General features: G+C 45.2%; 1 protein-coding gene across 1 annotated transcript; it reads left to right on the top strand.

Annotated features, from left to right (window-relative positions):
- Positions 1–14242: 14242 nt before the first annotated feature.
- On the top strand, positions 14243–105260 carry NEMF (nuclear export mediator factor). The gene is made up of 33 exons (XM_068254170.1): positions 14243–14360; positions 14603–14671; positions 16916–17018; positions 24983–25108; positions 27033–27181; positions 32500–32567; positions 33067–33153; positions 33372–33445; positions 35178–35248; positions 40595–40670; positions 52678–52740; positions 57174–57251; positions 62962–63170; positions 64014–64196; positions 64293–64356; positions 64689–64777; positions 66875–66978; positions 67155–67217; positions 72104–72216; positions 76313–76370; positions 76511–76569; positions 79533–79653; positions 81700–81967; positions 83675–83723; positions 83807–83853; positions 87402–87534; positions 93935–94012; positions 94093–94293; positions 98042–98074; positions 99103–99209; positions 100936–100979; positions 102626–102705; positions 102803–105260. Exons 1-33 carry the CDS (start codon positions 14302–14304, stop codon positions 102878–102880), a joined length of 3204 nt encoding a protein of 1067 aa, XP_068110271.1. The 5' UTR covers positions 14243–14301; the 3' UTR covers positions 102881–105260.
- Positions 105261–113348: the final 8088 nt, after the last annotated feature.

Here is a 113348-nt window from a genome sequence, read left to right as displayed (position 1 = left end):
GCAATGGGCAACATGTCAGCACAAAAACACAATGTGGGCAACATGTCAGCACAAAATAAACGCAATGTGGGCAACATGTCAGCACAAAATAAACGCAATGTGGGCAACATGTCAGCACAAAATAAATGCATTGCGGGCAACATGTCAGAACAAAATAAACGCATTGCGGGCAACATGTCAGCACAAAATAAACGCATTGTGGGCAACATGTCAGCACAAAATAAACGCATTGTGGGCAACATGTCAGCACAAAATAAACGCAATGTGGGCAACATGTCAGCACAAAATAAACGCATTGCGGGCAACATTTCAGCACAAAATAAACGCATTGTGGGCAACATGTCAGGACAAAATAAACGCATTGTGGGCAACATGTCAGCACAAAATAAACGCATTGTGGGCAACATGTCAGCACAAAATAAACGCATTGTGGGCAACATGTCAGCACAAAATAAACGCATTGTGGGCAACATGTCAGCACAAAATAAACGCATTGTGGGCAACATGTCAGCACAAAATAAATGCATTGTGGGCAACATGTCAGCACAAAATAAACGCATTGTGGGCAACATGTCAGCACAAAATAAACGCAATGTGGGCAACATGTCAGCACAAAATAAACGCATTGCGGGCAACATGTCAGCACAAAATAAATGCATTGCGGGCAACATTTTAGCACAAAATAAACGCATTGTGGGCAACATGTCAGCACAAAATAAACGCATTGTGGGCAACATGTCAGCACAAAATAAACTCATTGCGGGCAACATGTCAGCACAAAATAAACGCATTGCGGGCAACATGTCAGCACAAAATAAACGCATTGCGGGCAACATGTCAGCACAAAATAAACGCATTGTGGGCAACATGTCAGCACAAAATAAACGCATTGTGGGCAACATTTCAGCACAAAATAAACGCATTGTGGGCAACATGTCAGCACAAAATAAACGCATTGTGGGCAACATGTCAGCACAAAATAAACGCATTGTGGGCAACATGTCAGCACAAAATAAACGCAATGTGGGCAACATGTCAGCACAAAATAAACGCATTGTGGGCAACATGTCAGACAATATAAACGCATTGTGGGCAACATGTCAGCACAAAATAAACGCATTGTGGGCAACATGTCAGCACAAAATAAACGCATTGTGGGCAACATGTCAGCACAAAATAAACGCATTGTGGGCAACATGTCAGCACAAAATAAACGCAATGTGGGCAACATGTCAGCACAAAATAAACGCATTGTGGGCAACATGTCAGCACAAAATAAACGCAATGTGGGCAACATGTCAGCACAAAATAAACGCATTGTGGGCAACATTTTAGCACAAAATAAACGCATTGTGGGCAACATGTCAGCACAAAATAAACGCATTGTGGGCAACATGTCAGCACAAAATAAACGCATTGTGGGCAACATGTCAGCACAAAATAAACGCATTGTGGGCAATATGTCAGCACAAAATAAACGCATTGTGGGCAACATGTCAGCACAAAATAAACGCATTGTGGGCAACATGTCAGCACAAAATAAAAACGCATTGTGGGCAACATGTCAGCACAAAATAAACGCATTGTGGGCAACATGTCAGCACAAAATAAACGCAATGTGGGCAACATGTCAGCACAAAATAAACGCATTGTGGGCAACATGTCAGCACAAAATAAACCCAATGTGGGCAACATGTCAGAACAAAATAAACGCATTGTGGGCAACATGTCAGCACAAAATAAACGCAATGTGGGCAACATGTCAGCACAAAATAAACGCATTGTGGGCAACATGTCAGCACAAAATAAACGCAATGTGGGCAACATGTCAGCACAAAATAAACGCAATGTGGGCAACATGTCAGCACAAAATAAACGCAATGTGGGCAACATGTCAGCACAAAATAAACGCATTGTGGGCAACATGTCAGCACAAAATAAACGCATTGTGGGCAACATGTCAGCACAAAATATACGCATTGTGGGCAACATTTCAGCACAAAATAAACGCATTGAGGGCACCATGTCAGCACAAAATAACAAAATAAACGCATTGTGGGCAACATGTCAGCACAAAATAAACGCATTGTGGGCAACATGTCAGCACAAAATAAACGCATTGTGGGCAACATGTCAGCACAAAATAAACGCATTGTGGGCAACATGTCAGCACAAAATAAACGCATTGTGGGCAACATGTCAGCACAAAATAAACGCATTGTGGGCAACATTTCAGCACAAAATAAACGCATTGTGGGCAACATGTCAGCACAAAATAAACGCATTGTGGGCAACATGTCAGCACAAAATAAACACAATGTGGGCAACATGTCAGCACAAAATAAACGCATTGCGGGCAGCATTTCAGCACAAAATAAACGCATTGCGGGCAACATGACAGCACAAAATAAACGCATTACGGGCAATATGTCAGCACAAAATAAACGCATTGTGGGCAACATGTCAGCACAAAATAAACGCATTGTGGGCAACATTTCAGCACAAAATAAACGCATTGTGGGCAACATTTCAGCACAAAATAAACGCATTGCGGGCAACATGTCAGCACAAAATAAACGCATTGCGGGCAACATGTCAGCACAAATAAACGCATTGCGGGCAACATGTCAGCACAAAATAAACGCATTGCGGGCAACATGTCAGCACAAAAGAAACGCATTGCGGGCAACATGTCAGCACAAAATAAACGCAATGTGGGCAACATGTCAGCACAAAATAAATGCAATGTGGGCAACATTTCATCACAAAATAAACGCATTGTGGGCAACATGTCAGCACAAAATAAACGCATTGCGGGCAACATGTCAGCACAAAATAAACGCATTACGGGCAATATGTCAGCACAAAATAAACGCATTGTGGGCAACATGTCAGCACAAAATAAACGCATTGTGGGCAACATTTCAGCACAAAATAAACGCATTGTGGGCAACATTTCAGCACAAAATAAACGCATTGCGGGCAACATGTCAGCACAAAATAAACGCATTGCGGGCAACATGTCAGCACAAATAAACGCATTGCGGGCAACATGTCAGCACAAAATAAACGCATTGCGGGCAACATGTCAGCACAAAAGAAACGCATTGCGGGCAACATGTCAGCACAAAATAAACGCAATGTGGGCAACATGTCAGCACAAAATAAATGCAATGTGGGCAACATTTCATCACAAAATAAACGCATTGTGGGCAACATGTCAGCACAAAATAAACGCATTGTGGGCAACATGTCAGCACAAAATAAACGCATTGTGGGCAACATGTCAGCACAAAACAAACGCATTGTGGGCAACATGTCAGCACAAAATAAACGCAATGTGGGCAACATTTCAGCCCAAAATAAACGCATTGTGGGCAACATGTCAGCACAAAATAAACGCATTGTGGGCAACATGTCAGCACAAAATAAACGCATTGTGGGCAACATGTCAGCACAAAATAAACGCATTGTGGGCAACATGTCAGCACAAAATAAACGCATTGTGGGCAAAATGTCAGCACAAAATAAACGCATTGCGGGCAACATGTCAGCACAAAATAAACGCATTGCGGCCAATATTTCAGCACAAAATAAACGCAATGGGGGCAAACATGTCAGCACAAAATAAACGCATTGCGGGCAACATGTCAGCACAAAATAAACGCATTGCGGGCAACATTTCAGCACAAAATAAACGCATTGCGGGCAACATGTCAGCACAAAATAAACACATTGTGGACAATATGTCAGCACAAAATAAACGCATTGGGGCAAACCTGTCAGTACAAAATAAACGCAATGGGGGCAAACATGTCAGCACAAAATAAACTCAATGTGGGCAAATTTCACATGGAAAAAAAAAGCATTTACTCACCTGACAGACGTCCCCTCACGCAGCTGGCCTCTGATGTGTGTGCAGCTCCCCCGGACGATCCTCCTCCAATCTCCCGCGCTGACAGGCAGAGCAGGGCTACGGCAAGATGGCGCCTGAAGCCCTGTACTGGAGACACAAATAGTCTCCAGTACAGGGCTCCGCCTCCGGATGCGATCTTCCCATAGCCCTGCTCTGCCTGTGCCTGCTGGAGGACAATGCAGGCTGCTGGAGCGGGGCTGCGGGGAATGAACCAGCACAGCGTCTATGAGATGCTGCGGCTAGTTCATTCAGTACGGTGGCCAGAGTCCCGAGGCCGGGATGTCCCGCTGCTGAAAGCGGGACGTTTCCCGGGACCTCATGCAGCCTGGGACAGCGCCCCCCAAAGGTGGGAGCCGTCCCAGGTAAAGCGGGATGTATGGTCACCATAGCTAAACGCTCACAAAATTGCAGTGTGCTGGGAGGGGGGGGGGAAACTTGCAAAAAATATATAATCGCTGCCATCAGCGATTTTAATTTTAGATGTGAAAAATGCCTCAAAGTGATTGTGAGGCAGCCACTAGAGCGCACTAGAGTTTCCGTGTTAGGAATGGGACCCACTAGGGCAGTTTTGGCAGTGTTTGCCAATGAAAGTTTCCCACCACTCACGCTTTGCCAATGAAAGTGGGGAACCCACCAGTGCGATTGCGATAAGGGGCATTTGCAGGACATGCAGCATTTTGAGTGTGTTTGCGCTCAATGATGTGTATAGTAGCGCTTCAAAATCGCTTACAAAAGTTTTTTGGGTGGGCGGGGGGTTGTTTCGCGAGCAATTGAAGATTGAAATAAGTTGATTTATACTTGCAGGGTGTCCCTTTTTCTGGCTTCCGTCCATAGCCCTGCCCCCTAGCAGAAGAGACCACAGGTGCTTCTCTGATTGGTCCTAGACAGTGGCGTACCAATTGGGGGTGCAGAGGTTGTGAGTGCACTTGGGCCAGAGGGCCCCTCCCTCAACTGCAGTATTAGCTCTTTATTGGTCCGGTGTTAGTAATAAACACTTCTATAGATGCTTTAAATAGTAGTAATTACTTCTTCTTGCACCTCTGATACTGTGGCTGTCCTTGGCAGGTTTTAGTGAGCCCTAGCCATTGTTATATATAGAGTGCTTGGGGGGCCCAATGTAAAACTTGCACTGGGACCCACTGGTCTTAGAGAAGCACCTATGACCTCTTTCTTTAGGGCGTGGGGCTATGGACAGAAGCCGGACATCTAACACCTGGTATAATAAAGTTTATTTTAAAAAAAAAAATCGCTAACCAGAAGTGCTGTACAGTTTCTAAGCACCAGGAAACACAATTGCACAACACTGCTGCGATTTTAAATAACTGCAGCGATTCCTAGTGGTTTCCAGGCCTTAGGAAGTCTTGCCCAAGAACTCCCTGCTGAATAGGTGGCTTACTGAATAGAAAGAGCTGAGGTTTTAACCAGGTCTCGTATGTCAGAGGCAGAGCCCTTAACTATTACTATCCAAATGATGAACTTGATGCTAGGTACACACGATGAGATTTTCTGGCAGATTTGCTGTCAAATCGATTATGTCCAACATGTCCGATTTCTGATCGTTTGCCAAGCGTTTTCCGATTGATTTCCTATTCACTCCTATGGAAAATCGATCAGAAAACGATTGGAAATAGTTCGGAAATCAGATCAGACATATTGGAAATAATTGATCTGATGGTAAATCTACCAGAAAATCTCATTGTGTGTACCTAGCATAAGAGAATTTATACTAAAGATCCATACACACATCCAATTTTTATCTGCAGATGACTGGCCAATTTTACCACTGCCATGTAGTACGGTATGAGGGCCAACAGATTTTGAATACTAATGCTGGGTACACACAAGATAAAAGTCTTTGAAAAAATAAAAGATCAAAGATAATCTGCAGATAATCCTTGTATTAAAAAGTTCACAAAAGACCCCCAAATATACAGATAAAAGATGTTTATCTCTCAGTCTTTCATATTCATCCTGTTGGATCTGATTTGCAGATGACTGTCCTTTAGGCTGGTTTCACAGTGGGACGTTACAGGCGCACGTTAGAGCAGCCTGTAACGCAGCCCACCGCACAGTAATGAAAAATCAATGGGGCTGTTCACAGTGCGGACGTTGCGTTACATTGTAACGCTGCGTCACAAGACAACGTACTGCATGCAGTACTTTGGACGCGGCTGAGCCGCGTTAGACTGCTTGCACATGCTCAGAAATGTTGGGGAGGAGCGGAGAGCGGCCAGGCACATGGCTAATTATTATGCACTGCACGTTGTGACGTGCAGTGTTTACATCCTGGAGCAGCCGCTCTGTGCGGCGATTGGCCGGCGGGACCACGTGATGCCGCATGCGCACAAGAGTGCGCATCACGGCATCACTGACGCCAGAGTGAGCTGCACAACGCGGCTCACTCTGACGTCCAGATCCAGCACCACCAGGCGTTGAGTTAGGGGGACGTTATGCGACCTTAACGCCCCCTCTAACGCAACGTCCTGGTGTGAAATTAGCCTTAAACAAGGTCTGTATAACAGCTCCAAATATTTCTTAACTTTTGTGTGCGCACGCATATGTGAAAAAGAAGGAAGTAAATAGACTATGAAAGTATTTTTCGAGTCTTTTGCTGCATGCGATTTTTCATTTACGATTGCTATTGTGAAAAAATGGCTGCATTTATAATGCAGACAAACACGCTTATTGTTTGATAATCAGAAGTGTGAAATCGTTTGCATTTCATGATGACACAAGTGTGAACCCTCCCTGACACTAGCTCTGCTTGAGGCTGGGAGCACACTTGTCTGTTGTCATGCATGTTTTCTGCATAAGAATATGTATTCAAACTGAGAACCAATGTAAAAGGACAACTGAAGTGAGAAAAATATGGAGGCTGCAATATTTTTTTTCCTTTAAACAATACCAGTTGCCTGGCAGCCCTGCTGATCTATTTGGCTGTAGTAATCATACTAGAAACAAGCATGCAGCTAATCTTGTCAATAATGTTCGAAACACCTTCTTGCTCATGCTTGTTCAGGGTCTATGGCTAAAAGTATTAGAGGCAGAGGAGCAGCAGGACAGCCAGGCAACTGATATTGCTTAAATGGAAATAAATATGGCAGCCTCCACATACCTCTTGCTACAGTTGTCCTTTAATAAATGGACTAGTTCACCCACTAGGGATGGCCTGAACTGTTCGCATGGCAAATAGTTTATGGTGAAGAATGCGTTTTCACGTCCACAGACAAACACATGGCGGGTTCGACCAGCCCCCATACATCATCATGGGGCCAAACTTTGACCTCTCACCCCAGAGTCAACAGAAACATGGCAGCCAATCAGCTAGTACTCCCTCCTGGACCCCACCCACCATATAAAAACCACAGCACAGCAACCATTTTACAATTACAATCTGCCTGTAGCTGTTGTGAGTGAGAGCAGGGGGAGAGTTACCTGCAGATAGGGAAAGCGTTATTTAGGCCTCTGTTCTGTGTCCCCACTGACTTTCTTGCTGTTAGTAAAGCGTCCTGAGCACCCAAAGAGTCCTTCTAAAGGCTGGTACTGGTAGATAGGTTTTGTTAGTACAGCATCCTGAGCATCCAAAGAGTCCTTCTAAGGGCTGGTACTGGTACATAGGTTTTGTTAGTACAGCATCCTGAGCACCCAAAGATTCCTTCTAAGGGCTGGTACTGGTACATAGGTATGATAGTACAGCATCCTGAGCACCCAAAGAGCCCTTCGAAGGGCTGGTACTGCTTCATAGGTTTTCTTACTATTGTGCTATCGCCATTCTCTGTGTCTCACTGTCCACAGTGCACTGATAAAGGAGTGCACTGTGCATACTGCTGCTATTGGTACAATAGCTTGCACAATACACCCCATCATAAGTGCTATTTTTGTTCTTTTTTGATATTGTTATATTGCTGTTCTCTGCGTCCAGTGCAGTGACTTTAGCTGCACGACACAGGTGCGCACACACTGCTAGTGCTGCTGGTACAGTACCGTAGCTTGTACAATACACCACACTTTCACTTTGCATAAAAATAATAAAAACAAAAATACCTGAGTGAAACACTACTGGCATTATCTAGTATCTTACCACTACTGCCCCTGTATTGGTCCTGTTTTGTGAGTGATGGTTGCAGATAGCATTACATAAACCCTATTGGTCACCCGACCTGTGTGAAGTGGACCAGTTTCTCCTCACTGGAAGGGTTTTTTTGGGGGGATATTTTAATATTGTAAAATAAAAAAAAATGATAGGCAGAGGCAGGCCAAGGCCCAGGGGTCGTGCTGCTGCGATTTCCTGTGGCCCTAGAATAATGCCCAGTGTTCAGGGGCCAAATACAGTGAACTCCTAAAATGCTGAGAAAGTCGTTTACTGGCTTACACAACAGAACACCCCATCTTCTACCACTTCCTTTACAACTTACACCACTACCACCACCACCACCACTAGCACCACAGTGACAGCCGCTTCACTTGATGTGTCAGAGGAGTAATTTACACATCAGTTTGCGGAAATTGGTGATGCGCAAGCATTTTTGCTAAAGGATGGAGATAAGGATGTTACACCTGATATGTCTCAGTCAGACGACATTACACACATGGACTTAACTACTTTGGCCTTTTGGACGTATACGTCCAAAAGGCCGCATGTGCTCTCCCGCAGCCAATAGCGCGTGCAGGCGCACTCCCGGTCCTTGGTTCGTTAACCAGGGAATCAATGTATCGGGACATGGTGCCCGATCACTGATCCCTTTCCCCGTCAGAATAAGCTACGGCTTCTCTCGGAAGCCTTGCTCTTTCTGCCTCTTATGCCCCCCCTACATCCCTCTAAGCCAGGGGTAGGGAACCTATGGCTTGGGAGCCAGAAGTGGCTCTTTTGATGGCTACATTTGGCTAACAGACAATCAGCAGGGGTTGATTTACTAAGCTACACTACTCCAGCATCGCAGCTTAGTGTGGCAGCGCAAGTAACATTTTCAAAGTAGGCTACTGCTGTAGCATATACTACTAACTTACTGGCGCTACCACAAAACGAACGGCTGCTCCAATTGTCCCACTCTGGACCCTGTCAGGTCCAGTGACTTTGTAGGGATGAGTTCATAGAAGATTTTATTTTTTGTCACAAGTTAGTGGAAAATGACACTTTGTGAAAAAAAAAATGAAAATCAATTTCCGCTAACTTTTGACAAAAAATAAAATCTTCTATGAACTCATCATACAGCTAACGGAATACCTTGGGGAGTCTTCTTTCTAAAATGGGGTCACTTGTGGGGTTCCTATACGGCCCTGGCATTTTAGGGGCCCAAAACCGTGAGGAGTAGTCTAGAAACCAAATGCCTCAAAATGACTGTTCAGGGGTATAAGCATCTGCAAATTTTGATGACAGGTGGTCTATGAGGGGCCGAATTCTGTGGAACCAGTCATAAGCAGGGTGGCCTTTTAGATGACAGGTTGTATTGGCACTGAAGTGCAGGAAGCGCAGGATGTTCTCAAATCGTGACCTGGACATGGCAGCAGAGAACACGGGCATGTGATGTATTGGGTGCGTAGACCAATAAGACCGCAGTACATTCTTTTTGACTAGACCTATGTTAAGGAGAAGGCCCCAAAAAATGTTACGTTCGGAAACTTGGAAGCCACCGAAAAGGCTGGGCATAGTAGCTTCTTGGATTAGCGGTTGCGTATTGTGTGGCATAACTGTTGGTCTCAGTCACAATTAAGTCGTACCAGGGTTTGGCCAGGTGATCAGAAGCCCGCAGGGGGGCAGATTAGGGCCTGATCTGATGGATAGGAGTGCTAGGGGGTGACAGGTGGTGACAGGAGGTGATTGATGGGTGTCTCAGTGGGTGATTAGAGGGGAGACTAGATGCAATCAATGCACTGGGGAGGTGATCGGAAGGGGGTCTGAGCTGGATCTGAGGGTTTGGCCGAGTGATCAGGAGCCCACACTGGGCAAATTAGGGCCTGATTTGATGGGTAGGTGTGCTATGGGGTGACAGGAGGTGATTGATGGGTGTCTCAGGGTGTGAATAGAGGGGGGAATAGATGCAAGCAATGCACTGGGGAGGTGATCGGGGGTGTCTGAGGGCGATCTGAGGGTGTGGGCCGGTCATTGGGTGCCCGCAAGGGGCAGATTAGGGTCTGATCTGATGGGTAGCAGTGACAGGGGGTGACGGGATGATTGATAGGTGATCAGTAGGTGATTACAGGGAGAATATATGCAAGCAATGCACTGGCAAGTTGATCAGAGGTGGTCTGGGGGGCTATCTGAGGGTGTGGGCGGGTGATTGGGTGCCCGCAAGGGGCAGATTAGGGTCTAATCTGATTGGTAGCAGTGAGAGGTGGTGACGGGGTGATTGATAGGTCATCAGTAGGTGATTGCAGGGGAGAATATATGCAAGCAATGCACTGGCAAGTTGATCAGAGCGGGTCTGGGGGGCTATCTGAGGGTGTGGGCGGGTGATTGGTTGCCCGCAAGGGGCAGATTAGGGTCTGATCTGATGGGTAGCAGTGACAGGTGGTGACAGGGGGTGACGGGGTGATTGATAGGTGATCAGTAGGTGATTACAGGGGAGAATATATGCAAGCAGTGCACTGGCGAGTTGATCAGAGGGGGTCTGGGGGGCTATTTGAGGGTTTGCCGGGTGATTGGGTGCCCGCAAGGGGCAGATTAGGGTCTGATCTGATGGGTAGCAGTGACAGGTGGTGACAGGGGGTGTTTGATGGGTGATCACTGGGTGATTAGAGGGGAGAGCAGATGTAAACAATGCCCTTTCAGAGGTGATCTGAGGGTGGGTCTGCGGGCAATCTGAGGGTGTGGGCAGGTGATCAGATGCCCACAAGGGGCAGGTTAGGGTCTGAGCTGATGGGTGGCAGTGACAGGAGGTGATTGATTTGTGATTGACAGGTGATCAGTTGGTCATTACAGGGGAGAATAGATGTATACAGTACACAAGGGGGAATCTGGTGAGGATCTGAGGGTGTGGGGGGGTGATCAGGAGCCTCCAGGGGGCAGTTTAGGACCCAATCTAAAACATAGCGTTGACAGATAGTGACAGGGAGTGATTGATGGGTGATTAGGGGGTGATTGGGTGCAAACAGGGGTCTGGGGGGTGGGCAGGGGGGGTCTGAGGGGTGCTGTGGGCGATCAGGGGGCAGGGGGGGGGGCAGATCAGTGTGCTTGGGTGCAGACAGGGAGGGCTGCAGCCTGCTATGGTGGTCCCTTGATCACTGGGACCACCAGGGCAGGAGGCAGCCTGTATAATACACTTTGTATGCATTACAAAGCGTATTATATGCTTCCATTGCGGCGATCGAGGGGGTTAACAACCGCCGGCATTTCCGAACAGCTGGCGGGTGGGCGGAGCCTATTGCCGGCGGATGCGCGCATCCCCGGCCAGCTGGAGTCCCAGGACCCGACGCCGATCGACGTTACGTGGTCCTGGGCGTGCCACTTTGCCGCCGCCCATAGGTAGTGGGCGGTCGGCAAGTGGTTAAGGTGGCCACCCACCGTACAATCAAAAGATCCAATTTTTCACCAATTCATTCATTGCAGTTGTTCCCACAAAAATCGAGACGTTTTCTTCGTCTGTGATCGATGGGGGGGGGGGGGGGGGGGGGGGGGCGAGAGATTGGACATGTTGTAAAATTCAAACCAACTTTATCAAGATCTGTATAGTCACGGTGTATGAATGATTGTGAAATTGTATTCAACCAGAAAACAAGTATAATTATTCTAAATACTTTTCTCTTGATTATTTAACCACTTGATGACCGCAGTGTTAAGCCCCCCAACGACCAGCCTCTTTTTTGTTAAGCTATGGAGCCCAGTGATCGGACTCACCACCTTTTTTTGTCCCTAAGGGGACATGCCGCTTGAGGTGTCCGATCGCTGTGGCCGTTTTTTTTTTTAAACCTCTATGAGGCTCTCTCTCCCTCCCTCCTCCCCTCCCCTTCCCTCCCTCCTCCCTCCCCTTCCCTCCTCCCCTTCCCTCCTCCCCTCCGAGATCCTGTATTGACCAGGACAGCAATCCGTCCTGTTCCGCCTCTCATAGGCATCAGCCTTTGAGAAGACGGTGCTCCCCGGCCAATCAGAGGCCGGGGATCGCCGATCTCATACAGCGCTGCCGGGGACCTCAGCGCTGTACGGATGTAAACAAAGGGAATTTCTTTCCCCTTTCGACCCTTTTCGATCGCGGCTAGCAGGCTAATCACCGTTCCGTGAAGTGGCAGGGAACGATCGTGCATGAGCGCTGCCGTTTCCTGGAAACGGCAGCCCCAGGACTTGATGCCAATTGGCGTTAGGCGGTCCTGGGGCTGCCGCCGTGGCCACGCACATCGGCGTTAAGCGGTCCCCAGGTAGTTAAACCAACCAATGTTTTGAAGCTTTCGATTGTTTATCCTGAAATTGCAGCAATCTCAAATATACGTGTGTTGTACATCAAATATTCTAACCAAGACCTCAGATCTGAAAATTGAATCAGAATGCTCAAATCGCATAAAAAAAAAAAAAATTGTATGGGATGTGGCCACCTTTAGAGTTACGCCGTTGTCTCCACGTGGCAGCTACTGATGCAGCCAAATGCCACTTTCTTTTCTTACAACAGTATATCCTCTTCCTTACATAACATGGCATTTAGTAATGTACCCAACTGTCACTTTTTTTTCCTTGATGAAACCCCCTATAGTCAGGCCCGTATCTCTTAAAGAGACTCCGTAACAAAATTTTGAGCCTTATTTCTTCTGTCCTATAAGTTCCTATTACTGTTCTAATGTGGTCTGTCTTACTGCAGTCTTTCCTAATTCGTACTTGCACTGTCTCTGTAATAAATCTTATCTCCTTTCCTCTGTCCTGTCTGTCGGGTTCAGGCTGGAATGTGTGTAATGTGCAGCACTGCTTGTCATTGGCAGAAGCTTTACACCCCCCCCCCCCCACCCCCTCCAAGCTCTGCATGAGTCACACAGTAAGCTAGTTCTCAGCCTATGATACTTTGGTTAGATGCCAGTCTTTTGTTTGTAAACACTGCCTAAGGCCTCTTGCACACTGCACGCGTTTCAGATTCAGATTCCGCTTTTTAATCAGTTTTTACATCCGATTCAGATTCAGATTTGCAGTTTTCTCCCTGCACACTGCAAATCGGAATCTGAATCTGATGTAAAAACTGATTAAAAAGCGGAATATGAATCGGAATCGCGTGCAGTGTGCAAGAGGCCTAAAACTGTTGATTACAAGCCAGGATTGCAGCAGGGAGTGGCAGAAACAGCACAGAGGGGCACAGGAGAACATAAGGAATAGAATGGTATGTTTTTTATTGTAAGAATTTTAGAGTACAGATTCTCTTTAAGAGGCACCTGTTTTTTTTTTTTTTTTTTTTTTTTTTTTTACATATCTTTATTTTTATTTTATTTTTTTATAGCACATGTGCGGCTTATGGGACGGCGGAGAGCACACACACATGGAGGGGAACTCTCCCTTCCCCCTCCCCCAGCAAAGTGGCAGCAGCTGGCCAACGCGGAAGGAAACTCTGCATGCCGCTTGCCCGGTCTAGTCAGTGACGTCACTAGACCAGTCAGCCGCATGCAGCGTTTTCCCTCGCGCGCCTGAAAGAGGTAAGCTGTTCGCCCGCCACTGCCAGTGGACTCTGCGCTCTGGAGGGGAAAGCGAGGAAGGGGGAGCAGGAGCGCCAGGTGAGGGAAGGCGGGAGACATCCCCCCTTCCCTGCTGCTGTGTGTGCCCGCTCCCCCTTCCAGGCTACCTAAACTGTATACCTACTACCTAATCTGGGGGCACCTGTAGACCTACTACCTAAACTGGGGGCACCTGTAGACCTGGCTACTTATACTATAAGTATTTATATAGTACCAACATATTACGCAGCGCTGTACAGAGTATGTATTGTCTTGTCACTAACTATCCTTCAGAGGGGCTCACAATCTAATCCCTACCATAGTCATATGTGTATGCATGTATCGTGTAGTGTATGCATCATAGTCTAGGGCCAATTTTTAGGGGGAAGCCAATTAACTGTATGTTGCTGGAATGTGGGAGGAAACCAAAGTGCCCGGAGGAAACCCACACAGACACAGGGAGAACATACAAACTCCTTGCAGATGTTGACCCCCCGAACATGCCCATACAGTGATAATCACCATCATGGTAGATCTGCCATACATCCGGTAAATGTATTGGGTAAAAAAATTACAGTGATATAATCATCCTTGTAGGATTTAGTCAGAATTGTTTAATTCTACCACTAGAGGTAGCTCTTAGCTAAACTCTTTGCAGAGTTGACCTCCTCCCGCTTCCGTAGTTTCCTGAGCACATGAGGCAGGAAGTTGAAGCTGATGATCAGCATTGCAAGTGAGGGCAGATTTGGCTGAGACTGCTGAGCAGCATGAAGAACAGATTCAACACCATAGATATCCGAGCTGTGATCTCGGAGCTCAGTGACAGGTGACAGTAGCCCAGTGATTGTATGTTATATGTTACATCCAGCAGTAGAGATGTCTGTATCAGAGACTCAAAGGCAGCATTCTCTGCAGCAGCTATAGAAGCTAATCTGTAGTGACAGCAGTGTGCAGAGAATGCTTCCACTTCTGATTCCACACAGGAGACCTTCTCAGCTCTGATACTAATGGATGTTACCTGGTGATAAAATGTCCCGTCAATAATTATTGTATCTCTTGACTCCCTAGTTTGCTGGGCATGCGAGTGTATAACGTCTATGATGTGGACAACAAGACTTATCTTATTCGCTTGCAAAAGTAAGATCATCTATTCTATATTGTCTGTCTGACTCTGTGCTACAGCTCAGTAACACATCTGCCATTAGAGATTGTGTGCATGCATTTAAAGTGAACCCGAGATAAAAATAAACTGATGAGATAGATAAATAATCTATCCTCCTACTCCTAATTATGACTTTTTTTTTTTAGATATCCCATGGTTTTATTTTATAGTTAAACATTTTCAAAGTAGAGCAAACCTGGTAGGAGAAAATAAAGTGTTTAACTTACCTGGGGCTTCTACCGGCTCTTGTGCCTGTGCTAGGACAAAACGATCTTCTCGTCCCCCGCCATGGCTCAGTACGAGAAAACCTCGTACTGTGCCTGTGCAGGATGCTCCTGGCGACGCGAGTGGGAGCAAGGACGCATGCAGCCAGGGATGTGCAGGCGCCATGGCCTGCCAACTGAGAAAATGAAAGTGAGCCGTGGCGGGGGACCGGAGGATTGTTATGTCCTGGAGTGGACACAGGACGTCTGCAGGGAGCCGGGACAAGCCCCAGGGAAGTTTAAACTTTTCAGGCCCCCCCCCCCCTTACAGGTTTCCTAAAATGTTTTATTGTCTCTGCTCAATAAAAAAAATGTAGATACTTACCTCAGTAAGGGATGCACCTGGTCGCTAACATCCTCTTCTTCTTCATTGCTGTGTTCCCGTTTGTGAAGTAGCGCAGGCACACTGACGGTCTGCGCCTGTGCAATACTATGGAGCCGATAGATAAAAACTGCGCTCGCCTCTATTTCACCAGTGAATAGATAAAAATCAGTCCACAAAATCAATATGTGCGACCCTGCGCACCAATCATATAGTCCAAGTGCTGCAACTAGACTCTGGGTTATGGCCAGTCGTTTCAATAAAGACAGTTCATATGCGTTGCGCTTCTTGGTGTTAACATATATCACCCGATGCAAGCCCCCCTTCATACAATCACTCACCAGATGTGAGGGAGGGAGACAGCCTGATTGAAAGGTGACGGGGGGCCATACACCCCGAAAGCGCAGTGTGGTCTGTTGAGACCCCAACATCTGGTGAGTGATTGTATGAAGGGGGGCTTGCATCGGGTGATATATGTTAACACCAAGAAGTGCAACGCATATGAACTGTCTTTATTAATACTATGGAGCCGCTCGGGCATGAAGGAAAAAGCCATGCAGGAGTGGCTCTCTGCTACTGTGCACGTGTGGGCCATCTTGCCCCTGTGGCCACGTTACTACCAGCCTTGGAGAACTCATGGAGAAGCACATGATCAGTTTGATCAGCTGGTAGATTTGTAAGCCTCTGATTTGCTGGTCATGATCATGTGTTAAACCAGGAAGTCATCTCAGCAAATCAGAGGCTTACAAATCTATCAGCTGATCAAACTGATCATGTGCTTCTCCATGAGTTCTCCAAGGCTGGGCCATCTCTAGTTACTACATGGACAGGCACAAACTTATTCAAGAAGCCCTTGGGCAACAATTTGGGACCATGTCTGTAGAGACGCATCGCTGTCTTGCAGGCTAGTGATGCGTCCTGTTGCTATAGAGGGGGAGGAAAGCCTAGAGCATGAGGGAGTGGACAGGGTGAAAAGGAGACAAATGCACTCAGACAAAATGATCCACCAGGAAGATCTCTCATTGCCCAATCAAGGGGTCTGGAGCTGATGAACATACAATAGCGTCTTAGCAGAGGAGGCCCTCACCAGCTGCTTCAGCTGAGAAGCATTCACAGTGTATACAAGGCTTTATTATAATGTAAGTACACATAGGCAGGTCTTCTCTAGTGACCTTGTTACAAGCATGGAAATACATGTACATGGAAAGCATCAAATACCTGTGCTACAATGCTCTCATTGCGCACTCTTGAGCTGTATGTGCGTCTTTGAAGTGCAGCGTGATGGTATGGTAGTGTGACTTCGATACTTTACTAGCGCGGCCGCTACTATGGTAATTAGCGTTATATCAGCTGCGCTAGTAAAGTATCACGGATGTGGCAATTCAAAGGAGCATGCGTAGCTTCAAGGAGTGCGCATAGCTTAAGAGTGCATGCTACGCTGACAGTAGCATGCGCTCGCTGGTTTAACCTGCACTGCTTAGCACGGTAAACTAAATGAATCAAGCCCCTTGTGTCTTGTATGCAGTCTCCATGTTTTGTAAAAGAGATTGTTTGAAAGTAGTTTGCCCTTTATTACCGTTTGAACATGTTTGTCCAAATGATTTAGCTTACGGATTTGTATTTTTGGTCCACAGGCCAGATGCGAAGGCAGTTCTTCTGCTGGAATCCGGGATCAGAATTCACACTACAGAGTTTGAATGGCCAAAAAACATGATGCCATCCGGGTTTGCAATGAAGGTTTGAAGAAAACTACATTAGTTGCTTTTTAAAGTGTGTCAGCAGTAATCATTTCCAAATGCATTATTATTTTAGTTTCAAAAGGTTTTTATTGTAACATCATAGAAAAATGGACAGACATTGTGCCCCAAATGGGGGGAAAATAACCAATAGCATAATAGACATGGGGTACAATTATAACTGATATTGACATTAAAACATATCAGTCAAATAAAAAGAAAAAGATAAAGAACAGAACCATTTTGTGGTTAAGAACAAAGCTTATTAGCCAAATTAAGGTTACATACCTATGACTTATTAATACATGCAAAGTGACGTATGTGTGGACTATCAGGAAAAGTAAATCGGGTATCTAAGGCCCTGGGCATCGGCATATTCTAACCATGGGTCCCAAGTTTTTTGAAACTGATCCATGCGGTCATTAGTAATTGCAAGCATTCGTTCATTAATCGTTCATTCGTTCATTAAGCCTACGAACCCTTTGGATCACAGGATCAAGCACCAGTCTGGGTTGACGCCATTGCGAGGCTAAGTATGATTTAGCTGCCATGGCGATGAATTAGGTCAAGCGATGAGTAGGGAATTTTGAGGAGGGTCTCTTATAGCCCAATAGGAGGATGGCTGGATGTTTAGTAAAGGGGCGTTTAGTAACTAGTTATGAGGTTAGCAATTTTATTCCAGAAGGAGATTGCTATATTGCAGGTCCACCAGATATGGTAAAGAGTGCCATCCATGGAGCAGCCTCTAAAGTAAGATTTACTATTTGCAGAAGAGATTGTATGCGATCTAGCTGGAGTCAGGTATGCCCGGTGAAGCAGTTTAGCATTGGTTTCAATCATGGAATAGAACAGGCTTCCCCTGAATAAGGTTTCAAAACAGGAGGACCAGGAAGGGGGGAGTCAAATGCATTATTATTTTGAGCACAAAAATGTGCCTCTCTTTTTTTTGGGGGGGGGGGGGGGGGGGGGCATTAAATTACAACTGAAGTGAGAGGGATATGGAGGAAGCCATGTTTATTTCCTTTTAAACAATACCAGTTGCTTGGTATCCTGTTGATCTCTTTGATTGCAATAGTGTCTAAAGGCCCATACTCACGGGGGACGGCCGTCGCCGCAACCGCGTGGCACGCGCGTGTTGCGGCGACAGTTCCCCCGTGTGTATGATGCGCGCGCCCCGAACCGTCGCCCGTCGGAGCTGTCGCCAGGCGATTGAACTGTTCAATCGCCGGCTACAGTCGTCACCGCAACCTCGCCGGAACTGTCGCTAGCCCCGCATGTGTATGCGGGCTAGCGACAGCTACCCACACACACCACACGGAGCTTCCGGCGGGGGGAAGGAAACTCGGCGACAGCTTCCGCCGCATCGCTAATCCCTCTGCTGCCGTGTGGATGCAGAGGGATTTGGCGACGAGCTGTCGCCGAACTGCCGCCGAACTGTCGCCGAACTGTCGCGCACACGCTCCCGTGTGCGGCGACAGCTACAATTGTACCCCCGTGGGTACTTAGCTTAAGTCGCACTAGAGACAAGCATGCAGATAATTTTGTCAGATTTTTGACAGAAACATCTGATCTGCATGCTAGTTCAGGGTCTGTGGCTAAAAGTATTAACAGTGGATCGGTGTAGCAGCCAGGCAGTGTGCATCGCCTAAAAGTAAATAAATATGGCAGCCTCCATAACCCTCTCACTTCAGTTATCCTTTAAATAAGATATGATGTTCTTGTATTCCCTCATGTAGTTTAAAAAAAAAATAGAAATCACAGGTTCTCTGGATGCTGGGAGGACTAAAGCCTGGCACACACTTTCAATTTTGATTGGCTGATCACTGACCAATCTAGTATGGGGTCAACAGATTTTGAATACTATGAATAGATTGTGAAGGTAAACCCTCATAGTACATGGAGGTGATAAAATGGGTTAGTGATTAAGCCCAATCTACACGATACGATTCTTTGTACGATTCGATTACGATTCTATTTACGATCCGATTAAATCAGACATGTCCAATCGGGATTCGATTCAATTCGATTTACCATTGCAAAACAATGGCAAATCGAATTGAATCAAATCGAATCCCGATTGGACGTGTTGGATTTAATCGGAGCGTAAATAGAATCGTAATCGTATCGTGTATATTGGGCTTTGCTATTAAAACCTTCAGGCAATACTTAGAGGTCATTGAACTTTAAACCAGTTATCTTTTATTGAATATATATCTCAAAATCCCTTAAAACTATTTAAAGTAAACCTGAGATCACAGGGCGTAAAAGTTTTATACAGACCTGGGGCTTCCTCCAGCCCCCTCCATGCCGATCGCCCCCCTCGCCGGCGTCCTCCGCCTCTTGGATCCATTGGTAGAACCTCTATTTCCTTCGGCCAGTTGGGGTGTACTGTGCATGCTTGGCGCGGCCACATGCCCCTATCCCACTCCCGTGGCTGGAAGTGTTCTGTGCAGAACGCTCCTGCGGCTGGGAGTGTTCTGCGCAGTACTGCGCTGATGCAAAACACTCCCAGCCGCCTGAGCGCGGGCGGACTGCACATGCGCCGACTGGCCGAGGATAACGGAGCTTCTATCGATGGATCCAGGAGGTGGAGGATGCCGGTGAGGGAGTGATCGGCGTGGACAGGGTCGGACTGGGACACTAAGGGCCCACCAAGGAAGTTTCAGCCCGGGCCCCCCCCCCCCCCCCCGATCCCCTCCTCCTCGCCCCCCCCCCCCCCCCCCCCCATTTTGGGCTCACATACACATGTACTCTAGAAATTTTGCATGAGTTTATGGTAGGGAAAAGATTGTGAGCACTTCTGAGGACAGTCTCCAATAGGGATATGTCCACATGCGGCGCGCGCAGCGCGCCGCAGCGAAAGTAAATGGGTGTCACCACGCACTGGAACATCGGCGTGGTCACGATGAGTCATGGGCAGACTTAAAAAAAAACAAAACACAACATAAGTAGCGGTGTTATTCACAGAGATTAGGTCCGACCAGATACATTTTAGATAAAATATTCAAGTAGTTACATGCCTCATGATAATTCATCAAGTAGTCAAATCGCAGCAGATTTTCCGACAAAATGCAATCAGGTTGGCGGCAGATACCCCCACAACATGCAATCAGGTAGGCGGCAGATACCCCCACAAAATGCAATCAGGTAGGCGGCAGATACCCCCACAAAATGCAATCAGGTTGGCGGCAGATACCCCCACAAAATGCAATCAAATTGGCGGCAGATACCCCCCCAAAATGCAATCAGGTTGGTGGCAGATACCCCCCCCCCAAAAGTGGGCAGCAGTGACCAGAAAATCGTAATGTGGGCAGCAGACACCTGAAAATCGCAATGTGGGCAGCAGTGACCAGAAAATCGTAATGTGGGCAGCAGAGACCTGAAAATCACAATGTGTGCAGCAGACACCTGAAAATCACAATGTGGGCAGCAGACACCAGAAAATCGCAATGTGGGCAGCAGTTACCAGAAAATCGCAATGTGGGCAGCAGACACCAGAAAATCGCAATGTGGGCAGCAGGCACCAGAAAATCGCAATGTGGGCAGCAGGCACCAGAAAATCGCAATGTGGGCAGCAGACACCTGAAAATCGCAATGTGGGCAGCAGACACCTGAAAATCGCAATGTGGGCAGCAGACACCTGAAAATCGTAATGTGGGCAGCAGTGACCAGAAAATCGTAATGTGGGCAGCAGACACCTGAAAATCGCAATGTGGGCAGCAGTGATCAGAAAATCGTAATGTGGGCAGCAGTGACCAGAAAATCGTAATGTGGGCAGCAGACACCTGAAAATCGCAATGTGGGCAGCAGACACCTGAAAATCGTAATGTGGGCAGCAGTCACCAGAAAATCGCAATGTGGGCAGCAGTGATCAGAAAATCGCAATGTGGGCAGCAGTGATCAGAAAATCGTAATGTGGGCAGCAGTGACCAGAAAATCGTAATGTGGGCAGCAGACACCTGAAAATCGTAATGTGGGCAGCAGACACCTGAAAATCGTAATGTGGGCAGCAGTGACCAGAAACCCCCCTCCCTCACCTAGGGGCCCCCCCTCCAGAATTGTAGCCAGCGGCAGCAGCGGGGATGAATCACTTACCAGCATGACGACTGGAGATCCATAGCTCTGCGTGCCGCTGGCTGGTCTGGCCTCTCTCTGTTTCCTGAACTGACTGTCCAATCACGCTCTCGCAGTACTTCCTGCGAGAGCGTGATTGGACAGTCAGTTCAGGAGCCAGAGAGAGACCAGACCAGCCAGCGGCACGCAGAGCTATGGATCTCCGTGTCATGCCGTTAAGTGATTCATCCCCGCTGCTGCCGCTGGCTGCAATTCTGGAGAGGGGGGGAGCGCGGAAGGGGGGCCCCTAGGTGAGGGAGGGGGGGGGAGGCTTCCGCCCCTCCCCGCCGATCTGTGCACAATGTCCCCCCTTCCTGCGCTTAGCCCCCCTCCTTTTTAGCACTGGGGCCCCCAGGAGGCGGGACGGCCGGGGCCCACCGATGGGACCATCGGTGGTTCGGTGGGCCTGTCCGAGGCTGGGCGTGGAGAGGGCTGGAGCAAGTCCCAGGTATGTATAAAACTTTTATGTCCTGCCATCTCAGGTACACTTTAACATACATAGTCTGACTGGACCAACAATCTCTATAGTGCACACATAATCACATTGGTATATACAGTATAGCAATAATAAGCCACAGTTCATCATCACCATGGTTCAAAACAGAGCTAATGTATATGCAGGCCAAACACCGTGAACTGTGTCGCCATCGTTGAAGAACAAGGAGGTGAGAGTGATATGGAGGCTGCCATATTTATTTCCTTTTAAACAATACAAGTTGCCTGGCAGCCCTGTTGATCTATTTGGCTGCAGTAGTCTCTGAATTACACCAGAAACAAGAATGCAGATACTTTTGCTGGATCTGACAATATTATCAGTAATCTGATACCTGATCTGTATATGATTGTTTATGGTATGTGGCTGAAAGTGTTATGCTGGTAATACACGGGATCGACTCCAGCCACGTCCCCGCTCGTCCGTGCACGCAGATCGATTCCCGCTTGTCCCCGCCGGCGGTCCTTATCAGCCGCTCGATTCCCTGCCATTGTCCGCCGGCGGGAGTCGAGCGGGCGCGGGTCGAGCGGCATGATCGGGCAAGCTGAATATTATCAGCTGGCCGGATCAGCTGGTCGATATACGGTACAGAAACGTACCGTGTATCCCCAGCATTAGAGGCAGAGAATCGGCAGGACAGCCAGGCAACTGGTATTGCTTAAAAGGAAATAAATATGGCAGCCTCCATATCACCCCCACCTTGGGTTCGCCAGTTTGGGCTCCTCTGTGCACTTTAAACACTTTTGGCCAGTAATTGTCCTTTTATTAAACCTGGGTTTATAACATACCTAAGGCCCTATTTTGAACCATGGTGATGATACACTATACAGTATATCTGCAAACACGGTGTTCATACATAATTCTATGTGCTATAATAATCATAGTCCTGCCTATGAAAGGGCATAATAAAATCAATAATCGTAATTTGCTTGAGTGTGTTTGATCTTCCCGATATCACTATAGTCGTAAAGTAGGTCTTTTTTTTTTTTTTTAGGCTTTTAAGGGTGTTTTCTTGAAAATCGCACATAGAATGGTGTAAATTCAAAACATTAAAGGGAACTGGAGATGGGGGGGAAGAAAAATACTTACCTAAGTAAAAGGGTAGCCTTTGGCTAGTATATAGGGAAAAAGGGGCAAACCAATTGTCCCTAATTACTTGTCCATCTTACCCACACTGAAGATAGTGGGCGGGGCAAAACCCAAACACAGTTAACTACCAACATATCATACAAAATTACGGGTTATCAGCCACCTTAATGTGCCAAGTATCAAAATTTTATTAATAGGGGAAAGGGGACATGGTGAATCTTCAATAATATACACATATAAAAAGAACACTCATGATTCAATAATTAAAATTGCATATGCAAAAGCTAGTATAGCCATCAAACCAGCAATAGACAATACATATTCCAGTTCAGTATAGCATATATATGGAGAATATCTCACACATGCATACTCCAAGCATCCCGCGCTAGCATACTGGTGCCCTGTGAATATAATATTTGATGGGGGCCCCCCCTTAGATATTCCACACTCCAGTGAGAACTCCAGGCAATGGCCACAGTTAATGGAATAGCATAATCGCCCCACTATGTCTCCATATAGTCGGGGCCAACATGGCATATATCCTAGGAGTGATGACAATTCACATATCCACATAGGGGAAATAACGGATGGGTCTCACCAATCACAGATACTGGCGTTTTCTTTGGCATTTCTTTGGCATTTCCGGTACACAGGATACGGTTTCTCTCACTGCTCATAAGGCTGCTTGGACAAGTGCAGAGCCGTCCTTATCATCTACTCCCCACAGCGATCAAGCTACCCCACGCTGGGTGCGATACAGTCAGCTGTCTCCCTCCAGCGAGACCATCAGCGGGAGGATCAACCGGACACGAGACGCCAAGCACTCATCAGCGCGAAAGTGTGGCTGGAAGCTCAAGCTGCGTGGCTCCGCAGGCTCCCAGGTGGGCGGAGCCACGCAGCTTAAGCTTCCAGCCACGCTTTCGCGCTGATGAGTGCTTGGCGTCCATGTTGGCCCCGACTATATGGAGACATAGTGGGGCGATTATGCTATTCCATTAACTGTGGCCATTGCCTGGAGTTCTCACTGGAGTGTGGAATATCTAAGGGGGGCTCCCATCAAATATTATATTCACAGGGCACCAGTATGCTAGCGCGGGGTGTTTGGAGTATGCATGTGAGATATTTTCCATATATATGCTATACTGAACTGGAATATGTATTGTCTATTGCTGGTTTGATGGCTATACTAGCTTTTGCATATGCAATTTTAATTATTGAATCATGAGTGTTCTTTTTATATGTGTATATTATTGAAGATTCACCATGTCCCCTTTCCCCTATTAATAAAATTTTGATACTTGGCACATTAAGGTGGCTGATAACCCGTAATTTTGTATATGTTGGTAGCCTTTGGCTAGGCCAGAGGCTCCCCATCTCCTCCTCGCCCCCACGCTTGCTGCACACAGATATGTTAGAGATATTCTTGTGGCCGCGCTCCCCGCGCTGTACGCACATGGCCATTCTTCGCCTGCACAAGTACCGTCACGCTTGTAAGCTGAATTGCTTCCTCTCAAGTGGTTTTGCGCTTCTGTTTAGGTGCAGTTGTACTCGCACAGGCACAGTACGGCCATGCTCGTGCGGAAAAGGGAGCGCGGCAGTTGGGTCGATGAGGGTGTGGGCAGCCTCTGGACTATTTAGATGCTTTCCTCTTCCTAGGTAAGTATCCAAGTTTTTATTTATTTTTCAAAGTTTAGGTTTGCTTTAATATTCTGAAAGGTCATCAATAGCCCTGGAGATTTTGTGGACTATGCCACGCCGCCTCAGATACCACACATGGCAGCAATTCTTTTCATCCTCTTAGACTCGTGTTATTACTTACCCTTGTGTCATTTGATAAGTATACATCTGTAAAAGGGTCCTGAGGAAGTGAACATTGTATCACAAAACTTGTAGAGCTATGGTCTTATTTGTATGAAATCTCTTATACGATTTGTTGACCTCCCCCCTTAGGTTGTATGGTATAGTCCACAAAGCTCCAAGGCCATTGATGCTTACATTGTAAACTATATTATGCAACAAACTTGACACATTGATGTATCTGTATACAATTGTATTAATATACAGTATATGTACTGTATCCTTTTAATTACCCCATTTGCTCATTTATCATGCATATTAATATTGTTTTAGATTTCGTTCGGTCACTTTTCTGTACTTTAAATGTCGGGCTACTTGTTCTCCCCACTCAGGTCTCTTTTATACATTTTCTCTTGAAGATAACACTTGCTTTTCCCTCTTGAAGTTATAATCTGTCACTTTTGTCTCTGTAGTGCAGGAAGCATTTACGTTCCAGGCGGCTGGTCAGTGTTAAACAGCTCGGGGTGGACAGGATTGTGGACCTCCAGTTTGGCTCAGATGATGCTGCGTACCACCTTATTGTGGAGCTGTATGACCGGGTAAGACATAGGGCCTGATTCACAAAGCGGTGATAACTCAGTTATCACTCCTAAAAGACTTTAGGCGTGATAAGCTTTGCACCGCTGAGTTAGCACCGATTTGTGCTCTTTATCGCGCGCAAAGTCGTAATTCCGCGCGCAGCGCCCATAGGGTTTAATGGGCGCATCGCGCGCACTGCACCGTGTGCCGCGCGATTGCGCGCGCAAAACTTTGCGCGAGTTTCATTTTATCACGCCTAAACTGAGTTTAGGCGTGATAAGGGGCTTTTCACAGGCGTGCAAACACTTTGCACCGCTTTGTGAATCAGGCCCATAGACTGTCATTGGGCAAATAATATATTTCTAGCAATGTGATGTGTCCTACTTATACTGATGACATAGTCAGGAGCTGTTCCAAGGGTCAATGTCCTTTTTACATAAGTGTGTTCTGTTCTCTAGAGGAGGAGCTCATTTCTAAGTGTGTGTGTGTGTGTGTGTGTGTGTGTGTGTGTGTGTGTGTGTGTGTGTGTGTGTGTGTGTGTGTGTGTGTGTGTGTGTGTGTGTGTGTGTGTGTGTGTGTGTGTGTGTGTGTGTGTGTGTGTGTGTGTGTGTGTGTGTGTGTGTGTGTGTGTTATGCATGTCTGCTAGATACATGTAGAGTACATATTCCTTTTGTGTTTACTATAATTAAACTATAAGTAAACTATTTTACTATAAGTAAACTTGGATTATCTGTCTTAGGGCCGGTTCACACTTGCGGTTCCCTGCCAAACGGACCGGATGACCTGACCGGATCCGGACCGAATCCGGATCGGAACCGTACGGTTCTGATCCGGATCCGGTCAGGTTGCATCAGGTGTTCATCAGGATGCGATCCGGATCCGTTTGGCAAAAGATAGTAGAAACCGAATAAAAATGTTGGGGTCTGGGAGGTCAGCAGAAGGTGGACCTGTGGAATCACTCCCTCCGCTGTTTAGCACTCTCCTCCACCTCCGACATACTGCCAACATCTCCAGCACGTTTAAAGTCACTGCTGCTCCACTCCAAAATGCTTGCCCATGTGTCCCCATCCAAAATCGCCGCTATAATACGCATAGGAAGTGGGGTAGAACATCCGGATTTTTAGCCAGTGTGTTGTGCGCTCTCCGGTTCTCATTGGTTTGTATTGGCCGGATGGTGCAGTCCGGCTCCGCTCCGGATACGGCTGCCGGAGGAGCCGGACCAAAAAATAGCGCATGTTGGGTCTTATGCCGGGGTCCGGATCCGGTCCGGACGAAACGGACGCATGTGAACGGACGCATAGGCTTTCATTGCTATGCCGTGCGTCCGTTCCGTCCGTTCTGCATGCGGTCCGGCTCCGGCACGGCGATTCCGGACGGCGACCGCTAATGTGAACCGGGCCTTAAAAATAATAATAATCTGAACATTTGTATAGCACTTTTCTCCTCTCAAACTCAAAGCAATCAAGAGCTGACGCCACTAAGGACGCGCTCAAGAGGCCACCCTGCAGTGTTAGGGAGTCTTGCCTTGAACTCCTTACTGAATAGGTACTGGTCCTAGCCAGGATCCGAACCCTGGTCTCCCATGTCAAAGGTGGTGCCCTTAACCAGTACACTATCCACTGTCAGGACTGGGCAATTCAGAGCTTCCTGTCAGCCACTTAGTTTGTGCAGGTGTGGAAACCAGGCAGCAAGTATTGCACTTCTTCCAGGAGTAATTAGATGCTCAAACCAGAATTCTCCTCAGCTGTCTGTACTGAAACCTAGAGCAGCACAGTGTACAGACTTATCAGGGAGTGCTGCCCTGTACTTTCATAGTTGTGCTGTAATTCGTTATGATGTGGTTTCATAATTAAACCTGGTGTGTGGGCAACAGACACTCTCCATCTGTCCCTTGATAATTGCAGGCCATGTTACTGGGTCACCTATGTATTTTTTCACTGCAGGGTAACATTGTTCTCACAGACCACGAGTATCTCATTCTCAACATCCTGAGGTTCCGCACAGATGAAGCTGATGATGTCAAGTTTGCAGTCCGAGAACATTATCCTGTTAGTAACGCCAAAGCCCGCGACCCGCTGCTTAGCATGGAGAGGTATGATAAGTACATTGCCAGACAGGACTGCAATGGTTATGGCAGATTGCTTCTTATTGAAATTGAGCTTGGTTTTAGTATGACCTTTTCCCATGTACTGGTGGAGTCAGCATGCCCTGCTTTGTGTACAGTAACCCCTGATGCCACCCATTGGGCAGAGCCTATTTGCACCAGCCTATCAGAGCTCTTAGATTACACCTGACTACCCACCTACCCTCTGTTCAGGCATAGTTGCACATGTAGGTTGATGTTAAGGTCCCAAACACTGTCTGCTGGGACATTTATCAATAGGCAGTTAGTACCTTGTAGAGAGGGTCCAAAGGAATGCCTCTTGACCAGATTTCTAGCATGACTGCAGCATGAGGCCTGGTGAGCAAGTGGCTTTCTATTCTGTTAACCACTTCAGCACTGAGTGTATTTTCCCCTTATGGACCAGAGCAATTTTCACATTTCAGAGCTCCTCCCATTCATTTGCCAATAACTTTACCACTACCTCTCACAACGAAAAGATCTGTATCTTGTTTTTTTTGCCACCAATTAGGCTTTCTTTCGGTGGTACCTTTTACTAAGAATTATTTTTTCTAAATGCTTTTTAATGGGAATATTTAAGAATTTTTTTAAAAAAAAATCATTCTCCGTTTACAGCCATTATAGTTTTAAAATAATACATGCTACCATAATTAAAACCCACGTATTTTATTTGCCCATTTGTCCTGGTCATTGCACCAAATTAAGTTCTGTGATAAAACGCGGAAAAGCCGCCGCGTGTACTAGCGGCAAGGTGGCTGATTCCGCGTCCAGCGCGGCGGTTTGCACACAGCAGCCTGCGTCTGGTGTGGCTGGGCCTGTTAGTTCACACAGGCTGAGGAATACACGCGCGCGCGCGCTGAGAGGCATAACCTTTATGACAAAGAGGGATCAGCTGACCAGGTTGGTCAGCTGACCTCAAAGCAAGTGGCTATTGGTTGATCGCTGATGGGTGGCGCCGGAGAGCGCTGCTCTATATATAGTCACTGCTGCTCAGTCTCAAGTTGTCTGCCGTTGCGAACACTTACGTGGAAGTACTCAGACCTCAGTCAGATCCTACAGTGTGTTAGAACCAGGAGGACCTGGGAATTCACACTGAGCCAGATTACTTCTGTTTATCATTGTGTTATACTTCAGACTAGTTCCAGGGTGTTGAGACCATGGACCTCACACCCAAGATTAGGGACTCTGTGTTATCATTCTGTTATACTCCAGACTAGTTCCAGGGTGTCGAGACCACGGACCTCACACCCAAGACTAGGCATTGTTGATATTTGTTAAGACCTATTGAATTCCTGACTATCCCTCTGCTTTCTGATTCGGTACCTACGCATATCTGATTATCTGTTGCCAAACCCTGCCTGCCTTTGGATACCGAATCAGCCTTCTGTCTATGTACCTTGTCTGTCTTTGTGTTGCCGACCTGGCTTGCCCGACCTAGAGAGCAATCTCTCTCCTTCGAGATAGTCTCCAGACCTGCTAGTGACATCCACCTTTCAGGTGTCACTCACTCACAGGTTCTTCCTACCTTCAGCCTGGGACCCTACCCCTTTGGAGGCCTCAGGCTGTTGGACGGTTTTTGTACTTCCCAAAAGGCGGTATTGCCCATACTGCCAGAGACCACCTGCTCCTCGGGTGGTCTTACTCAAAGTCATTACTGTTGCACCAAACACTCACATTATAAAGGTGTCCAGAGGTTAGTTATACTTAGATTATCGGTGATTCTGCTAGATTATCGGTGATTCTGCTGATCATCAATAATCAGGTATAATCTGTATTCTTGGTGATACTGCAGATCACCAATAATCAGATTCTCTCTGTGTGCTGACACCGATCGTTACAAGTCCCTATCACAATGTATGGCGCTAATATTTTATTTGGAAATAAATATGCATTTTTTCAGTTTTGCGTCCATTGCTATTTACAAGGCCATAATTTAAAAAATAACAGTAATATACCCACTTGACATACATATTAAAAAAAAGTTCAGTCCCTAAGGAAACTATGTTTTGCTTTTGTTTGTTTTTTCATTGTAATTTTTTTTATTTTTTTTATGCAAAAGTTTTATTTGGGTATTTATGAGAGAGTGTGGGAGGTAAGGGGTTAATTTCTAAATTGTGTTGGTCTCTTTATTAAAACAAATGAATGTAGATGTAATTTTACAATATGGCCACAAGATGTCCTCAATTATTAGTTTCCTGCATGTGCTTTTAGTACGCAAACAGGAACTAATGCGTGTAAGTGTAACTTACAGTGTTTACAAATGGCCGCAGACATCTATTTGATGCCGCGATCATTGACACGGGGAACTAGAACAATGAATGGGAACCTGTGTTCCCATTCATTGATCTCCAGGCTAACGTGCAGCAGTGAGAACGAGTACGTGCACAAGCGAGCGAGAGCAAGCACAGCGGGATTACGAATATCTACTCCCCTGGACTTTAGATGAAGTTTTTAGGGGAGTAGATATACTGTACTGTAAACATTAACATTAAATTCAGGCTGTATGCTCTACATATCGCCAAATTGGAATTGTGGTTTTTATTTTTTTAAAATCCAGCATTTGTATAGTTATTAAATATATAGCACTTGAGAGCTGCAGCCACTAGTAGGCAGTAGCAGTGTTAGGAAGTCTTGCCCAAGGACTCCCTACTGAATAGGTACTGGCTTACTGAATAGGAAGAGCTGAAATTCGGATAAGGGTGATCACTTAATACCATGTACCTGGCAGCCTGAGTTAATTTAGTTAAACTGTTTTCAATTTTGTAGAGATGGTCATGAACATTCCCTAAAATTTCTATAGGTGGCCACACACAATACAATAAAATGATCCAATTTTACGGCAATTTGATAAATATGATCAATCTCCCAAAAAAATAGAACGCTTTTTTTTTCCCCTTTGACTGAAAAATCCGATCAGCTTTCCCGTTTTTTTTCGATTTTTACTGATCCGGAATGCTGGAAATTTTTCTTAAATTTTTCTAAAGATTGTGTGTGTTTGTCAATTTATTTACATACACACCCTAGCAATTTTCTCAGTTTCCAATCATTTTTATCCTAATTGTGAAAAATTTAACAAATGTGTGTGGTACATAGAGATGTCCCGAACAGTTCCAGGCGAACTTTAGATGGTTCGTGTTCGCCGGCGAAGGCGAACTTTTGCGGAAGTTCGATTCGCCCCATAGTGCTTCATTGAGCAGAACTTTGACCCTCTACATCACTGTCAGCAGGCACATTGTCACCAACCAGGCTACACTCACTCCTGGAGCTCCACCCCCCCTTATAAAAGGCAAGGTTCTGCAGTCGTTTTACTCACTCGTCTGCCTACAGTAATTAGTTAAGGGACAGCTGCTGCAGACTCTGCTAGGGAGAGTTTAGTTAGGATCGTGTAGATTTGTTCCTAGCTGATTGTTATTCCTTATCCTCTCTCCCTCCCTCCTCCCTCACTCCCTTCTCCCAGGGAATTGTAGTATTTCAAAAGCCATCTTACATTCCGTGGCTGGGAATTGAACCCAGGCTGGGCTGGGAATTGAACCCAGGTCTCAGTGTGCGGTAGGTAACTCATTTAACCACTATACCACCAACAACACTACATGCTGAAGCCAGCCTAGCATGTACCATTATGATCAATCCAAGAGAAAAATTAGGTTGCTTAATCCACGGAATTGTACTATATCAAAAGCCAGCTTACATACCGTGGCTGGGAATTGAACCCAGGCTGGGCAGGGAATTGAACCCAGGTCTCAGTGTGTGGTAGGTAACTCATTTAACCACTATACCACCAACAACACTACATGCTGAAACTTCTTGGAGCAGACTTTCCGCCTCCCTCCAAAAGACACACATACATCCCCTTAAAGTCATTCAACAGCAACTGCATGCACAGTCTTTGTGGTACACAGTCTGTGTGGCACAATTGGTTAGTGCGTTTGGCTATTAACTGCAAGGTTGGTGGTTCAAGCCCACCCAGGCATGGCCTTGCCTTTTGTGTTCAACAGTTGTCCAAAGAGAACCCCAGATAGTAGCCAGGTAGATTCATCTCTCTCTCTCTCTCTCTCGTAGGGATGGTCACCGCTTTCCGCGGAATTGTATTTTCCGCAATTTTAGGCGGAAATTGGTTGTTCCGATTGGTCGGAACGGAATTGCTTTTTCAATCTGGCGGAATTAAAAAATCGCCTGTGAATTTCTGCCGGTATCCGTTGATGGTTTTAAGCTGAAAATTCACTTCAATGGCATCAAGTCCGAAAAGAGAGAGAGAGAGAGAGATCATTTTTCTCTTGGGTATATCACAATGGTACATGCTAGGCTGGCTTCAGCATGTAGTTTTGTTGGTGGTATAGTGGTTAAATGAGTTACCTACCGTACACTGAGACCTGGGTTCAATTCCCAGCCCAGCCTGGGTTCAATTCCCAGCCACGGTATGTAAGCTGGCTTTTGATATAGTACAATTCCATGGATTAAGCAAGCTAATTTTTCTCTTGGATTGATCATAATGGTACATGCTAGGCTGGCTTCAGCATGTAGTGTTGGTGGTGGTGGTATAGTGGTTAAATGAGTTACCTACCGCACACTGAGAACTGGGTTCAATGCCCAGCCTGGGTTCAATTCCCAGCCACGGTATGTAAGCTGGCATTTGAAATACTACAATTCCCTGGAAGATGAGACCCTTCTCCCTCCGGGAGGAGGGAGGGAGGGAGGGAGGAAAGAGAGAGCGAGGAGGGAGAGAGGATTACTGATGTCATAAGGTAGTGTAGGCCTACAATTGAACATTCAATGAGATTTCTGACTTTAAAACACTGCTTTGTATTAAATTTAAGATTTTTTTTTTTTCTGGGACTTTTGATGTGTATTTTACTCAACTATGTCTTCCTCCAGGTATTAGACCCCATGAAACATATTTTCTATCATTTTTCCAATCGGCAGAAATTTTTCTAAATTTTTAAGTTCGCCTCCCCATTGAAGTCTATTGCGGTTTGCGAAAGATTGCGTGAACCGAACCTTCAGCGAAGGTTCGCGACATCTCTAGTGGTACATTGGTCATATTTTTGAAATATTACAATTAGTTAGAAAAATTGATTGCAATTCTTAAATTGAACACATATTTAAAAAAGTGTATGGTGTGTGGCCACCTTTAGTGTTATAGCTGCTCTCAGACAATTTAATGCTAAGCATTCCACCACAAAGCACTTTTGCTATGGGCCAAGTAGCAGGCAGGTACAGCAGCAGTTCAAAATGTATTTCAAAATGATGTAAGTGATGAGATCTAAGCAAATCTTCTATGTGTCGTTTAGATTAAAAGAGATCATAGCAAGTGCTCAAAAAGGAGACCAAGTGAAGAGGATCCTAAACCCCCATCTCCGTAAGTAGGCCTTGTAGTTTCTACTTGTGTAAGTGTCTCAATGAGGAACTTTCTTCTTGCCCATAGCAAGCAATGACCTCATCCCTTTTATTATTTATTGCCCAGTGTGTACAAAAATGAAATGGAAACAACATGCATACTTTTGCTCCCTGTTTAGTTACATAGTTACTTTGGTTGAAAAAAGACATACGTCCATCGAGTCCAACCAGTACAAAGTACAACTCCAGCCTGCTCCCTCACATATCCCTGTTGATCCAGAGGAAGGCGAAAAAAACCCCACAAGGCATGGTCCAATTAGCCCCAAAAGGGAAAAATTCCTTCCCGACTCCACATGGCAATCAGATAAAATCCCTGGATCAACATCATTAGGCATAACCTAGTAATTGTAGCCATGGATGTCTTTCAACGCAAGGAAAGCATCTAAGCCCCCTTTAAATGCAGGTATAGAGTTTGGCTGTCTAAAGAGGAACAGGTCTAATCATTCTCTGTTTTATTGTAGCTTATGGGGCTACACTGATTGAGCATTGCCTGATGGATACTGGATTGTCTGGAAATATTAAAGCAGACCAGCTGACAGAGGAAGCAGGTGAGAAATCTAATGAGCAAAACTGTAAAAAAGGTACTGTACCAACACTGGTTACATAGAACTACAACACACCAAACAACCACCAGTATTTGCTGCTTCAACTGCAAAGTATATTCATTGAAGCAGATGGTGCAGATTATTTAGCTTTGTTCCTGATTGTCCTTCCTTGGTATATTTGGTTAATTGCGTATGTTCTTGGGTTTATTTTTGTTGAATAGATTTGGAGAAAGTTCATCTGGCATTGCAGAAGGCAGAGGAGTACATGGACACAACAATGAATTATAAGGGAAAGGTGAGGTATATATTGCCTGCAGCGCTCTCTGATAACATAGACACTGATGTTGCAGTTGAACCTACAGTATCGTCAATAAGACATTCATTTTAATTTCTAAAACAGAATTTTGCTGTCTTAAGGCAGAAGGTATTTGCGATTATTCAGGTTGGAGCAAGCATATTAGGTGTCCCACAATGCATTGCTGCTGAATGTGCAATCAATACCTTTGTTGTCCCTGAAAGCTAAACAACCCTCCAGTACTGCTGGAATGCAATGATGTTTCAGCTTGTCAATTGTACAGAGCCACAATAATCCAACTGTTTCAGATACTTGACACTACCCCTATTGCTACTATGAACCTATCCTTAAGGCCCCATACACACGTTCAACCAAACCACCTTATGTCGTATGATTTTTGTCTGTTGGACGATAATCAGGCATGTGCAGGTGTGGCAAACGACTAGACGAGTGACTGATAACAGGTGGTTTGCCCGATCCATCCGGTTTATCAACTCACACGACTGTTGGGCTGATATTGGGCAGTTGGCCACGTGTGTACAACGTCACCTGAACTACGTACTTGTTTTGAATGTGGCCATATCATGCAGTCCGTCATTTCGCTTGCACGTGCAGTATGGAAATGAGTTGGTCGTTTGGTTGGTTGGTGCGCAGAAAAAACAAGTCGTGTAAATGGTTTGTTGTGGTGTTTGTGCACTTTGCGTACCTTTACACTTTTCTGCACCCACCCACCGCCATATTGTGTACCTTAATGGGGTTCTTTAAGCTGTGTAAAAAATAAGTTTCACTTACCTTGGGCTTCTACTGGCCCCCTGTAGGCGTCCTGTCCCACGCTGGTCCTCGCGGATCCTCCTGTCCCCCACCGCAGGTCACTTTTTTTTTTTTTTTTTTTAATTTGTCTAAGTAGACGAACAACACTGCGCCTGCATGGCCACAGCCACTGGGCGCCCTCGCTCACACCGCCGGGAGCAGGTGCAATACAAAATTTTCTCATACTGCGTCTGCGCAAGACGGTCCCAACAGTGGGAGCGAGTGCGCAAGTGTCCATGCAGACACAGTGTTGTTCGTCTAGTTAGACCAGGGGTCTCAAACTCAATTTACCTGGGGGCCGCAGGAGGCAAAGTCAGGATGAGGCTGGGCCGCATAAGGAATTTCACAATCGCGGCGCATCGCCGCCTCTGCCCGCCCTTCTCACTCTTCCTTCACAGAGAGGGGCGGGGAGAGGCGGCGATCCGTGCGCGAATGACGTCAGGAGGGGCACAGCTGAAAGCTCTGCCCCTTCCAGGAAATGCCGGCGGATTGCCTCCCGGGCGCTTTGGGGGCTCGCAGCCCTCGTTTAGCGGCGGGAATGCGGCGGATTACTTGGGAGCACTGAAGCGAACTATAAGGAAGCTTTTGCCTGCAAGGGCCACAAAATATTGTATCGAGGGCCGCGAGTTTGAGACCCCTGAGTTAGACGAATAAATAGAAAGTGACCTGCGGCGGGGGACAGGAGGATACGTAAGGACCATTGTGGGACAGGTCGTCTGCAGGGGGCCGGTAGAAGCTCCAGGTAAGTGAAAGTTTTTTTTTTTTTAATACAGTTTAAAGAACCCCTTTAATCTAACCATCCACCTAGTGTCTGCTGGTAGACTTAACCCTTTACTAACTGATATCCAGAGCCAGGATTTTTTTTTTCCCAGGGTAATGGCAGCATTTCTCCACATTTAATGCCCCTACATATTCCCTACAGGGCTACATAATCCAGAAGAAGGAGAAGAAGCCAAGCCTGGAGCCGGATAAACCCTCTGAAGACATTCTAACGTGAGAATAATCATCTTCTTTACAGGACCTGCAGGATTTGTTGAAGTCCTAGTTCAGACATACTGTAGCTTTTATATGCATTTGAAACAAAATGATTTAAATCCATTATGCATAAAAAATTTTGTAGGTAGTTTTTGCAAAACAATCTGCTCCACAGAGATTGCCATGGACTGACAGCTCCTCCTCACACTCCTGAAACACTCCCCTTTAGGCCTGAGTGGCTGCTCTGTTAGCTGAAGCCATGCCTTTCTTCCACCTACAGTCTGTCATGGCCTTGAAGAGACTGGGTACAAAAACAAATGCCGCTGGGGGTAATCGCCTTGGGAGGGGGAAGCCTCTGGATCCTATCGAGGCTTCCCCCGTTCTCCTCCATCCCACGGCGGTCTCACTCTGGCCCACGGAATGCACAGCTGACAATTTGTCAGGCTGTGCAATATTTACCTTTCCCTGTTCCAGCGGGTGGCACTGTTGCAGCTCTCGGGCCGAAAATAGGCGGAACTCTTGCGCCTGCGCAGTAGAGCGCACCCGACTTGGATCAGCTATTTCCGCCGAGAGCCACTACTGCACCTGCGTTGGAGCCGGGAAGATAAATATTTACATCCCTGCTGTTCGGGGAGCTCTATCTCTGCCGCCGTGGGACGGAGGAGGACGGGGGAAGCCTCAATAGGATCCAGAGGGCTTCCCCCTCCCGAGAGGAGTACCCCTCAGGGGCATTTTTGTTCGATACAGATCCTCTTTAAATGGATTAGGAGTGAGGGCTTGTTCACACTACAAGAGCATTTTAAGCGCTAGTGATTTTGAAAACCTCTTGCCAGTGCAATGCTATGGGGGTATTTTACAAAACCACATCGCTCCAGTGAGAACACACACATAGGATAACATTAGCAAGAGCTTTTAAAATCACAAAGTGCTTAGAAAAGCTCTTGTAGTTTGAAACAGCCCTGAGAGGACAGCTAGAGGTTGCTGAGAAGAAAATGGTGCTACGTTTTTGGTGCAGTAGTTATTTACCTATTGTTATTTTACATTATTATTATTATATATATATTTTTTTTTAATATAACGCAATCTTTCATTAAAGGGAACCCAAGGTGAGAGGCATTTGGAGGCTGACCTTTTATTTCCTTTAAAACCATGCACATTGCCTGGCTGTCCTGCTGGTCCTCCGTCTTTAATACTTGTAGCAATAGACCCTGGACAAGCATGCAGATCAGATGTCTGACAAAATTAGCTACATGCTTGTTTCAGGTGTTATTCGGACACTACTGACACTAGAAAGGTCAGCAGGATGCCAGGCAACTGGTATTGCTTAAAGGACAACTGCAGCAAGAGGGCTATGGAGGCCTCCATATTTATTTCATTTTAAGCAATACCAGTTGCCTGACTGTCCTGCCTCTGTCTCTAATACTTTCACCTATAGCCCCTGAACAAGCATGCAGCAGATCAAGTGTTTCTGACATTGTCAAATCTGACAAGATTAGCCACATGCTTGTTTCTGGTGTTATTCAGACACTACGCCAGCCTGCCAGAAGGACTGCCAGGCAACTGGTATTGTTCAACAAGAAATAAATATGGCAGCCTCCTTATACCACTCGCTTCAATTGTCCTTTAAAAGAAAATAAATACGGCAGCTTCCACACCCCTCTCACTTCGTTTATCTTATGCATATAAATACCTCTACTGGTGATTTTGTATATAGATTTATATGTTGCCTACAGCATGTTATGAGATCCAAGATGTTATTTTTTTTTTAATTCCAGTGCAAAAAGCAAAAATCCAATTTTCTGCAAAAGACAACAAAGATGTCTTTATCACATCAGGCCAACCTGATAAATAAGGGGTTTCCCTTATTAGATACGTTCTGCGTCCCCTGACATGCCAGATCAGTTAAAGCAGGGGTGTCAAACTCAAATACAAAGTGGGCCAAAATTGTACACTGGGACCCTGTCGTGGGCCAACCTCAATGTCTACTGGCCACCTTTCTCCCTTATAAAGTTACCTGGTGTTTAGTACTTTCCCCCTACCTCCCCATATGGCTTCCCTGGTGATCTAGGGCTTCATCTCCAATATAGCTTCCCTGGTGGTCTAGAGTGGGCCAAACATAATGCAAAATGGGGAAACCACTTGAGGGATAAATTTAATGGCCCTGAGGGCCAGATTTGGCCCACGGGCCGGAGTTTGTCATATGTGAGTTAAAGCAAACCTGAAGCAAAAGAAAAAAATTATGATGCATTTTAAAGCGGTATTGTCACCATAAAAATCAAATTTCAACAGCAACTGGTCTTAGTATATTAAGTGATAAAGATGCTAATCCTGCATTTAAAACTTGCAAAACTTTTTCTGCAGTTATGGTTTGTAGTTATCACATACTTTAGGAGCACTGGCCCTAGTGCCAAACAGTGCCAAAGAGTTGAATGCTGGAAGTTCTTTTCATCTATAATATATTCCTCCTCTTCCATTTATTTCCCTATCTAGCTGATTACTTGTGTTTACAAGCAAGGCTGAGGTGACTCAGTGATTGGATGTGTAAATAAAAAAGACAGTGCAGTTGTTAGTATACACCTCAGTGGGAGTGTCTGAAGACTCTGGGAGGAGGGCAGCTAATGAATACACAATGAGCAAGAGAAGGGAGGGGGAAACAAGAGTCAGGGAGGATATGATGTCAGCATTAGCTTGGCAAGATGGCCACTGCCTAGAATAGGATTTTCTGCTTTTCCTTTATAAAATTCACAGGAATCATTACGTGGATAGCACAATACATCTGTAGTGTAAGTAGAAGTAGCATTTATCTACTATTCTATATTTCTAGGTTAGCATGGGTGTCGCTTGTTCTTTAAGTGTAGTACAGATAATAAATAGAACAGTTTCAGTTGTATAGCTTTTTCTTTATAACATTGCATCATTCTGCATATTTGCAGTTTACAAACCGCACTGTAAAGCAGAGCAGAGATAATGATCCTTTGAACTTTCCTGCAGTAAAACCTGCTTTCCCAGCCTGTCTCTCTCACTGTTTCATGGTTATTTAAAGGAAACCTGTAATGTCAAAAAGAAAAAAAAAAAAGCTTCACTTACCTGGGGCTTCTGCCAGCCCCCTGTGCCCATGCCGTCTCTGTACGATCCTCCGCCACAGCTCAGTTTTGTTATTGCAAACCCTGACCATTCACGTTCCTCTCACCGATAGCGTCCTGAGCAGATGCAGTACAAGGTTCTCTTTTACTGCGCCTGCGCAGGACACTCCCGGCGATGGGAGCACGAACAAGGATGCGCTCGGCAAGCTCAGTGGCTGTTGACTTGCAAGTCGGCGGTAACGAAACTGAGCCGCAGCGGGGGACCGGAGGGTTGTACAGAGACTGCGCATGCGCAGGGAGGTTGCAAGGGGCTGGCCGGTTTCCTTTAAGAGCTTTAGAAAACAGGACTGTCTTTGACCCAAGTTTGGTCGAAGAGCTCAGAGAAGCTCTTTTGCAATTGTTTCTTAACTCTTCCTATACTAAAAAACAATATGAGACTCCTATCTGTGCTACTAATGCTCTATCTCTTAGCTGTACTACACACAGGATTCATTATCTTACAAGTTTTTTTTTTTTTTTTTTTCTTCAAGTTTGCTTTAAAGAGAACCAGAGACAAAGCACCTTCATGTATTTTACCATATACTGTATATCAATGGGGACATGACAGTAAACGCCTACTCTGCTCTTGGTTTCATTCTTCTCTGCTAAATCTGCATGATATCAGCTCTGATAAGAATCCCCCACTGAGCATTCAGTCTAGCTTTGCCCCGAATGATTATAGCTTAGTCAGTCTTCTGTGATGTCTTTTCAAGCCCGCCCCCTCCTGTCTCTCCTTTCTTGCTATAAGGATACATAGCAGGAAAGCAGAGCCACAAGAGGGCAGACTTGGGCTTGAAAAAACATCACAGAAGACTGACTCCGCTATAATCATTCTGGGCAAACCTAGACCGAATGCTCAGTTGGGATTTTTATCAGGGCTGCTAACAGGCAGATGTAGCAGAGAAGAATGAAACAAAGAGCAGAGTAGGTGTTTACTGTCATGTCCCCATTGATATACAGGTAGTCCCCGGTAAAGGAACGATATAGGGGACTGTAGGTTAGTTCTTAACCTGAATGTGTTCTTAAGTTGGAACAATGTGCTATCTCTGTCCCCTGTACCTTCTCTGTGCCTCCAGTGTCCCCTTCTGTGTCACCTCTGCCCTCTGGAACTGCTTATGCAAGTTTAAAAGCCATTTTTTCTTTGAAGTCCAATTTGAAAAATTTTGCGGGCTTTTTTTCCATGGAAACACTGAATCCATGCCGTTCGTATCAGCGGGTCGTTTGTAAGTCGGGCGTTCATAAGTCGGGGACTACCTGTATACGGTAAAATACATGAGGGTGCTTCGTCTCTGGTTTCCTTTAGGTTTAAATTTATCTAAGGTAATTTTGTCAATCTAAAATGTGGTCCAATATGTTCCCAAATTTACATGTGAGCAGATTGGAAATCGATGGCTACATAGCGTTGCACTGCAGTGAGCTGTACAATGCTGGCAATTCAAATCAAAATCTATTCAGATTGAGATTGGTGTGGTGTAGAAATCGATCACTATCTCATCACTTGGCGAGGGACTGATTTTCTTGACATATTGAACTGTGAGGCCCGGTTCAAACGGGTGTTCGGGAGATGTCTCACTTAGCTGATGCTAAACGCTTTCCTGCGAACAAGCAGAGAAGTGTTTGGCATCGGTGCACGCCGTCACGTGTACATGTAGCGTCCAGGATGAGACAAGACTATGGGATTGAGCGCAGCATTTACGCGAACATCAGGAAAAGCCAGTACCGGCACTTTAATGCATTAAAGGATAACCCAAGGTGATAGGCATATGGAGGCTGACATTTATTTCCCTTTAAAGGAAGTCTGAAGCCAAAAATAAAAAACAAAACAAAAAATAATACCTAAGGAGGGGGTAGGTTCTGGGTCCTATAGACTAGAGCATTCTCGTTCCTCTCCTCATCCCGTCATTCCTGCGCTGGCTCCCCTTTTAGCCGTATCCGACCCATGGGTTGGAGGGCAATGCAGAATGCCTGTCTGTCCTGCCAATCCTCTGCCTCTAAAGTCTTAAGTCATAGACCCTGAACAAGCATGCAGATCAGAGGTATCAGACAAGATTTGTTGCATGCTTGTTTCTGGTGTTGTTCAGATACTACTGCAGCCAAATAGATCAGCAGAGCTGCTAGGCAACTGATGTTGTTTAAAAGGAAATTAATATGGCAGCCTCCATATGTCTGTCACCTCGGGTTCCATTTAAGTGTACATTACATTGACAGTTTTATTTAACCTATAGTGTTCTGTATTTTGTAGATATGAAGAATTCCATCCATTTCTTTTTGCTCAGCATGCCAACAGTCAGTATGTGGAGTTTGATACTTTCGATAAGGTTTGTTTAAATAATCGCCTTTCTACGCATTCTAGAATGATTTTCCTGTAAGATTCCATCTTTTGCTCCATCTACCTTTTGCATATGATAAAAAAAAGAGATTGTATTATGTCTGCTTTGCTAGAGGTCATGAGGTGGCCACTAACAGTCCAATTTTTAGCAAAGAATCCTTTTAAGTGTACCTCCAGGCGATATGTGACATGATGAGATAAACATGTGTATGTACAGTGCAAAACATATTAATAACCAGGCTGTTTTACTTGGTTTATTTTTCTGTCTGAAAGAGTTAATTTTTAGGCATGGAAGTGACAGCTTCTGTCTTTTTGCCAGTATAGTAAACATCACTGATCATCTAATTACAGCCATAAAAGGTTTCCTGGCATAATACAACTTCTGAGAGCAGAAGAACATAAAAAAAGGTCAATAGTTAATGTATTGTCACTCAGGAACATTTAATAGACTGCCACTGAGCAGAGACAACAAACCATTCATTCTGCTTTGTAAATGGTTAAAGGGCCTCTGTTGCAAAAATCTTAAAATTTAAGATACATGTAAACATATACAAATAAGGAGTACCTTTCTTCCACAGTAAAATGAGCCATAAATTACTTTTCTCCTATGTTGCTTTCACTTATAGTAAGTAGTAGAAATCTGACCTTACGACATATTTTGGACTAGCCCATCTCCTCATGTGTTCTCAGGGTTTTCTTTATTTTTAAAGGTACTTGGTGAATGGCAGTTGCTCCGTCCAACTACCAAAAAAGTGTATGGTGAGCTGGCCAGCATCAGTGTATAAATCTTTTTCAGGGAATGTCTTTATAAAGAATAAAGGCCATGCTGAGAATCCCCCATGAAGAGATGGACTAACCCAAAACCTGTCGGTAATGTCAGATTTCTACTACTTACTGTAAGTGACAGCAGCATAGGAGAAAAGTCATTTATGGCTTATTTTACTGTGGAAGAAATGTACTTCTAATTTGGATGCGTTTACAATTTTAAGATTTTCGCGACAGCTCCTCTTTAAAGAGACTCTGTAACATTAAAAAGATCCCCTGGGGGGTACTCACTTCGGGTGGGGGAAGCCTCCAGATCCTAATGAGGCTTCCCACGCCGTCCTCTGTCCCACGGGTGTCTCGCCGCAGCCCTCCGAACAGCCGGCGACTGTGCTGACTGTCAGTTCAATATTTACCTTTGCAGGCTCCAGCGGGGGCGCTGTGGCGGCTTTCCGTTCCGAACTACACGGAAATACCCGATCTCAGTCGGGTCCGCTCTACTGCGCAGGCGCCGGAAACTTGCGCCTGCGCAGTAGAGCAGATCCGACGGCAATCGGGTATTTCCGTGTAGTTCGGAGCCGACAGCCGTCAGAGCGCCCCCGCTAGAGCCAGGGGGTAAATATTGACGTCACCGCTGCACGGACTCCACGGAGGGCTGCAGCGAGACCCCTGACGGATGGAGGACGGCGTGGGAAGCCTCATTGGGATCCGGAGGCTTCCCCCACCCGAGGTGAGTACCCCCCAGGGGATCTTTTCATGTTACAGATCCTCTTTAAAGTAAACCATGGGATAAAAAAAGTCATTTTTTAGGAATAGGAAGATAAATAAAATGTATCTCATCAGTTTATTTTCACCTTGGGTTCACTTTAAGCGATCAGATAATTGTGATAGCCTTGGCAGAAAATAAACTTAGTTGGTGTCCCCAATCGACTGCAAATTATTCTAAAAATGGCAATTTTGTTGATCGGAAAACCGGTTTTACTCATCGGTTGTGTGATGGATAGGAAGTACAGGTTGGTTCCTTGATGGTGTCAATCAATGTATTACAAGATTTTATTTTTGCTCACATTTATCTGATTGCTCAAATGATTCTTCGCTAAAAATTGAACTGTTAGGCCTAGTGCACACTGGGCGGATCCGCCGGCCGAATCCGCCTGAAAATCCGCATGGCTAATGTATCTCTATGGGCTGGTGCACACCGGCGGTTTGAGGTTTTTAGCAAGCTGCAAACGTGCCTCTTGCTGCACGTTTGCTTAAAACCTCAAACCGCCGGTGTGCACCAGTCCATAGAGATATATTAGCCATGCGGATGCGGCCGGTGAACACCCGGCAGATCGCATCAAGATCCGCCCGGTGTGCACTGGGCCTAAACTCTGTCATCCGCACCCAAAACCGCTAGCATTTTGTGGATCTGCTAGCGGTTTTGGTGTGCACTGGGCCTCAGGCTGGTTTCACAGTGGGACGTTAAAGTCCCACGTTACAGCAGCCAATAACGCAGCCCACCGCACAGTAATGAAAAATCAATGTGCTGTTCACAGTGCCCACGTTGCGTTACAGTGTAACGCTGCACGTTGAATGAAAGTGCAGCATGCTGTGCATTATACTGGGCTTTAGCTGCGTTAGACTGCTTGCACATGCTCAGTGACTAGCCACATGGCTAATTAATATTCACTGAACTGTGGAGACTCGTGGTGGGACTCGTAGTGATGTCCGGATCATGAACAAATCGTTCATTTGATCCGGATCTTTTTTGTGAGTCGAATCATCCGGATCATCACAATTAAAGATTCGGTTCACAGTGGATGCCTGTCTGGAAGAAACCAGAACATACAGAATGTACAGTGCAGGGAAAGTCCTGTCCTGTTAGTCATTTCATCCAGTCTGCTTCCCTAGTAAAATCATTCAAATGATTTGGTTCAAAGATCCGGATCTTTTCAATGATCCGATTCGAATGATCCGAATCCTTAAAAAGATCCGGACTTCCCATCACTATCCTGGAGCGGCTGCTTTGAGAGCCAATAACGCGGCTCAATCTGACGTCCAACTTCAACACCACCACGCGTTGCGTTAGGGGCACGTTATGCGACCATAACGTCCCCTAAAACGCATCGTCTTGGTGGGAAAGAGACCTTAGTGGCCAGCTTTAGGTCTACGTCTTGATCAATCTGATTGCCAGAATGTGAGTGATTGGGCAAGTTTGCTAGACTAATGTACACAGGCATATGATGACCCTGCCACAGAGATGGATTATGAGTAATGGGGCCCTGAGCAATGTAGTAGATTTGGGGCCCCCTTGTAGTCTTTTTGGTAAGCTGAAGTGGAAAGTGATCAGAGTAGGTGGCTGGTGGGCCCCTTGACGCCCATTAGGCCCCATGCACCTGCCTAGGTTACCTGGTGAATGATCCTGCTCGGCCCTGTCATGTGATCTTCTGTCACCTGTAAATCTCCTTGGGTGCTCACAGAGGGAGGGGAGCCAGAGCAACAGTAAGGGAGCAGGGGCTGAATACTAGTTTCTCATGCAGAGATCTGTGTTTGATAGGCAATCGGCAATCTTCTTCGAACTTGGATAGCAATGTCAGCCCTAGGTACCAATAACTGAGGACCACTGTTACAAAGGCTGAGCTGACCCAAGACCTGAAGATGTTTTGTTGATGAAAACACCTGCTGGTGATGCACATCTCTGACTCCTGCGTGCCTATTTCTCAGATAACACTGCCCTCTGCACAATCATTACCCGGCCAAGAAAGCTTCTCCAAGTGTACTGAATTCTCGGCAATGAATAGGGAGTCCATTAGTGAGAGTATTGGCCTGCTGGCTGTGAGTGGATAACCGCAGGCTAACCCAGTGTCAAAAATCAGATACTTACCCAAGAAGAGGAAAGCCTCTGGATCCTCCATAGGTTTCCTGTGTCCTCCTCTCTCCCCTGCAGCCACTCACTGGAACCCACTATAAGCTCTTCATGCACGTGTTGCCGTGCCTGTCCAGTAGCACAGAGATGCTTGCTTACTGCGCAGTGTGTCTGTACTTGTAACTTGCAAAAGGTACTTTTACTCACAGTAGACAGACAGCAGAATTGCGGTGGGGGTGACGGGGCCTGACAGCTGTTTCGCTTAGAATAAGCTTCCTCAGAGGCCTCTGAGGAAGCTTATTCTAAGCGAAACAGCTGTCAGGCCCTGTCACCCCCACCGCAATTCTGCTGTCTGTCTACTGTGAGTAAAAGTACCTTTTGCAAGTTACAGTGCCTCAATCTTTTTCTTCTGATGACACAGTAAGCAATCTATATGTTGTGCACGTAACTATAGGTTATACTCCAGTACTAGCCACCCTCCTCTGAATTTCATCTAGTGCGCCAGCCTTTTTCTCCCTTTTACATGCGTCTGTACTTGTGCAGGCTCAGTACGGCTGCGCTCGTGCGTTAAAGAGGAACTCCAGTGAAAATAATGTAGTAAAAAAAGTGCTTCATTTTTTACCATAATTATGTATAAATGATTTAGTCAGTGTTTGCTCAATGTAAAATCTTTCTTCTCCCCGATTTACATTCTGACATTTATTACATGGTGACATTTTTACTGTGGGCAGGTTATGTAGCTGCTCCTAGCTGTTTTGGCTGTTAGAGACAGCTGTAAACAGCTAATTTCTGTCTGTGAACATTGTTACATTGTAATAAACTGCCAAAAGTACCGCAGTACTCAGAGCTTCTTGTGGGAGGGGTTTCAGCACAAAATCAGTCATACAGCTCCCCCTGATGGTCTGTTTGTGAAAAGCATTATATTTCTCATGTAAAAGGGGGTATCAGCTACTGATTGGGATAAAGTTCAATTCTAGGTTGGAGTTTCTCTTTAAGAGTTGGGTGGCCCAGATCTAAAATCTTAGAAGCTCTTGTCTGATTTTTTTTTTTTTTTTTTTTTTTTGGGGGGGTCAGTGAGCAGCGACAACGGTCTGAATGATTCAGAAGCTTTTTTTTTCTTTGGTAAGTATCCATTTTTGGGGGAACAGAGAGAAATTGGCAGCGCTCCTTATCGGCTGCACCTGAAATCAGATTCTGATTTCAGAATCCGTTTATTCACAGAGTACAATGGGCGTCGTACCCAGAATTATTTGTGGTACAAAGCGGCATGGAAGGCTGTTATACAGTTGGCAGGCATTTAGACACAATCAGAAGTATAGAGTAGAAAACACAAAGATTGCAGCATAAGCAGAAATATTACAAACATAGCAGGCAACAATATTAACCACTTCAGGACCACAGTCTTTTCGCCCCTTAAGGACCAGAGCCTTTTTCTCCATTCAGACCACTGCAGCTTTCACGGTTTAATGCTCGGTCATACAACCTACCACCTAAATGAATTTTACCTCCTTTTCTTGTCACTAATACAGCTTTCTTTTGATGCTATTTGATTGCTGCTGCTAGTTTTACTTTTTATTATATTCATCAAAAAAGACATGAATTTTGTCAAAAAAATGACTTTTTTAACTTTCTGTGCTGACATTTTTCAAATAAAGTAAAATTTCCTATACATTTGAGCGCGAAAGTTATTCTGCTACATGTCTTTGATAAAAAAAAAACCCATTCAGTGTATATTTATTGGATTGGGTAAAAGTTATAGCGTTTACAAACTATGGTGCCAAAAGTGAATTTTCCCATTTTCAAGCATCTCTGACTTTTCTGCGCACCTGTCAGGTTTCATGAGGGGCTAAAATTCCAGGATAGTACAAATATCCCCCAAATGACCCCATTTTGGAAAGAAGACATCCCAAAGTATTCAGTGAGAGGCATGGTGAGTTCATAGAAGATTTTATTTTTTGTCACAAGTTAGCAGAAAATGACACTTTGTGACAACAACAACAACAAAAAAAAGTTTCCATTTCTTCTAACTTGCGAAAAAAAAAAAATGAAATCTGCCACGGACTCACTATGCTCCTCTCTGAATACCTTGAAGTGTCTACTTTCCAAAATGGGGTCATTTGTGGGGTGTGTTCACTGTCCTGGCATTTTGGGGGGTGCCTAATTGTAAGCACCCCTGTAAAGCCTAAAGATGCTCATTGGACTTTGGGCCCCTTAGCGCAGTTAGGCTGCAAAAAAGTGCCACACATGTGGTATTGCCGTACTCAGGAAAAGTAGTATAATGTGTTTTGGGGTGTATTTTTACACATACCCATGCTGGGTGGGAGAAATATCTCCGTAAATGACAATTTTTTTATTTTTTTTACACACAATTGTCTATTTATAGAGATATTTCTCCCACTCAGCATGGGTATGTGGAAAAATACACCCCAAAACACATTATACTACTTCTCCTGAGTACGGCGATACCACATGTGTGGCACTTTTTTGCACCCTAACTGCGCTAAGGGGCCCAAAGTCCAATGAGTACCTTTAGGATTTCACAGGTCATTTTGAGAAATTTCGTTTCAAGACTACTCCTCACGGTTTAGGGCCCCTAAAATGCCAGGACAGTATAGGAACCCCACAAATTACCCCATTTTAGAAAGAAGACACCCCAAGGTATTCCATTAGGAGTATGGTGAGTTCATAGAAGATTATTTTTTTTTGTCACAAGTTAGCGGAAATTGATGTTAATTGTTTTTTTTCACAAAGTGTCATTTTCCGCTAACTTGTGACAAAAAATAAAATCTTCTATGAACTCACCATACTCCTAACGGAATACCTTGGGGTGTCTTCTTTCTAAAATGGGGTCATTTGTGGGGTTCCTATACTGCCCTGGCATTTTAGGGGCCCTAAACCGTGAGGAGTAGTCTTGAAACCAAATGTCGCAAAATGACCTGTGAAATCCTAAAGGTACTCATTGGACTTTGGGCCCCTTAGCGCACTTAGGGTGCAAAAAAGTGCCACACATGTGGTACCGCCGTACTCAGGAGAAGTAGTACAATGTGTTTTGGGGTGTATTTTTACACATACAGATGCTGGGTGGGAGAAATATCTCTGTAAATGACAATTATTTGATTTTTTTTACACACAATTGTCCATTTACAGAGAGATTTCTCCCACCCAGCATGGGTATGTATAAAAATACACCGCAAAACACATTATACTACTTCTTCTGAGTACGGCGATACCACATGTGTGACACTTTTTTGCAACCTAGGTGCGCTAAGGGGCCTAACGTCCTATTCACAGGTCATTTTGAGGCATTTGGATTCTAGACTACTCCTCACGGTTTAGGGCCCCTAAAATGCCAGGGCAGTATAGGAACCCCACAAGTGACCCCATTTTAGAAAGAAGACACCCCAAGGTATTCCGTTAGGGGTATGGTGAGTTCATAGAAGATTTTATTTTTTGTCACAAGTTAGTGAAAAATGACACTTTGTGAAAAAAACAATAAAAATCCAATTTCCTCTAACTTTTGACAAAAAATAAAATATTCTATGAACTCATCATACACCTAACAGAATACCTTGGGGTGTCTTCTTTCTAAAATGGGGTCACTTGTGGGGTTCCTATACTGCCCTGGCATTTTACGGGCCCAAAACTGTGAGTAGTCTGGAAACCAAATTTCTCAAAATGACTGTTCAGGGGTATAAGCATCTGCAAATTTTGATGACAGGTGGTCTATGAGGGGGCAAATTTTGTGGAAGCGGTCATAAGCAGGGTGGCCTCTTAGATGACAGGATGTATTGGGCCTGATCTGATGGATAGGAGTGCTAGGGGGGTGACAGGAGGTGATTGATGGGTGTCTCAGGGGGCGGTTAGAGGGGAAAATAGATGCAATCAATGCACTGGGGACGTGATCGGAAGGGGGTCTGAGGGGGATCTGAGGGTTTGGCCGAGTGATCAGGAGCCCACACGGGGCAAATTAGGGCCTGATCTGATGGGTAGGTGTGCTAGGGGGTGACAGGAGGTGATTGATGGGTGTCTCAAGGTGTGATTAGAGGGGGGAAATAGATGCAAGCAATGCACTGGCGAGGTGATCAGGGCTGGGGTCTGAGGGCGTTCTGAGGTGTGGGCGGGTGATTGGGTGCCCGCAAGGGGAAGATTAGGGTCTAATCTGATGGGTAACAGTGACAGGTGGTGATAGGGGGTGATTGATGGGTAATTAGTGGGTGTTTAGAGGAGAGAAGATCTGCGGGCGATCTATTGGTGTGGGTGGGTGATCAGATTGCCCGCAAGGGGCAGGTTAGGGGCTGTTTGATGGGTGGCAGTGACAGGGGGTGATTGATGGGTGGCAGTGACAGGGGGTGATTGATGGGTGATTGACAGGTGATCAGTGGGTTATTACAGGGAATAACAGATGTAAATATTGCACGGGCGAATTGATAAGGGGGGGTCTGAGGGCAATCTGAGCGTGTGGGCGGGTGATTGGGTGCCCGCAAGGGGCAGATTAGGGTCTAATCTGATGGGTAACAGTGACAGGTGGTGATAGGGGGTGATTGATGGGTAATTAGTGGGTGTTTAGAGGAGATAAGAGATGTAAACAATGGATTTGGGAGGTGATCTGATGTCGGATCTGCGGGCGATCTATTGGTGTGGGTGGGTGATCAGATTGCCCGCAAGGGGCAGGTTAGGGGCTGATTGATGGGTGGCAGTGACAGGGGGTGATTGACGGGTGATTGACGGGTGATTGACGGGTGATTGACAGGTGATTGACAGGTGATCAGGGGGGATAGATGCATACAGTACACGGGGGGGGGGGGGGTCTGGGGAGAATCTGAGGGGTGGGGGGGTGATCAGGAGGGAGTAGGGGGCAGATTAGGGACTTAAAAAATAAAATAGCGTTGACAGATAGTGACAGGGAGTGATTGATGGGTGATTAGGGGGGTGACTGGGTGCAAACAGTGGTCTGGGGGGTGGGCAGGAGGGGGTCTGAGGGGTGCTGTGGGCGATCAGGGGGCAGGGGAGGGGGAAATCAGTGTGCTTGGGTGCAGACTAGGGTGGCTGCAGCCTGCCCTGGTGGTCCCTCGGACACTGGGACCACCAGGGCAGGAGGCAGCCAGTATAATAGGCTTTGTATACATTACAAAGCCTATTATACTTGTTACATGCGGCGATCCGGGTGCTAGTAACCCGCCGGCGCTTCCGAACGGCCGGCGGGTTACAACGAACGGTGGGCGGAGCCAGTCCCCGGCGGCTGATCGCGTCACGAATGACGCGATCGCCGCACAGCCACTCCCGCAGCCGCCCCCGCCGATGGGCGTATTGCGGTCGTTTGGGCCCGGTCTTTGCCGCCGCCCATCGGCTGGGGGCGGTCGTTAAGTGGTTAACCAAACAGATTTAGAACATATTTTAGGCAGCAGTGCGAGGCTAGGAGGTTTTGCGAGGATGGTGGCTCGAGTTCAGCAGGAGGACAGCTTTGGGAAAGAAAGTTTTATGTCTGGAAGTCTTGGTGGGGATGGATCTGTAGCGGCGTCCCGATGGCAGACGTTTGAAGTAGTGATTACCGGGGTGAGTGGGGTCATTCCGTATTCTGTTTGCCCTAGACCACAGTCTGGAGGTGTGTACGAGGTCCAGAGGCGGTAGGGGTGACCCAATGATCCTCTCTACTTTCTGAAACTTCAGACCGTTGCTCGCGGTAGCACTTGCATACCAGACAACGATGGAGGAGCAAAGTACGGACTCGGTGGTGGCAGTGTAAAAAGTACTTATCAGTTCCTGCTCAAACTTCCTCAGCTGCCTCAGAAAGAGCAACCTCTACTGAGCCTTCTTCTGGACCTTGGTGTTCTTGCCCCACTTTAAGTCATCAGTGATGGTGGGAGCTAAGAACCAAACTGACTACCAACAAAGGCGTTCAGAGAGGCCCCTAGAGGCTAAATACACACATTGGGCTTGATTCACTAAGACAAATAGCATGCCTTATCAAAGTTAACACGCCTTATCAGAGTAGCACAGCTTGCGCTACGAACTTATGCCTGCTAATTGGCAATGACGAGAGCTCCACTCGTCCTGCTCTGAGCCCCTGCGGGTTCATATACTACTCTACAAACACAATAAAAACCGCGCTGATAAATAATATATATGGGTGGCAACAGTGGTGCGCTGCCCTATTAGATAAATAAGTCACAATGCAAGCTCGGAGGCTGCGCACAGATGTTCACTGTAATCAAGTCTCTATTATCTGCATTAGATACAACCATATAAATGAACCAGTTAAACACTGTTGATCCAATATTCAGATAGTCCAGTGATTGTTCCTAGGTTGCAGGCTGGTCTGCCAATGGTCACCTTCAGCGAGTTATCACCACCACCACACCCCTCACAGTGGGCACTCACCGCAATTATATGACCCTCTATTAGATGGGTCTTCAGCGCTTATGGGGTCATCAGGCCGCCCCCTGCCACTCAGGAACTTTATCCACTCAGTAGAGCTTGTACAGGATCATATACACTTCTATAACATGAACAGAGCTCTCATAGCGTAATACTGTAAAAACAAGTTTATTCTAAAAGAAATGCGCACTTACAAACATGAGGCTTGGTGTTGGGCACAGAGTTTTAGTGGGCTCTACCCCAATCGTAGGCCGCCGGGTCGGCTTGTTGCGCTGGTTAAGTCCGCCTCCAGTGGCTCTCCACCTCGCCCCTCTGATGTCTGTAAGCTTGCTAAAAAAATGTGGTCGCATACGCTTGACCGGTTTCGTCGCCTAGGCGACTCTTCAGAAGCATGTGCGGCCTGGATGCCATACTGGTTTTTATACCTATACATCGGAGCCATTTCCTCCCTCCCTCTCCTCCCCGTTCCCCGGAAGTGCTAAGTTGCCATGAGACGCATATCCCATATGCAATACGCATGCGCGGCGACGTGCTAAAGAAAGCGCCGCGATTGGCTCACCCAGATGATGCTGCGTAAGGGGAGGAGGGAGAGGAGCCGCATCACTATGGCAACCCGAGTCCGGAACAAGGTTACGGGAAAGCTATAGGCTGATATTCTGGCAACTTAGCACTTCCGGGGAACGGGGAGGAGAGGGAGGGAGGAAATGGCTCCGATGTATAGGTATAAAAACCAGTATGGCATCCAGGCCGCACATGCTTCTGAAGAGTCGCCTAGGCGACGAAACCGGTCAAGCGTATGCGACCACATTTTTTTAGCAAGCTTACAGACATCAGAGTGGCGAGGTGGAGAGCCACTGGAGGCGGACTTAACCAGCGCAACAAGCCGACCCGGCGGCCTACGATTGGGGTAGAGCCCACTAAAACTCTGTGCCCAACACCAAGCCTCATGTTTGTAAGTGCCCATTTCTTTTAGAATAAACTTGTTTTTACAGTATTACGTTATGAGAGCTCTGTTCATGTTCTAGAAGTGTATATGATCCTGTACAAGCTCTACTGAGTGGATAAAGTTCCTGAGTGGCAGGGGGCGGCCTGATGACCCCATAAGCGCTGAAGACCCATCTAATAGAGGGTCATATAATTGCGGTGAGTGCCCACTGTGAGGGGTGTGGTGGTGGTGATAACTCGCTGAAGGTGACCATTGGCAGACCAGCCTGCAACCTAGGAACAATCACTGGACTATCTGAATATTGGATCAACAGTGTTTAACGGGTTCATTTATATGGTTGTATCTAATGCAGATAATAGAGACTTGATTACAGTGAACATCTGTGCGCAGCCTCCGAGCTTTCATATACTACTCTGATAAGGCATGTTAACTTTGATAAGGCATGCTATTTGTCTTAGTGAATCAATCCCATTGTATTCAAACTGAAATAGCACATGGATGCAGCTAGCCATATAAACTTACATTGCTATACAGTATCCATTTTTTGACAGGAGGTTTGACTCTGATACGCTTTAAAGGATACCAGAGACCCGAATAAACCGTTCTCTCTGTTCCCCTGTATCTTACCTAAAAGCCCCCGGGATCCTCTTCCAGGTCGCTGGAGTCAGGCTTTACTGCGCAGGCACTGGCCGTGTCGCATACGCCCATAGCTGTGCAGAGCACTCCTGGCAACAGGGCGCGCCCTAGAACGTGTGCAGTCCAACCAGCGCCTGCGCAGTGAAGCCCAACTCCGGTGACCCGGAAGAGGATCCTGGGGGGGGCCTTTTAAGTAAGATACGGGGGCAGAGAGGAGAACGGGGCAGTGGTAGGCATCAGGACAGGAGATAGTATGTGCCTACTCCCCCCGTTTCTCTAGCTTTATTTGGCTCTGGTATCCTATAACTGCCTGAGCAGTATAGTGAGCTGATGCCAGTGGATGATGCCTTTTATACAGGGGTGGTTGGCTGACTTGGCTGTTTAACCTGTGATAATGAAAAATAACCCGGCTTATTTTCTCTATTACAGGCTGTTGATGAATTTTACTCCAAGTTGGAAGGTCAAAAGATTGATATTAAAGCCCTTCATATGGTTTGTATCTCTGTCTTTTTTATTAGTGTAACTTATTTACTGACCACTTCATTTTTTAAGGGCCCGTTTCCACTGTAGCGTTACGAAATCGCCGGCGAATCACCGCAGGCAAATCGCATGCGGGTGCGATTCCGCATGCGTTTTTTGCCGCGATTTCGCATGCGATTTCGCATAGGTAAGGCTGTATGCGATTTTAACCATGTCACTGCCTGTGTGAATTAACATGGGTACCTATGCGAAATCGCATGCGAAATCGCGGCAAAAAACGCATGGGGAAAACGCATGCGATTTCCCTATTAAATACATTGTGTGCGATTCGCCTGCATTCCACACGCAGGCGAATTCTGAGGCCCCTACCCTGCAGATTTTTTCTGCACAGAAAAACGTGCGGGGAAACGCACAAGTGGAAACAGTCCCATCCACTTCTACTGACTGTGCGGATCCGCATGCGTTGCCCGCATGCGGATTCGCGATAGTGGAAACGGGCCCTAAAGGAAACCTGTCGAGATGGAAATATAGAAGCTGCTTTTTATTGGTGCTCACGAAAGGGTGTAATTCATATGCTTTAGTGAGTCCTTGACCTGGAGCAAGTATAGATCTTACCTGTGTGCTGATACCTGGTCAGCGACACACTAAGTAGATAAGTGTTTAAGTTAACATTTCTGGATTAATATATTTTTATTTAATCTGCATTGGCAGCTCCTATAGTACTATCTTGTAGATGACTCGTAGAACATATTTTGGTTATCATCAAGTTAAAGCAGTACCAGTAGCATTCAGCAATTTGTTTGGTTTCTCACATCTGAACTGACATGCAAACAAGACATTGGGCTTGATGCACTACAGTCCGGTTAAGTTAAAGTCTGGTTAAGTTGCTGGAAGCATTGGCCGTTAACCTAGTAATACACGTGATGCTAATGGGTTAACGTGTGCGTTGCTATGGTAATGCGGGTTACATATGAAGTAACGGAGCTATGATAACACACTGCAGATTTACCAGTCCAGTTTTCTGAAGCACTTAAAAAGCCTAGAAACCATGAGAGAGCTTGAGGGTTTTCTGCAGTAAAGTTCAAAGGGTCATTATTTCTGTCTTGTTTTATAGCTTAAAAGCCAGAGTGTGGTTTTAAAACTGCACTGTGACAGTATGATGCAATGTTTTATATATATATATATATATATATATATATATATATATATATATATATATATATATATATATATATATATAGCTATACAAGTTAAAATAAAATAAGACTTTTCTTTGCTACTAATGTTCTTTACATTATCCATACTACACATACAATTCATTATATCACTTTTTTTTTCTTCGCCTCAGGTTTGCTTTAAAGTGGATCCGAGATAAACTTTTACTCATTGCATAATTGTGTTCCTTTCCTATTGTTTATAGGGCATTCCTCAAGCCAAATACTTTTTTTGTTGTTGTTTTAATACTCTAATTCCCTTTGAACTAAACAAGCCTCACCCACAGCTTCTCCAGAGAGCCTTGGCACTCTGAGCCTTAGTAGCAAGGGCTTATGGGAGCTCAGTCTGGGCAGGAGGAGGAGGAGGTGTTACTAGCCAGAGATTTCAGAGGCAGAGGGGAGTGACGTATTCACAGGCTGAGGGCTGGAGATGCAGACCAGCTTTGCCTGTGTGTAATGTGACAAACAGAACATGGCCGCTCTCATTGTATCACAGGAATAAATAATCATAAACTGTTGAAGTTGTTTGCAGCTAGATTTGCAGTGTAAACTATCTAAACTTTAGATAAGATTTATAGACCAGTTACTTCTTACAGTTAGTTTTTCATCTCGGATCCGCTTTAAGTGCATCAGGCCCATAGTTAAAGAAATCCTAAACCTGAGATGGGCAGGACCACAGGATTTTACTTACCTGGGGTTTCTTCCAGCTCCCTCAGAGTCCTCCCTGTCCAATCTGATGAGGTGCTGCAGTCCAATGAAAGTCTGTGGTCTCAGGGGCAACTGCACATGTGCTGCTCTAGTCGGGTGCCTGCTGGACCGTGCTCCCTTAGCCGGGAGCATTCTGCACCTGTGCAGTTAGTTGAGGCTTTAAACTGCTCAGGAGCGGAGGGTGATCAAGGAGGCATTGCCCTGGACTTTATTGGGCTGACAGCGGCAGGATGAAGGGGACCAGAGGACTCCGAGAATGCTGAAAGACAACAGGGGGCTGTAAGGAGCATAAGATAAGTAAAATTTTTTAGTTTCCTCTCATCTCATTTACACTGTAACACATATTTTAATTGGGACAGTATCTGCGAGTTGAAGTAGCAGATATGGCTACTACCGTATGTGCTTGGGCGCTGCCATCTTGCAGATGATGATAGTACTTACTATGCACAGTACAAGGACAATTCACATAATTTTTTTTGTCTACTGCTGTGTGACACCTCATTGTGTGTACTGAAATTGTTAAAGGATACCTGATCCGATGCAAAGCTACCTAAGGCAAGCACAGAGCTATGTTCATGCTGAATCTACATACCTCTGTGTGTTGTCTGTTCCTCTGCTCGTTCCACTCGGTCCCCATAATCTCTCCTTTGATAGTTTGTCTTCAGCCAGAAGTCACATTTTTCGACAGAAAGGGACAGGCTTGCTGTGATATTCTATCCTATCACCCTTCCATTTCCTCCACTTAAGGGGCGTAAGTGAGGTGGGAAAAAGGAGGGAATGGGAGGGAACATCACAGTAAGCCTGCCTATTCCATCAGAACATTTGACTTTAGCCAAAAGTAAAATTTATCAAGGCGTGATTATGGGGGCCGGGTAAACAAGGATGCTGGTCTGTGCATCTCTCTGAAGACTAGAGTATTTTTCTTTGTCAGTAAAAAACTACTGTATAAAATTCCTGCTTTGGTTTCAGGTTTCACACACACAATTATCTGCGGTATAAGTAAACCCTCTGCTAAGTGATATATCTTCTTCTGCTAACTCTGCAAGTGTCAGCGCAGTATTATCTTTAGACAACCATCTGTGTAAAGGCTGGGCTTCTGGACAGCTCATTCAGAGAAACAAAACTAGCAGCTGCAGTGAAAGCTAGTGAGTCCTGCCATATTCAAAAGATATAAAGTACACACAGGGTTAACAGATGTAGGGAGAGGGACCCCCCCCCCTTCCCCCATGATTACCTGGTCCGACTTCGGTCACCTGTCAGTAAATTGTGAAAGGAATTCCCCAACATGAAAGGAACAGATAAGCAGGGAAGGAAATACAGCAATATTTAGGAACACCTAGACAAGCTATTCCCATCTCTGTTAAAACAACATGTTGATCGATAGTTAAGTACACAAACACTTAAAATTATTGCATTTTACTGGTGCTTGCTGTGACTGCCTCTTCAACAACAAGCCACAGTAAAGAAGATGTATTAGAACCAGTGCAGGGAGAAATATGGTGCGTCACAGCTACAGAAGTGGAGCAGTTACTTAGAACGACCAATCAGAATCCTTTATCATCCACTCCAAATTTCCACCAGTTCTGGTTTAGTTTTCCTTGCAGTGGTTTTGATAATCCAGCGTTGTAGTCTAATTATTCTTTTGAAGAGTTCAGAGAACAATCACAGGAAGAAATTAGATTTGTATAAGATCATGCACTATATTTTTATGTGCATTATTTTGTACACTAATAATACTTTCAATCTCAACTATTGGATATTACTGGTATTAGAAAATCTAATTATAATGTCTAGCTTCTTAGTGTGCAGCAATGTAGAATGCAGGAGAAACAGATATTAATCAGAAGACCTCGTGGCTAATGGCTAATGACTTTATTAACTCACATTACAGACACAGGATGTTGTATTTGATACTAAAACACACTACACACCCAGTGGTTATAGCTGGTAATGCATCTTACCTAATAGATATACACGTGATAGACTGTTGTTGCTAATTATACATTCCAAGAACTGAATTTTGTGGGAGGGGTTAGAATCTGTATTGGATATTTGCAGCTGCATGTACACACCATATGCTTTCTGTTTATAGCAAGCTAGTAGCTCAATGAACTCCAATTTGCACAGAATCCTGATGGCCCTTCCCCTGGGACATCCAAGTGACCAATTTGCTTGCTCCGTGCAGGAAAGAGGGTGAGGCTACATAGAGCTGTCCCTTGATACATTTGCAGTATAGTCTGGCTTTTGTAAAACCCGGTTCCTAACAGTTGAATGGAGAGATGCTATACTAATGAAGCATTCTTCAGGCCCATCATTAAGTACAAATGAGGCATACTTATTTTCTGGGGTGAAGCAGTTTAGCATTTTAATTAGTGTTAATGGCCTTTTATAATGGGTTTCGAAAAGTGCAGATACTATGTGCAATTTATAGATCTTCTTTGTCATTTTAAGTATATATATATTTTTTCTCAATATGAAATACAAATCTTAAAAATAACAAGGTGTTTTTATTGCTTATTACAGGAAAAGCAAGCTCTTAAAAAGTTAGAAAACGTACGAAAAGATCATGTACAACGTCTGGAAGTGCTGCAGAATGCTCAGGTATGTTTTTGTGCTCTAGAGGGCGCTGTTGTACTTTTTACCCCTGGGGTAAGAATGCTATACTTTGTGAACTAAGCCCATGGTGGGCTAGATAACATGCTGCTGACCTTGTTTAGGCTGCTTGTTGTTTTCAAGGTCCCTCTTGTTACCTGGCCTTTTAATATTTGACCAGCCTTCATGCTGAAACTGATTTAAAAAAATCTGTGTGCAATGTGTGGGCAGCCAATAAATCCCTCTGATCGAATGTGATCAGAGAGGGATTTACTGGCTGCTCACACACTGCACACAGATTTTTTAACTGATTGCTCTGGTGGGCATCTATAGGTGTATGGCCCTGAGCCGAGGAATAAAATAGAAATCTGAACTTACTTGGGGCTTCCCTCAGCCCCCCCATAGCCCGCGAGGTCCCTCTGTGTCCTCTAAGTTCCCTCCGTGGTCCCGCTGGTGGCTCTGTTAGGTGGGCGACTTTGGCCATAGTCATGCACAACTGTGCATGCGCTGCCCGTCCACCAACCGACTCTATCACCTGCCTGTCGCCATAAGTGCCCTGTGCATGCGCAGTTCTTGAAAGACTGAACCGCACATGCACAGGACGCTTACAACGGGCTTGTGATCGAGCTGGGTGCGAGGAAGGGGTCGTTCATGCACAGTTGCGCACTACTTCGGCAGAAGTCATGCACCTAATGGAGCCGCCAGCGAGACCACGGTGGGGCCCCAAAGGATGCCAAGGGAACTCATGGACTGGAGAAAGCCCCAGGTAACTTCAGATTTCTATTTCGTTTCTCTGTTCAGGGTCCCTTTAACCACTTCACCCCCAAGGGTTTTTACCCTAACGGACCAGAGCAATTTTCACCTGTCAATGCTCTTCCCTTTCATTTGCCAATAACTTTTTCAATACTTATCACAACAAAATGATCTATACCTTGTTTTTTCCCCCCACAGATTAGGCTTTTTTGGGGTGATATTTGTTTTCAGTAATTACTTTACTTTCTATGCATTTTAAAGAGAAAAACAAGGAAAAATGAAAAAATACACAATTTCTCCAATTCCATCCCCTATAGATTTAAAATAAACAATGCTACCATACATAAAACCCACATATTTTGTCTGCCTATTTGTCCTGGTTATCAAAAGGTTTGAATTATGTCCCTAGTACAAAGTATAGTGACAATACATTATTTGAAAATAAAGGTGGTTTTTGTTTTCTTATTGCACACTACCAATGATTACAAGCCCTTATTAGCAAAAATAAGAGTAATACACCCTCATGCTATACATATTTAAAAAAAACTGAGGCTTTAAAGTAAGTATTTATGCATTTTCTTTTTAGTTCTGTCAAATTCTATTATTTTGCTTGTCACAATTAAAATGATATCCTATATACATAATCCGATGGCTTTTTGGCTACGCAATACACACTTAACCATAAGCAGCACCAATTGATTTTTCAAGACCATTTTTTGCACCAAATGAAATACAGTAATTCTTAGAAAAGCCAATGGAGTGTCTGAACAGTCAAGAAAAGCCATAAATGTCACCATTCTGAAAACTAGAGATCCAAGCCTACTCAAATATACATATTTTGTATCATTTGTACTTATGCAGTTTTGATAAAATTGTACTATAACTTTGAAAACTGTATTTTTTTACACTTTTTTTCAGTTTGGCACACAAAAAAATTGGAATGACTTAGGCCTCAGTTCTCAAACAAACCAAATGTTATTCTTTCGCTTGTCATGGTTAAAATGATACCCTATGTACACAATCAGATAGCTTTTTGGCCACGCAATACACTGTTAACCATGAGCAGCACCAATTGATTTTTCAAGGCCATTGTTTTGCACCAAAAGTAATAGTCATTCTTTCTTAGCAAAGCCCATGGACTGTCTGAACAGTCAAGAAAAGCCATAAATGTCACCATTCTGAAAACTAGAGACCCAGGCCTACTCAGATATACATATTTTTTAACATTTGTACTTTGTATATGTTTGCACATATTTTAAATTTTACAGTTTTTCGCTGTAGTGCCCCTTTAATGCAAAGGTTTTTCCACAAACATTTCCACATTTCTGCGTTTGCGGCGGCATGTTCTGTATGCGAACATGTGTCGTGTGGAAAAAAGCAGAAAGCTGTGATTTCAAAACGCACGGAAGTTAAGGTTCCCTTTAGGTAGTGAACACACTAGATGCGTTTGTGCGCATTTTCCCATGGACGGCAAAACACACACGATTCTACAAGCTATTGAAGTCCATAGCCTAGTGCGGGAAACGTGTGTCGCAACTGTTTGATCACGTTTTGCGTCTTTCCACGCATTGTTAAATTGCACATCTTTCTGCTTCTTGCCACACGACGTGCACATTCGCATAATGTACATGCCGTCAGAAATGTGGAAACTTTCCCGGGAAAAACATACACGTTAAGCGCGAATGCAAAAGCGTGAACACAAAAGCCGACAGAGACCCGAGAATCACAGGGGAAAACGGCCCTGCAAGTGTGTACCCTGCCTTAAAGAACAGGTGCGAGGTAAAAAAAAGATCTATCTACCTTGGGCTTCCTCCAACCCCTGGCAACCTATCTGTCCCTCGCTGCAGTTCTGCCTCCGTTGCAGATGCCGACCTCGTCAGGTCGGTGTCCTTTAAACGTTTGGCTGTGACGCTCGTGATCATGCTCGCGTGGCCTGGAACACATTCCCCATGCACAGGAGTATTGCGCCTGTGCAGAACGCTCCAGGCCACGTGAGTGAGCGCGATCGCAAACGCTCGTGCAAGCATAAAAGATGCTGACCTGGCAAGGTCGGCATCTGCAGCGGAGGGAATCCCAGGACGCTAGAGCTGCGGCAAGTGACAGATAGGCTGAAAGAAGCCTCAGGTTGTCACTTTTAAAGTGCATATTAGTTTGCACGGGCAGTGTCGCTTGCTGCCCCCCAATCACGAATTTGAGTAAAACCGGTCACAGCAGAATCGAAATACGGATATGCCATAATCGTGATCTGGTTTTGAATTGGAGTTCCGGATTCGACTTGGATTTTAGCTGTGATTACATGTAAAATCCGTGATCACGGCCATGATTACGGATTTGACTTTAACATTAATAGCAGTGCCCTCATACATGCTACAATCACCAAAAGTGCATGGATTATAAAGGTGATCAGTAGCTACAACTTAAAAAAAATGTTTTTAGAAAGACCTAATAGTGTTTGAGAAAATCAATTTTAAAATCTCAAATGATAAAAGTATTCCTGATTACAAAAACGCCAAAAAACACCGACATTAGTGGTTAATAGCAAAGCCGCCTTACATGATATAAACACCACATTTTCAGGATACGTTAAGTAGAACATTGAGAACAATGTGCTAAAATTTTTTTCCAAAAGACTTTATAGTTTTTGAGAAAATCGATTTTAAACACTGGACGTTTTAAAACGTCCATTAACAGGGAAAAACTGGACTTTTTTTTACTACTGGTAATCCAGTAGTGGTTAAGACCAGATCATACTTCACTCACTAAACTCAAAACTGAATGATCACAGTAAATGATAAGTATCATTGTGTACCTCTGCTTGTTTGCCGCTGTGCGCCTAGGTATCCAGCGGTGGCTGGATAATGTACTGGATAAGGGCTCTGCCTCTGACACAGGAGACCTGGGTTCAAATCTCGGCTGTTCCTGTTCAGTAAGCTAGCACCTATTCAGTAGGAGACCTTGGGCAAGACTCCCTAACACTGCTACTGACTATAGAGCGCATCCTAATGGCTGCAATGGCAGTGGCTTAGCTAGAGATCATGGGGCCCTATAGCAAAACTTTCATGGGTCCCTTAGATGTTGGGACTCTTAAAGAGGAACTCCAGTGAAAATAATGTAATGAACAAGTGCTTAATTTTTACAATAATTATGTATAAATGATTTAGTCAGTGTTTGCCCATTGTAAAGTCTTTCCTCTCCCTGATTTACATTCTGACATTTATCACATGGTGACATTTTTACTGCTGGCAATTGAAGTCAGTGGAAGTAGATGCTGCTTGCTTTTTTGGCAGTTGGAAGCAGCTGTAAACAGCTATTTCCCACAATGCAACGAGGTTCACAGACAGGAAACTACCAGGACCATGGTCCTCAGTTTCCTGTGGGAAGGGTTTCACCACAATATCAGCCATACAGAGCCCCCTGATGATCCGTTTGAGAAAAGGAATAGATTTCTCATGGGAAAAGGGGTATCCGCTATTGATTGAGATGAAGTTCAATTCTTGGTCACGGTTTCTCTTTAAGCAATGCCACCTGCCCCTACTCCTATGGATATGAGTTAAATGGGCAATTTACATTATCATGCAATCAACATTAGATATGAAACTAAGACAGAGGGTGAAGGAGTACAAGAAAGGTAATGGTGAATGAATACATTGAGTACCACCTGGGCCCTCTGTTCTCCAAGGCCCCATGCTATGGCTATTGCTATTGCTATGCCCCTGCTGCCAGGACAAAAAAGCGCAATATAAATATTATTTAACTTGTCTTGTATACAGACTTATACTAGACTTTATATTATATTTCAACCTTCAGAGAACATATTTTATACCCTGGAAAAATATTAAAAGTACGCATAACTAAGGAAAACTCTCTTTCAAGCTGAATAAGTAAGTAAAGTGTGAAGTGTTGCGCCACTAGGAATAGCTGCTAAATCTGATTAAAGGTGTCCCAATTCCTAAGAATAAGATTAGCATAAAATATCAGATTGCGCTTAGGGGAATCTCACTGGCATTGAAAAACAACTGATGTCTAATAATGTGCAAATAGCTTTACTGAGCCTGTCTACCCACAATGGTGACAAGCTAATACAATGCTCATATAATGATCAGTAAAAGTAATCAATAAAAAAGTAATCAATAAAAACAATAAAAAACAATAAAAAATCATCAGTAGATCTGTATATAGGAAGGGCTCCACTGATCACTCTCACAGAAAGGCTCAATGAATGGATAAGGTGCTAACTCTTGATATATCCTCCCAGTGCGTGGATTTACAATACATGCAGAGTTCACCCTTCATAAGGGAATAAATGAGTAATGCTCCTGGCAACTGAACACTGTGTAACAAGTATAAAGGTTCCAGTTTGAAGGAATCCTGTTGATTTGTATAGCACATGTGAATAAGTCCTCTTCACTAAGCTTAGCGTACTGTTTGATCCCTTAATGCAGCATCCAAGTGAATGCACTGATGTACTCACGGACTTCCGTTAGATGAAGGCAGGAGCCACAGGATATGCACGGATCCTGAACGGGAGCCGCTCGATCTCACTGGCCCCGGCCGGCGACACAGTGAGAGTCTAGACCGGCTGCAAGGTGTCCGCTGCAGGGTCGGGCAGCAAGCCCTGCTCCCGGAAGATGGTTGGCATTACTCATTTATTCCCTTATGAAGGGTGAACTCTGCATGTATTGTAAATCCACGCACTGGGAGGATATATCAAGAGTTATATATCAAGAGTTAGCACCTTATCCATTCATTGAGCCTTTCTGTGAGAGTGATCAGTGGAGCCCTTCCTATATACAGATCTCTTTCAAGCTGAGTTAAATGCTTGAGAAGCCATTATCACGGTCTCAATGTCTCCCCTCTGTCTTAGAAATTGATTTGAGATCTGTGTATGTTTGAACAGGTCGCTCTTTATATTATTTGATTATGGATGTAAACTTTTACTAGCCCCGTGCACTAATTTTCCTTCTAGGAAACTGATAAATTCAAAGGAGAACTGATTGAAATGAACCTGGAAATTGTGGATCGAGCGCTGCAGGTTGTGCGCAGTGCCTTGGCCAATCAGATCGACTGGACAGAGATCGGACAGATCGTGAAAGAAGCACAGGTTCAGGGAGACCCAGTTGCCCTTTGCATTAAAGAGCTTAAACTACAGACAAATCAGATCACAATGCTCCTAAAGTAAGTGAACATTTTTATATCTTGTGTTTAATTTTGCCTATACATCTTACACTCGGTTTACACAATCTTTGGCCACTCTAGCCAGCACCTGTGTAGGATGAGGGTCATCGGACTGGATATAGCTTGGTAAGTCACACAGGTTGGCCATGCAGGTTACACAGTTGTATAAGATGGGACAAACACTGTACAATCATAATGGATAGAGTCAGCCTGCGCTCGGCTACGATGATCCACCAGTCAGGATCTCTTGTAGACGTAAGGGAGGGGCAGGGGAGTCTGGTGCTGCTGTACACATGCTAGATCAGGCTTTTTTAATCAGGGTTCCTTGAGTAATCTTTAGGGGTTCCTTGGCATCCCCCCCCCCCCCCATTGTGGGGGAATAGAGCACATTATAATGGGGGGTGCTATAAAAAGAAGCACTAAATTGGAGGGCAGAATAGTAATGATGGAGCACATTAATAAAAAGCACTGGGATAAGGAGAGGAGACAGTATAATGAGTGGCAGTGTAATAGGGGTAGTGAAATAAACAACCTCACCTACTTTTTAAGACCATGCCTCCTGCAGAATAAATGCAGGGTTCCTTGAGATCCAAAAGTTATTTGCTGGGTTCCTCCAGGGTAAAAAGGTTGAGAAAGGCTGTGCTAGATTGTTAGCAGAGGTGGCACCGTCTGGCCAAGAACAGAGTATGTATTGGGGCGCCGCTGCATGAATTTGGTGCCAGGTGGTGCTCCCAGTAAAGTATTGGTAATTTACATAACTGATACTTTACTATGTGCTTACCCAGCATCCATTCTCACATGAACTCTCCCTTCCTAGTGCCTAAAAATCCCGTCTCATTCCAGAAATCCATACATTCTCTCTGAAGAAGAGGAAGAAGATGAGGAAGAGGAGAAACCGGAAGTAGAAGAGCCGAAAGGAAAGAAGAAAAAAAATAAAAACAAACAACAGCCAAAGAAAGCTCAGAAAAACAAACCAATGCAGGTGGATGTGGACCTCAGCCTTTCAGCTTATGCCAATGCCAAAAAGTAAGTCTAAAATAGTCTTACCAAACTGCTTGACTATTAAGATTGCTGCTCCAGTAACTGGATCTACATGGTTCAGCATTTTGTCTATACTTGCAGGTACTACGATCATAAGAGACATGCTGCTAAGAAAACTCAGAAGACAGTGGAAGCCGCAGAAAAGGTACAGATCCACTCATTCAGTAAATATGCTTCCATTAGTTAAAGAAGAACTGTGGAATGTCAAATAGGAGTCAAGGTTGCCACACTTGTTGCATGTTCCCTGATTGTCCTCCTGAATTTGGAGGACAGAAATGTGAACATTGGGGAGTCAAAGTATTGTCCAAGGGACCCATAATTTCTAGTTATGCCACTGGTTGTATGAGAGGTAAAAGTAGCTGTTCCCTTATGACCTGTAGCTTTCCCTCAAACACCAGCTACACTATGTTCGGATGTGGACTGTAGTTAATTTATCTGCTATTTGCTTCCACATTGTGTATGTATTCTGAATTACAGGCATTCAAGTCTGCAGAGAAGAAAACTAAGCAGACTCTGAAGGAGGTGCAGACTGTCACCACGATTCAGAAAGCCAGGAAGGTGTACTGGTAAGATCACATACATCTCTCTCTCTCTTTCACTGGGAAACACCTTAGATGTATTGAGACACACACACACACACACACACACACACACACACACACACACCTCTATACACAGACACACCCACACACCACACACATACACACTACACACACCACACACATACACACACCACACACCTCACACACACACCACACACACACCACACCACACACATACACACACCACACACATACACACACATACACACACACCACACACATACACACACACCACACACATACACACACACCACACACATACACACACACCACACACATACACACACACCACACACATACACACACATACACACACCACACACATACACACACCACACACATACACACACCACACACACCACACACATACACACACCACACACACCACACACATACACACACCACACACATACACACACACCACACCACACACACACACCACACACATACACACATACACACACACACCACACACACATACACACACATACACACACCACACACATACACACACCACACCACACACACACCACACACATACACACCACACACATACACACACACACACACACATACACACACACATACACATACACACACACATACACATACACACACACACACACACACACACACCTACACACACACACACTTTGCCTTTCTTCAAAAGGAAAGAGAAAACTTAACTTAAGTTCTTACAGATATAAGCCCATATGCAATTAACTTTTTCTCCTAAGTGGTTTTTTCACACCTGGGGCTTTATTCACGAAACCGTGATAGCTCCTATCATGGTCGCACTAGCATTTTTGCGTTTTCACACGCAATCGCAAATGTTTACACGCAATCCCGAATTTTCAAAATTCACGATTGCACGTGAAAATGCGTGCAAAAAAGCTAGCCGTGATAGGAGTTGTCACGGTTTAGTGAATCAAGCCCCTTGTCAATGAAATGACTTGTAAAGCACAGACGCACAATAAAATACTGAAAATAATTTTGATAGTACCGTTTCACTTAGTTATTGGTAAACTTTCAATTGCAAAGTACTGAAAAGTTATATTAAAAAGAATTTTAACAAATTCTCTTAGGAGAAAAATATAATTGCATATGGGCCATCGGTGGGGGCTTCACAGGTCTTAGCTGAAACTGTGCCGAAATAAATTAGACTCTGATGGAGATGCTCTCCTGGCAAGTGGTTGACGTGAATAAACAGGTTTTTACCACTTTTGAATGTACAAAGTCTACCAGGATGGTAGGATATTGGCTTTCTCCATGTAGTAGCATCTACAGACTGATGACCAGGATCTTGATATTCAAAGTAGTAGACCAGCCTGATCTACCTATCAGCAGCGGCATTCACTGGGGTTTTGTAGTTAGACTGCTGCTAAAATGTCACTGATCAGCTGCTCAGCTAAGAAGAGGGAAGGCTCTGGATCCCATAGAGCCTTCCCAGTCCTCTCTCCGTCCCCTTGTTTCCCCCGCTGTCTCCCGTTCAAAAGTCACGCCTTCGGTACTTCTTGAAAGGCTTCAGGAGCACTGGGAGACGCGAGTGCTTCTGAAGCCTTTCAAGAAGTCCTGAAGGCGTGACTTTTGAACGGGAGACAGCAGGGAAAGCAGGACGTGTGGCGTACAGATCCACTCATCCACTCATCTCAGATGTGCTCGGGGACACAAGTAGCTCAGAAGGCTGCCCGAGGAGGCATGAACAAGTATTCAACCTGTATGTCGAATAATTTCACTGCCAGGACAGCATTGGTACAAGTAGATGGAGAAAGGACCAGGAAAGCTCAAACAAATCCAAAGCCTTTCCTCTACATAGGGAAGTATCTCATTTTTTTTTCTTTTCCTTTTTTTTCCTCACTTTAGGGTTGCTTTAAAAGGTGGCCATGCACGATTCCATTTTTCATTTCTTTTTTTAAATATCGATTTATATAGATTAATCAAGTCGATATTATTTTGCTGTAAGTAGTACCTGGGAAGAGGCTATAGCAGTATGTGGCAGTTCTGTAGATATGCAAGTGAAATCTTCATGCTTTAGATAAAGCTTCTGTGATTTTTGTTTAGGTTTGAGAAATTCCTGTGGTTTATAAGTTCAGAGAACTACCTTATAATAGCCGGGAGAGATCAGCAGCAGAATGAGATGATTGTCAAGAGGTATTTGCGGGCAGGTAAGTGACCTTTTTTTCCCTTTGCCAGAAGTTACTGGGGTCTGCAGGGGAGTGGGGGGTTAGAGCAGGAGCTACTGGGGTCTGCAGGTAACCTTGTTAGCATTCCAGTCACCTAGGTTCTGATTTGTGTATTTGCATTGTAATGTACATGACTGTGCTGCTTTCTTTGTCTATAGGAGATATCTATGTGCATGCTGACCTGCACGGAGCGACTAGCTGTGTAATTAAGAATCCAACAGGTAACACAATGCTGTACATAATAAATCCATGCTATTATGTTTATTTCCCAATTATCCACTTCCCCTCCCACAGCACAAGTATCTACATCCCTGAAAACTTCTCTTTAGCTTACAGTGATATAGATACTGTCCTCTTGCTGTCTACGTGCGGCACGAACACGTGCCCACAGCGTCACGCTTAAGTGCATAGATTGGTGTATGGGAACATATGTTCCCAAAGCTAATATGTGTCTAATGTATAAATGATCACTGTTACAACAAGCCTGTGTACATTAGATTTAAAATACTTATCGGCTTTCCTGAAATCAATTTCGTCTGTCTTCCCACGTGTAGCCCTGCCCCCTAGCGCAGGAGGCCATAGATGCTTCTCTGTCTCCAAACTGAGAAGCGCCTATGTGTTCTTGTGCTGTGGGGCGGGGCTACATGCCGGAAGCCAGACCTTGGCACACCTGACAAGTAGTTTAACCTTTAATTCAAACAAAAATTGCCCACAAAGTCACTGCAAAATTGCGATTTTGCTATCACTTTAAAAATGCTGCAGGACTCGCAATCGGCAAAAATTCCTTTCATCAGCGGTAGCACTTTTTGGGATTGCCAGTGATCATTGGCAATCCCAAAGACACACACACACACACACACACACACACACACACACACACACACACACACACACACACACACACACACACACACACACACACACACACACACACACACACACACACACACCTACACACACACACACACCTACACACACACACACACCTACACACACACACCTCTATACACAGACACACCCACACACCACACACATACACACTACACACACCACACACATACACACTACACACACCACACACATACACACACCACACACATACACATACACACATACACACACACACCACACCACACACACACCACACACACCACACACACACACACCACACCACACACACCACACACACACACACACACACACACACACACCACACACCACACACAGCACACACAGCACACACACACACACACACACACACCACACACCACACACCACACACCACACACCACACACCACACACCACACACCACACACCACACACCACACACCACACACCACACACACCACACACACCACACACACCACACACACCACACACACCACACACACACACACCACACACACCACACACACACACCTACACACACACACCTCTATACACAGACACACACACACACCACACACATACACACTACACACATACACACTACACACACCACACACATACACACTACACACACCACACCTACACACACACACCACACACATACACATACACACATACACACATACACACACACACCACACACACACACACACACCACACACACACCACACCACACACACACACCACACACACACACACCACACCACACACACCACACACACCACACATACACACACACACACACACACACACACACACACACCACACACACACACCACACCACACACACCACACACACCACACACACCACACACACACACACACCACACCCACCACACACACACACACACACACACACACACACACACACACACACACACACACACACAGCCTGAAGGGGGCTGGAGGACGCCCCAGGTATGTATAATTGTTTCATTTTCTTTCGTCTCAGGTTTACATTAAATGTATTTCATTTAATTTTCCATTTGAAAGATAACTGTACTTGACTTGTATTAACCCTTTCCCTACAAAGCACATACTAGGTACGTTTTGGCAGGAAAGGCTCCAACTGCCAGCAACGTACCTAATATGTTACTTGGCATTTTCTCCCCCAGGAAGCATTTGGGAGGGGGGCTGATATCATTCCTCCCTCCCTCCCTCCACCTGGGCCCCTCTCCTCGGCCTCCCTGCACTGCTGAAGCAGCGGTCGGTGTGTAATTACTCACTGATTGCTCACTCCATGCAGTGTCCCCTTCGGCAGCTGTCTCCTCTCTACTTCCTGTATGACGCGTGATTACTAAGCATCATACAGAGATTGGGAGAGGAGCCTATTGCTGTAGGGGACACCGCGTGGAGCCAACTGATGTGAGTTAATTACACACTGACTGCTGTGCTCCAGCTCTGCAGGGGTCCACAGGAGGGGGGCCCATGTGGAGGGAGGATGATATAGGCCCCTCCCCACAGTGGCAGCTATACCTGCTACCTATACTGGGGGGGTACCTATACCTACCACCTATGCTGGGGCGACTATACCTGCTACCTATACTGGGGATACCGATGCCTACTACCTATATTGGGGCACCTATACCTACTACCTATACTGGGGCACCTATTGCTGGCTACCTATATGGGCTGCACCTATATCTGGCTGCCTGTACTGGTGACCTCTTTACCTGGCTACCTGTACTGGTGCATCTATTCCAGGACAGGAAAAGTGGGATACCAATACATATGTGGTATCATTGGATTCCGCAGAATTAGGGCTTTTACAAACATTTACAATTTTTGTCAGTAAATGTAATTCAAAAAAATCACAACAGAAAAATATTTAATTTTTTATTTGACTTTTTTTATTAACCACTTCACCCCAAAACGGTTTTTACCCCAACGGACAAGAGCGATTTTCACCTTTCAGTGCTCATCCCTTTCATTTGCCAATAGCTTAAAGGGACACTTAAGTCAAACAAAAAAATTTGTTTCCAAATAATATATTGTCACCATACTTTGTACTAGGGACATAAGTAAAATCTTGTGATAACCAGGACAAATAGGCAGATAAAATGTGTGGGTTTTATGTACAGTAGCAGTGTTTATATTAAAATTATAGGGGATGAAATTGGAGAAATAGTGTATTTTTTTCATTTTTTCCTTGTTTTTCCCTTTAAAATGCATAGAAAATAAAGTAATTACTGAAAACAAATATCAACACCAAAAAGCCTAATTGGTGGTGAAAAAAAAAGATATAGATCGTGATTAGTAGTGATTAAAGGGACACTTAGGTCAAACAAAAAAAATGAGTTTTACTCACCTGGGGCTTCCAATAGCCCCCTGCAGCTGTCCGGTGCCCTCGCTGTCTCCCTCCGATCCTCCTGGCCCCGCCGGTAGCCACTTCCTGTTTCGGTGACAGGAGCTGACAGGCTGGGGACGCGAGTGATTCTTCGTGTTCCTGGCCACAATAGCGCCATCTATGCTGCTATAGCATATATCATATACCATATAGCAGCATAGAGGGTGCTAATGTGCCTGGGAATGCGAAGAATCACTCGCATCCCCAGCCTGTCAGCTCCTGTCACCGAAACAGGAAGTGGCTGCCGGCGGGGCCAGGAGGATCGGAGGGAGACGGCGAGAGCACCGGACAGCTGCAGGGGGCTATTGGAAGCCCTAGGTGAGTAAAACTCATTTTTTTTGTTTGACCTAAGTGTCCCTTTAATCACTACTAATCACGATCTATATCTTTTTTTTTCACCACCAATTAGGCTTTTTGGTGTTGATATTTGTTTTCAGTAATTACTTTATTTTCTATGCATTTTAAAGGGAAAAACAAGGAAAAAATGAAAAAAATACACTATTTCTCCAATTTCATCCCCTATAATTTTAATATAAACACTGCTACTGTACATAAAACCCACACATTTTATCTGCCTATTTGTCCTGGTTATCACAAGATTTTACTTATGTCCCTAGTACAAAGTATGGTGACAATATATTATTTGGAAACAAAGGTGTATTTTTTTCTATGGTGTGTTTTTTTTTCTTTCTTTTCTTTTTTTTTTTTCTTTTTTTCCCTCACGTGCACGCGCACAGTGGCAGCAGCACTGTTTGATTTATAAAAACATCCCAGAGCCGGTAAGATTCTCTAGCATTTTTATAACTTTGGTTGTCATTAAGTGGTTAAAGGAGAACTGTAGTGAGAGGTATATGGAGGCTGCCATATTTATTTCCTTTTAAGCAATACCAGTTGCCTGGCTGTCCAGCTGAACCGCTGCCTCTAATACTTTTAGCCCTAGACCCTGAACAAGCATACAGCAGATCAGGTGTTTCTGACATTTTTAGCTGCATGCTTGTTTCTGGTGTGATTCACACTACTGCAGCCAAATAGATCAGCAGTGCTGCCAGGCAACTGGTATTGCTTAAAAGGAAATCAATATGGCAGCCTCCATATATCGCTCACTACAGTTCTCCTTTAACATATTTCACTGAAAAATTTTGTTATCTCCAGAAAAAGTACAAAATTTTGTTTGTGTTTAAGCTCAATTTACAACGGAAAAAAACAATATATAATATGTCCTATTTCATTTAGATTTTCTTGTAAAAAATCCTAAGGCCCCGTTCACATTGCACGTGTTGCCGTCCGTGTTTTGACAACGCGTGCGGAAGGCAGAAATGCGCGACATCAGAAGTGCATAGACTGCACTGTCTGATGTTCACACTGCATGCGTTCCAGACCAGTGCAGTCCTCGAACGCATGTTGCACACGTTTTTCCCCGAAGCGCACGGCTGACCCATTCACTACATTAAATGGGTATCAGCCACGCAACGCATGCAAAAGCAGATGGCATGCGTTCATACGCATTGCGTTCCGATCGCACGGCCATCGGCGTTTGGTAATATGAACAGGGCCTAAGTAGACCTAATGAGTGCTAAATGTCTAAAAACTGCTTGGCAGTAGATGTTTGCGTTTAGGACATTCGGCTGGCAGGGAAAGGGTAAAAACTGCACCCAAAAATCATAGGATACGGTTTGCTGCATTTAGCTTCATGTTACAAAATATGGCAGCAGTGTTGCTGTCCCAGTCTCTGAATGACCTGATGTTGTTAATAACCTGTGAAATGCTGTGTATACTGCTGTTCCATCTCTCGTATATTTCTGTGATGCTAGGTGAGCCGATCCCACCCCGTACCCTGACTGAGGCTGGCACTATGGCAGTGTGTTACAGTGCTGCTTGGGATGCCCGAGTGATTACCAGCGCCTGGTGGGTTCATCACAATCAGGTAACCGGTCTCCTGTTCATTTCTTGAGTTTAAAACTGACCTAAACCTAGAACTTCCTCTCTGCTCTAAAAGCTCTTGTAAAAAAAAAACCAAAAAAAAAAACCCACAAGAGCATAATAACTTAAAAAATAAATAAATAAATAAATAAAGAGATTTATTTGTTACAACCTATATAACTCCTACTGAGATTCTGCAGAGTGGCTACTTTCTGGTTTCATGGGAGCACAGAAGCCGTTGATCTCCTGTGTTCACATTAGCCTGTCTGAACGGCACACTTGAGGCACAGATCAGACAGAGATGACAGCTCAAATTACAGAGGCTCATTACTTCCACATAAGGGGGAATTAAGGTACGTACTCGCCAAACTACTCATGTCGCCAGTCGGGGTTTAGAACTTTTTATCTTGAAATACACACAGGGAGGGTTTCTCTGTGTTTCCCTTCTGTGGAAGAGTTTAGATCCGCTTTAGGTAATCTTCCAGAAGTTTCCCACGTCTTCCTCGTGACCACCGACCGGTCTAGTGCTGCACCCCCTGAAAGTTCACAGCGTGCTCCCATTTATAAAGGAGAGAGGCCACATTGTGCAGGAGTAGCACAGGCAGACGTTCACAGACAAAGGCGCGGTTGTACGCGCTCTGCTCAACAAAACCCTTGTCAAGTGGATACTGGAGGTCCCAGTGCTGAAACGCTATAGGCAAGAGGGGTAGGATTATTCACAGGTTTTACTGCACTGAGGTAAGAACCTGTTTGGGGCACCTTTTTCCTATTCAGGTACACAAAGTGTAAGTTATCTTAAAGTGTATTTTCCCTAAGAGATCAGATTTTCTCCACACTCAGACATGCCTGTAATGATTTTAGTGTTCCTGATCTCTTCTCTGAAACTCTCCATTGACTTCACTGCAAAAGCTGACTTGCATTGCTGTTAGCTGTTACTGAGCTGGGAGTGATTGTTCTCAATCCACACATCTCCTGAAAGTGACTAATACCGCCACCCTTTCAAATTAATGTGTCATTGTAGTTAAATGGTATTAACTGGTGTGATAAATTTTATTTTCTGCTTTGTGCTGACTTAAAGTGTACCTGCGGGGAAACCAAGTATAAAAGATATGCACACCTACATGATGTGTAAGATCTTCTGACTCCTCCAGGCTTCTTAGTGTGTTTGGCCTACACTCTGTCTTGCCATTTGGAACTCCGACTGAGACCAGTCAGAGCACGGGACACATGCACAGTCCACTATGAGCACCCTCATGGACCGCGCTATGAATGCCTGTGGCCAAGAGCGTCCTGAGCATGCGCAGTTCAGAAACCATTAGATCTGTGCATGCAAAGGATGGTCCTACTACACTCAGTCAGGCAGGAGCGTGTACAGAGAGGTAGTGTGCATGGAATGTGCATGCACCCTAGACACCCCAAACAGAGGCTACTGTGGGAAGATGGACCATGGAGGAGACAGGTTCCCCTATACATTATGTCAATAAGTACGGTTTATGTTTTATACTCCGTTTACCTTCACGCTTACTTTAATATATAATTGTAATTACTGCACCAAAACTCAAATGTCTTGGACAAAAATGTAACAAACCCCAATTTGTTTTGCAGTTTAAATAGTTCAGTTGTTTAGCACAAAAAAAATAAATAAATCCACTTTCAAAAAAATAGTTAAAGAGACACTGAAGCGAAAAAAAATGATTATATAATGAATTTGTTGTGTAATACGGATGATTACTAAAACATTAGTAGCAAATCAAATATTCTAATATTTTTGTTATCCATATAGTGTTTTTTTATAACATTGGATTATTCTCTAATAGTTGCAGTTTAGACACTACTCAGCATTCTAAATGGGTTCAAAAGTTCACTAGCCTGCTCTGTAAAATCTTCCCTGCAGAGGGAAAAAAAGATGTCTTTTAACCACTTCCCAACTGAGGGGTTTTACCCCCTGACCACCAGAGCAATTTTCACCTTTCAGCGCTCCTTCCATTCATTCGTCTATAATTTTATCATTACTTATCGCAATGAAATGAACTATATCTTGTTTTTTTTGCCACCAATTAGGCTTTCTTTAGGTGGGACATTATGCCAAGAATAATTTTATTCTAAATGTGTTTTAATGGGAAAATAGGAAAAAATGTGGGAAAAAATGTATTATTTTTCAGTTTTCGGCCTTTTATTATTTAAATTAGTTTTTAAATAATGCATGCTACTGTAATTAAAACCCATTAAATGTATATGCCTATTTATCCCGGTTATAAAACCGTTTAAATTATGTCCCTATCACAATGTTTGCCGCCAATATTTTAATTGGAAATAAAGGTGCATTTTTTTCAGTTTTGCGTCCATCCCTAATTACAAGCCCATAGTTTATAAAATAACAGTGTTATACCCTCTTGACATAAATATTTAAAAAGTTCAGTCCCTAAGGTAACTATTTATGTATTTTTTTTAAATTGTAAATTTTTTATTTTTTTTTAATTACAAAAAAAAAAAAAATGGGGAGTGTGGGAGGTAAGGAGTTAATTTTTTGTGTAAAACTAGTTTATTTGTGCGTAAAAAAAATGCTTAGGATGTAGTTTTACTATTTGGCCACAAGATGGCAACAGTAACTTTTTGTTTCATGCGACCTGCAAGCGTCCTTCCGGACGCTTGCAGGAAGTAGAAAGAGGCTGGGAGTTTGTTATTGCTCACAATGAATGCGCTGCTCAGCCGAGCGGCAGCGGATCATTGCGGGGCTTAGATCAACGAACGGGAATGGATTTTCCCGTTCGTTGATCTCTGGGCGAGCGGGCGGCGGCGTGTTTACGAGAGGGAGCGCGGGCAGCGGCGGGAGTGCGCAAAGTACAGATTTCTCCGTCCCTGGGGGTTAAAGGATGGAAAAAGGGACGGAGAAATCCGTACGGGCGGGGGTAAAGTGGTTGAAGAACAAGCGACACCCACGGTTAAACAACAAGCGACGTCTAATTTTTACAAAGGCTATGGATTTGGTTCAAAAATCATCCGACTCTGACTCCTCAGTTTATTGAAACCTCAGACTCCAGGTACCCAAAATTGCTCCAACTCCTCAATTCCGACTCAGACTCCACAGCCCTGAATAAATCTTTACCTTTGCTTGAATAGACCCTTGGGGGGGGGGGGGGGGGGGAGGGTCTGTAAGGCTGATATTGTGGTTTAACCCCTCCCACAGTGTGATGTCATGACCTTGGTCCTGACAGTTTACGGTCTGTGAACCTCTTTGCATTGTGGCAAAATAACGGCTTTTTCCAACAGCCAAGCAAATTTTCTCTCTGTGCATAGAACGCTCAGTAACGAACATTCCGTACAGATCATCTGGCAGAACTAAAGATGTTGCCGTCTGTAATAAATTTCAATGTAAAACAAGGAGAGGAAAGATTTTGAGGGCAAACACTGACTAAATAATCTATAAATGAATGTTGTAAAAAATAAACAATTTTATTCATTATGTTATTTACACTACAGTTCCTCTTTAAGTTTAGGAGAGGGGGGGGGGGGGGTAGGGTTATGGGGATAATGTTTGCCTCAGGAAGGTTTGAGCAGTCACATAGGTTATGGTTAAGGGTCACAAATAGGTTCGTTGAAGTGGTAAATTCAGAATATCCTCTTTGTGGTGGTAGGATGGCTGCATTGACTTCTTCTGGTGTCCATTATAATCACTGATCTCTCTGCTATCCATATTATATCTTGGCGTAGCTGTGCTCTGGGTTGTGGAGTCGGAGTCAAGGAGTCAGAGCAGTTTTGTGAGTACCTGGAGTCAGAGTCGGTTTAATAAATTTGGAATCGGATGATTTTTGTACTAAATTCCACAGCCCTGATATGTATTAGACTAAGGAGTCAGAAAGTCGGAGTGATTTTGGGTACTTGGAGTCGGTGGTTTCATAAACTGAGGAGTTGAAGTTGGAAAATGTTTGTACCGACTCCACAGTCCTGGCTGTGCCTGGTGGGTGTTGGAAGAACAGGTTTTTTTTTCCATTAAGCAGGCAGTTTCGTATAGGACAGTCTAAGCAACATGTTTTCACATTTTATTGTCACAATATTGTCTTTGTTGAAATGTTTAATTTGATATGGTCTTGTGTGCACAGGTTTCCAAAACTGCACCTACTGGGGAGTACCTGACAACAGGAAGCTTTATGATCAGAGGTGAGGTAACCTGGAGGTGACTGTACTGCATAAAGTCTGGACTGTTACCACTAATGCCATTCTCCATGTCTTTGCTAAAACCTTAGAAAGTTGTATTTTGTATATGAAGCCGTTATAACTCTGTGGTTTCCTTCTTCCAGGAAAGAAGAATTTCCTCCCCCCATCATATCTTATGATGGGATTTGGGTTCCTGTTTAAGGTCAGTGTATTATCAGAAAATGTCAGTTTATTGCAACTCGTTAAAGCGGGATTGTCAGCCATAAAATACACACTGATCTGTGTTTATTATGTAGTCTACATCCTGAACCTGCATTGCAAGCATTCCACTATAATCATAAATATGTCTGCTGTAAGGAATCTTATCTCAGTCAGCCTGGCTCTATTCTGGTACATAGTTGGGGAGAGGGAAGCTTGCCATTTACCTTCCCACATTCCACCTCCTTACTGATTGGCTGAAGGCAGTTCAGCGTGACAGTAGGCTGAAATGGGAAATACACCTCACCCCTCTGCAGAAGCTGCTGAAATACAATCTATGCTGTGCTCACGTGTTAACTAAGCAAGCTAGATATGACAGTGCAGTTTCTAGTACAGAGCTCAATGGGTTGGAGAGATGGCAATGTATACACCATTTCAGGCAGGAGAAAAAAGGAGTAAGGGAGAAAATGGCTTCAGTCGGAAGCAGTAAAGATGGAATTTGCCTGAAACAGTTTTCTTTTAATTTACTATATAACATTCACTGAAATCAAAACGTGGACATAAATACAAATTTTATGTAAGTAGAACAAGTATTTATCTACTTATTTATTTGTTTTTGTTTCTGGGACTGTATGGCTGTCCTTGCTGCTTCAAATGGAACCAGAGTTTTAGCAGAAAGGCAGACTACTAATTTAATCTGACCTGACTTGACATGATGAGATAAACATAGGTACAGTCACTTTCTTTTATTTGCATTGCTAGAGTTAAAGGAACACTTAAGTCAAACAAAAAAAAAAATAGTTTTACTCACCTGGGGCTTCCAATAGCCCGCTGCATCTGTCCGGTGCCCTCACTATCTCCCTCCGATCCTCCTGGCCTTGCCGGCAGCCACTTCCTGTTTCGGTGACAGGAGCTGACAGGCTGGGGACGCGAGTAATTCTTCACGTTCCTGGCCACAATAGCGCCATCTATGCTACTATAGCATATATCATATACCATATAGCAGCATAGAGGGTGCTAATGTGCCTGGGAACGCGAAGAATCACTCGCGTCCCCAGCCTGTCAGCTCCTGTCACCGAAACAGGAAGTGGCTGCCGGCGAGGCCAGGAGGATCGGAGGGAGATGGCGAGGGCACAGCTGCAGGGGGCTATTGGAAGCCCTAGGTGAGTAAAACTCATTTTTTTTGTTTGACTTCAGTGTCCCTTTAATAAAACAATGCTTGAAACTATGTAAACGAGGCAGTGGAACAGCAGTGAAATGCTCTCCTAAATCGTAAATAGAAGGCAAAACCGTTTTATCTCTCCGCACAAACTCCTGGTAACAACATATAGTACTGCAAAGTTAAAATGCTAATTTATTCATTTTCCTAGCAGTTGAACGAACCAGAGTCATCCTCACAGCTGAAAATAAGAATGTGAGGCTGCAGGAAAGTTCTGTCTATTACTACTACATATACAATTAATTATCTCATAAATAGAGATGAGCGAGAATGCTCACACGAAAAGCGAGAGCGTTCTGCAGTGTGCAGGAGGTGAGAGCAAGATCTGCGGGGGTTAACTCACCTGGCAGCTACCTGTATTCCTATGTGGGCTATGGTGTGACCCGTTGGCTTATACTTCCGCCTTCAAAGCCATACGAGGATTCCCTCAGCAAGTTCCATGATATATGGCTGCCCCGGAACACTTGGGCATACCTACAGGGTGGCAATTGGGGTGTCTGCTATTTCAGCTGGTGCTTAGTTATACGGTTTTTACTTATTCAGGCCTATACATTATATGTTTGTTTGGAGTCCCTTCCTCCTAGTTAGCATTGGCGGCAACAGGATTTTATTGTTCTAATTTACCTGCTCTGATTTTAACTCTTGTGTTCTTGTTATTTTATTATGGTAGTTAATACAGGTAAAACGCAAAAAAAAAAAATCATGCAAAGTCCATTTATTTCAATAAGAAAAAAACACCGATATTATGAATATAATGTCATGGACTCTACGATAAACGCTATTTTATATTGTCATTATTGTATAATGGACAATGCTACATCTTTACCGCCTGTAAATTTTTGAAAATAATAAAAACAAAGTTTAAAAGAAAAGAAAAAGACACCGAGAGCCCAATATGGTGTAGTATGCTCGGAACAATAGTGAATAATGTAATGTGAGGTTATACTCACAAACAAGGGTTACCGCTGAGGCAACCACTGTGAATGCAGGTGAGGAGATTAGACCTGTCCTCACTCAGGGCTAAGAAGTCGCTCTCTGTAATTCAACTTAAAGGGTGAAACTAAAAAGCTGGACTGGATCAGGTCTGCTCTACTTCAGCAGATGCGAGCCGCTTGCACAACAGCACAGACCCGATCGGGCTCAGCAATGTCCACCAGAGCCCGAGCAGGATGGTGCTAGTGGGCATGTGTAGGAAGACCACACTCCGGAGGTCCCAGAGCAGGATCGAGAGGACAGGGGATCCAGAGGCTTCCTCCTCCTGAGGTGACCACCCCCAGGGGAGACTCTTGTTTTTACAGGTTATCTTTGAAGCAGTTATTCCTGTCTGTAAATGTTGATGTAGCGTGTGGCTGAGCCCTGAGGTCTATGTCATATGTACAGAGATTTGTAGTGGCAACTTACCTTTCGCGATTCAGTTGCAGAGCTTCTGCTAATTTTATTCGGTGGAGTGGTTGCCATGTCACTCTGGTACTAATTTGAAGCTCGATGGACTTGAAATAGAACCGAAACACACTGCAGATGTGCAGCAGTACATCTACAACTCTTGCTGCTACAGTACATTACAGGCTGGTGTGAAACTGTGATCCATGGCTGCTGTTAACCTCTCTGTGACACGGCCCTTCCTTTTTTAACCAAGTCAGGCAAAATATAAAGTGGTATGTTATGTGACAGTTTTTCTAAGGAGTTATAACTTGTTGTCACACTGGGAATGAATTCCTTTTGGTGACCTTGTTTTGTGCTTCTTCCAGGTGGATGAGAGTTGTGTCTCCAGGCATAAAGGAGAACGGAAGGTGAAACTGCAGGATGAGGACCTGGATAGTGTGGCAGGCAGCAACACAGAGCTGGCAGCAGAGGAGACGGAGCCCTTAGGTGAGGAAGCTTGGTAGTGTAAATAAAGATAAGTGAAAGGCAGAAACAGTCTAGGCGGAACTCGGGTAACTAGTGCAAGTCTCTTGTTGTCTGGATGGGTTCCTGCGTTCAAGAAGTGCTTCACGTATGATACAGAAGAAAGTCATCCAACAAAGAAGAACCAAGAGGCGGGCACCTTACGTAGCAGTGATTTATTCAGACTAAAATGCTGGTTACATTATACCATATCAGAACGTTTTATTGATGTTGTGACTGGCAGCTATTCAGTGCATGTGGAGATGCATGCAAGAAGAGGTGGGAGCAGGAGCACTAAACGGATGAATGATGGCATCAGTACGACGTTCTGACATGACATGTGACCTGCATATTGGTACAATAAATCACTGCTGCTACGGAAGGTGCTCACCTCTTGGTTCTTTGATGTTGTCAAAATAGGAACAAGGGAATGTATTCAACAAACGGCGGCAAAATTGCCATGTGCAGGGAGCACTTTCCACATCCCTAGAACCAGAGCTGCAGCCATTAGTGCGCTCTTTATAGGAAGTAGCCGTGCTAGGGAGTCTTGCCCAAGGTCTCCTCACCGAATGGGTGCTGGCTTACTGAACAGGAAGAGCCGAAATCCGAACCCAGGTCACCTATGTCACTATCCAGCCACTGTTACCTAGGTAACATGCATGTTATCAGAGTACCGGGCTACACAAGTCCTTGTCGGAAATACCTGTAAAACTGCAGGGCGCTCCATGCCATGGTTTGCTGAATACACCCAAATATCACATAGCAGAGAAAAAAAAACGATGGTATAAGCCACAGGGCCCTGGTGCAGTCTAATGCTTCATACACACTTGAGATAACAGTCTTTGGAAAATGAAAGATCACAGACCAATTTTACCCCCTTCCATGTAGTATGAGAGCCATACTCTACACAGTCTATTCTATGGAGCTGCACTCCCCATCAGATAAAAATCTTTGCAAGATGCTGCACACAAAGATGCCCGTACACACTCAAAAGATCATTATCTGCAAAAGATCTGTTCCTGCAAAAGATCCATTCCATGCAAAATGCATTATAGTCTATGAGATCTGCAGATCATCATACACACTTGGTTTAACAGACTTCATCTGCATATCTGGCAATCATCTGCAGATCTGAAAATCCACCCTGTTGAATCTGATCTGCAGATGATCTGCAGATGATTGTCTGTTAAACAAGGTGTGTATGATGATCTGCAGATCTCATAGACTATAATGCATTTTGCATGGAATGGATATTTTGCAGGAACAGATCTTTTGCAGATAATGATCTTTTGAGTGTGTACGGGCATCTGTGTGTGCAGCATCTTGCAAAGATTTTATTTGTTGGGGAGTGCAGCTCCATAGAATAGACTGTGAAGGTATGGCTCTCATACTACATGGAAGGGGGTAAGATTGGTCTGTGATCTTGCCTTTTCCAAAGACTTTTATCTCAAGTGTGTATGAAGCATAAGTCTTAGTTCACACACAAATCTGTACATTTCTGGTCCTCTAGTCAGATCTATATTCAATGGAAAAGGTAGCAGTAGGTTGGCACTACAGTCAAACGACATGCATACTGAGCTGTGCACAGTAGTGGTGCACCACGTGTCCTCTATAACGTCTGTTCACAGCGTGCTCTAGCAGAAATAGTCCATTGCATTGGCATCAGAAGAAAAGGGAATTGGCTGGCACTGCTGCGATGTACAAACATTTATTGAAAAGATAAATGCACCAGAGGTGTAGTGGAACCATCACAAACAATGAGGCATAAAACATACGTTGAGATGTGCAGGGACACGTGGTGATACGGTGGGTGCAGGGTACAGAGGAGCCTGATGGCCGTTTCGCACAATGCTGTGCTTCTACGGAGGCTGTACAAGCGGGGCTAAGGCTTCCGGGTTAAATAGTATCTAAGTCTCGTCTGCAGCATGACGTTGCACGCAGCGCCTTTATTCAAGATTTATCATACTGCACACAATGGCGTTATATAGTATTGAGTATCTGCTGCTGTGTAAATGTCCTTTCTGTGTTCAGAGGCTCCAGATGATGGGAGTGATGGCAGCAGTGAGGAAGAAGAGGAGGAGAAACCTCAGGACATACATGTGAAGGATAATGGTTTGGAGGATAATTCTGCTGAAGTGGACGAGTCATCCAGACATGAGTCAGACAAGGATGAGGTCCATTCGGAAGAGGACAGTGACAATGACAGCTCCCACTCCACAGAGGACAACGTTGCTGTGAAAGAAGAGGAGATGGCCTTCCCTGACACCTCCATAGACCTCTCCCATCTCAAGACAAAGAGGTTGCAAGACTTGGATTATTTATTTTGTTATTATTTGAGTGGTTGAAGAGGTAACCCTACTATACACCTCAGTTGGAGGATGAGCTATATTATAGATATCGAAGGGCTGAATTTTCTCTCTTCTCTCCCAAGGGTATGGGGGGGGGGGGGTCAGGCACCTTAAAGGGAACCTTAACTGAACGGGAGGTAAAGCGTTTCACTTACCTGGGGCTATTACCAGCCCCCTGCAGCAGTCCTGTGCCCTCGGAGCCGCTCTGGAATCCTCCGGTCCCCCGCTGTCACTTAGTTTCGTTTTTGACGACTCACCAGTCGGCCGGCCGCCATGCGTATTATTGGACGCATTCCCTACTGCAATTAGCGATGTTGCGAACCGCACCACGTAAAAAAAAATACATGTTGCCGCATTACGCACACGTAGATATGCGGCAACGCGTATTTTTGTATGCGTTGCGGTCCGCAACAGCGCTAATTGCAGTATGGAATGCGTCCAATAATACGCATGGTGGCCGGCCGACTGGTGAGTCGTCAAAAACAAAACTAAGTGACATTGGGGAACCGGAGGATTCCAGAGCGGCTCCGAGGGCACAGGACTGCTACAGGGGGCTGGTAATAGCCCCAGGTAATTGAAACTCTTTACCCCCTGTTCAGTTAAGGTTCCCTTTAATAAAGAATAACCAAGGCAAAGAAGATTGTGAGAACAGGGGTAGCATGTTTAGTAAGCATGCCCATGGCTCCTCCCATTCACCTCTGTCCCCCTCTGTTCTCTCATGAGAGCCATCAGAAACTGCTTCCGGTGTGGTGAACATTTTTGCAACTTTATAATGTTTTGCAACCAGATGCAATAGTTTATAGTTATGGCTATCAAAAAGTGCAACCTAACCATTGATTTCAATGTATTTGTATCAGAAAATGCAGCCCAACCCAACCCTATTCTCACATAGAACCCTCCTCTACTGGGCAACTAATAACCCCCTGGAGGGAATAAAGAACCCTCCTGGTGGGCAACTAATAACCCCCCCTCCCCCAGAGGGCATAACCCCCCCCCCCCTCCCCCAGAGGGCATAACCCCCCCCCCCCCTCCCCCAGAGGGCATAACCCCCCTGGAGGGAACTAAACACCGGCAGTTGCAAATAATGACAGCTGGGAAATGTGAAAGAAGGCGGGGCATGTGCAGTCAAGCACAGTCCATTCAAGTTGCAAAATATTACAAGTTGCAGTATTTTTCATTACACCGGGTCGGCAGCAGTGCGAAAGCGGTAGGCACAGCAGCTTGCGTCATTGATCACGCTCCCGTGGCTTTGAGTGTTGTGGGCATGAGCCCTATGTCACGACTTGTAGTGCCCATGTGCAGATTCCTAGCCATGGGAGCGCTATCAATGAGGCGTGCCCAGCAGCGCGCACTGCTGCTGACCCTGAAGCAGCTTCTAACGAGAGAACTGAGGGGGACAGAGGTGAACAGGGGAGCGGTGGGCATGAGGACTTCTCCCTATTCATGCCTGCTCACCCCACTCTAACACTCTCCTTCACCTTGGTTATCCTTATAGTCTTTGTTGCTGTAAAGTGACAGATCTGGTCCTCTCGTTATCTCCTGGCTAATCATTCAGCGTGAGTCAGTCAGCCAACCCAGCTGGTTAGAGAGAGATCTGCAGATGATAAAACTTGGACTTTTTTTTTTGGTTTTTATTTGTATTTGTTGTTCCTCTGCAGGACGCTGACCAAACCGGCTGTAACGGAGGCTGCAGAGCCCCCTCCAGTGGTATGGATGCTTTTACTGGACTGATCCTGCTATTATTATATTTCTTTCATGTCTGATCAATGCTTCTCTTTTATGCCTATTAGAGTGACAAGTCTGGCAATAGAAAACATTTATCAGCTAAGGAAAGGCGGTAAGTAAAATCTCATCTCTAACTATTATTATCCTGGTGTTTAATGATCTGGTTATTCTTCAGTTCTCTCCCCCCCCCCCCCCCCCCCCCCCCCCCCCCAACCTTCCTTTGCCTTAGTATTGATTAGGTGTTCAAGGCATTCATGTACTGTAGCTGAGGGGCTGGTACCCAAATCAAACGCCTAGAAATGAAGATGATGGAAGTTAAATGTCGGTAAGGTTTCAGGCACCGTTTATAGGATGGTTAGTGTTGAGGGATTAGGTTGCACACTGCTGCGCTTGCACTGCGTTTTTAAAATCACATGCGATATTTAAATCGCAAAGCCTTCATGAAAGTAGAAAAATCGCATTGCACCAGTGTGTACAGGTCTTCACGATTTTTATGATTTTTCAAAAGACCTTGTGATTAAAAAACGCATATGATTTTAAAAGCGCAGCGCAAGCTCAGCAGTGTGTACAGGACCTAAGGCATCCTTTTTGGATTACAGGGAGGATCACTGAAATCCCAGACATATTGGTAACACTTTACCAGTATTATTTTGCTCTCACCTGACTGCCAAACTAGGGTACAAATCGAACATACAAACTTATTTCCTGCCTACAGGAGGCCAGACACCAGGAAGCAGAATGGTTCCTCTGTGTCCATTTCTCTCTGTGTAGGAGAGCAATCTCTGTCTTCTGCTTTGTGCCATCCTAGGCTGCCAGACTGATGAGGGCTGATTGTGTACAATTGACTTTACTGCAGTAGTAAAGGGAGACTCTGCTCGCAAAACTTTAACCTTAGCATATCAACATGTGGTGCTGTTGCAGGTGGGAACACAGGCGTAGCAATAGGTGGTGCAGAGGTTGCGACCGCAACGGGGCCCTTGGGCCAGAGGGGCCCACTCTCAACCACAGTATTAGCTCTTTATTGATACTGTGCTTATAATAATCAATTCTATAGATGCTTTGAATAGTGGTAATCATTAACAAACTGTCCCCATCCCCTGCTTGCACCTCTGACACCGTGGCTGTCCTTGGCAGGTTTTGGTGCGCCGTATCAACTGTTACGTACAGAGTGCTTGGGGGGGCCTATTGTAAAACTTGCACCGGGGCCTACAACTTCTTGGCTGCGCCACTGGGTGGGGAAAAAAAAGTTTGGCCAGATGAGGAAGTGAACTCTACAGCTAAGGGGCTGATGGAAGCTGTTGGGACAGGTGGTCACATGATTTTATTATAAAACATTTAGCAACTTACAGGTACAGGATATGCCGTGTAAACTATGTGGTAGATTTCGCTTTATCATTTAGTTCCCTAAACCATTTACATTTTAAAACCACTAAAGTAGTTATTATCTTTGTTTTCTCAGTACTTAGAAAAACGGCAGCCGAGCCACAAGACTGAGTATATATTTTTCTAGATACTCTGTGGCCATATAAAAAGCAGGTTTATTGCCTGAGACCCGCAGGATGCGTTAAAGAACAACGATTCTTGTCCCAAAAAAATCATATTGTGTACATCCAGTATAAGTATATCACATTGTTCACTACACCATGAAAAAGTGTGGGCGGGGAGGGTGGAAGAGAATTCTTGCCCTCTGAAGAATAATTCAAGATTCACAGGTATAAATGACTTCGCATTTGGCATATAGGTGGTGGCTCAGGACACCAGGTTGCCATTAATGGAAAGTCACGAGAGTAAAGCAGGAAATGTGGGCTCCGCCTTGGTGCCCATGCAAATTACAGCTATAGGGGGACTTGTGCCTATGCTAATTGCGCCTACAAATAGCAGGCGTAGTATGTATGGATGCCTATGGTGGTGTCCAAACTTCCATGGCACCTGATATTTCTTGTTTCTGTACATCGTGCATAAAGGTGGCGGGGGGAAGGGGGGTTGGTTAAGGTTTAGCATCGCTGGGGGAAGTTAGTTAGGGTTAGGCATCGGGGGGGGGGGGGGGGAGGGGATTGGGTTAGGCATCAGCAGGTGGGTTGGTTAGGCATTGGCAGGGGGGTCGATCAGGGCAGTGGAGTCTGTACAAAAATCATCTGACTCCTCAATTTTATGAAACCACCGACTCCAACTCCAGGTACCCAAAATGGCTCCGACTCCTAAGTCTAATACTTAACAGGGCTGTGGATTTGGTACAAAAATCATCCGACTCCTCAGTTTATGAAACCACCAACTCCGACTCCAGGTACCCAAAATTGCTCTGACTCCTCGACTCCCGACTCCACAGCCCTGGGGTCAATAGGGTTAGGCCTTGGTAGGTAGTTGGTTAGGGTTAGACATTGGTGGGGGGATTAGCGTTAGGCATCGGTAGGTGGGTTGGTTAGCATTAGGCATGGGCAGATGGGGGTCAATAGGGTTGGGTATCAGGGAGGGCCCTAGAATAGGGTTAGGTTAGGGGCGTAACTAGAAATCCCTGGGCCCCCCTGCGAAACTTTCAATGCCCTTCTCCCCCCTTTGCTTTCTGCACAGGTAAACCAAGAACCAATGTTATTCCATTGGTCAGTGCACCCTTGAATGTGTTTTCTCCAAGCAGATAAAAACAGACAGCAGGGAAGCACTGCACGCATTTTCTCTATCAATTACATTCGCTTTTGTAATCAAACATGCATGTTTTCAAATATACAGACACACATGGCGTGCAGAAAGCGCATACAGAGAACAGCACACAGAAAACCGGCAGATTAGTGTGCTTCCAGCCTCAGCTTTTTATTACACTCGCTCTGTCCATCTCTGATAGAGCAGAACTGGCTCTGCAGACTTCTCCAGCATCACTACAGTACAGAGCACTTGGGAAGGGGGTGGAGAGGCTGAGGGCAGAACTGGCTCTGCAGATTCTTCCAGCTTCACTACAGTACACAGCACTTGGAAAGGGGTAGAGAGGTTGGGGGCAGGTCTCTGTACACAGGAGCCTGCTGCACACTGAATATGGACTGTCTACAAAACTTTGCCTACAAAACTTTGTATGATTCCTTATCAGTGGCTGAGCAGATGCAGTCATTAGAACAATTGTGCAGAGAACAGAAAGCTTTATCTCTCCGTGCCCTTAGTTGTCAGTCTCTCAGGACAGGGAAAAGAAACTTCTCCCCCCACAGGGCCCCCTGTGGCTTCTAGGCCTTCCTGCGGCTGCATCCCTTGCCGGGTTTTTTGCTATGCCCCTGGGTTAGGTTTGGCTGTTGTCCAATATCGGTAACATTTACTAGTATTCAACCATTGGAATTTCCACTGGCCAATAATAAAATATTGTTACTTTTACCAGTATTCTACAAGCTGCTCTTTCCATCCCCCAAATTTTCCCAGCCCCCTTTTTGCATGTATGCCACAAGAGGGGTGAGGCCAGGGACAAACCGTAGACATGAGCAGCCTCCTCTTTGGTAACAGGACACAGAAGAGTTGATATTTTTATCCTTTATGTAAATATGTTACCTCTGAGTGCACAATGTAAAGCATTCACCTACAGGCCGAAGGCTGAAATAGAATAAAAAGCTTTGAGAGACACAACAGACCTGGGCTTATGTCATATGATGAGCAGTATCTTAAGATCAGGCGGTTCTTTTTATTTAGTGAACTGAAAAAGAAAAAGAAACCAAATGATGATGAAGATATCCAGGAGGTCGGAGATGTGGAGAAGGCTGATGTAGCTGCTCCAAAAGCACAAGAGGGCTCCGTGCAGCAGCCAGTTAAGAGAGGGCAGAAGGTAAGACTTACTCATCTGTGATTAATCACAAGTGTAATTTGATCTCTCAGCTGTGTCTGCTCAGGAATCTCAGCAGTCCTTGGCAGAGCAGCTAATTTGTAAACACAGGATGTTAAAGTGGACCTAAACTCTTGCGCAGGACAGAAGGAAAACCTAGAGAAATGCACCCTGTATGTATTTAGAGAGTTTAGCCTGTCTAAATCCCCCTCATCTGTGTCTAATCACAAGTTGTAATTTGATCTCTCCCCTGTGTCAGCTGACTGCCATGGCAGATAAACTTATTTGAAAGCACAGGATGTTAACAATATGTCTGCTTCCATAAAAGCAGGAAGTAGACACACTGCAGATTTATTGCAGGATTTGTATCAGCTGTAACAAAGAAATGTTTTTCTTTAAAGGTTACTATGCTGTCGCGTATCTTTTAGCGCATATTGGAAGTTCTGAGTTCAGGTCCGCTTTAACCCTATGTCTGCCTGCATGAAAGCAGGAGGTAGACACATGGCAGATTTATTGCAGGATGTAAATGTTATGCTGTTATCTTTTAGAGCAGAGAGGAAGTTCTGAGTTCAGGTCCGCTTTAACCCTATGTCTGCCTGCATGAAAGCAGGAGGTAGACACACAGCAGATTTATTGCAGGATGTAAATGTTATGCTGTTACTTATCTTTTAGAGCAGAGAGGAAGTTCTGAGTTCAGGTTCGCTTTAAAGGGACACTTAAGTCATCCCACACAGTCTCCCTCCGATCCTCCTGGCCCCACGGGCAGCCACTTCTGGTTTCGGCGACAGGAGCCGACAGGCAGGGAACGCAAGTGATTCTTCACTTTCCCGGCCACAATAGCGCCCTCTGTGCTCCTATATGATATATACTCTATGCTATAGCAGCACAGAGGGCGCTATTGTGGCCGGGAATGTGAAGAATCACTTGCGTTCCCTGCCTGTCGGCTCCTGTCGCTGAAACCGGAAGTGGCTTCTGGCAGGGCCAGGAGGATCGGAGGGAGACGGCGAGGGCACCGTACAGCTGCAGGGGGCTATTGGAAGCCCCAGGTGAGTAAAACTAATTTTTGGGGGATGACGTAAGTGTCCCTTTAAGAAGGCTTTTAAATTTGCAATAAAGATATAATACTTGTTTTGCACTTTGCAGCAGTGTTATATAAACATTTTGTCAATGATGATGGAAAATGCAGCCCCACTCGCTATTATCTGGCTGTCACTACAGCTATTGCTACCTTGCTATGTAAACATGCTTTGTTAGATTTTTTTTTCCCAATCCCTTTTCTATGATAGTAAAAAGAGGCCTTCTGTGTTTCTTCACTATAGGTGAAATTTTTTTTTGGGGGGGGGGGGGGGGGGGTGTGGAGTCTTACTGTATATGAACAAAATTTAAACATTAAATCTCCAGTTCAGGCATAGTTTTCATATGTACTGTATAGTGAACCTTAAGTCAGAAAAAAAAAATGAGTTTTACTCACCTGGGGCTTCTACCAGCCCCCTGCAGCAGTCCTGTGCCCTCGCAGCCACTCACTAAAGGCTCATACAGACGGGGTACGGCCGTTGCCGCAACCACGTGGCACGCGCGTGTTGCGGCGACGGTTCGCCCGTGTGTATGACGCGCGCGCCCCGAACCGTCGCCCGTCGGAGCTGTCGCCAGGCGATTGACATGTTCAATCGCCGGCTACAGCCGTCGCCGCAACCTCGCCGGAACTGTCGCTAGCCCCGCATGTGTATGCGGGCTAGCGACAGCTACCCACACACAGTACACGGAGCATCCGGCGGGGGGGAGGAATCTCGGCGACAGCTTCCGCCGCATCGCTAATCCCTCTGCTGCCGTGTGTATGCAGAGGGACTTGGCGACGAGCTGTCGCCGAACTGCCTCCGAACTGTCGCGCACACGCTCCCGTGTGCAGCGACAGCTACAATTGTCCACCCGTGAGTACTTAGCTTAATCCTCTGGTCACCCGCTGCCAGCTAGTTTCGTTTTTGCCGTCAGGACTGGCCACGTGTAGCTTTCTCCGCATTTCCGACTGTAATTAGCGCTATTGCGGGTACAAAAATCCGCGTTGCCGCATTACGAACGCGTAGATATGCGGCAACGCGTATTTTTGTACGCGTTGCGGCCCGCAATATCGCTAATTACAGTCGGGAATGCGGAAAAAGCTACGCGTGGCCAGTCCTGTCGGGCCTGTCGGCAAAAACGAAACTAGCTGGCAGCGGGGGACCAGAGGATTAGTGAGTGGCTGCGAGGGCACAGGACTGCTGCAGGGGGCTGGTAGAAGCCCCAGGTGAGTAAAACATTTTTTTTTCTGGCTTAAGTGTCCCTTTAATAGGATGTTATTTTAAATTTGTTCTGCACAAGAATGTTTGGCTTTGGAATAAAAACTGATGCAGCACTTGGTAGATCCTCAGCGGCTGACAGCTGCCTCTCCCACATCCAACCAACATAAACACTCTCCTTTTATTCACATCCGCGTGAAGAGAGGAGAGTAGTTGCCCTAAATACAGAACGGAGAGGTGGCAGGCACTTAGTTGTCAGTGCACGGATAATAGCACGTGTGACGGATGGCTGGCGTAACTCTGATCAGGCCTAAGGGAGCTTAGTACCACAGCATACCAGTCAGTCCCTCCCAATAAAAGGCATGCAGTCCTTCCCCATCTGCACCCACATCCACTCCATGCTGGTATGTGTTTAATACAGACAGAGAAAAGGATGAGAAATGCGGCACTGCTGTAAACTGCTTGTTTATTCATAACACATGGTGCAACATCGTGGATTCAATTGTATGCATATTGAGACGTAACATACCGGTTTGCTGGTAAAGCTGTGCGGTGGGTGCTGGGGGATGAGAGCCTCACAGCCGTTTCGCGCGAATGCGCTTCGCATTCGCGCGAAACGGCCGTAAGGCTCTCATCCCCCAGCACCCACCGCACAGCTTTACCAGCAAACCGGTATGTTACGTCTCAATATGCATACAATTGAATCCACGATGTTGCACCATGTGTTATGAATAAACAAGCAGTTTACAGCAGTGCCGGCATTTCTCATCCTTTTCTCTGTCTGCATATGATGTCTATCTGAGCCTGAGCACGCTGGTCTAGCTGCATTGCACCGGATATCTGGCCTGCACCCCTGCAACCCTCCCTGCACCCCTAGCTGCAGTGCCAGCACCTTTCTATTCTACCTTCCTATGTGTTTAATACGTATCTGGATGTACGAATACATACATGTTTACATTAAAGAGGAACTGTAACAACATATAGTAGATTGTAGTAAAGTATTCAGGATACCCACTTTTACATTAAATATCCTGGTGTCCACATCAGAAACACTTCCTCTAGCCAAATATTGCTCTATATTGGTATGTAGCCCTGCCTTTCTGCTTAGGTTTAGCCTAGGCCAGTGATGGCTAACCTTTCAGAGGCCGAGTGCCCAAACTGTGACCTAACATCGGCTTATTTATCTCTGAGTGCCAATGGGGGGGGGTTTGCGCCGAAAAATGAGCGTGGCCATGATATTGTATGGGCGGAGCTAACATAATGATGTAACAGCGAGGCATAAGAAAGCAGTGTTTTCCGCCATGATGTGGTGAAACGAGGATTCGCATCATGGGTCTGCAGAAACTGTGTGATGCTATTTATACCGGCCATAACCCCAAAGCAGCAAATATAGCCAACTATGACCATTAAGGGCTCATTCACACTATTTGCTGCGCTGTCAGTTTTGACGCAACGCACATAATGTAAGATTCATATGGTAACATGAAAGTCAATAGACTTCCATGTTACCATTCACACTACAGGTGTGCGTTCCCATGCGTCACGTTGTAACGCATCTGGGAACATTTTAACGCACAACGCATACGTTTCCCTGATGGGTACAGCTGCCGACGTCCACGCTTTAGCGCACCACAACGTGCATTCCGTGCGATCACTGTGCTTTGGCAGCGCATGCATGAAATCGCATTCGTGCATACGTTCTGTAGTGTGAATGAGCCCTTAATAATAAATGCAGCAACAGTTACCCCAGACACCAGAAAATAAACACGATGTGTGCAACATTTCAGCAGAAAATAATGCAATGTTGGTAACATTTCAGCAGAAAATCATGCAATGTGGGCCACATTGCACCAGAAAATAAACGCAGTGGGCAGCATTTCACTAGAAAACAAACGCAGTGGGCCACATTTCACCAGAAAACAAACGCAGTGGGCCACATTTCACCAGAAAACAAACGCAGTGGGCCACATTTCACCAGAAAACAAACACAGCGGGCAGCATTTCACCAGAAGACAAACACAGCGGGCAGCATTTCACCAGAAAACAAACACAGCGGGCAGCATTTCACCAGAAAACAAACGTAGTGGGCCACATTTCACCAGAAAACAAACACAGCGGGCAGCATTTCACAAGAAAACAAACGCAGTGGGCCACATTTCACCAGAAAACAAACACAGCGGGCAGCATTTCACAAGAAAACAAACGCAGTGGGCCACATTTCACCAGAAAACAAACGCAGTGGGCCGCATTTCACCAGAAAACAAACGCAGAGGGTAGCATTTCACCAGCAAGCAAACGCAGTGGGCCGCATTTCACCAGAAAACAAACGCAGTGGGCCACATTTCACCAGAAAACAAACGCAGTGGGCAGCATTTCACCAGAAAACAAACGCAGTGGGCAGCATTTCACTCGAAAACAAACGCAGTGGGCCACATTCCACCAGAAAACAAACGCAGTGGGCCACATTCCACCAGAAAACAAACGCAGTGGGCCACATTCCACCAGAAAACAAACGCAGTGGGCCACATTCCACCAGAAAACAAACGCAGTGGGCCACATTCCACCAGAAAACAAACGCAGTGGGCCGCATTCCACCAGAAAACAAACGCAGTGGGCCACATTTCACCAGAAAACAAACGCAGTGGGCCACATTCCACCAGAAAACAAACGCAGTGGGCCGCATTTCACCAGAAAACAAACGCAGCGGGCAGCATTTCACCAGAAAACAAACGCAGCGGGCAGCATTTCACCAGAAAACAAACGCAGCGGGCAGCATTTCACCAGAAAACAAACGCAGTGGGCCACATTTCACCAGAAAACAAACGCAGTGGGCCACATTCCACCAGAAAACAAACGCAGTGGGCCACATTTCACCAGAAAACAAACGCAGTGGGCCACATTCCACCAGAAAACAAACGCAGTGGGCCGCATTTCACCAGAAAACAAACGCAGCGGGCAGCATTTCACCAGAAAACAAACGCAGCGGGCCACATTTCACCAGAAAACAAACATAGTGGGCAGCATGTCACAGGACATAAACACAATGTGACAAAACATTTTACCAGAAAACAACACAGTGGGACGAATTTTACCTGAAAAAAAAAAGTGATGTACTCACCTGACAGAAGTCTTCTCTCTCGGCTGGGCTCTGGCGCGTATCTCCCCCGGACGTTCCTCCTGCAGTCTCCCGCGCTGCCTCTGACAGGCAGAGTGCAGGGCTACGGGAAGATGGCGCCCGAAGCCCTGTACTGGAGACACAAATAGTCTCCAGTACAGGGCTTCCGCAGCCATCTTGCAGTAGCCCTGGTCTGCCTCCCGGGAGACTGCAGGGCTGCGGACTATGAACTGGCGCGGCGGCGTCTAGTAGACGCTGCGGCCAGTTCATAAGCAGCGGTGGCGTGCCAGCAGATTAGGCTACGCGTGCCATAGGTTCGCCACCGCTGGCCTAGGCTGCTTATTATGAGGAATTCTCCTGTCTAGAGTATTCTTGGAGACCAGGTGTGTTTTCTACTGGCTTTAGAGCTCTCAGTAGATAAACATTCCACAGAGATGACCTGCCAGTACTAAAGATGTTGCAGTGTGTGGTAAATTTCGGAAAGTCAATGAGGCTCGCTTTCGCTAACTTGCAAGTCGATGTCCACTGCGTTCGCGCTCCCGTCGCCGGGAGTGTCCTGCGCAGGTGAAGGGACCGGAGGATCGTTCAGAGGATCGCTTCGTCGCGCATGCCCGTCAGCTGTAGTTGCCAGTAGCACAGGCACAGAATCTGCTACGGGGGAGTGTGCCTGGCCAGCGAGGGAGACTGTGAGGAATTTGCAACCTCAAGGGTCTTAAGGAAGCCCTGGGTAAATATGGAAACAATTATGGGCCAAGGAGCTATGAACTATTGCAGTGGGCATTTTTCCTTTTGTTAAAAACATTTTTTTTTACTAAACTTTATGTATAATTTGTAGAAAACAAAGCTGCACTAAATATGTTTTAGTTGGGTTTCTAAACTATAGAGAAGAGAAGCATTACGGGCTGTGCCACCTCAGACCCTCCCATGACTGTAGATGGCTCGTGTTATTTCCTGTGCTGGCGTTGCTGCCTCAGTGTTTATGTGCTCAGTTCCTGTGTGTTTGTCACCATTGTAGAGCAAAATGAAGAAGATGAAAGAGAAGTATAAAGATCAGGATGAGGAGGACAGAGAGATTTTCATGCAGCTGCTGGGGGTAAGACGCCACACTGGCCGCCTCATTACCACATCAGCTCTGTGTGAGTCCAGCATAGTGCCTATAAAGCTGCTTTGTAGTCCGCAGGGTCCAGCAAGGATGAGAAAGCGAAGAAGGGGAAGAAGGGAAAAGAGAAGGAAGAAGCAAAGAAGCAGCAGCAAAAAGGAAAAGGGGGTAACCGAGGCAACAGGCCTGTGAAGAAGGAAGGTTCTGGGTCTACCGAAGTCTTTATAACCCAGGATTTGGAAGACATGACCTTAGAGGAGCAGCCAGATGAGAAGGTTAGAAGACTCGTATTCACATACTAACCTATTATATGCAGTTTTCTTGCAGTTATTGTGGTATATTACATTTGGGTTTCTGCCAGATCTGCTGGCTAAATGGCCAGTGTCAAGTTGGTCGTGTGACTTGGTACTTGGAGCACCAGAGCAGTGTTCAGTGCCAGGTATTCCTCTCATGTGAATGGAGCATTGAAGACCACTGCTCCAAAACTGACCTGGTGCTGACCATAACTGATCAGGCCTTGTGTCCGCTAAACATCAGGGCCCGATATTGCTCTGCAACAGTTTAAGGCTTGGTTCACACATAAATTTGTACATTTCAGGTCCAGTCCTGTCCTGTCAATTTTGCATCATTTTTCTATCTGTTTTACCCGACCACACATAAAAGGTGTACATGTTTAATGCAAACACAGCCATAGAAACATACCATAATGATAAAAAAAACTGACAGGACTGGACCAGAAATGTACAGATTTATGTGTGAACATATCCATAGAACTGTACACAAAACTGATGTGAACTGTCAAAAGCGGACAAGACAGGACTGGATACCTTTTTATGTGTAAACTCAGCCTACAAGAGCATTATAACTTAAATGGAAAAAATACACTGTATAGAAATGATGCAGTTATAACATTTCAGCAGAAATAAAATTTAAGTTCGATTTAACCACTAACAAACTACAATGCCATTGATGTGCCATTACACCCTGTCCACCACCTGCTCAATACCAGCTGTAGAAAATTGATGAAAGTTAAAGTGAACCTAAAGTCAAGTAAAAAAAAAAAAGAGATTAACTCACCTGGGGCTTACCTCAGCCCCCTGCAGCCGATCAGTGCCCTCGCAGCCCCGCTCCGATGGTCCAGGACCCGCCGGCGAACACTTCCGGTTTGCCCGTCACCAGGCCGCAATAGCAGCATAGGGGGCGATATACAGGCTGGGAACGCGAAGAATCACTCGCGTTGCTATGCCTGTCGACCGGTGACTGCCAAGCCGGAAGTGTTCGCCGGCGGGTCCTGGACCAACCGATCGGCTGCAGGGGGCTGAGGGAAGCCCCAGGTGAGTTAATCTCATTTTTTTTACTTGACTTTAGGTTCACTTTAATCAATTAGGCATGTTAGGGGCTGTAGATGACTGGTAGATTTGAATAAAAAGGGAGTCGGCCATAAAAATCTATGCACATGGCTGACTTTCTTTCCAACATCTGGCTAAACCGTAATTTTAGTGTGAATTGACTCTTGAGACAAGCGCTGCCCTGTGGAGGGAAAGCAGCCCTCGATTACCTAATGAGGCAGTGCATAGAAAATTGGAGTAGACCTGGTGCTAGTGTCCAATCCAAGGATCCTGATTGGTCGTTTTGAACATCTCCTGTATTGCACCAGTTACCCTTGCGTTGGTTTTGATACTTCTGTCCCAGTGAATGGGTGAAGCAGGAAATTTGGGCCCTCCTTAGCAAAAGATGCGTGAGCGGCTCATTGGCGCCCATAGTAAATATGGATAGATGTGAAATTTGGGTGTCTGCGACACCCGATCAATAGCAGGTGCCGGGGCCACCTGCAATGAAAATGCAGCTTCAATTAGCGGGCGGCCAAATTTCATACTCCTACCGATATTTACTATGGGTGCCTGTGGAGTACCCGTTATTGGTGTTTGTTGTGGGGGGGTTTAAAGTTAGTTTCTATGGGGAGGGTTTTTACCACTTAAACCTAACTGGACAAATATATTTGTTGTGTAGTTGGAGACTGTACCACCAGTTTGTTACTAAATGAGGCATGTGGTATCATTTTAACCCTGACGCGTTATAGAATACATTTTGGTATGTCTTCAAGCTTGGACACACATCACATAAAAAATGGGTAGGAACAAACTTAATCAAACATAAAAAAGTAATTTTCAAAAATATTATCAAACTTGGAAAGTTTTAGCAAAACTACAAGAGACATGTGCTAACATTTTAACCCTGAATTGTAGAATAAAGTTAAGAGTTTTAGGGTTGAGGCAGGGGCCCCACCGGGCCCCCCTGCAGAATTTCAGAGTGGGCCCCCCTTCCCCAGGGGCCCGCTCGTGGCCGTTTTGTGGGCTGGAGGGGTGGCAGCATGAGGGGAAAGCCTTGGCCACAGTCGGTGGGGAGAGGGGAAGTTCTCTCCCTCACCTCGGGGCTCTCCCCTCTGCGCTCCCCTCCAGCTAGCTACAGTGTGTGGGCAGCGTCGGGCAGATACATACCTTCTTCTGTGCGTTCCATCGCAGACTTCTCGCTCTAGCGGCTGACGTCACTTCCGGAAGTGACGTCAGCCGCTAGAGCGAGAAGTCTGCGATGGAACGCACGGAAGAAGGTATGTATCTGCCCGCCGCTGCCCACACACTGTAGCTAGCTGGAGGGGAGCGCAGAGGGGAGAGCCCCGAGGTGAGGGAGAGGGGGGGAACTTCCCCCTCTCCCCGCCGACTGTGGCCAAGGCTTTCCCCTCATGATGCCACCCCTCCAGCCCCCACAAAACGGCCCCGAGCGGGCGCAGGGGCTGCAGGGCCTATTGTTACGCCACTGGGTTGAGGCCCTTGTCTTGTGTATTCTTTTTAGTCACAAACTGAATCAAAAGCAATTCAATTTTCGCATATTCTGTACTAAAATAAAAGACCACCGCACTGCATCGCACTGCCAAAAACAGGCCTTCAGGGAACACCACGTTAGTACACTGTGTTCCCTGTCTGGCCACCAGCCGCGCAGGACGTGAAGTGCGCTTGCGGTCACTTCCTGTTTCAGGTTTGTGGAAGCGTATTCTAAAAATACGCATGCACACCGTGATGTCAACTTATTTTAAAGAAAACCCACGTCGCCATACACTAACATGACTTCCGGCTGACGCAGATCGCCAAGGGTCCCACACGGTAATGTAGTTTTGCGCTAGCGTTGGATTGGGCTCTTCCGGCGCAGCGTACCGCAACGTGGGAAATATGAACTTCCCCATAGGGTTACAGTAGTCTGCGGTAGCAGTGCGTCAATCTGATGCACTGCACCAGTGTGAAAGGGCCCTGGGGGTTAGGCATTCGTAGGGGAGGGGGGGGGGGGGGGTATTCTGTGTGAGAATACATTTCCCAGTGCCGCTTTTTTTTCCCCATGCAAGCTGGTTGATTGCCAGCAAACTGCAGGAAACGGATCACAGATTAGCTCTCCATAGCTGGTAGTTTGTCTCTGTTGATGAAGCGGATTTCTATATTGGATGGTGTTTGTAAAGGTAAGATTTCTTTTCTGTAGCACACATGCTGTATTTCAGGTGTAGGAGTGTGGAATATTGGCCTGCCTGTGATCCCTGATAACTAGGCTAGCACTAAGTGGCTTCAGATGCCCAGCTGTGTTTCAGCAGCAAATATTTTTACTTTTACAAACAGAAATCATAGCGGTGTTATGCCAGATCCCCTGAAAAGTCCCCGTACACACACTCAATCAAACCGTGCGATTGCCATCTGATTTTGGTCTGTTGGACTACAATCAGGCTTGTGTATGGGTAGCAAATGACTAGATAACCAACTGATAACAAGCTGTTTACCGATCCATCCCGCAGATCAACTCACAATACTGTTGTGATGATCTGTGTACAACATCGTTTTAACTACAGTGTTGATTTGAATGCGGCCATGTCGTGCACTTTGTCGGTTCGCTTTTGCACCCAGTATGTAAATTAGTTGTTTGTTTAGCTTGTTGGTGTGCAGAAAATACTTGTCATGTCAATGGTTTGTTTTGTTTTACCTCCAGGATGACGCGGATCAGGAAGCCCAGGCATCAGAGGTATCTGTCTCCTTATCTACCGTAATTAATTCTTGTAGTGTTAACTTGAAACGCAATGCCTCATCACAGTGGAGAGTTAATTTCTTCATCCTCGGGTGGTGTACAAGTAAGGAGGGCGTTTTCCACTTTTATGGTTATTTTTTGGTTAGTAGTGTCTGACTTTCTTAGCAATTAGAGAGGGTGAGTGGTGGCATGTGCCCCTCCACCAAGAAAATGTTGTGCCACAACATTGCAGCCACTCTCCAGAAGATTTCAAAGACCAGGCCTGAAAGAGCTCAATGTTCATTATACAGGGGATTTTTGTAATTACCGTACGAGAGGTTTTCTTGGGAAGGAGGGGGTGGCTAGGATTAGGCAATCCTCACTCGCTTGAATGAACTAATGTTGGCTTATAGCAAAGAAATGAACAGCGCTACTTAAAAACAGATAAGTGCCTACCTGCAAGAGAGTGCAAGCCCCACTTGTGGGATAAAATACACACCTAGCATACACATAACCTGTCTACCACTGGAGGATGTTGGTTTTCCGTAACAGCTTGCATGCAACTTGTTAAGTACTCGTCCCTCCCACTACGGAGAAGTCATCCCCCGCAGTGGGAGGGACGAGTACTTAACAAGTTGCATGCAAGCTGTTACGGAAAACCAACATCCTCCAGTGGTAGACAGGTTATGTGTATGCTAGGTGTGTATTTTATCCCACAAGTGGGGCTTGCACTCTCTTGCAGGTAGGCACTTATCTGTTTTTAAGTAGCGCTGTTCATTTCTTGTACTATGTACTAATTTAATTCATTTTTGGTCAGCTGCTCCCACTTAGCAGCCTTGCTTTTGGTGTATATGCAGAGCTTCTGTTTGGGTTCAAGGTGCGTTTGCAGTTTCTGGGGGGCTCAGCGCACCTCTGATTGTAGGCCATTCGGAGGCGGCCTGGTGATGCGCTGATCCACCTTTTGCGCAATTTTTAATGTTGGCTTATGCTGCATGATTTTTTCCGAGAGGTTTCTGTTGACTTGAATTCTTTCTATATTTCTGCAGGAAGCAGAAAATCTGTTGGATGCACTCACAGGTCAGCCGGATGGAGAGGACATCTTACTATTCTCTGTGCCTGTGTGCGCTCCGTACACTGCTTTGATCAATTACAAGTGAGTGCCCTCTAACCATATTGCTTGAAAGTCATGGGTGTTCATGGCCTAGGACAGGGGTCGGCAACCCGCGGCTCCGGAGCCGCAAGCGGCTCTTTTTCCCCTTTGCCGCGGCTCAGTCCCGGCTCCGGTGCTGCAGGGCTGCCCATTCTGACACTACACCGGTAGTGGGTGTCAGTGGTTGCGGCGCGCGTGTGACGTTTGCGCGTGTGACGTCACGTGTGCTGCCGCTGGCCGGCAGCCTATCAGAGAGGCCGCCAGACCAGTGCAGGGCTTCAGGCAGCCATTTTCCCCGTAGCCATGTAGTGCAGGCAGGACGTGACGTCGGGAAGGAAGAGGAGCCGACGGAGTTGCGCGCCACAAGGAGGTCGGGACCGGAGGTCGGGACAGGAGGAGATCGTGACAGGAGGTCTTCTTACTAGGTGAGTAAATGGGGTTTTCTTTTCAGATCTGCTGAAGGATTTGTGCATATTGGGGTCATTTCTGCTGAAGGATTTGTGCATATTGGGGTCATTTCTGCTGAAGGATTTGTGCATATTGGGGTCATATTTGCTAATGATTTGTGCATATTGGGGGTCATTTCTGCATATTGGGGACATATCTGCTAACGATTTGTGCATATTGGGGGTCATTTCTGCATATTGGGGAAATATCTGCTAACGATTTGTGCATATTGGGGACATATCTGATAACGATTTGTGCACATTGGGGTCATATCTGATAACGATTTGTGCATATTGGGGACATATCTGCTAACAATTTGTGCTTATTGGGGACATATCTGCTAACGATTTGTGCATATTGGGGACATATCTGATAACGATTTGTGCATATTGGGGACATATCTGATAACGATTTGTGCATATTGGGGACATATCTGCTAACAATTTGTGCTTATTGGGGTTATATCTGCATATTGGGGACATATCTGCTAACGATTTGTGCATATTGGGGTCATATCTGCTAACGATTTGTGCATATTGGGGACATATCTGCTAACGATTTGTGCATATTGGGGACATATCTGCTAACGATTTGTGCATATTGGGGACATATCTGCTAACGATTTGTGCATATTGGGGACATATCTGTTTTATAATGGTTTTGCGGCTCCCAGTTTTTTTTCTCTTTTCGGAAACGGGTCCAAGTGGCTCTTTCATTCTTAAAGGTTGCAGACCCCTGGCCTAGGATCATCCCAATGCCTAATCCATGATAGTTGTGAGCCATGGGAACACCTGATCTGGATCAGTGATCATAAAATATTAGGCTAAGTTCACAGTGGGCAGCTTCATTGGATTCATTGTACAGTAATGGCAAGAACGCAACAGAAGGGAAAAGTCACATTGCACGTTATCCGTGCATTATGTCGCATACAGTCAATAGAAAGTATACTTCACTGCCACCATTAACGTGCGTTATGCAGTAACTGCACTGCATGCTCGGCATTGGGATAAGTTTATTGGATCGCATTGCTCCAAATACCCTCAATGTCTTATAAACTTGCAATTACAGTGCGTTATGACAATTTAAGTAAGCTCGGTTACACAGCAACACCCCACTGTGAACTGTTTAAGGTGAAGGAACAGCACAACGGGGAGATTTATTTTAAAAAAGACAGCAATGCCCCCTCCATATTCTTCTTTCTTCAGGATTCCTGTAAGTGGAGTAGTTGTGTGCCAGCTTATATCACTATAAGCATGTATTTTTTTTTATTTTTTCGTTGCAGATACAAAGTGAAATTAACTCCTGGAACTCAGAAGAAGGGAAAAGGTAGGATTCTGCAGCACAGTTTCTTCCTGAACGGATATTTCAATAACAAAGATTGTATTTCACTTCCTCTGGACTCATGCCAATCTCAGTTATGGGTCTTCCCTTCAAAAGGGCCCCACAACTCCAAACAGACTTGTGATCAGGTCAACAAAAAAACACTCACTGTCAAAACAGGGCTTCCCCTGGTGGCCAGGAGGGTTATCTACACACAATCACAAAAGAGGGCTGCCCTGCCTAATCAGCGGCCATGATGGGTGTGGTGGGTTCAGAGGTGTGTGAACAGCTGTTTTCAGACAATGTTTGCTAGCTCTAATTTAAATACTGTAAATACTTGATTATAAGTCTATAAATTTAGGTCGGCGTCAACTAAAAGCATAGGGGTTGACGTCTACAGGAATTGAACCTAAATGTCTGACTCATGGCTGAGGAGGGCTCACCTCTCTCAACCTTTACAGAGGGAGCCACAGCAGCCATCATGCTTTATAACCCTCCTCCCACCATCTCTTTTTGCTTGAAAAACACTACTTTGTATAGCTTATTTTTGATATGAAAAGGTTCCAGAGGCATCCGTTAGCAACCAATTGCTGTAACAATGAGCACACTGAGGGCTGGTTCACACTTAGCACTTTATCAGCGCTTTGCTGATTGCTGTCGATCGGCCCGAGCAAAAAATATCAACATATCTGGGGCTTCCTCCAGCCCCTGGCCGCTTATCTGTCCTTTGCCATAGCTCCGGTGTCACCGGATCCCCTTCGTTGCAAATGCTGACCTTGCCAGGTCTGCATCTACGGCGCCTGCACAATGGCACCGCTCAAGCTCTCATAACTGGGAGTGTTCTGCGCAGGTGCAGTACTCCTGCACTTGCACAGAATGCTCCAGGCTAAGTGAGCTAGGGCAGGCACAATAGATGCAGACCTGGCAAGGTCAGCATTGGCAACGAAGTAGATCCAGGGACACCGGATCTATGGTAAGGGACAGATATGCTGCCAGGGGCTGGAGGAAGCCCCAGGTAAGTAGATTTATTTATTTAACTTTGTTTTGACCTGTCATTTAAGACATAAAATAAAGCAGAAATAATGAGCCTTTGAACATTGCTGCAGTAAAACCTTATCTCAAGGTATCTCTCACTGATTCTTGTCTGTTCAAGTGCCCCAAGGACTATATTCAACCTAAGTTGGGTTGAATAGCCGAGCGCTGTAATAACAGCACAAGAGATTTGGGCACAGCCGGCACCACCATAGACCATAATAGGAATAACTGCTATAGCAGCGCACAGTGAGTAACTTCAGCGCTGTCAGAAGACTGAGCTGAAGTTAATTTTAGAACATTGTAATTCGGCCACCAGCAATAGGTGGAAGACGAATTGCATCATTCCCCACCATCCACGTGGACCTGGAGGGGGAATAGTAATTAACGCCGCTGGGATTGTGCAGCAGCACGGTTAGCCATGTAGCGGCTATATCTTGCACCCAAGTCTCCTGGCGGCAATTTCATAGGTATGTTGAATAGCTCAGAGCTATCTATTGTATAGATAATTGAAGTTTTTTTTAATAACTTTTTCTGTACTGGAAAACAACATAGATGCTTTGCTACTCGTTCTATTTCTTAGCAAAACTTTTAACTAGCGTTCATTTCTCTGTCTAAAGCTGCTAAAATGGCCCTGAACAGCTTCATGCATTCCAAGGAGGCCTCAGCCAGAGAGAAGGACTTATTACGCAGTGTTAAGGTAGGTGCGGTCCTTCCATGTGCAGTATGACAATATACCCTTCTATGAAATCATTACTATCCGGCTGTGACCACTCATGTTATGGCTTCTCTTGCAGGACACAGACTTGTCCAGAAATATGCCAGGGAAGGTGAAAGTGTCAGCACCTAATCTGCTGAATGCAAAGAAGAAATGATTGTGCTGAACAGGAAGGACTGTGCATGTGCTTGAAATTGGGGTCAGATCTCTGCGTCAGTGTAAAATGCTGTCTATGGCCCATAGAGCATCCAATCAAGAGGAAACCTGGGAGATTTCTCAGTAACACTCTGCACTTTAGAGATCTTACGGGCTCAACAAGGAGATTTTGGGCCGTTATTTTAAATAGTGAGAAGGAAAATGTGCTTGGTTACACCCATATGTTTTTCTAGCACTAATAGGGATGGTCAATGAGATGCAAATAATTCTTAGTTGCTGCTGCTGGATTCTGCGTGTTTTGCATGCAATAGATGCAGCTTAAAAATGGACCAATCGCATTCTGCAGAGGTGGAATTTAATTGGTATATTTGTAGGCTGCATACAGAGTTAAAAATCTTGCATTAACTTGCTGCGATTTGCATCTCATTGACTATCCCCAGTAAGGCCTAGTGCACACCAGAGCGTTTCGGCTTCGGTTTGCGATCCGCTTGCGGGTGCGGATCCGCTTGGGTAATGTATTTCAATGGGCTGGTGCACACCAGAGCGGGAGGCGTTTTGCAGAAACGCATACTCCCGGGCTGCTGCAGATTTTGGATTGCGGAGGCGTTTCTGCCTCAATGTTAAGTATAGGAAAACCGCAAACCGCTCTGAAAAACGGCACTTCAGAGCGGTTTGCCAGGCGGTTTTTGTTACAGTAGCTGTTCAGTAACAGCTTTACTGTAACAATACATGAAATCTACTACACCAAAACCGCTACACAAAACCGCAAAACGCTAGCTGAAACACTGCAGAAAAAGAAGAAAAAGCGTTTCCAAATCTGCTAGCATTTTGCGGATCTGCTAGCGGGTTTTGGTGTGCACCAGGCCTAACTAAGCACAACAGGTAAAGTAGAAAACTGGAGCAAAAGTTTGCATTTGCTCAGAGCAGCCAATCGGGCTTTGGCGGCAGCTGTTGCAATGTTTTCTTTAGTACCGATTGTCACCATTGGTTGTACAAACTGAGGCATTGGGGAGGGTTTAATGACAGATTTTGCATCTGGTATGTCATGAACATGCCTGGGCATTTATTGCAAAAAATATACTGCTGAGATAAACAATTGTATCTAATTTATACCCCACTCCTAAATAGGATGTTAACCATTTCAGTCGGCAGGGATTTTTCACCTTATGCATCGGAGCAATTTACACCTCCCATTCATTCGCTAATAACTTTATCACTTCTTAACACAATTTATTGATCTATATCTTGTTTTTTCCGCCACTAATTAGGCTTTCCTTGGGTGGAAGCTTTTAAGCCTCTTTCACATTAGGGTTTGCATTTGTCATTTTTGTTTTTTTTCTCCTCCCGGCGCTTGGGTGGGCACTGAAGTTTTTGTAAAGCGCTTTTAATAAGTGCTTTTTTTTTTTTTAGATCGATCGTGTTTTTTCACTCCCTGACGCAAATCAGGAAGTGAACTCTTTGACCTGGAAAACAATACAATGTATTTATTCTTAAAATGCGAATGTAATCGCTGCATAAATTGATTTTGTGAGTGTTTTGCATTTCTCCTATACCTTCCATTGAGGCGGAATCACTTTGCTGCCCACCCAGTGTACGACCCACACTGATATAATCATTCTCATAGACATTTATTGCACAAGTCTTTGGCATGCATTTTCAAAATCGCCTGCGTGAAAAAAAGACCAAAAACGCCTCCAGTGTGAACAAACCTTTAGGGAGGGATCACACTTGCAAGTTTTTTTTCATTGTTTCAGCTGAACTGCATAGATTCAGTGTTATCTTTTCCATGCACTTAAAGTTTACCTGAGAGGAGAAGCATCTCAGGTTTTATACTTACCTGGGGCTTCCTTAACTACTAGAAGACCGCCTCACGCCAATGGGCCTAGCCGCGGCGGCAGCCCCAGGACTGCCTAACGCCAATTAGCGTCAAGTCTTAGGGCTGCAGTTTGCAGGAGATCGCGCGCAGGCTGAGCGCCGCCCTGCCTTCAGTCTCCAAGCAGCGATCGCCGCTCGGGAGACTTAGTCGGCGTAACTGCCATCTGTTTGACACGGCTGTCCCCCTGGGGCACTTGAGAGCGATTGGCTCTCATAGGCAGAAGCCTATGCCAGCCAATCTCCAGGATTGGCCGGCTAGGGGGTGGGAAGGGTTTAAAAAAAAAAAAAAAAACCAAGGAAGCAAAATTTAAATTACTTGTGTGCTGAGTTGTGCGACCCTGCAGCTATGCCTTAAAGCTGTAGTGGTCAATTAAGGAAAAAATGGCCTAGTCTTTAGGGGTGTTTAGTACTGCAGTCCTCAAGTGGTTAAAGTACCCCTAACCTGGTCTTAAAGGAGAACTGTAGTGAGAAGTATATAGAGGCTGCCATATTGATTTCATTTTAAAGAGACTCTGTAACATTAAAAAGATCCCCTGGGGGGTACTCACCTCGGGTGGGGGAAGCCTCCGGATCCTAATGAGGCTTCCCACGCCGTCCTCTGTCCGACGGGGGTCTCGCCGCAGCCCTCCGAACAGCCGGCGACTGTGCCGACTGTCAGTTCAATATTTACCTTTGCTGGCTCCAGCGGGAGCGCTGTGGCGGCTTTCCGTTCCGAACTACACGGAAATACCCGATCTCATTCGGGTCCGCTCTACGGCGCAGGAAACTTGCGCCTGCGCAGTAGAGCAGATCCGACGGCGATTGGGTATTTCCGTGTAGTTCGGAGCCGACAGCCGTCAGAGCGCCTGCGCAGGAGCCAGGAAGGTAAATATTGACGTCACCGCTGCACTGACTCCACGGAGGGCTGCAGCGAGACCCCTGACGGATGGAGGACGGCGTGGGAAGCCTCATTAGGATCCGGAGGCTTCCCTCACCCGAGGTGAGTACCCCCCAGGGGATCTTTTCATGTTACAGATCCTCTTTAAGCAATACCAGTTACCTGGCAGCCCTGCTGAGCTATCTGCCTGCAGAGTCGCACCAGAAACAAGCATGCAGCTAATCTTGTCAGATCTGACAAATGCCTGATCTACTGCATGCTTGTTCAGGGTCTAGGGCAAAACGTATTAGAGGCAGAGGATCAGCAAGATAGCCAGGCAACTGGTATTGCTTAAAAGGAATCCAATATGGCAGCCTCTATCTACCTCTCACTACAGTTCTCCTTTAAATATTTTAAAATTGTTTAATTACTGGTGCAGTGGCTGTCACAGCACCATCCTCCCCCATCCAGCCCCGTTCTGGCAACAATTAGGATTGGGGAGGAAATGACAGTTCTTCCTTCCCTCTGTCCATCCTTATCTCCACCCCCCTCCACTCGTGGTTAGGTTCGTATGGTATTCACGTCACACAGCGAGCAGGAGAGCTGCACTTTGTGTGGGCTCATGTTAATTGAAGTCAGAAGAATATCTGACTTCAATTATCACAAGTCCCACACAGCGTAGTTCCCCTGCGCGCTGTGTACAGTGAATCATATATGGAACTAAAGCAGCAAGTGGAGGGGCGGAGTTATATATGCACAGCAAGGAGGAAGAACTGCCACTTCCTCCCCCCTTATATTCGATGTTCAGCCTCAGTCAAAGACTTCGACTGAGCAGAACAGGGGGGCACAGGAGGGAGGCTGGTGCTAATCGCAGCACCAGCAATATTAAAAGTTGAAGGAGGGGGGGAACCAGGGTCAGGGCTACTTTAAGCCCCTTTAAAGCTGCTTGTACTTTGCCATCTCCCTGGGTGGCTCCAGTCCCCCATAATTAAACTCAATAGCCTGGCTGCGATGTGCCTATCCCTTAGAGTTTGCACAGAACGATCCCAGGCGGGGTAGTAAGCCTGGCCACGCATGCGTGACTTGGCCAGGCTTTTGGGCTGAATTACGGGAGACCAAAGCCATCCAGACAGAGGGTGAAGGACGAGCCGCCTTAGAGGAACTTCAGCCTAAACAAACATACTGTCATTAAGTTACATTAGTTATGATAAAATAAGTAAGTAATATAATCGTACCCACCCTGTTTTAAAAGAGTAGGCAAATGTTTGATTTCATGAGGGCAGCCATCTTTTTGGTGGAAAGGAGGTGACAGGGAGCATGAGACACAGTTCCAAGTGTTGTGTGTCCTAATCTCTCCCCCCCCCTCCAGTTGCTAGGCAACAAGAACATAGGAAATCCCATCATGCTTTGCACAGCATCAGGGGAAAAATGCAGAGGCAGTTTTCTTTGATGAGGCAGAGCTTAACCTCTTAAAGGGACTCCGAGCAGTGCAGAAACTATGGAAAGATGCATATCATTTTAAAGCTCTCTTTCTCCTCTTTCCAATGATATATAAACCGCTGCCCTACGCCTTTTAGTTTTCGCTATTTTCGCGATTTAAATTGCCGCGGCCGCGATTTCACTTGCAAAAATAAAGAAAACTAAAAGGCGTAGGGCGACGATTTAGGTGTCGCCAGAAAGAGGAGAAAGAGAGCTTTAAAATGATATCCATCTTTCCATAGTTACATTGTATTACACAGGGCGACTTTTTTTGCTGAATGGAGCTGCTGACACTGGGGAAAGTGTCGCCCTGTGTAATACAAGTAACTATGGAAAGATGGATATCATTTTAAAGCTCTTTCTCCTCTTTCTGGCGACACCTAAATCGTCGCTCTACGCCTTTTAGTTTTCTTTATTTTCGCGATTGAAATAGCGGCCGCGGCAATTTCAATCGCGAAAATAGCGAAAACTAAAAGGCGTAGGGTGGCTGTTTATATAACATTGGAAAGAGGAGAAAGAGAGCTTTAAAATGATATGCATCTTTCCATAGTTTCTGCACTGCTCGGAGTCCCTTTAATCAGCTCAAAATGAGGCATTGGTATGACAAACAAAGTTTTGATGCTGTGCAACTGTTAAACACCAAGCCGTTTAAGTGCTGCTGAGTAGATTTTTAGTCTGGAGGTTCACTTTAAGGAAGCCCCAGTTTAGTATGGTACCTGCGATGCTTCTCATATCCGGTTCCCTTTAAGTGGTTTAGGGCATGTTGTGTAATTACTTTCTCTCCAGACCTTTACTGATAACTAATCATTTGCATACCTGAATTGTGAACCCTTACAGTAAGAAAAGGGACATATCTTCGTTCCATGTAGGCTTGGGACAGTACATACATGTTTATTTTGGTCAGTTCAGGTACCCTCTAAATATAATCAGTTATGAATTTCATTATAGTTCTACTTTAACCTCTTCACTACTGAGGGATTTTACCCCTGGAGCACCAGAGCAATTTTCATCTTTTAGCGCTCCTTCCATTCATTCGTCTATAACTTTATCATTACTTATCGCAATGAAATTAACTATATCTTGTTTTTTCCGCCACCAATTAGGCTTTCTTTAGGTGGGACATTATGCCAAGAATTATTTTATTATAAATGTGTTTTAATAGGAAAATGTGGGAAAAAAATTATTCAGTTTTCTGCCATTAGTTTTTAAATAATGCATGCTACTGTAATTAAAATCCATGAAATGTATTTGCCCATTTGTCCCGGTTATTACACAGTTTAAATAATGTTTCTATCACAATGTTTGGCGTCAATATTTTATTTGAAAATAAAGGTGCATTTTTTTCAGTTTTGTGCCATCCCTAATTACAAGCCCATAGTTTACAAAATAACAGTGTTATACACTCTTGACATAAATATTTAAAGAGTTCTGTCCCTAAGGTGACCTTTTTTATTGTAATTTTTTTTCTTATTACAAAAAAAAAATATTGGGGAGTGTGGGAGGTAATAGGTTAATTTATAATATAAAACTATGTATTTATATATGAAAAAATGTTTTTGGATGTAGTTTTACTATTTGGCCACCGTAATAGTTTGTGCATGCGTCCTGTAAGCGTAGGAAGTACGCTTACAGGAAGTGCAATGAGGCTGGGAATTTTTTTTTTTCACAATGATCGCGCTGTTTCTCATAGAAGCAGCCGATCATTGCTGGGGGGCTTAGATCAACGAATGGGAACGTTTTTTCCCGTTCATTGATCTCCGGGGGGGGGGCGTGTGGGAGCGCGGTCAGCGGCGGGGGTGCGTGTATCTACGCCCCTGGTGGGGAAAGGATGTTAAAAGGGGCGTAGGTACACTCTACCGTGGTGGTAAAGTGGTTAAAATCTCAGCTCCCTTTACGCTGTTCTATTTATTACTGCCTTTGGAATGAAAGAAGTTACCTACAGTGGAAACTGCATGCACATTTCAGAGTTTTTGCTCAAGTTTTACTGCCCAATTTGACTTAAAGGTTAATAAGCCTGTATCAGACTGTGTGCCCACTATGGGCAAGGCTGTAATCTTTGCAGTATCACCACCAGATTTTTATTTTTTTTAAAGCAAACCTGTATTGAAGAAAAGTTAGATAGCTCAATGTAAAGCCCAAAAATGTCTCCAATCCTCCTCTGCATCACTGGGACCCTCTCCCCTCTTCTTCTTGGCCATGCTCCTATGTATGTACAAGTGTGGCCAAACTGCACAGACATTCGTGCATGGCTTTTTTTTTTCCTTTAATCCGTGCACGAGCAGCTCCATGCTGCTGAGCAGACTGTAATTAAAGGAGAACTGAAGAGAGGTATATGGAGGCTGCCATGTATTTCCTTTTAAGCAATACCAGTTGCCGGGCAGCCCTACTAACTCTCTGCCTCCTAATACTTTCAGCCATAGACCCTGCACAAGCATGCAGCAGATCAGGTGTTTCTGACATTGTCAGATCTGACAGATTAGCTGCATGCTTGTATCTGGTGTGATTTCGACTGCAGCCCTACTGGTCTTTTTGGCTGCAGAGGTTTCTAAATAACACCAGAAACAAGCATGCAGCTAATCTGTCAGATCTGACAATGTCAGAAACACCTGATCTGCTGCATGCTTGTGCAGGGTCTATGGCTGAAAGTATTAAGAGGCAGAGGGTCAGCAGGCTGCCAGGCAACTGGCATTGTTTAAAGAGAACCAGAGGTGTGTTCTAAAAATCGTATTAGCACACAGAGGCTGGGTCTGCATATAAAGCTCAACCTCTGTTGCTATACTACTTCCCCAGCCCCCCTCTGCCTCCATAAATCATACGCCGTGCTCACGACACATCTGTACTTTCAGTCTCGCCATTCCCCCGCCTCCTTTAAGTCCCCCTGCTGATTGGAGGGAAGGGACTCGGGCGGGCAGCGGCGAGACTGACAAGTACAGAGGTAAACAGCCAGCTGGCGACATGCTGCATGATTTATGGGGGATAGCAGAGGATGGAGCAGTATAGCAACAGCGGCTGGGTATTATATGCAGACCCAGCCTCTGTGTGCGTATAAGATTCTTAAAACCTACCTCGGCTCCTCTTTAAAAAGATAAACATGGCAGCCTCCATAATCTTCTTACTACAGTTGCCCTTTAGGCCTGTGTAGTGTGGCTCTGCCAATACACCAACATGAGCACAGCTGCAATAGTAAGACTTCATTCACACCTAAAATTAAAAACTCAAACATTTTGCGTTTGTGTGCTTTTCCCTTCCCCTCCCTGCGCTCCACTGTAAGCTGAGTTTCTGGTAAGTGTTTTTTTTCCTAAGCGCTTTTCCAGAGCGGTTTTGTAATTCACTATCTGACGTAAGTCAGGAAGTAAACTCTTTGACCCAGAAAAGAGTAAATGCAATGTATTTATTCTAAAAAACATGAACACAATCGCCGCATAAAGTAGTTTTGTGTGCATTTAGCGCTTCTTCCTATACCTTCCATTATAGCAAAAACGCACCCAAAATGGTAAGTTCTGCATTGTTCCTCGTTTTTTATGGAATATTAAATCATTATTTAATAAGCTTGACTTCTGCTGTACTAAACTAACACTCATAGCCTAGAAGAGACTGAAGTGGAACCGTGTATAAGTTCATGCCTAATTGTACGCTTACGTAGTAAAATCGATTTGCAGACGATTTCAATCAATTTGATCTGACTGGATGGAAAATCTAGGTCGATCTGCAGCTGACAGCAGATCGTTAGCCCATAGAGTTGCATTTGATCTAATGCTCCAATAATGCATTTAGATAGATTTCCAATAGATTTAATTCTGAAATCTATTGGAAATCTGTTCCTAGTGTGTGGCACACATCAGATTTGACTTGACAGGAATATGATGGTCTAATCTACTGCAAATCCATAAGTGTATGGCCACCTTAAATCAGACAAGTGGAACCAGGGAGACGAGTAACGGGTGATGTTTACTGCATTATAAACTCCACCTCCCTATAAATGGCCAAATGTTCAAATTAAGCACCTCTGTAATGAGTCGATCCTCTGTGCCTTTTGAGGGCTGGTGCACACCAAAACCCGCTAGCAGATCCGCAAAACGCTAGCAGATTTTTAAACGCTTTTTTTTATTTTTATGAGGCGTTTTGCGGATTGCTGCTGCGGTTTTCAGTATAGTAGATTTCATATATTGTTACAGTAAAGCTGTTACTGAACAGCTTCTGTAACAAAAACGCCTGCAAAACCGCTCTGAAGTGCCGTTTTTCAGAGCGGTTTGCGTTTTTCCTATACTTAACATTGAGGCAGAAACGCATCCGCAATCCAAAATGCCTCACCCAGGCATTTTTCGTTTCTGCAAAACGCCTGCCGCTCTGGTGTGCACCACCCCATTGAGATACATTGACCAAGCAGATCCGCAGCCGCAAGCGGATCTGAAAACGCCCAAAAAGCCGCTCGGTGTGCACCAGCCCTGAAATAGGCACTTTAGTAGATAGTTAATGAGATGCAAATAATGGAGTTGATGCAGAGTTATGCAAGATATGGTATGCAACTTAAAATTGGACCAAATTACACTTTTTTTAAGCTGCATAAACTCTATAGTTGCATACATGGAACAACTATGTAGAAAAGAACATTAAAGCGGATCCGAGATGAAAAACTAACTATAATAAGTAACTTGTTTATGTATCTTATCTAAAGTTTAGATCGTTTACACAGCAAATCTAGCTGCAATCAGCTTTAATAGAATAGGATTATTTTTTTCCTGTGCTACAATGACAGCAGCCATGTTGTTTCTAAACATTACACACAGGCAGGCTTATCTGCATCTTGAGCAAAAAAAAAAAAAAAAAAAAAAACTAACCTCCCCCTCCTCCCCTCTGCCTCTGAAATCTCTGGCTAGTAATACCTCCCTTCTTCCTGCCCAGACTGAGCTCCCATGAGCCCTTGCTACTGTCTGAAAGTGCCTTGGCTCTCTGAAAACCTGTGGGCGTGGCTTGTTTAGTTTATAGGGAATTAGAATATTAAAACAAAAACTAAAAAGTATTTGGCTTGAGGAATGCACTATAAACAAAAGGATCACAATCATGCAATGTGTAAAAGTTCATCTCGGATCCACTTTAACTCCAGGAATACTCATTCGAGTTTATAGGAAACCAAAATGAAATAGAAGTAGGCAGTTTAACTTATCTGGAACCCCCTGCACTCCATTCTGTGCCCTCACCGTCATTCTGCAGTCCTCTGTTAAAGCTGCAGCGCTTCTCTGACAGCTGCATGCGGGACCCCAGGCACCGCGCCTCCTAATAACTCTCAGTGAATGTAAGTTATCTGCGCTTGTGCAGTCTGTATAAATTGGTGCTGCTCATGTGTACAACATGTCCGGATGTGGCAGTGCATTCAGATGCAGCAGGGCGCTGCAGATAATGCAGCAGCGTGGAATGACAATGTGGGCACAGAATGACTGCATGGTGCTGGAAGAAGCCAGAAGTTAAACTAGACTTTTATTTTGCTTGTGTTCAGTCCCCTTTAAAGACAATCTAACGAAAAACCGTCCCCTGGGGAGTATTCACCTCAGGTGGGGGAAGCCTCCGGATCTTAATAAGGGCTTCCCCCGTCGTCCTCGGTCCCACGGTAGCGGCGAAAATCCTGCTGTAGCGGCGGAGATGTAAATATTTACCTCCGTGGCTCCAGCACAGGCGCAGTATCCGCTCTTCCCACGGAGACAGGCGGAAATTTCCGCCTATCTCCGTTGGTAGACCCGAAACTGCACCCCCGCTGGAGCCTGGAAAGGTAAATATTGCAAACAAAAGAGGGAAGGCAGGCACTCAGTGAAAACAATGGATGTGATGACAGCTGTACGTTATGGTGAACTCATGCAGAAGCTACGTTCTTAAGACCAAAGGCAAAACACTGCAGAATCTTCAATGAAGAGAAAAGCAACAAGATCCGGCACTGTAGCTTTAATAAATAAGCAGCAGGTGTACATACATAAGTGATAAATCATTCACAAAAAAAACAACACATATGCTTCGTGAATAAAGCTGTACTTATCATGCTCTGCGGGAGGCAGCTGTGGGCGCACGGCCTTACGACCGTTTCGCAATAGGGTATGCCTTGCTTCTTCAGAGGCTATGTGTGCACGCATAGCCTCCGAAGAAGCAAGGCATACCCTATTGCAAAACGGTCGTAAGGCCGTGCGCCCACAGCTGCCTCCCGCAGAGCACGATAAGTACAGCTTTATTCACGAAGCATATGTGTTGTTTTTTGTGAATGATTTCTCACAAA

This window comes from Hyperolius riggenbachi, chromosome 9, assembly GCF_040937935.1.
Source record: "Hyperolius riggenbachi isolate aHypRig1 chromosome 9, aHypRig1.pri, whole genome shotgun sequence".
Lineage (NCBI taxonomy): Eukaryota > Metazoa > Chordata > Amphibia > Anura > Hyperoliidae > Hyperolius > Hyperolius riggenbachi.
Note: the sequence above shows the minus strand (reverse complement) of the source record. Positions and strands in the feature narration are given on the sequence as shown.

What these genes read in the sequence shown, in the direction of transcription:
- NEMF (XM_068254170.1), top strand. Translation starts at nt 14,302, where the DNA reads ATGAAGAACAGATTCAACACCATAGATATCCGAGCTGTGATCTCGGAG. An exon ending in CAGTGGAAGCCGCAGAAAAG is followed by an intron (nt 64,357 to 64,688) that starts GTACAGATCCAC and finishes TCTGAATTACAG; the next exon opens with GCATTCAAGTCTGCAGAGAA. An exon ending in ACTGCTTTGATCAATTACAA is followed by an intron (nt 99,210 to 100,935) that starts GTGAGTGCCCTC and finishes TTTTCGTTGCAG; the next exon opens with ATACAAAGTGAAATTAACTC.